This window comes from Catharus ustulatus, chromosome 16 (assembly GCF_009819885.2).
Source record: "Catharus ustulatus isolate bCatUst1 chromosome 16, bCatUst1.pri.v2, whole genome shotgun sequence".
Lineage (NCBI taxonomy): Eukaryota > Metazoa > Chordata > Aves > Passeriformes > Turdidae > Catharus > Catharus ustulatus.
The window spans coordinates 14090016-14194412 of NC_046236.1; the positions used below are offsets into that span (position 1 = coordinate 14090016).

General features: G+C 56.2%; 2 protein-coding genes across 13 annotated transcripts; one reads left to right on the forward strand and one right to left on the reverse strand.

The window, feature by feature from the left end:
- The first annotated feature begins 18867 nt into the window (after nt 1–18867).
- RAI1 (retinoic acid induced 1) lies at nt 18868–91870 on the forward strand. Of its 8 annotated transcripts, none has more exons than XM_033074608.2 (6): nt 18868–18937; nt 53742–53822; nt 82616–88229; nt 89396–89489; nt 89759–89808; nt 90180–91870. In XM_033074608.2, the coding sequence occupies exons 3-6, from the start codon at nt 82632–82634 to the stop codon at nt 90192–90194; spliced, it is 5757 nt and encodes a 1918-aa protein (XP_032930499.1). In that variant the 5' UTR covers nt 18868–18937; nt 53742–53822; nt 82616–82631; the 3' UTR covers nt 90195–91870. The 8 variants fall into 8 exon arrangements, with proteins under 8 accessions (XP_032930499.1, XP_032930501.1, XP_032930498.1 ...); XM_033074610.2 differs by lacking the exon at nt 18868–18937 and adding an exon at nt 30901–30987; XM_033074607.2 differs by lacking the exon at nt 18868–18937 and adding an exon at nt 31021–31123.
- Nucleotides 91871–92186: 316 nt separating this feature from the next.
- SREBF1 (sterol regulatory element binding transcription factor 1) lies at nt 92187–102643 on the reverse strand. Of its 5 annotated transcripts, XM_042779767.1 has the most exons (19): nt 102361–102643; nt 98782–99171; nt 98479–98648; nt 98268–98408; nt 97972–98190; nt 97771–97885; nt 97479–97690; nt 96822–97026; nt 96097–96281; nt 95749–96010; nt 95500–95666; nt 95248–95416; nt 95008–95116; nt 94828–94937; nt 94602–94734; nt 94279–94441; nt 93854–94039; nt 93664–93775; nt 92187–93193 (listed from the first exon to the last, which is right to left on the reverse strand). In XM_042779767.1, exons 1-19 carry the CDS (start codon nt 102464–102466, stop codon nt 92970–92972), a joined length of 3378 nt encoding a protein of 1125 aa, XP_042635701.1. In that variant the 5' UTR covers nt 102467–102643; the 3' UTR covers nt 92187–92969. The 5 variants fall into 5 exon arrangements, with proteins under 5 accessions (XP_042635701.1, XP_042635700.1, XP_042635699.1 ...); XM_033074614.2 differs by lacking the exon at nt 92187–93193 and having other exon boundaries at nt 93349–93775; XM_042779766.1 differs by lacking the exons at nt 92187–93193; nt 102361–102643 and adding an exon at nt 99879–99997 and having other exon boundaries at nt 93335–93775; nt 94602–94937.
- Between the last annotated feature and the right edge of the window lie 1754 nt (nt 102644–104397).

Genomic DNA, 104397 nt, shown 5'->3' on the forward strand with positions numbered 1-104397 from the left:
ATCCATGTCTCAGCATGAGCCAGAAACTGGAGCCAAATGCTTGGGAGCTCAAGATCTGCCCCTGCGAAGGGGACGTGTCACAGCGTGGGAGGCTTGTCACTGGTGAAAGCTGAGGATGCCTGTGCTGGCGTCAGGGAGTCCTGCCAGCCAGGTTTGCCCACAGGAGATGCTTTCTTGGAAGAACTGGCAAAAAGAAGTCCTAACACCTGCAGGAACAGGATGACACATCCCTGCCCTGAACCAGCAGCACAGCGTGATTCCCTGGAGCAGAAACCTCCTTAAAAGCCACATCCCCTGCGTGGCTCCCCTCGTGCAGAAAACCAGGAAAACCTTCAAAATTTCCATGTGGAAGGCTCACAGTCCTTCCCTTGCTTTTTGCCTGTGGGTGTTGTTACCATGAAGAATCGTGATTTCAGGGAAGGGGATGGTGCAGGGCCCTGCTCCAGCTTCTGGGCAACGCTCACCTCGGTGAAACTGCTCCCAGTAACATCTCAATAGGTATTTACAGGAGAGAACAGGAACTTCGGGAGTAGATGGAGCTACTTGCATAAGCCCAGCTTATCCTGAGCTAGCTATCCTTGCAAAGCAGCCAGTCTGGCTCAGCTTCAACCCCCATCCCCATCTGCTGCCTTAAGCAGCTGCATTGAAGGGCATTGAGAAGTTATTGCCAGTAACTGTTGGCAGGATCCAGTGTGGAAACCTCCCTCTGGGAGAGCTGACCTGGGGAGGGAAAATCAGGAATGCAGCTAGGACAGAGCAGGGTCTGGCTATTACAGTTAGAACATTTTCTATACCTACAGTCGTGGTTCAGGAGCAGGACTTTGCACAAGGGTCTTGCCCAGCTTTTCAGTGTGCCCAGCCAACGGTGCTGCCTCTTCTCTGCCCTGCCCCTGCTGCCTGCACCTGAACCAGCTCTCCAAGGCATTTTTGTGTCCGTGCTTCTGGGTGAACATCCCTCACAAACCCCTTGGCTCTGGGAATTCCACGCTGACTCCACGGGTGAACCTGATGTTGAAGCTGGGTCTCAGCCGGGTGCTCTGCCCTGGCACAGCCACAGCTTGCACTGCTTTGTGCCCTTGTCACACTTTGGTGGGGAGAAACACACAGGGAAGAGGCAGACACAGAGGCAGAAAGGTGCATTTTTCCAGCCTCAGCATTCCCAGTGAGCTCCAGTGCCCCTCAGAGCCCCACGTGCGATGGGCACAGTGGGATGGGGCAGGCTCCCTCCAGAGGAAGCCATCCTGTCAAAGGAGCTTCCCGACATCTGCGCTCTGAGCCTTGTGGAGATAACATTTAGGGAAGGATTCACACAGCTTCCCTGCTCCCCGAGGCCGCGTTCATCACCAGCATGTCTCTAATGAAGCGCAGGCTTTGCTTTCTGGGATCAATGAATCCACCGATCGTGACCTGTCTGCTAAGTGGGAAATCAGGTCTCTCCCTCCCCAAACTCGTCTGAGCTGGGCTCAAACAGCAGGTTCTGTCCCCAGGGTTGCTCTGTGTCGCTTAATTGCAAGCCCCGTGTCTGATTAGAGAGCAGCAGCCGGGATGTGCAGAGTCACCACGGAGCAGTGGCTGCTTCCCCAGCCTGGGAGATGGCTGCAAACAAGGAGGACATTTTGAGGCTCCAGGTGGGTGGAAATCACCCAGATTTCCCTTTTCCAAAAGGTCCTGACTCTGCACAGCTGGCTGGAGTGTTTAATGCCAATCTGCTCTCCCCCAAAGCCCTAAATCCCTCCAAAGTGCTTTTCATGGGGATGCTTTAAGAGAAGCTGAGGCTTCCCAAAGCAGAAGGCAGCTGAAAAGGTCACTGCTACCATGTTCCCTGGCCACAGGCACATCCCATGACAGAGGTGGGAACAGCCCCCATTGCCCCTGGGTCCATCCAGAGAGGCTGAACCTCTTTCACTAATGCTTCCTGCATCTCCATCTCTTTTCTGCACCTACAAACCACCCTGTGCACCCCCAGTGCCTTTGCCCGTAAGGTGCAAAGGGCTGAACCAGCCTCCAAAAAATTCCCTGCACATCATCAGCCCAGGGATAAGGTGCATTGCTCCAGACACATCTAATTAGGGTGTCCCCATTAGCTGAGCCCTCCAGATGCCCAATGCTCACCACAGCATCGAGGAGGGGTGGGATGGATCCATTTTATGGAGGGGGCTGAGTCATAGCACCAAGAATTCCCTCTGTGGCCATTTCTCATCCCTCATTCTGCTGGTGCCTGGCTTTTCCCAGGCAATCAGCCTTGCTCTTAAATGTGACCTCCAGGAGGGCTGTGGGGAGAAAAAGCTCTCATTGAGGACTTGGCAGGGAAAAAAAAGCCTGGAAGTGGAGGCTGCTTCGTGCCAGGTGTGATGGACCCTGCAGCAATTGCCTGATCCCAATGCTCAGTGCCACACAGGGCTGGGCTCAGAGCATTTTCAGAGCATCAGCCTTTCCCTGAGTGGTCTCTAAAAGCTGTGGGGATGTGCTCTGCCTTCAGGCTGAATCCACATGGAAGACTCCTGGGGAAGGGCTGACTGTAAGCCAGGGACACAAACATATGCTTGTGGGGGCCAGGGAAGAGGCTCCACGGGGACAAGGGGGTCTGTCCTGAGGAACCACACCACCAGCTATAAATACCTCCTCAGAGCATCACTCCCCCTCCTCTTTGATGTCTTCCTGTTATTTACTTCAAACCCACTCCTGCTGCTGTTATTTTTATCTTATCTCTTCTTTCCCCCCTGCTTTTGCGTCTGTTTACGAGCTGCATCACAGAAACGTTTCAAAAGGAGGATGGTTGGGGACCCTGGGCAGAAGGTCAGGGATCCCAGGGAGAAGGCTGGGGACCCTGGGAAGAAGGTTGGGGATCTCAGGAGGGCAGAGGCTCTCCAGCTGCCAGCACACTGCTCTCCAGCAGCACATGATGGGTAACTCAGAATGTCCATATGGGACTGATGTGGTGAGTGACCCAAACTACTCCCCACTGTGGGGAAGGGACAAATGGGATCTCCTGCTACTCTCCAGCAACCCACATCTGTTAAATTTGCAGGAAATTGGTCTCCCTGTGATGCCAAACCCCTGCCAGAGCCAGAGGAATCCAGGCAAGCGGCTCAGAAATTAATGAAAGTGGAGGCTGTGTGAATAGCCAGACACAGATGAGCTTAATTCCCTTAAACAAATTAAAAATACATCACTCCTCACTACTGTGAGCCTGGAGCCACAGCAGCAGGAGGGGAGTGTGAGCTGTGAGTGCCTTGGCCCTTGGACCACCCCTTTCAACCTGAGTAACCAGGATTTCTTCCATGATCATAGGCAGACTGGGAACTGGGTGCCATTACCAGGTGATGGCTCAGGTAATTTCAACAAAAAGAAACTGCTGGAGCCGACTTTTTTGCTTCTCTTCATTTGCCTTTTCAGCCCAAACCAATCTTGGACTGTATAAAATGGAATGAAGCAGAAGTTCCCCACCCAAGCCAAAGCAGACTGTTTACCTTGTTTCAGGTTTAAGATGTTTAATCCCCTTAGTGCTAAAGAAAGATGCTGTCCCCATCCCCTCCTTCATGCATCTCCCCTTCCCACACCCTCCTGCAAGCACCAAACTCCAGACATTCCCTTTGCCAGGGTCTCTGCCTGTAGCATCACCCACTTGCCAAGGATTGGGGTATTTTTACAGATTCCCATAAAAAAGGGAAGCAGCTGGGATGTGGGTCACTGCCCAGGCAGGGGTGTGGGGGCTCCCTGCCAGCCCCTGTCTGTTGGGGTGGATGTTTTCTGCTGTGGTTTGTTTCTGCTGGTGGAGAGCCCCTGGGACCTGGTTTGGACACCAGCTAACAGGGAGAAATTGAATCCAAAGGTCAGGCAAGGAAGGGAGAGAGGCTGGAGTGAAGCTGGCAGCATGAGCACCCACTGGTCACAACCCCACAGCAGAATGTGGGCTGTGGGAGGAGGAAAACCCAACTGGAAGTGTGGCTGGAGCAGGAATGAGGAGGCTTTATCAGATGGGTTTAGTGGGGGCTGCCATGAGTTCCTCAATACAGGCAAAACTTAAAACCCCCCCAGGCTGCTCCTCTGCAAGGTCTGCTCCAGCCCACACGGGCAGGCATCCAGGGCAGCCTCCTGGCCTGGATTGCACAGGAGGTCATGGCCATCCCTGTGGGATCTGTGAGCTGGAGCCCAGCGAGGATGGATGCTGGGTGATGGGAAACCACAGATGGGGGATGCTGGTGGCTCCAAGCCAGGGCATGGGACCCTCCGTGGGTCCTGCTGCCAAGAACGCCCCACTGGAGAGCAGCTGCCCTGGGCTGGGGAAGTCCTGAGCCCACTCTGCAGATGGGCTGTCCTGTACCACCAGAGACCCTGCTGCTGGCCCTGACCCTGGTATTCAGCTGCCTCTCCTCACACCTTGGTGCTGGACTGTGTCTTCACTCTGGGATCAGTGCTGGGCTGAAAACAAATCTGGGCTGCATGGAGAGTGGCCAGGCTGATAGGAGCACACAGGACAGCCCTAACTGGGGAGAGAAATTCCCCATCCCGTCCTTAAAACCAGGTCTGGCAGCGTGTTCTCCCAAGTGGGTGCTCAGTGGGGATGGGTGCTCCCCTGGCCAGCAGGGACAGGGGAATCTGTGGGGACAGAGACAGGATCCAGCCACTTTCCAGCACTTCAGCGCAGGATCTAAGAGTGCAGTGGGTGCAGAGATGGAGCTCAGGGCTGCAACAGCTGTCAAGGAGCATCTTAGGGTTCCATGATCAGCCCTAAACCTGTCCCTGCTGAGTTCTGGTGCAGGGAAGCTGCCTGCAATCCATCACCTCTTGTGGAGAGGAAAATAGGCTTGGGGGCATGCAGTATGGGTCCAGGGCACGCTCTCTCTGCTTGGCTAAAATGACACTAATTAAGCCCCTTGCAGTGTGTAAAAGCTATTCCTACAGGGCAGACAATTAACCTTGAAACTTGGCTTTTAGTGCTTGGAGGGGAGCGAATTTTTCATCCTGTTATTTCCCCGTGCTATTAAGCTAATCCTGGAGGCCGTGAGGGAGAAGCCGTGTGACATGTCTGCAGCTCCCAGCCTTGCCAGGAGCACAGTGTGTGGCCAGCAGCCTCCTGCTCCATCCCTCCATCACTCTCATATTTTCACCCACGGTCTCCAACAGCATCATCAAGCGCTGGGGAACACGGGGAACCAGGGATTGTGACCAAGGGCACACGGCAAGGCTGTGGCATTACACGAGTGTTATAGTCAGAAGTAAATCCAGCTCTCCTCTGAGTGTGCTAGACACAGTGCCAGCCCAGCCTTGACTTTTCAGGGAGTTCCCTCAGAGGGACAGCGTGTCCCCAGCTCTCCAAGGCTGTGGCTGCTGGCATGGCACTTCCTTGGCCCAAGCTCTTTGTGAGAATTTTATTTTCCTGGAGGAAAAAGGGAAGGATGAGAGAGGTAGAAAAAGGGGGGAGACTTCACCTGTGAAGGTCAGACCCTGCTGTGGGGCTGGGGATGTCCCCAGGATGCCCTGTGTCCTCCCCAGAGTTCACAGTTCCTCTCCCCCAAACACAGACAATTACAATGCTGAGCTTGGGGGACACTGGGGAGAGGAGCTGGTGGCTTGATCTGATCCTGCCATCAGCAGAGGGGAGGGAAAAGGGAGGATGGATAACCCACAAAACCCCTCCACAGGCTGTTGACACCAGCACACATAATGCATTTAAGCACTAAAAACCAATCTCAGGATATTTGTTACAACAAGCTGCAAAAAGGAGCTCAAATGTTAAAAAATCCCTCAGGAAGAGAGCACTGGGAGGGCCCTGCAAGGTGAATAGTGTGGGAACTGGGGGGTCTGTGGGTCCCCCCACTGCAGGAATAAGGATGGAGCATCGTGGTGATGGTGCTGCCAAGAAGCAAGGGAAGGGGTGGAAGATGCCCTGCTCCTGGCAACAGTGGTGCCATGAGTGCATAAACCAGCCTTTGGGTGCCCAGAAAACACGGGAGAGGCGTCCTTCAGAAAGCTTTTCCCTGTCTTCAGCAACCCCTTTCCCACTGGTGGGACCTGCAGACCCTCACACCAAGCTGAGCATTGGCTGCTCTGAGCCTTACCCCAAAAGAGCAGCGAACCTCCTACCTGAGCACTCCTCTGAGAGCTTTTTCCAGCTCTAATTGGCCTTTCCATGGCAGCAGGGGAGGCTGCAGCACCCCTTGAGGAGCCATTTTCCATGTGGGAGCTGTTTCTCTGCAATGGCCTGGTTTTAAACTGCTTTCCTCTTTTTTTCTTGAGGGGGTGGTACATTATGGAGGCTGGATAAAGTGACGGAAGGGAGAGCTGTGCTGTAAAAGCCAGGCTGCTGCTAAAGCTGGTGAAAAAAACGATGCTGCAAAGTGCCTTTGCAGTTGTTTAGTCATTTGTTAGCCTGGCTGAGGGGTGATTTGTGTGGCCGAGCACCAGCTGCAGAACATCATGTAGGGCAAAACGCCCTGAGTGTGTGCAGAGACCAGAGGAAGGATCAGGACAGGAGGATGAGACAGTACTGAGAGATTCTTTTTTTTTCTAGGTGATGTTTTTGGCTTGTCTGCCTCACCCTCCCTTTTACAAAATAACACTCATTTTCTCCAGGGCTCCCATGGAGGTAAATTCAGCTCCTATTGCCTCACAGCTCTTCCCTCCCCAAGAACCTTGCCCATAGAAATCACCTGTCCCGCTGCCCTGTTGTTTCTCACATTAGTTTTAATAATAAAAAAAAAAGAGAGTGGGTGCCTGGGGTAGCAGATGGGACTGGCTTCTCCTGCCTGTAAATCACAGAGGAGATTTTACCTTTGTGCACTGATCCTGCCAGAGTCAGCCACGGAATGACAGCACATCTGGCTGCCAGTGCCATCACTGCTCATCACTGCATCCCTCTCTCCTGCAGGAGAAGACAAACCAGCCTCCTGCACCTCTCCTGCAGAAGTGGCCAGGTCCTAATGGGATTTCTAAATCACGGCTGAGCTTCGGAGCGTCCTTCTGCTGCCGTAAATCAGCCTGGCTGGAATCGCCGGTGCTGCGCTGATTTACACCAGGGAGCTGCAGGGGGAGATGCTGGAGGGTTCATCTGAGTGTCCCTGTCCTCTGAGAGGTGGCAGGAGGCCACAAATCATCTGGCAGCCATGGAAATAACTCAGCAGCCTGAGACTGGGCATGGGGGTGAGGCATGTGAGCCCAAAGGGGTTTCAAGGTGGGTACGGAAATGAGTTTTAAAATTAGAATAGAATAGAATAGAATAGAATAGAATAGAATAGAACTATTTCAGCTGGAAAGGAGAAAAGACCTACAATGATCCTCTGGTCCCACTGCCTGATCATATCAGGGCTGACCAAAAGCTAAAGCACACAATTAAAGACATTTTCCAAATGTTTCTTGGACAGGCTTGGGACATGGAAGGAAGGAATCCTGTTTCAGAGTTTGACCACTCTCTGCAGAAAGAAAGAATTTCAAATATCCAGTCTAACACAACCCCCCAACACAACTTTGCACCATTCAGAAGTTGGATTTAATGATCTTGGAAGTCTTTTCCAACCTTAACCATTCTATTATTCATTCCCACACATCCCATCTCTTGATCCCAGAGAGAAGAGCATCCCTTGGAGACCTCCCAGGCCTGCTGGAGGCTGGGTTTCCCCAGGATTTTGGGGTGTTTTAGCACATATCTTGTTTATCTGAGAGGAGAAGGAGGGCAGTGCAGGACGGGGTGCGCAGGCAGCGCGCTCAGCCCGGGGCTGTTCGCGTCGGGAGGATGATTCCGAGCTCGCTCCAAAACGGGAAGGGATAAATGTGCAGTGGAACGCGTGCCAGCCGACTCAGCTGTGATAAACCCGGCGTGAGCGCTGGGCTGTGACAAAGCAGCGGCACCGAGGGGCTCACACGGGAGCTGGAGACCGGCGAGCCGGGACCGGCTTTATCGGGAATCGCAGCTGCGGAGCGGCTCCGGCCAGCGGGGCTGGAGGGGACCTGCCGTGCTGCCAGAGCCACCGTGTCCTTGGCTGACCACCAGCTGTACCTGTCCCCAGCCTCGGGGGGAAAAAAAGCACCTGCAGCCTTGCAGGTTGTGTGTACCCCTGTGGAGGTGCACGTAAATTACAGTCTCTCTGTGAAAAAAAAAAGGCTGAATTGGATTAGATATAAGGGAGATATTTTTACAGTGAGAATGGTAGAACAGTGGCAAAGGTTGTCCAGAGAATCTGTGGATGACCCATCCTTGGAAATATTTATGCTCAGGTTGGACAGGGCTCTGAGCAACCTTATCTGCTTGGAGATGTCCCTGCTCATTGCAGGAGGCTGGACTAGGTGACCTTTTAAAGGTCCTCTCCAACCTAAACCAGTCTAGAATTCTATTTTATAAAGTCCATAAAGGACTGTACTGCCTGCCTGTGCTGAGGTGGATTGGGGTTGGGGAAACCCTGACCTCACACAAGGGATTTTGTGCCCTGATGGTGCAGGACAGACTGTGGGACCAGCCCAGTGTGGGAGCGAGGGTTCCTGCTCTGCACAGGTATATCTTGGCAAACTGGGTGCAAATTCCAGAGGTTAAAATTTGTCATCGTGCCAAGGACAATGCCTGGGAGGGACCAGGAGCTGCCCTGTGTCGTGCTGCCTGTCTCTTTGATCTCCCACACTGCTTTGATCTGTTGCCTTCCCCCAAAACACCCATGATGGTCATTTGACCTATTTTTATTTTATTTTCCTCCCATCCTGTGCTGCAGAAAGCCCAGAGCAGCCTTTCCCCGAAGTGTCAGCACTTTATCCAGCACAGGTCCCAACGTGCTTCCCTAGCACGTTGACACGCCGACAGGCACACAAGCAGGATTCAGCTCCCAGGACTCATTTCTATCCCTGTGCTTCTTGATAGCGCTGCAAATCCCCACAATGATTCTCGGGTCATAGCAATACCTGCAGCAGAAATACCTCCTTGCCTTAAGCAGCACGTTTTTATCCCAAGACAGTGTTTGTTTAGTGGATTGTGATTCTAATTCAGCAGATGGTACCAACAGCTGCCAACCCCGCGCCTTATCTCCCTCCTAGCAGGCAGCACTGACCCGATCTGACCCTGTGCAGGGCTCAGCCTGGCACCCAGGGCTGTGGGGGTGAGGATATCCCCTGGCAGGACCCTCAGTGTGGTTGGCACCAGGCGGGTCTGGGCCAGGCTGGGAGTCCTGGGAGCCAGAGGATGCTGTAGCCTCTCCCCAAGGATGCTGTAGTCCTCCACGAGGAGGCTGAAACCCCCCTGAAGATGCTGAAGCTCCCCCTGAGGATGCTCAAGCCCACCCTGAGGATGCTGCTGCCCAGACTCCGCTGCCCGGGCGCTGCCAGGGGCTGCCCCAAAGCCAGGCAGAGGCTGCCACTTAGTGTTGGAAGGGAGCACGGCTGCTGCAGGGAGCTGGCACAGCGCTCTGCTTGGGGACAGGCCACTCCTATGCTCCTTGGAAGGTCCCCAGGCTCCTGCTCAGCCCTCGGGGTGCCTGAGCATCCCTGGGAGTGGGTGGTCCCATCTAACCGTGGCTCTGCTGATAATTGCTGATGGGGCTCGTGCATCCCCTGTTTGTCACCTTGGGGTGCTGGCAGAGGTCACCCCCACCAGCCCTGCACCCCAGACAGCTGATGAAAGTCCTCACCCCCACCCGGGCACTGCCCAAATCAGCCACATAGAGATGTCCAACACAGAATCACAGAATGGTTTGGGTTGGAAGGGACCTTCAAGTCCACCCAGCTCCATTCCTCTTCCACTAGACCAGGTTGCTCCAGATCCTGTCCAGCCTGGCCTTGGAAAATTCCAGGGATGGAGCAGTCACAGTTTTTCTGGGCAACCTGTGTTCTAAGGTCTGCTGAAGCCTGCTCCAGCCGCTCTCCTGGATGTGTTACTATTCAAACAATATGACTTAGGACACCTTTTTCCGAGAGAATATGGCACCAGGGCACCCAGGGGAGGTAGGATCCTGCTGCTGTCCTTGGGACCCTCTCCTCTGCCTCAGTTTCCCCCGACTTTACAGTGGTTCAATGAGAAACAAGTCCTCAGACAGCTCCAATGACTGCTGGACCCCTTGGTCATCTGGGGAAACTGAGGCAGGGCACAGCCAAGGAGGGCAGGGTGATCCTGAGCAGCTCCCACCACCCCAAACATTCTGGCTGCTGTCATGTCTGGCTCCTTCCCCTCATTCCAGCCTGATTCCCTGGAGATGGCAGCGGCAGAGCGTCCTTCCCAGTGATGTTATATTAGCTTAATAGCATTTTTCCACTCCATTTGAGAGGGGAATTTACAATGATCTGCGATTAGGACTGCCTTAGGAATGTCTCTGATTAGCACCATCCACTCGCTGGCCACCTGGGCTCACCCTGCTCCACTCCAGGTCCAAGGGCTGCAGGTGCCAGCCGGCCTCTGGCCACTCACCACCCCACAGAGTAGAAGCTTCTCTGGGTAACCTGTGCCAGAGCCTCAGCACCCTCACAGGGAGGAATTCCTTCCCAATATCCCATCTAACCCTGCCTCTGTCAGTAGGAAGCCATTTCCCCTTGTCCTGTCACTCCAGGCCCTTGTCCAAAGCCCCACTCCAGCTCTCCTGGAGCCTCTTTAGGCACTGGAAGAGGCTGTGAGGTCTCCTTGGAGGCTTCTCTTCTCCAGGCTGAACACCTCCAGCTCTCTCATCCTATCTCCAGAGCAGAGATGCTCCAGCCCTTGGCCTCCTCTGGACTTGCTCCAGCAGCTCCACATCCTTCTGATGTTGGAGGTCCCAGAGATGGAGGAAGCTCTGCAGGTGGGGGTCTCACCTGAACAGAGCAGAGCAGAGCAGAGGGGGAGAATCAGCCACACTGCTGCTGCACCCCAAGATGCAGATGGCACTCAGGAACAGATCTCACAGCCCTGCTTGCAGCCCCCCCAGCAGTCCAGCAGGAAGCCCCTGTGAAGGCAAGCAGACCCTCGCTCCCAGCAGCCCCATCCCTGGCAGCCCCTGCCCCCCAGAGCACCAGGGACTGCTCAGCCCTGGCCCCCTCCTCACCCTGAGCTGCCACTGCTCTTCCCTCGCCTCTGCCACAGACGGTTCTGGGATCACTTACCAATTAGTGTGGCCTGCTCATTAAAGCTCATTATCTGCCAGTGTGAACTTGGATGGGATTGTTCGGGCTTGGCGGGGGATCAAAATCTTCCTTTTTTCCTATCGCATCCTGCTCGGCCCCCACGGCCCTGCGGCTGCACCAGAAGGTTGGGGGATAACGTGCTGCCTTTTAGAGGGGAAAAAAAGTGCCCAACAAATTAAGATGAGTCCTCCACATAGCAGAGACCAGTTGCTGCTCCACACGGATGCTGTGATGGGGCAGGATGATGCCTGGAGTGCTGCCTTCCACGGCTTTCCAGGAATCTGGGGATGCATGGGGCAGGGGGGGAATGGCAGGACTTTTTGTCCACCATGGGATAATGAGCTCAGTCCAGCTCCAGAACACAGAGCTGGCAGTGATGGGAAATATCAGCTGCCAACCACAGAAATCAGGTTTCTTCTCCATGCAGTACATTGCTGGGAGGGGCTGGTTGCAGAGGTGTCTTGGCTACTTCCTGCTTTTAATTGCAAGGGTAGAGGGGAAAACACAAAACTCTGACACAACCAGTCTTCTCCCACTGCCTCGGTGGGTGTTTGAGTCAAACAGGTGACAGAAAACCCAGCAGATTTTATGATTTGGATGGAATCACCTCCACTCGTGGAAGGAGAGTTCACTACTTGGCTGTGATCTGAGCTGGAGGGCAAAACCCTGCAACCCCATCCTGCCCTGTTGCATCCCCAGCTGTCTGTGTGGGACTGGCTCTGCTGCCACCACACACCCCCCAGCCTCTACCTGGCTCTGGGACACTGTGCCTGGGGGGGTGACATCTGGGTGGACCCAGATCCTCAGGCAGGGATGGGAATGTTGCTCTGCAGCCACAGGGGCTGGTCCTGGGCGTCCTGCAGCTACAAGGCAAACAAGCCAAAGTCTTTCTGTGCTGGGAAAATCAATCCCAAATGCAGCCTGGTTTCATAAGAACCAGGAGCATGGGAGTGGGAGCTGTGTCTTTCCAGTGCCTCCTTCCCCTCTTTCCCAAAGCTGTGATTCCCCAGGGACACACCAGGTCTGGCTTTCATTAGCGAATGAGCCTGTTTTGGTGAATGGCTCTTGTCAATATTGATTAAATTCCATCTTCCCATGTGCAGACAAATCCTCTCGCAGTCCCTTCAGCTCAACCATCCTAAAATAACCCAGTAACAAGGCATGGTTTAACCCTTCCCTTCTCCTCCTCCAAAAAAAAAACAACCCTAAGGTGAAATCATCCACTAACTGCTCCTTTGTTCATCTCCTGCATGGAACCACCCAGTAACAAGACAAAAATCCACCAGCCAGTGGAAAGCAGCTGGTCTAAGTTCAAGCCAAAGAGCCTCAGCTTGTGTGAGCCAAGGCTTTAGCACAGGCCAAGCTGGGAAGGCTGCGCCTACATCATTAACAAAATCCCCAGCAAATGCTCCCCGTGGCACCCAACCAGCTCTCCAGGGCTGCAAATTGTGCCCAGGAGCGTATTCTTCCTCAGCTCCTCCTTGCCAGGGTGCCTTTCACTGCAGACATCCCTCTGCCTGCATCCCACGCTGCCCTGGATTAACCGCCTCTTTTATTGCTGCCAATTACTGGCAGCAAAGCTGCCTCGGGGATGGAGGATGTGAGATGGGTTACACCTTCCCGGCCTTAATGACGTGAGGATTTGCAGCCTGGAGCAGCAACCTCGGCTCCCCACGGAGCAGGGGATCAGCACACAGACCCCCACACTGCTTCTCTGCGTGTCCTCTGCGCCCCACTGCTGGAAACTGCACAGGGTATTGTGGGGACAGCTGTACCCCCGAGTCTGGCATGGATCAGGGAGGGGGAGATGCATGGATCAGGGGTTGGGAATGCATGGATCAGGGGATGGGAATGTGATGCCCATCCCTGGTGACCCAGAGCTTCCCGCGTGGGTGGGAGCGGAGGCAGCGCCGGGCTGCAGGCAGCAGACCACACTCGACTGCTGCTGAATGCTCCAAGGCTTCACACTGCGAGAAGAATGAGCAGATAATAGGATTTTCCATCTCTTCAAAGGGCACTCGAGCCAGGCCCCGGCGCTGTGCAGAGCCCTGGGAAGAGCCGCCGGGAAGATCCCACACCTCCCAGCCGGCGCCGCAGCCGCAGGGATGCTCCCAGCTGCAGAGCAGCCACCAGTGTGCAAATGGGGACTGGGAACTGGGATTCTGGGGGGCAGAATGCTGGAAAGCACCGTGGGGATTATCACAGTGGTACCCAGCAAGGTGAGGCCAGAGGAGGTGAAATGCTGGTGATGCCACATCGGGAGTCAGGGGAAGGTTCATCTGTCCGGACACGGTGTGTTTTTCACACAATCACAGAATACTTTGGGTTAGAAGGGACCCTAAATCTTATCTCATTCCACCCCCTGCCATGGGTAGGGACACCTTCCACCATCCCAGGCTGCTCCCAGCCTCATCCAACCTGGCTTTGAACACTTCCAGGGATGCAGCATCCACAGCTTCTCTGGGCATCTGTGCCAGTGCCTCCCCACCCTCACAGGAAAGAATTCCTTGTTAATACCCAATCCAAACCTCCTCTCTCTCAGCTCAAAGCCAGGAACAGCTGCTGTGCTGCAGAAGTGAGCAGGAAAGCAGACACTGAGCTTTCCACTTGGTGCTGGCAGCAGCCAAGGGCAGGCATGGCACACTCACACCTCTCTGGGCACACACTGGCACCAGCCTGGGGCAGAGCCCCCGGCCAGCCCTCGGCCCCTCGGTCCCCACCCGCTGCACAGGGGCAGCCAAGGGACCATCTGGAGCCTCATTTGAAGAGCTCCCACGTCCCTGCTCCATTTCTCCTCGGATGGCTTATCAGCAGTGACTTTCCCGACAGCAATCGATAGAAAACATTTTATCACCTTCCCAGGCGGCAGGATCCGTGGAGTGGGTCTGATTTCTGTTTCTATGGTGACATCTTCCGGGCTTGTGAAAGATTTTGCCTTTCTTGGTTGTTGTTGGGTGGTGGAGATGGGGGGGGGTGGAGGGGGGCTGGTGCTATATTTTTTGTTGTTGTAGGTTTTGCTATTTTATTATTATTTTTTCCTCTTTTTTTTTTTTTAATGCCATTTTCAGCACACCAAGGAAGCCGCCAGCCAGCCAAACACGATGCTCGCAGCGTACCCACAGCAATGCTGCTCGCTGGGAGGGGCCCCAGGGCAGCTTTCATCCCCAAAATGCCTCTGAAAGCTATTGAAGCTCCAACTGGGGCCATCTTCCTCCTTCCCTTATCCCAGTCCCCCTTCCCACCCCTCCAGGCTTCTCCTGCCAGGCCTGGAAAAAGCCACTCGGCCACACAGCAGGGATGGCCTCAAGCACAAGTGACTGCTCGGGGCGTTTTGTAGTGCAGCTGATTTTGCTCCTCAGCTCTGCTCCCTCCTCCTTCCCCTTCCTTTTTATCTCTCTCCACCTGCTTTGGTGGAGGAGGAGGGGTTTGTCACCCTGCTCTGCCAGCTGTGGTGGCCCTGGGACCTGACCAAAGGGGCAAGGAGGGACACTGGGGAGGGGGGAAGAGGGGGATAATTTCTTATCTCTGGGACATCTCCTGCATGCAAATGGCCCTGTGCTTCTGCTGAGTTATCAGCACCTGAGGATCTCACCGACTGCCTAATTAATGTCTGCAGTTCCCTCTCCTTAGAGCTCCCTTTACCCCCTGAATCACACTGCTCCTGCCACCTGGCCCTGCCAAAACATCCATGTGCTCCTGCTGGGAGCTGGAGGGAGGGATGGATGGATGGATGGATGGATGGATGGATGGATGGATGGATGGATGGATGGATGGATGGATGGGTGGATGGATGGAGAGAGACTTTGGACAAGGGCGTAGAGTAACAGGACAAGGGGGAATGGCTTCCTATTGTTAGAGGCAGGGTTAGATGGGATATCGCCACCACCCTGTGAGAGTGGTGACAGGTTATCCAGAGAAGCTGTGGCTGCCCCATCCCTGGAACTGTTCAGGGTCAGGTTAAACGGGGCTTGAAGAAACCTGGGATAGCAGAAGGTATCCCTGCCCCAGGCAGGGGTTGGAACTGGATAGGTTTTTAGGTGCCTAGGATTCAATGATTCCATGAATGGATAGGGACTGGATAGACTCTCGTGGCTGGAGTTGCCCTGTGCTGATGCAGTTAGCAAAGCAGCCACCACCTCTTTGGCCCCTGTGGATTTGGAACCCAAAGGGGAGCCCCTCTCCTCCACTCCTGAGTGCCCAACAGTGCTGAACCCTTGTCCTTACTGCCAAGGGAGCAGCTGTACATCCTGGTGTGACACCAGCCACGCCACCTGGCCTGGGATGTGCTGCAAGAGCAAGTGCAAGGGCAGGGACTGGTGCTGAGCAGCTGGGAGGGCCAAGGTGCTGCTGACAGCATCAGTCCAGGTTGCCAGAGGGGGGTTTGGAAAGCACTGCCAGCTTGGCAACGCTCTCCCAACACCTTTCCTGTAATGATCAAGCCACACTGCTCTATTTAATTAATGTTTCTCAGTGGCACAGCCTTCAGCTACTCAAATAAGTAAATAAAATAAAACAGGGGGTTCTTTTTTTTTTTTTTTGATAATGGGAAACTCCAAAGCTTGTAAAGTTGGAACTGTGTCCTGGCATTAAGTGACAGCAGGGGATCACTCCTTGCACCGGGCACAGACCCAAAGCACTTAAAAGCAAGGGCAGGAATGGGTAATGCAGGTCTGCCATCCCCTTACCCAGCCAAGAGAAACGCAGTGTCCGTGACACAGATCAGCACCCCCTCATATTTCATCTCAACGCAATGCCCTTATCTTTGACCCAAAATAAAAATTATTCCTTGCTCAGCGATCTCAAAATACAAAATTATCTACGCGTGCACTAATGCCACGTATCAATCAACTTCAAATGCAAATCCCCACAGCGTTTAGCCCTAATTTTACCATAAAAGGATGGGTCCACGCCAAGCACCTCACTCAACATTATTCTAGGGAATGTCAGCTTCCATCAGCAAATCTGCTCCTGGTCATTGACAAATACTTGGAACCTCAGCTTTTCCTAATGGAAACAATCTGGCCAATCCCTGAGAAAAGGCGAAGCATGGAAGGAGAGCAGCACATTCTCTTCTCTCCCCTTTCTTCCAGCCTTAAAAACCTCTTCAGACCTGGAAGCCAGTGCAGAGGTGGGTGCTGGGGGGAGGAGAGCAGAGCCAGGTGGAAGCAGCCAGACAAACCCCACTGCTCTCTCTGCAAGGGCAATGGGAGGACCAGCATCACTGGGGAGAGCCTGCACCCCATCCCTGCCGACAGCAACGCTGCTCAGAGGGAAGCCCGTTTGCCAGGATGTGCCGTGGGTAATTAGGGATTTGCAAGGCTGGGCACACTCTGCAAGCCTTTTTCTTGCTTTTTACAGCAATGAGGGAGCGTTGGTGGGAAAAGGCGCTGTGCAAGCGACAGGAAAACACCAGGGAACACTTGAAGGAATGTCAAAGTGCAGATCAAACCCAGCCTGTATTAAATGTCTTTGCAGGTTGCTGCAAGGCTGGTGGGGTGCGGATGGAACAGGCAGGCAGCAGAGCTACTGCAGGGCCACAACAAATACCACTACGAGCTCTGGAAAGGCTGGAAATCCCTGGGCATGTGCTATGCTCCAGCTGCAAGGAGCAGGACAGCCCTCTTAGGGGGGTTGTCCCACCACCAAGACAGTGTTTAATTTTTAATTCCCACCCCGATCATGGGTCCCACTCAGTCTGGGATCAGTCCCGGCAATTGCCGGGAGCGCGGCACGCAACGGGTCCATCCAAATTTCCGCCCCACATCCTCGAGGAACAATGGGCTGTGTGTCCCTCGGAGGCCCCTCCTGCCACACGCGGCCGCAGCCGCCCTCCGAACACTCTCCCTCTTGTTCGCTTTGGCCGGGAAGCGGCGGAGCAGCAGGTATTTCCTGCCACCGGCTGCCATCCCCGCCTGGCCGGCCCCACGGGGGACGTGCTGCTCCATCTCTCATCCCCGGGATGCCCAAGGGACCTGCCACCCCTCGGGGACAAACACGCACCCGCAGCGCTTGCTGTCACTCGGCAGGCAGGTGGCCCTGCTCCAAAGGGACACCAGCAGCTCCACGCACACCCCCGCTGTGCACATCCTGCTGGAAAAGATTTCCCTTCTGCTGTTCCAAGTCCCAGCTAAAATGAGGCTCAAAAAACGTGCAAAACGCTGGTTTTGCCTCGTTTCCTTTGTGTGTTTCAGTGTGTTCTGCAAACAGGGCACTTCCTCTGAGCTCCGCTTTGGCTCTCACGTTCGGGAATAAGAGAGAGGCTTTTATTTTAATAGGAAAACAGGATTATAAATTAGCAGTCAAGCTGTGAGAGCACGAAATCTTCCTCTTAAAATATCTGCACACGTCGCCTTGGTCAAAGCTGGGTGTCAGCACTGGGGACACAAGCACGGACGGGTCCTGGGTGCCACCCCTCTCGGTGCACAGCAGGTGCTGGTGGCTGGTGGCACATCCAAGATGCTCACGAATAAGCAGCTGCCACCACCCAGCAGCGAGGGCTTACACCGGATACCTGATGGAGAGGAAAATCCCAGGCAAACATCAGGCAGCGCTGCTGGCTGCAGCCAATTTTCCTCACTTAATATGTTTCCTGCACTCATCCCCCTCCCTGACCTCGGCTCCTCCTTGGAGCACGTTCAGCCCCAGACGCACCGCTGAGCACAGCCAAGGCCAGCGGGACCGCTGCCATTTCGTCCCTCCCCTCTGCTCCCTGGTCAGGGCTCCTGTCACACTGCTGCAGACCCCAGCTTCCCCCTGAAGGTCCCCGGGCTGCCCAGAGCAGGGTAAGTGGGCACTGATGAACATCTCGTGGGGTGATGGTGCTCTGTGCACCCATGGAATGCTCGGAGAGCAGGGGGTGGAAAGGCTTCATCCATCCTTTGTGAAAGATGCATGTCCCAGACTCTGATCCAGATGAGGATCTGAATCCAGCTCCAAAGGCAAGTCCAGATGTGGATCCAAATTCAGGCTCCAAATGCAAATCCAGATGTGGATCAGAGTCCAGCTCCAAATCCTGATCTAAATCCAGACACAGACCCAAGTGCAGACCCACACGTGGTGCAGCCCTGATCCAAATGTGGATTCGAGCCCAGAGACAGCTCCAGCTCCATACCTGGACCTAGGGTCTGGTGTGTGTGTGCAGGGACCTCATCCTGCCCAGTGCCAGCACCTGTTAGCTGCTGCCCAGTGGGATGCTCTGCACCCAGCACGGGTGTCACCTGTCCCAGCACCGGGAGGTTCCCTGCACCCAGCACCGCAGCCTGAATGGTCCCCGATGTGCCTGCACCCACCGAGGTGCCCGGTACCTAAACACCACTTCCACTCTCCACTGCTCAGGATCTGCCACACAGTCCCTGCTGCTGGCGCCCAGCACCCGCTGCCCTGTGCGGAGCACCTCGATGCTCGGTGCGCCGTGCCCCGGCTCCCAGCGTGCCATGCCCCGTGCCCGGTGCCTGTTGTGCCATGTCCCGATTCCCGCTGTGCCGTGCCCAGCGCCCGCCCCATTGCTCCCTATGCCCGGTGTGCCGTGCCCCTCTGTCCCCGCTGCCCGGCGTGCCGTGCCCGCTGCCCGCGGTGTGCGCAGCTCCCGGCGCCGCCGCCCCGCCGCCGTTCCCGGTGCCACCGGCGGCGCTGCCGGCAGGTGTCGCCGCGGTCACGGGCAGGCGGCGGGCGCGCGTGCACTTCCGACGGCGCTCGGTCATGCCCCCGCCGTCCCTCCCCTCGCTCCCGGCGCCGCGCGGGGCTCCCGCCCGCTGACACCGCCGAGGCGGCTCGCACGGCGCGGGAGAGCGGCGCGGCCGCCCGGGCATGGCCGCCGGGGCCGCCCCCGCCCAGCGCCGCCGCTGAGAGGCAGCGGGGCTCGGCCCGCCAGGTAAGGAGGGCTCGGGACGCGGCTCCGGGGGAACCGGGCGGGCCGCCGAGCCCGGGGAGGGCCCGGGGAGGGCGGCGGGTGATAGGGGCCGGCGAGGGGAGCGAGGGGAGCGGAGGGGCCGGGCGAGCGGGGCGCTGCCGGAGGCGGGGGGGGGCTCTGCCCGCCGCCCCGTTACCCCCCCGGGGCTTCGCGTCGCAGCTGCGGCTGCAACCGCGGCTCCCGCCGGGCCCGCTGCGCTCTTGCTGCCGCTGGAGCGGCGGTGGCACCGCGAACCCGCCAACACATCCCCTTCCCTTCCCTTCCCTTCCCTTCCCTTCCCTTCCCTTCCCTTCCCTTCCCTTCCCTTCCCTTCCCTTCCCTTCCCTTCCCTTCCCTTCCCTTCCCTTCCCTTCCCTTCCCTTCCCTTCCCTTCCCTTCCGCCCGCGCTCCCACCGCACCGCACTCACATTTCCAGCCCTAGCCCGTTCCGGTCCCCTCCCCAAGCGCCCCCCCAAACTCGCCTCGATCCCCCCAAAACGCGAGCCTGGCTCGGTGATGTCACGGAGGGGCTCCCCGGCCCCCCCGGTGCCGCGGGTGCGGGTGGCCGCGGTGCTCCCGGCCGGTGGTGCCGGAATGCCGAGCGGGGACATGGTGCATCTTGGATAGATAGCCCTGAGCCCCTCCTGTGCCCTTTTGCTGCAGCTGTGAAATTCCATTTAAATTCCTCTGTGTGTGTGTGTTTGTGTGTGTGTGTCCCCATTCCCACTCTCCCTGGAAATGTGCGGCTGGAGCAGCACCTTGAGCGTGGCGGTGGGGTCCCAATGGAGGGGCTGAGCTGCCCCAGGGGTTGGCATCCCAAGGGCTCTCCGGCCGCTGGAAGTGTCCTGGCTGACGTTTCAGACCTGCCGGAGGTTCTCACTGACGTCAGAGTGAGATGCTGTTGGGGTACATGTTTGTTCCCCGCTGCCTTTGATGGGGAATGATGCCACCCCTTAGATTGTGAGCAGATTTTGGCTTGCTGAAAGCTCTTGTGGCCACTGGCCCCTGCCCACTTCTCCCCTTGGCTGCCAGCGGTGCCCGTGTTGGCTGCCCTCAGGTGACCTCCCAAAGTGATGGTGTGGAGGAACAAACCCAACAGTTGGGGTTTTACACGGGAGAGTGCTCCTAGGGCTCTGTGCCAGCCGAGGGAGGGCATCGCTGGTGCTGCCAACACCTTCCGAGGGCTCTCCCAGCTCAGCTCCAGCTGCCCCAGCTCCTGCGCATCCTTGGTGGTGCAGAAATGGTTCCCTGCTGTGTGCTGGGACTTTGTGGAGCGTCCCTACCCTGCAGCTGCCTTTCCCAGGCTGGCAGTGTGTGTGCCCCAGGTGGGTGAGCAGCGCCGTGGTGGCTGTGCGGATGTGGGTGCTGTCACCTGTGCGCTGGTGGCAGAGGGTGGGGGGACCCCCGGCGGGCGAGGCACGGCTTGGCTGTGCGTGGTGCTGAGACTGCTTCTCCCAGTGACTGTCACTGCCTGATGAAAATGGACCTCGAGCTGCTGGGAGATGGAGTGGAGAAAGATGGGAAGAAGCCAAGTGAGATGGAGAAAAGGCTGTGTTCCCCCTGAGTGCTCTTCCCTCCCCATTCCCTGTGGGATTGAGGTGTGCCTCGAGGCGTGGCGAGGGTGATGATGATGAGGGGTTCAGTGTGGGTCTGTACACGGGGCTGGGGGCACCCACACCCTGAGCAGCAGCTCTGCAGCCCAGGCCAGGAGCTGTGTGAAGTTCAAGGCAGGAAGTGAGAAATTAAAAAAAAATATTAAAAAAAAAGAGAAAAAAAAATACCACGGCTGGTAGAAACCACCAGGGAGATTTAGGGAAGCAGCAGTGCTGTGCTGTGGAGCCCAGCAGAAGTGTGTATCCTTGTCTGATGAGGAGCTGCCTGTGCCAGGGACCGCAGACCCACCTCTCCTCTCCCGGCTCTGTCTCCGCTGCAAGCCCCAGGGAACAATTGCATACAGAGTGCTTCGTTTCAGAGCCGCCACAGTCATTTCAGAGACCTTTTAGGCAGGAAAAGTGCTCTGTAGCGTGTAATTTGAAGGCTCTGCTCTGAACCTTCACTGTCGCTCTGCTAAATGATCCTCTGCTCTTCCAAACCTTTGCTGCCTGGAAACCAGCAGCGGTGACCTGGTTCCTGGCCCCGCTGGGTCCCTGCTCTCCCTTCAGCTCCGTGCTAAGGTGAGGGGAGTTGCAGGTTGCAAGGAGCAGCCTGGGGTGGTTCTCTGCCTTGCATGGGGCTTCTCAGATGTCAGAGTCCTGGGAGATTTCAGCCAGTCTTAATCATCTCTTGCCTGTGCCTGAGCTGCAGAGGTTGTCAGAGCACACTAAGGATTTTCCAGCCTGGAGGGTCGAGTCCTATGAGGGCTCTGCAGGAAAATTGAGGGACTCCAACTGATTTTCCCCTGAAACGGGGGAGGTGCAGAATTCTTTTCTGTAGCATCCCTCAGGCTTGGCAGCTCACAACGGGGGAAGGACCGTTTGTTCTGCCATCAGAGGAAATGGCACAACTTTGGTTTAACTGATGGAGCTGTGCCACAGCCTCACTGGGGGTACCAGAGGTGAGCCTGGAGGTGCTGGATTATCAGTTAACCAGGGAGTGTAGTATCACCTGGGGTTTCCTTGTCTTTCCTCTCCTGCTCGTCCTTGTGAGCTGCCCTACAACTTTTCTGTGCTGGAGGCACACCTGCAGGAGCAGAGTGAGCTGTGCGTTTCCTCTCGCCGTGGGCGCTGCCAGATGCAGGCAGGGCCCCGAGTTCCTGGCAGCCAGGGCGTGCAGCCAGCCTGGCAGGGGTGCAGGGAAAGGGTACAGGATGGGGAGAAGGAGAAACTTTGGATATGAAGGATTTGGCTGTCACCTCTTGGCCTGGTCTGGTCCTGTGCTGGTTTGGCACAGGGCAGGCACCTGTGTGTCTTGACTCGTGTGGCTTTGCTCGGCTTTGGATTCTCTGTTTTGGATTTGCTCCTGGTTCCTGCTGAGGCAGGAGAGTCCCAGTGATGGCGGATTTGTGCACGTCACCAAATCACACAACCAAGGCAGGAGGCACCGGCTTGAGTCTGTCCTAGAGGGCTGCATCAGCAGTGCCAGGCAGACCTGGGTCTAACCTGCTCTTAAACCGTGATGGTGCTGGGGACCCCACCCTGTCCCCAGGCGATTGCTGCCACCCTCTGATGACAAAACTTCCACTTGGCTTCCTCTGCTCGCATCCTAACCCCCCTCAGAAGGTCATGGCAGCAGGGCACAAGGCAGAGGAAAGGCAATTTCCCTTTCCCTTCCTCACCTCTCAGAGGGATCTTCCACAGCTACAGCCCTTCCCAAGAGCAGGATGCATCCCAGCTGGGGTGGAGCAGGCAGACCCGTGTATTGTCCTGCCACCATCCTGTCCCATTGCCTGCTTGAAAACACTCTCAAAATCCACCTGCTCAGAATTGTATGGATTTGGGATTTCCCTGAACCAACAGGACTGGTCCAGCTGCTTGAGGCTGGCAGCTTTCACCTGGTGTGGAGGAGGAGGAGGAGGAGGAGGTGGGAGGCAGGTGCAGGTGCCGGGGTTCCAGCGTCACATCCAAGCACAAGAGGCTTGCTCTGAGCTCACCACCTGCACCCACCAGCACCCAGCTGGCAAAAACTACCCATCCCAGCAAGCAGAGGGCCACCAGCAGCCCTGCAGGATGGAGAGTGGTTTTCTGGGGCTGGCAGTCACCCCCAATTCCCCTGTGGGAGGTTGGGATCGCTGCGGGAATGCCGCTTCACCACGGGAAGGTGGCAGCTTGGTTTTTGCTTTGGTTGCACGGCCTAGTTTTGAGAGCTGGAATATGCTCAAAGCTGGGCTTTCTGAGTTGCTTTTTTTGGTTTTGTTTTGTTTTAAATGACAGCATTTCCCCTTTAAATTTACATCTCTAGCTGGGGAACACAGAGCCTGGTGAGAGAGGGAGTGTGAGACTTTTATAAAAAGAACGAGTCGGGTTTTATTATCCCTTTGAGACGAGCAGGGAAAATCTATACTGAAGGCATGAAATAGCAATAAAAATGGACTTTTTGCCAAAGCAAAATTAATTGAGTGAATCTCAGTCCTCAAGCCTGAGCTCTGAGAGGCTTATGAGTTGGATATGAACCACTCTGCCCCCTTCCAGGCTCTCATCCCCCAAGGAGGAGAGGCAAATCCTCCCTCAGGTCCTCGGTGTGCGATGCGATCAGCGCCTGGGAGCAAAGGACTCGTGCTTTGGGATACAGCGAGGCTGAGGATGCCTCCAGCCCTGATGGTCCCTGGAGCAAGGACCTTCTCCAGGTCCTTTGGCTTGGGGATGCTGGCGGTCATTCAGAGGTCATCGCTCCAGCGTTTCCATCACTGTGAGTCACGGCATCCCATCTGGACTGTGGATTTGGGAGAGTTCAACAAGAAGGAAGAGGAAGACTGGACACAGGCTCCTTGCATCACTGTAGAAGCCTGGAGAGGATCCTGCTGTCTTACCCTGGCCTGGGCTTGCTCTTATTGATCGTTTTCTTCCCTCATCTCTGCATCCTGCTCCTGCCACGCTCTGGGGTCTGGCTCTCCAAGGTGCTTTCTGGGCAAATCCTTCGCAGAAAAGGAAACCCCCCCTCCTGGGTTTTGTTCTCGACGTCACATGTGGTGGCACCAGCTCTGCTTTCCCCATTTTGGGGGGGAGGGTGGCAGGAGGAGCCGCTGGACAGAGCAGCAGGGGAAAGGCAGATTCTTTTCAGCAGATGGTGCAAAGAGGATGAAGCTGTGTAAACCTCCTGAGTCCACTGGAGAGACGGAGATTAAATAGTGAGAGGGCCGAGAGGCAGCTCCAGGCAGGAGAAGGAAGGAGAAAAAAGGAGAATGGGGGTGGAAATGGGATTGGAGAGTGGAGCTGGGGAGAGGAGTGTTGGTTTGAACCGGCTTCCCTCTCCCACTTGATGTCTCCCCTCCAATTCGGAGGGCCTAGATTCAGTGCCATAAAAATATAGCCCTTTTCAATCCCTTATCTTGCAGGAGCAGAAACAATTGGCCTGCAAAGAAGGAGAAAACAATCTGTTTGACTGACAAACAAAACCACATTTCTGCACAAAAGGAGGAGGAGGAAGAGGCAGCTGTCTGGCTGCTGCTTCGGCTTTTTTCCTTTCCCCTCCCTCTCCTGTCCCCTCGCTGACGGTGTCAGAGCAGAGCCTCTACCCTTGCCAGCAAAACACCCGCCGTTCTGACTGGCTGGGTTCAATGTCAGGCTCCTGCAGCAAATGTCATTGTCCTCCCTGCTGTCCCCAGCCACAGTGGAGATGCACCAGCCCTGCTGTGATGCCCTCCTGGGGATGGTGCAGGCAAAGGTGGCACCCCAAGATCACTGGGGCAGAGCCCAGCTGGTGGGAGAGGAGCTTGCTGGGTGCCAGGGACAGAAAGTGATGCTCAGGAGAGAGACCAGGGCCAGTAGCTGAACTGGGGACAGAGGGGACAGAGATCTCTTGTTGGGGGACCTTGGGAAATTCAACCAGGTTGTGGTGATGCTGATATCACAGCATTCATGGAGGACATCAGTGCTGAAATTGGAGGTGCTTGTCCCTCTCCAGAGCCAGCCCTGTGCCTCAGTTTCTCTGTCTGCAAGGTTAGCAAGGTAACAGCAGATGCTGCAGGAGAGCTGGGGCGTAGGAGTGCCCTGTGCACCTAAAGTCATTATCCCAACAAATTGTTATCCCTAAAAATCCATTACAGCAACCACTGTACCAGCCAGATGGGTGCTGGGGGGAATCCATCAGACAGGCAGGAGCAGAGCCCATGGGAATCTCCATTCTCCATCTCTCTGGAACAAACTCCTCACTTGGAGGATTTTTTGAAAAAAAACCCACTGATTTTCCCCATGCAGTTCCCTGACCAGCAGCAGCAGCAGTTTCCTGCCTGGAACAGTTTTCCAAGGGGACTCTGCTCTGTGGGGAGATGTGAAGCAAACACCCACGCTCTGAAAACAGCCAAATGCAATAAATACCCAGTGCCTGAACCTGGAAAAGCAGAGACTGGAACAGGGCAGTCTCTGCAGGGGCTGGTAGTGCTGCCACAGAGGGAATCAGCAGTAAATAAAGGGGCACAAGAAGCAAACACTGAAGCCCCCAGGACACTCTTTTGATGCAGTTGCTGATGACCTACTAGAACCCACTGGAAAGATGATCCTCCACTGGTGGGTGGTTCACTTTTTCCTTTTTCTATTTTTTGAGGAGCTGTTTCACTCTGCAGCCAAGTAGCAAAATAACATGTAAGAAATCAGAGATTCCAGGTGAGTTAATAACAAATAATGAGTCTCTCAGTTCCTGAGTGGTTCTCTGGTTGCCGCAGTCCAGGCATATAACAACTAGGCTTTCCTGAGCATCCTCAGCCAGGCTTGTTGAAATACTGCTACAGATTGATAGAAACATCCTGAATTCAAGGGAATTTAAGAGATCCAGCCTCTACACTCTTAGATTGCTGTAACAGAAGCTTTGGGGGAATATTTGACCTGAAACATTGGAAGAATTTGATTTATTTTTAATTCCTGCACCTAAAATGCAGAATTTTCTGCGTTTTTCTTTCGTCTTTCGTTTCAAAGGAGGAGAGGAAGTATCCCTGCACGTGTCAAACTGCAGGAAAGAGAAGATACCAAAGATGACTGGACTACTTTTTACAACTTTGGCTCTTGACTTTCCTCCCCAGAAGGGGAAGATGCACTGTCAGCCTGTCTTGTGATCAGGCTGTATCCTTTTGTTACCCTGATAAATGTCAGCTGACCAGGCTGGGATGTGAAAAAGCTTCATCTCTACCAGACCTTTGCTGCTCTTCCTCACTTTGTGTTGGGGCAGGGAAGGGCCCAGCATCTCCCCACCTGAGTGGTGCTTGCAGATTTTGCCTGGCCCCACAAGGTCCCCATCTCCTCCCTGCCCTGTTGTGATCCCCCAAGGTCCTCCAAAACCCTTTCTCCTTTGCCTGCTCCTGCCCCCTGAATTCTCCCTGCCTTCTCCCTTCAGATCCTTCCTCCCAGCTGGAGTCTGCAGGCAGTGGTGAATCTACAGGCATGCTCATTGCTGGTAGGTGAAATGCAAAGCTTGTGCTGTGATAAAGGAAATCTAACGACGAGGCAGATTGTGGCTTTTGGGCAAAGAGGACCATTCAGTTTTCAGCAGATTCCTGCTTCTCTGGTCCTGCATGCTCTGATCATGGCCATGGGAGAAGCTCTCAACTTGAGGCCAGTTTAGCTCAACCCAGCACTTGGAGGGAGGTGGCAGAAGCAGAGTGGGTTCTGCTGGAGCCCCATCTCTCCGCTCCAGACCATGGGGACACCTGGATACTCACAGTCCCTGGCTGATGGGATGATATTTCCCAAGGCAGAGCATCTGGTGATGCAGCACCCACCCGTGCTTGATCCAGACCTACCTGCAACCTCTCTTTTCCCCCCTCTTCCACCAGCCACAATCACACAGAAACTCGTCCTTGGTGTTCCTCTGTGCTTGTGCCTCTTGGGATTTGGCCAGTGTGTGTCAGAGCTCCTCTTCCTCTCCAGCTGCTCTCTGCTTGGCTGCGTCACCCGGAGCATCCCTTCCTCCTGCCCGGGGCTGCTTTGAACTTCCTGTTTCCCGAGTTATTTCACCCTGATTTTGCCAGGTCACGGGCGTGTTGTCTGTGGTGGCACAGCCTCTTTGATTAGGTGTATCTCCAAGCATGACTTCCATCTGTCCATCAGTCTCTAATTCCTGCAGCATTTACAGCCAGGCAGGGGCTTTGGTCATTTGGCATAGTGCTGGTGGCAGGACTGTGTTAAATGATCTATTCCACCCGTTTCACCTCTTTTCTGTTCTCAAATTGTTGGTGATTTTTTATATTTTTGTAGTTGCATTAAGTATTCCAAGTGACTGCGATTTCCCCCATCGTATTCATTATTCAAAATTGTTCTCCAGATAATTTCTGCAAATAATTCGCGGTCTTTGCTCTTTTGTGAATACTCGGTCTCAAGAATGAGATTCGTTTTAATTGGGATCTCACATCACATGATGGGTTTTGGCTTCCCGATTGGGCAGGCTTAATTTTTAGACTTGAGGTTTGGGGAGGGAAACTATTGCAATTAAGAATTTGAAATTCACTTTCTTCCAATATCTTTCGTTGATGCTTAAAATTAACAGTGTGTCTCACTTTTTTTTTTTTTTCCCCTTCCCCTTCCTGGCCAAAAATCCCTGCCGGTAACTTGTTGGCAAGAAACACTTGGAGAATATAAACAGAAAGGTGGCACCAAAACAGCTAAATTTAACATATCTAAAAACTGAGAGTGATGATTCACGGTGGTTTGTTGTGTATTATTCACCTCACTCTGGTAAAAATAATGATCAAAATAATTTAGAAACATAAAAAGTCACATAGCAAGGGGACATTTATAGCACTTGGTTTCATAAAATCTTCCATCAGCTGCTCTCTGTGTGCCTGAGAAACATCCTGTGGGCTGGCTGGTGTGTTGTACCCTGGCCCTCAGTGCTCCAGCCCCGTGCTGAGGCTGCTGCCAGCTCGGTGGAGGTGGAGAAAAGGAAGATTCAACCATCCTGGCACTCCACACTGCCTTGATCCACACCCTCAGCAGGCAATACTCCAGTTGCCTCGCACAGAGCTCGCCTCCAGGCAGAGGGTGACCGTAAGTGACTTGCCCAAGGTCACACTCCAGCTCCGTGGTTCAGCTGGAAATAGCTCCAAGGTCTCCTGATCCCCCCAGCAGCCCCCTCGCTGCCAGGCGAGACGGAAAGGTGCAGAGTTCACGTGTCTTCTCTGACCGACAGCCTGGCTCCTGCCACCTCACCTAAAACCTCAAACCTCCTTGGCTGTGTTTCCTACCCTCCCTGCCATTGGGATGAGTCAATCCAGCCCCTCCAAGCCCTCCTGAGCAGCCCAGGCTCCCGTGGCATATTTATGCCTCTGGAGTGGAGCGTTGAGCCGGCGTTCCTGTTTGTGCAGCACCCGCACAGCCCGGCTGCTGGCTTCCACCAGCTGCTGCTGCTGATTTCCCTTAAAAATAAAACCCCTCTAAAGGTACAGCAGGGACACCTTAAATGCAGAGCCGTGGCGTGCAGTTAATCATATCCTCTTAACGGGTTTATTCGCTCATTAAATATTTAAGACTCGTTTCTCTTTATCAATAGTGTGGAGGCGTGCAGGCCCCGGTGCAAAGATTTATGCACACAATAGGATCGGTGCATTTAGATTTGTTTGAAGGGATCTGAGAGCCATTTAAAACCCGACCGAGGGGGACGGTTGCTGCTGCTGCTGTTTTCCTCCAGCAAGGTTGGTTTCTGCCTTTTCTGCCTCCTGACTGTGGTTGGGAGGTGGCAGGAATTGAGGTTGGGGGGCACAGACTGATGGCTGCCACTGGTACCCCCATAATTCATTTTGAAATAGCTGTGCCCCCTTTCTGAGGGATGCTGAGGTCTTGGAGGGGGACTTGCTTGGCTTGACCATCTCGTAGTGATGAGGATAATCTGTGGAAAATGGGGTGTGTGGAGGCAGGACCCAGTGTTGGGAGCTTGTCTGTGGAACTGGTGTTTTGATCCCTGCTTCCCACTGCTGTCTGTGGGAAGAGCTTTGCTGTTGTGTCTCAGATGTGAATTCCAGCTCGTCTGGCGCTGTTCAGGAGCCGTCATGCAGGTGCAACATCTGTTGTTCTTCTGTTACTACCTGGGCTCTGCTCTTCACACAGGTGTAAGAGCAGTGGTGGCCTTTTTGGTTCATAGGATGGGGAGGGACAAAGCCCATGCCATCATCCTGCCTCATCCTCCCCATCATCTGCCCACCACAGCTCATCAGCCCAGACCTCCATCCAGAGCATTTTCATCCAGTACCCAGCATTTCCCACCTTCCTCACGCCTGGTCCCTGGTCCCTACATGGGGCTTTGTGGCTTCCAGCTGCTGCCAGATGTGTCACTCATCCTGGGTGCAGGGAAGCAGCTCCTCCCACTGATGTGTGTACACCTGTTCCCTGAGCTCTGAGGGCTCTGGGCTCTGATGTGGGCTCTGGGACATGGACCTGAGCGAGACGTGAGTGTCCAGTGCAGCTGCACAATGTGACCCATTCTGTCCTTCCATGGAGAGCATTGCTGGGGCTTGCAGGGACAGCAGGTCCCGGCATGCAGGACTCAATCTCCATCTCAGCAGCCTCTGCTTAGATCAGGAGGGAACATCTCATGCCAAGACCTGTCCTCCCCAGGCTGCAGCTCGGAGTCAGAGATGGCAGCAGCTGACGCCCATTTTTTTTCACCCCCTGTGGCATCCTGGCAGGTTCTTCCCGCAGCTTTGCATGCAGCCAGACATGCCTGTTCCAAAACCTCCTCTCCAGGAGCTGCTGGGGGTGGATAGGAAGGGTGAGTAGCTGCAGTGGCAATGGGCAGAGCTGGCAGCTGCCTCCTGAGGGTGTGAGAAATACCCTAGCTGGATTATTGACAGACAGCCCAGAGCATGGGAAGTGCGTGCGTGCATCAGATATTTACCCAAACCTCTCCTGCTTTGCAACATGCCCACAAAAAAAAAGGATCTGACAGCAATAAAACTGTCGGGCGGCTGCTGCTGCTTTTTTTTTAAAGTTCTATGATAGCTTCTCCCCCCGCCTTTTTTTAATAGCTAATGCATCTGTCACTACTTTCCTAATGAGCTTTCCGAAAAGGGCCTTGGGGACCTCTACCTATCCATGTGGGCTTGGATCAGAGCGTACTCAGGGGAGGCAGAGAGAATTCAGCTCCCTGTTTCACCCTCATCCCCTCCCCAAACTCCTCTCTGAGGGCAGGTTGTCCAGAGGGAGGGGAAGGCAGCAATATCTCAGCACTCGGCGAGCTGGCGTGCACCCCCTGCAATCACAGCCAATAATGACAAAAAGACGGGGCTGCTGCCAGAGATAGAGAGCTGAGCTCCAAGCGTTACAGCAATGTCACAGCCTTGGGACTGCTGCTGGCTGCTACTGGAAAGAAATTTCCTCACAACAGGCAGAGTTATAGGAAGGAGCCATTGATTGCATTAAAAAACACCCTCCCCACCTCTTTTTTTTGGCATGGATTTTCAAGGCTTTTTTTTTTTTTTTTCCCTCTCCCCCCTCTTTCTCTCTCCATTTGCCATTGAAGTTGCGTTCAATAAAACCCATCGCCCGAGAGCGTCTGTTCGCATGTTCTCAGCAGTACAATGGGCAGAGGACTGCAGTGTGCAGAGCCCCAGCCAGCCTCTGCAGACAATGAGGGGCTGGCAGCGGGGCAGGGGGGGCTTCTAGTTTATTTTATTTCATTTTTCCCCCACCTGCCAGCCCCCACTACTAATTGTAATCACAAAAGGCAAATGGGAAGGGACTGGGGGAGCAAGGCTGTGGTTCACTGGGGTCATGGTCTCCATCAGTCATTCTCCCAGCCTGTTGCTGGGTAAAAGCTCAGCTCCTTGGTTTATCAAAATGACTGTGCAGTAAAAGCCTCTTTGCCCAAACCTCCTCCCCCTTGAAAAAAAGCTGTTTACTGACTCAAAAAGCCTGAATTTCCCATTACCATCCATGGGAGACTTTCCGTTGACTTCTCTAGGCACAGAAGGGAAAACAGAGGGTTTGGTGACTCAGGCACAAACCTGGGATCTCTTCCTCTTGCTGATGCTGTTGGCAAATCTTTTAGGATTTAGCCAGATTCATCCAGGGACTGAACACCACCATCCCTGTGCCACTGATAGGGCACAAGAGGATGCACCACTTGGCAGGAGTGAATTCCTAATTGTGCTGTGCCCAAGTTCCCCTCAGCTGTGAGATATAACGGTGCTCACCCTGTGTTGCATGATGGTGGAGAAGCTAATAGCTGTTAATGCCAGAGAGATGCTTCCAGATCTCTAGATAAAAGGTGCTCAAGGAGGGAAAATTATTATCATCATGGGCCAAAGAGCTACGGGGGATTTGAAATCTGTTTGTGTTTGTAGGATGTAACCACTAAGGAGGGAGAGACTGGGACAATGGAGCATGCACAGCACTAATGGAATGAGCGTAGGAAAGAGGATATCTCTGGAGACCCTTAGAAACCATTTCCCAGTGGTAAGATCTACTTGGGTTGTTTGTTCTTCTTCCCAGATGAGAGCTGCAGTCGTGGACGCTTTTATCACTTACGAGCTGGACTAGATGGAGGCCAGAGAGCGCATTGTAGGGACGAGCCCGTGTGGCTCTCCAGTGGGTAGGTACTGATTTATCCGGTCTCAGCTTCCATTTCTGGCTTTCAGAGCTGTGCTTTGTAATAGGGGAGCCTGGAATGGATGTTTCAGGCCTGTTTTCCAAGCTTGTGGGATGCAGGTTTGGCCTCTGGAAGAGATGCAATGACATGACGTGGGCATCTTGAGGCTGCAGCAGAAGGGTTATTCGTGCCTTGGGATGCAGTTTGGGCTGAGGTGTGGGTTTGGAGCGGCTCCATGGTAGCATGTGGTGGTTCCTTGAAGACATTTCACTTGGAGATTCACTTTTTCCAGCTGATTCACGTCCTCGTGCGAGCCCATTTCTTGCCGTGGTGACGGTGAAGCTGGCTGAGGCTCTGCGTGATAGCACGCCTGGTCCAGGCTAGAGGCTCCTAACGGGCTTTGAGCCCAGAGGGGCCAGGGACTGTACAAACACAGGTTGTTCCCTTGAGATTAAAACCCAGCTAGACAAGCTGTTTGCAGTCTGTGGTCTGGCAGGGCTGAGTATATTGCTGTGTAAAGCGTTGGGCAAGCAGGTGAGACACAGGCTGCATCCATCCCAGCTCCCCTGGAGCGTGCATCCTGCTTGCCCACGGATCCTCACTTCCATCCTGCTCCCAAATCACCACGTCGCCTTCCCTTTGCTCCCTGAGGCAACCTCATTTTGTGCTCAGGGGAGATGCAGCCTTTCTCACTGGAGACCTGCAGCACACCATGCTCTTTTTTTCCTCCCCTGTCTTTTTTTTTTTTTTTTCTCTCTCCTGGACACTTTACTTAGCTTCTTTCTTCCCTCTCATTTTCTCTACCATCAAATGAAAGCCATTCAGACCAAAACGGTTCAGTCTGCTCTTTGTGTCTGGAAAACAGAACACCAAAGACAGCTGGACCTGCCCGAGATGGCCACGGCCGTGGCAACAGTGGCTCTTTGTTAGCGCTGTTGTCTCTGCCCCTATCTCCAGTGTCTGGGGCCCTGTCTCTTTAAAGCTTTAGTGTGCTGTGTCAAAGCCAACAGAGAGTTCAGCTTATTAATGGATTCGCTAGGTTAATATCCCAACAGTTTGGTGTGGTGGTTTTTTTTATGTTTTTTTTTTCCCTTTCCACCAGCATAATTTAGAAAGAGGGGGAGGGAGAGAGAAAGATAACCCAGACCCATTTCTGGGGAGGAGGGCACGGCATGGCTCATTGCTTTGGAGAAATGGAGCTGGAATGGTTGGTCGGGGCCACGAGAAGGTGGTGGCCCAGCCCTTTGCCTTCCTGTCTGTATGTACATCTCTCTCCATCTCCTTCTCCTGCGGGGTTCCCTGCATCAAAGCTTCTTCCAGTTCTTATGCTAATGAGGTGCATTAATGCTTAATGACTGTGAACAGGCTTGTTTAATTGCACCTATCTGAGCAGGAGGCACGTTGCTGTATAAGAGGGAACGACCATGTAAGCAGCTGCATGCCCTCCTGGACAGTCTTAATTACATGTAAAACTGATGTGATCTAAACCACCAGGCTGGTGATTAGTTTAGTGAGGCAGGTGGTACTTTGCAATTCAGTGCCTCAGAAACTCTAGAGCAAGTGAGATCAGATTCTTTCGTAGGCTATGGAGGATAAGGCAAGCCCTGATCATCCTTGAATTTGATGTTGGGTGGGGACAAGCACGGCATAGTAGATTAATTTAATTAATTTATTGCAGTTAGTTTGCAAAGACATTATCCGCCAGCGTCTGTGCAGAATACTGAGCAGTCCCATTAATGCAATGCTATTTTGCCTGTAAATCCTCTCCCCCCGCCCCTTACAGGAGGAATGAGCTGCGATGGTCTCAGCTTTCTGCAGCGTTATCTTGCGCTGGTTGAATGCAACTGATTGTCTGAACTACAAAGGGGCCCGGCTAATGCAAAGCCATCCCTATTGGCACCAGACCTAGATTAATGACTCTGCATGCATTGACTTGGCTCCAAACTGGATTTCCCTAAAGCAGCTCTCTGCTGTCTGCACTCCCATATCCCCTAGCTGGTCTGGGGTTGTTGGGCTGGCGAGAGCCACGGAGCTGGGAGCTTGGGAGCTCCGAGTGGGAAGGGTGTGGATTAGGGGTGCACAGGTATGAAGGTACCTGTTATCATCAGCCATCTGCTGCTCATCACCCAGCCTCGCTGCTTGGGGTTATTTGTTTTGCTTTTATTCACCAGAGGGAGGGTTTTTGAAAAAGAAAACAAACAACCTTCATTAGTAATCCCTTTGGCCGGGGAGTATACCGAATCCAGCAGGATTTTGGGGTTGTTCTCCCAGGATAGGTGTCTCCCAGCACACCCCTGCTCAAGTGGATGCTCACATCTTCCCCATCCTCACACTGGACTCTTTGCTACCCCCCCAGTGGATTGTTCTCTACCCCCTCACTGGACCATTCTCTGTCCCCTCACTGGATCCTTCACCATCCCCACACTGTACCATTCTCTGTCCCCACACTGGACTCTACCCCATTTGCACACCAGACCCTTCTGCATTTCCACACTGGACCATTCTGTCCCCTTACTGGACCCTTCATCATCCCCACAACTGACTCTTCCCATCCTCACACCTGACCCATTCCTGTCCCCACACTGGGCTCTCACCAGACCATTCCCTGACCCCACACAGGATCTTTCTTTGTCCCCACACCAGACTATTCTCTGTCCCCACACTGGAACCGTTCCCCATTTCCACACTGGACCCTTCCCCATTCCCACACCAACCCTTCCCCATCCCCACACTGGACTTTTCCCTTGGCTCGTCTCCCTCGGGCTCTTCCTCCCCGTAGCCATCCCATGAACTCAGCTGTCCCCTCTCCCTGCCCGCCCGGGCCCCAGCCGAGGCTCTTCCTGACGTTACTCCCACAACAACCACTTCCTTCCCATCCCAGCACCCAGCTCCACAACCGTCCCTGCCCAGCCCCGATACCCCTCTCCTGCTCCTCTCCTTCCAGCCTCCGCTGTTTATTTTGTAAAAGGACTTAAAGAGTGTTTCTCCTGGAGCCAAGCCGATGGCGGAGCTGCCGGGTGGGGGTAACTCAGTCTCACTTCCACCACAGAAGTTTCCTCTTGGTGTCCACAGCACCTATGGGGTTTTGGGGCTAGAAACCAAATGTGTGGGAGATGTTTTTACCCAACATACCAGCACCAGTTCCCCCAAATGAAGCATCCCCCCAAGCCTGCCATGTTTAGGCTCAGCAGGGAGGGAAGGCCTGGCCATGGCTGCCGCCTGCATGTGGTGGGAAGGCAGCAGGGCAGGAGCTGGGGAAGAGGCAGCTGAGGTGTGTGGTGGGGATTTAGAGTTTTGTGGTATCTTCCTCAGTGTCTTTCTTCCAGTGGGCACATTTCATGGTGGCAGAAGGCTCGGCCGTGGCGGGGGCAGCAGCTGAGGAGAGGAATGGCAGCGGGGAGCCCAAGATGGAGGCAGCTTTGAGGGGGAGAGCAGGGACCTGCCTGGATTTTGGTGGGAGCCCAAGATGGAGGCAGCTTTGAGGGGGACAGCAGGGATCTGCCTGGATTTTGGTGGGAGCTCTCCCTCCATGCGAGCTGGAGCTCCAAGGGGCCGCAGCTGCCTGGCTCCCCATGGGAGGAACAAGCAGCCTCACCGCCATCTGCCCTCCCCTCGCCCACTCCATGCTGGCTGTTCCCCCATTGTCCCACCAAGACAATTTTGCTGCGCCAACACTTGGCCTTGCAATGGCCTCCTGGCAGATTTTGGGTGGAAAAGCAGACTTTCCTTCTCAGAAAAGCCACCTTGAGCACAGCTCTGTGATGGTGGCACCTAGGCAGGCCCTGAGCATCGTGGTCTTGCTGCTGCCAGGGACTGCCCGAGACCTCGCTGTGGTGACAGTGGCGTGGCCACCCACAGTGCCATTAGTGGGACACACCACCACTGTGAAATCAGGAATGTTTTGCTCTCCTGAGAGATGCTGCCACGTCAGGGTGCATCCCCTGCGGGGGGGGTTCTGCCTTGCCTCGTCTGTGGGCGAAACACCCTCGCACTGAACCCCCAGCCTGAGCAAAACCTTTTTTTAGCACTCCCCTATTTGCCAAGCGTACTTCCTTTCTTTTGATTCTTACCACCTACATACAGTCTGACTGCAATGGTAAAAAAAAAAAAAAAAAGGGGGGGGGTGAAAAAAGAATTGCAACATTCAGTCGAAGGCTTTTCTGTCTAATGACGTTAAATTTATTAACCAAAACTCCAGCTGCACCAGGCTGGGATCTAATAATATTCAGGCTATGGAGACATCAAGTAGAAAGAAGCTTAAAGCCCTTTTTATTTCACAGTAAAACTGTCAGTAAATAACTGGATTGTCTTGAGACTGAGAAAATGGGGATTTATCTTCCTGAACATGAAAAGTGTGCTTATTTTTTTTTATCAGCTTCAAAAAGCCCCAGCAACCTTGATTTTCCTTCCACACCGTTCTCAGCAGCTCTGCCAAGCCCCAAAACCACACAAATCAAGAGACAGGCTCTAAAGATATTTTTAATTAAATTAATTCCTTTTCCTTCCTTCCCCATTTCTCCCTTGTCCCCTCCTCCATCCTCTCTTTCTCTCTCCCTGTGTCCCCAGCTAATGACTTCTAAGCACTGTGACATTTCAGCACTGGCTGTCACTAACACCACACCTCCGTGCTGGTTATAAATTGGGCACAGAGACATAAAATTCCCTGCAGAAGGTCCCCGTTTGATGATATTCTCCGAGGTAAATCTCCAATAGCTCCCTGTTTTCTTTAATAACGCTAATAGGCATAGATTAATTAAACTGTTATATTACTTCCTTCTTTCTACCAGCACCAGTTAGAAATCTTATTACCTGCTCCTCTCCGCTTGCCTTTTCCCCAAGGTGGTTATATTCCAACCAGTTACCAAGGTTTCTCAGAGCCTGTAGCACAAGGTGAAACAGCAGACAGCATCTCCATGAGGTTGGATCCTGCTCCCAGCCCTTGGCTCCCAAACCCCACCAACCTCAGCAGAGCCCAAGCGGGCGTAACCGGGATCAGGATTAAGCCCGGTTTGTCTGAAGAGGTTCTGTCTTGAAAGCAACAGCAGGGCTATTGTTGAGTCTGGATGCCCCCTCTAAAAGGGACCACAGCTGTAGGAAGGGGAATTGTATACATCCATCAACTCCTCCAGGGCCTCAGGATGTATTAGTTAAGATTGCGGGATAGCATGTCTCGGCTCCACTGAAGGGCTCCTTTGAATGACATGTTGGATATACTGTTGCACATCTGGCCGCTGTATTATTGAATTGCTCTACGGTTGCATTTTCCAGACCGCGGGAATGTGTTGGTTCAGGAGTGTAGTGGGGGGAAAAGGATGAAGGGGACAACATGTGGGAAAATTAGAGGGATGCATCCCGCAGGGTGGGGTGGGTTTGGATGGAGCCGCGTGGTGGAGGCGGGGAGGGAGCGGGGAAGCGGGGGGAGCGAGGCAATGCTTTCACACAAAATGCCGTGTTGCCATTTGAAATCCACTCCAGAGCTTCCTGCTCTAATTAAATTTGTCACCATCGTTACTATAATGCCTGCCATTCCTCTGGTGCTTTTTGTTCTCTGGGATCCCAAAACATGACAGAGGCAAGGGCAGATCCTCTATGTTTTCTCTGCGGGAGCTTTTTCAGAGCAAAGCAGGGAAAATGCAGTTGCAGGGGCTGCTTTGGGGTGGGAGCGCAGCCACTCCTGGTTTGGGGACACTGGAGTGAGGGACACCGAGCCTGAGCAGCCTGGGCAGCTCTTGATGGCCTTTTCCAACCTTAATGATTCTATAAGGTGTCTCCTGGGACTGCTAATTTGCAGGAGCTTGGGTGAGTGCCCTGGGAAATCCCGTTGAACCCAGGAGCCCTTCTTGGGCTCTCATTTGGGGCTCATCCTGTTTTCAGCCCCTCTGGACCTGCACAGAGGCCAGTGTCCCCATAGCCACCTATGCTCATGGCACCACATATGCCCACTGACCACTGCCAACCTGGTACGGCTGCTCTGAGCCGCACTGGGGCAGGAGGAATTCACTAATTACTCACAGCTCTTAATATGGCCCCTGAACGCTGCCAGAGTGGCGTGAAGGGCTCAGAGCAGGAGACACAACCTGCTCCATCGTGTCTTCTGTGTCAGCTTGCAGCGAACTGAATGCAAAAAGGCTGTCTGAGCTGAAAACAGCAGAGCCCTTGGAAATTTAAAGGTGCAGAGCACAGAAAACAAAGGCGTTTGTGCTGCTGAATATTCATCCTGGCGTCTGATCCTGCCAGGAGCAAAGCCTGCACAGCTCCTGTGAAAGCTGATGGGAGGGAACCTTGGTCTCAACCTCATCTTGGGCTCCAACCCAAATCTGAGGGGGGAGAGCAAATTAGTCCTTAATGCACATATATCTTAGACTAAAACCTGATAAGGGAACTCTCCTATGTTAATTTACCTGAGTTATTTACTATACTGATTGCTGAAGGTACTCTGATTAGCGCATGAAATATTTCTATACCTTCGGTCTGATTAACCCATATCTGCAAAATAAATATTTGTCTCATTATAGTTATACGATCATGCAATCAAAGACCCTATCATAATGGGAAAGGGAGAAAGTATCCGTGTGGAAAAGGCAGGGAATGGCGACACAGAAGGAGCAGGTTGGAGAGCAGGGAGATGAAGAGCAGGGGCATGGCTGCAGGGGGAGGCTCAGTGGTCCCAGCTCTGGCTGGTGGGGTTGAAATGCCGGGGAGGGCACGATTCTCCTCCCGTTTCACCGGTGCTAATTGGGACTAATTCCGTTTGACTCAGCAGCGTTGCGCCAGTCCCAGCGAGAGGAGGGTCAGACCTTGGGAATCACAGGGGTGAGTCCCAGCAGGCTCCCAGCCTCCAGCTTTTTTGAAACAGAAGCAGGGAGTTCCCGGCAGCGCGGTGCGTGTGCCAGTCTCCCAGACGAGCTCTTAAAATAGCCCAGCGCACCAGGCTGTGGCACCGGGGGAGAGCGCGGAGGATGAAGTGTTCCGTCTTCCTGGCCCAGATCCGGGGAGAGGAGGGGTTGGCAGCTCCCTGCCCAAGGCAAAGGTGGCTTACAGTGCCATTTGGGGACGAGGGCAGTTGTTACCCTTCAGCCAGGTGGCAGGGAGCAAAGGAGTCACCAGCCAGCAGTGCCGGTTCTGTTGAGCGTGCTGGACATCCTCCCTCAGCCATGGGAGCTGTAAGTCATCTGGAGGAGAGGATCCCCCCTCTGCCGTTACAGGGCTGTTTTGCATATGCTCCGTTAGGAAAAGAGGAGTTTTATTGTGGCTGTACAGAAGAGCTAAGTCAAGAGGTTGCTTTATGGCTGGTGGATCCCAGCGTGGAGAGGCAGGCGTCCCAGATGCAGCATATAGCAAAGCCTGGCAGCAGTGTGGAGCGCTGCTGCAGCGCAGAGCAGGGTTCAGAGAATGAGCTGAAGTCATTTTTCTTCTAAGGGCAGGGGGTAGTGGGGAGGAAATATGAAGACAGCCCTGTTGCTAAGGAAATCTGCTCTTTGTACGGTCGTACATTTAGGTAATGCTAATGAAAGGCCATATAGTAGCGAGGTGCGGATGTCAGCACTGTGCACTCCTGGATATTTGATTAGCATTTCTTTGACTTTGCCTCTTCTAACAGAAATACCTGAGTACATGGATATTAGGAAAACAAAATCCCCCTTCTCCTCTGCCAAGAGCCCGGTGTTACGCAGAGAAATGAAAAACCTTACCAAAATATGACACTCCATAATGAATGTGTGTTTTTTCCCCCCGCACACACACCCTGGAGAGGATGAGAGCAAACATGTGATGAGAACAGAAATAGTCACATCACTTAATGCATTGCTGGACGGTACCCAGCCGGCACAGCGATGAACCTGGCGTGAGACCCAAGAGCAGCAAACCAGCATAGCATCCCATTTAATGGCTGATGGCCCACAGATGTTCTAAACCTCGAGACTGCATCTCTCAGGTTTCCCTTTCAACTCGAGCATCAGCGGGCAGCTTTTGGAAGCAAAGGCTGCGGATGCTTTATCCAGGGAGCCAGCACATCTGTGGATTGGCTGGGGTGGGTGTGTGTGTGTGGCATCTGAGCCCAGATCTGATCTGGCTTAGGAAGCAGGAAAGGACCCACGCTGCTGCTACAGAGCACCAGCACCGTGTCCTGCTCTCAAGTGTTGCTGGAAGAATGAGTCAGCCGTTTTCCTTCTCGTGGGGGTCGAGTGGCTGCCCCTGTCTGAGTGTCACTAATGAAAGCACCCAGGAATGGAAGGACTCTGTGCTTGCATGGCGTGCTTGCAACAGTCTTAAAGACCAGCTGCTCTGCGTGAGACTTCCAGAGAGCGAGAGTGCTTGAATGAAGCCCTTATATCTCTCTCTCTCTTTTTCTTTTTTTCTTTTTTTCTTTTTTTTTTTTTTGCCACACAGTGCAGCGTGGGCTCTGTTCCTCCTCGCCTTTTGCTCTTGCTCCCTGGGGCAGCCTGCTGTGTCTCAGAGGCATGAGCAGTGAGCCCTCCCGGGAGTCCTGCAGCTCCTGAGAGGAATGGCCCCTCGGGGGATAAATCCAGCAGCGGGTCGAGGTGGCAGAGATGTCTGTGAGTGTCTCTCCTCGGTGACAGCAGCGCCTGGGATGGAGATTTGGAGGTTTGCACGCCTTCACTCCCTCCCTGCCAGCACCTGCCCCTCCCTTTCGCCGTTGTGCAACATCCCAAGGGCAATTACAGCAATGCTTACGTGGAGGAGTGATATTGGGAAAGTATTTAGTCATTTTAACTGTTCTGCGGGTGGCTCCCCTCCCTTAAGGTGGTTCCTATTTATTCTTTTCCCTCTCCCAGCAATTCTTGGCAGCTCTCACTGCACCCCTGTGGCCCAGGGACCCTTTTTGGTGCATCCTTGGGTACTGGGGGCTCCTCTTGGCTAGGAGGAGTGGAAAAGCCACATTCCCATCCGATAATACTTTTCCTTTCCGTTCCTCATCCCTCCCCTGCTTACTACAGTGATTTTAAAGCTTCCGCCCCTTGACAGTGATGCAGGAGGCAAGGCAGGGGGGATGATTTTGTAAGCAAAGAGTCTGAAGAGCTTCTCCTGCTCTCAGAGGCTTCTGGGCACTTCTGTGTCTCCATCCCTGGAATGATTTTGCCTGGGCCCAGTGTAAACAAGGCAATCCGTTATGGCAGTTTGAGTGTTACTCCACAAACACACTGCTGGTCCCTGCCCCCACCACGGGCTCCCTCTGCTCCTGCTCTTCCTGTGCTGTGCTGGGAGCTTTGGTCTCGCACTGGGGTTATCCAGATGCTCATCCACACGTGGGAGAGACCTCCGAGCATCCCCAGGGTGATCATGGCTCCAGCAGGAGCTGGAGCTGAGCCTGAACATCCCCACTGCTCATTCTGCAAAACTGGGGAGCATTCAGAGGAGTTTAGGGACACTGATGCACTGCCAGGGAGGGACATGGAAGAGTCGTGGGTATTGTTTATCCTAACAAGAGAGTGAAAAGAAGAGCCCACGGTGAAAGGAGATAAGCTCACGTGCGCATGAGAGCAACGCTAAAAAATACACGATTAAGGTTACAAAGTCAGGCACAGAGCGTGTAAGAAATCCTGGAATTAAGGACATCTGAGCAGCTTATGGCCGTGGAACACTGTGCATTCATTAGGGGACAGCCTTAACTCTGGTCTCAAGGTGTTTCCTCCGCAGTGTCTCTGCCTCAGGGAGTGAGTGGGATGGATGGAGCTTGGTTAAAAGCAGCTCAGTGTCCAGTTTGTGACTGTCCCCCCAGTATTCTGCCTACAAATCCTGCTTGGAGGTTTAAATTGTTCCTCCTGGACTTCCTAAAATGCTAAGCCTGCTCTTGCCTATGTCTGTCCCTTCCTTCCCTCTGTCCCACCTCCATTCTGCTTGGTGACTGGCAAGGGGGAATAGCAGGATCTCCCCTGCCAATAACCCTTTTGGGGAGGTCTGGCTTTGCCCTGGGACCCTGGAGCAGGAGGGAATACACTGTGCAGCTCCAGGAGGGCTGATGCAAGTGCAGCCCACATGCTTCACACTGCCAGCATTTGATTTTCCATCTGTTTTTTGTTTTGGTTCAGTTAAAGGCAGAGAGGAGAGGTGGGTTTTGGTGTGAACCTCCTGTCTGTCTGCATGCAGTGTGTGGGACAAAGGCAGCTTAGCACGGAAAGCCCCAGCAGCACCCCAAGGAGTGGGCTGGGGGACTTAGAAGACATCACTTCTCCTGAAACTGTGGGAAAAGTGTATATTTAGGACAAGCAGCCTTGCAGCCTCCTGTATGTATTCACTGTCTGAGAGCCGAGCCAGCCAGAGCCTGGAGGGGACAGATGGAGGAATTAAGGACATCTCAGCTGGGCAGCAGGACCAAGAGATGCTTGCAGGGGAGCTGGCTCCCACACCTGAACCACTTTGGAGACAAGGCTGGGAGTTACCAGAGCTTTTCTTAGCAAGAGAGCCCTCCACCGGAATAATCTGTTGTGGACATAAAAGGAGATCTGGAGAGGGAATATTTTCACTCTGGAAGCTGCTAAGGAACTTGCATTTAGCTGCTAGCAATCTGTTTCAAACTGGGTTCCTGTCCCAGGAAAGAGAAAGCAGAGCAGTCTCGCTGTGTGGACCGACTGTAAATTCTTTTCTGGGGAAAGACAATGTGCTCTCAGTGAAAACCTCCCAGAAATCCAGGACGTGGGTATTTTATAAGTCAGCCCTTTGGAGAGAGCAGCTAAGGAGACCAGTCAAGTAGATCCCCTGACTTTTATTTACTGGCAAGTCAGTGGAGTGGCTGGAGAAGGATGGAGATGCTGCTGGCCTCACCGAGACGGGCAGGTCATGGTGACACACGCGTGACCACAGGAGAGAGGCTGGGAAAGCATTCCTGAGAGAAGAGATTTGAGAGGGATATGTCTAGCAGAGCACAAAACTCAAAAAGCCATGGTGAAACTTTGCATTTAGATGCCTGCAGCAGCAACCCGGGGAGCTTTCCAGGAGGACCGATACATTTCCTGCCTCACGGCATTTGCTTAGAAAGAATTCATAAATATACCCACCACTACTTACCATCCTTTTCTGCTGGGAATTGCCATTAGCAGCTAAATTCAGTGTTTTACATATAAAAAGCACCGAGACTTAATTCTGTGCAATGCTTTCTTCAAAGTCTTTGTAGGAGAGACAGCTCCAAGTTGGATTTGGGCTGAGTTACAGGGAGGTGTTGGGAAGCAGGGATTGTGCACGACGTGTGATGGCAGCACCCAGGAGGTGCACGTGGTGCAAGATGAGATGTCATGAAGGATGGGGTGTGTGACCCTGAGAGGGACCTGTCAGACCTGTGAGTCTCTGCACATGGAAGTAGCTTCCATCAAACGTGCACAAATGACACTCACTGGGAGACCAAAAATGGATGGATTTTCTTGGATGTATCAAGAATGCTAGAATCACAGAATGGTTTGGGTTGAAGGGACCTTAAAGATCATCTCATTCCATTCCCCTGCCATGGGCAGGGACACCTTCCACTATCCCAGGTTGCTCCAAGCCCCATCCAACCTGGCCTTGGACACTTCCAGGGATCCAGAGGCAGCCATAGCTTCTCTGGGCAACCTCTGCCAGTGCCTCACCACCCTCACAGGGAAGAATTTCTTCCTAATATCTAATCTAACCCTGCCCTCTGGCAGTTAAGAAGCACATCCCTGACTCTAATTATCCCATCACATTGCAAATCCCTGCTGCAGCACCGGGGGCTGTGTGAGATGTTCAGCCTTTTGGATAGGGAGGGAGATTCCTGTTCCCTCAGCTGCTTTCCCCAGCAGGAGCTGGACTTTCCCAGCCAAGGTTGTACCCCTCCTGAAAGGAGCCTGGAGCGAAGGTCCCCATGGAGCTGCTTGTTTGGAAGGGAGATGCAGTCTCATGCTCTGGTCTGCAGAGGAGTTACCAAACACAGGGAATTAGGATGGGATTTCAGTGGAGGCAGATTATCCCGTTTCTCTCTGAGCACATTTCTGCCTCTGAATCAGCACATGACAGGCAGGGCAGCCGGGGCAGCTCCCATGCATGCCAGAGGGGACTGAGCCCAGCACCAGGGAGGGTTCCCTGTGTTCCCAGCGTGGCTGGAGCAGGAGCTGGGATGGCAGGAGAGGGATGGAGGGGGAGCAGACAGCAGGCACAGAGCTGCGGTGCTGGATGGGCGGCACAAAGCGCTGTCAGAACAGCAGGGACTCGCGCTGGCGACGGCTGCAAATGGAGATGGAAAGAGCTGGAAAGGAAAGGACTCGACACAGCTGGTCCCCTTCGGCTTTGATCTTGAAAGCAGAGGGGTGTTGGCCACAGAGCAGCACAGGGGAAGAAGGGGGATGACTCATAAAAATATTGGTGTTTCCATGAAGATGCTGTTACCTGAGGACAGGAAGGAGGAGGGACCTTCCCTGCAAATGTGGAAGAAAAAGTCCCCCTTGTGTAGAAAATTCCAGCCTGCTTAGGAGCACGGAGCTGTTTGCTCTGGAGCCAGCGGGTTGGTTGTTTGTTGGGAATTGCTGGTTTTGTGCAGAGCAGAAGGTGGTTTGTGTGCTTGTTGCTTCAGGGCAAAAAAAAGGAAAAAGAAAGGAAGAGGTGGTTTTCTTGGAGACCTGTGTGGTGGAGATGTATTTGGAAGAGGAAAGAGAACTCTCCTTCCTGCTGCTGGGTGAGGGGTCAAGGGGGATGATCCAACCCTGGGTAGCTGGGGAGAAGTCAAACACTCCCCAGGATCTTCTGTCAGAGACTCTGGCCACAGGAGGGCTGAGGTTTGAGCTCCCTGCCCACCACAGGGATTGTGCTGGGGCTGGTTGTAGTTTACTCACAGGCACGTAGATTTGCTCCATGTACCTCACAAGTGACAGAGGTGGCTTGTCCTGCCCAGGAGGACACGAGAAGGACGGATGGACACAGGTGATGGCAGCTCTGTACCCAGGCAAGCTCAAACTTTCTCTCTTTGCCCCCTCTGTGAGCCCTTGGGGGATTCCACTCACAGAAGCCATACATGCAGCATCGGACCAGCTCTAATTTTTGTCCTGGAGGCAAAAATCACTGGAAATAACGCTTCATCACTCTGAAGGTCCTGACACCACCCTTAACCACCACATCACGAACCTCCTGTCGCAATTGTGATCTGCGTATGTGTCAAATCTTGCCTCGCAGATAAAAGCTGCTCCGCAGGCACCTTTTGTACTAAAATACGGAGCCTTTAAAATGTGAAAGAAACAACAAAATGTAGGACGCCACACAAAGCTGACCCACTGGGGACTGGGGGGGGTGAAAAACCCGCAAGAAGGAGGGCTTGACATACAAAAATTGTTTTGTTAACAAAGCATCATTGTTCCACTGTGAATCGGTTTGACTGGAGTGGTAGAAACACCCCATCTGGAGACAGATGGAGAGTTTTCTGGCTAAAGAGACGGCGGGAGGAGGGCCGGCTGACAGCCCAGCAGATAGCATTGTCTGCTGCTACCTTGGCAATGGAGAGGAGAAAGGGTGGGTGGCAGATCAGGCGTCCCCTGTGCCACCCGCCCGGCACGCCGCATCCTTCTGCGTAGCGAGGTGTGCACCCAGGTTGGCTGCTCACACCTCGGGATCATCCTCCCTCTTTTCTCTCAGGGCTGGTTGGGTGTTCATGGGGACCAGCAGGTGTCTGGGGACGCTACAGGTTCCTCTCCAAGGTGTTTTTGGTGAGATGGTCCCGCTCCACTTGTGCGCTTGGTGTGGTTTGGGTTTAGCATTGGGGGAGCAAAGTGCAAATCTCATCCCAGTGAGAGTGTGGAGGGCTTGCTCCTGCTCTTGCATGGGTTTTACCACTAACTTCCAGGGAAGCAGGGTTTGGGCTGCTGGGAGGATGCTGAGTGGAAACCAGCATGGTCAGAGCTGCAGGGAGTGAGATTGGTGGGAGCAGCAAGAGTTGATGCGATCCAAAATGCTCAGGGATGGGTCATGTGTGGGGTGCTCAGGTTGACCCAGCAGGTCTGCAGGATGCCTGAGGGTTCATGGAATTGCCCTGGACACCTTGCTGAGGTTGGGAATGAGCAGGGAAAAATTTGTGTTGAATGCCCAGGGCCTTTGAGCTACAGGCTAAACGTGAGGTGTTTTATGGCATCAGGCTCTGCTGGCACACGGTGTCTGCTCTGCTCCTGAGAGCTCACCAACAGCCCCTGCTCCCTCTGCTGCCTTCCATGCCTGATGGGAAACTCCAGGGTGGGTAATGCTCCTGCCAGAGCTTTGAAGGATCGTATCCTGCCCACCCTATCTGAATTCCTGATGACTTGCTAATTGCTTGACACACTCTACTTGCAATGCAAGAGACAGGCTCACGTCATCCTCTGTGGTTTGCCAGGGGAGAGTGTGAACCTCTTTTTGACTTGCCTTGAAATAGATGAAAAAGAATAGAGCTCGATATGATTAATGTGAAAACTTCAGCTTGGTTTCCTGCCTTGGCATCTGGGCTTTGGTCTTCTTAGCATCACCGTGCCTTGTTTTTTGAGGATTGGCGGCACGTGGGAGCATCTGATGGTGCTGGCTGAGCTGTGGTGGTCTGGGGGCTTCTTTGCAAGGTCTGTCCATAATCCCCAGCTGCTGGAGACATTCCAGGTTTGTGCAGCAGTCACAGAAGGATTCAGGTGGTTGCCTCGAGGCACTGCTGAGATAATTCCTCAAGGGGCTCCTATTCAAACCCACTGGGGCCTTTACAGCTGCATGGTGGAGATCTATTCAGATACACCATGGCTTTTCAGAGAGCCAGATGAGCAGCCCAGCTTGGCCACTGGCTGTGGGCAGGTGGTCGCCCATGCGGTGTGGACCAGCACAGCTTTGATACACCTTGTGAAAAACTGGAAGGATTAAAGTAAAAGGTGGATTTGTTCTTTGAGACTTGGGGCTGCAGGTGCAGCAGCGTGGTGGTGGCAGGAGGTGTCCTGATGCTCTGGTGTCCCCAGACATATCCACAGTGTTCCCATGGGCTTGCAGAGCTGGATTCAATTTTGGCTTCTCTGCCTGGCTTACTGGGTTTGCCTTCTGCATGATCTGAGCAGTGCTGAGCTGGTCCAGAGGGACACAGCTCAGGGAGGAGTGTGAAGGTGACAGGAAAGTCTGTGTCACATCCTGCTGTTCAGTGCACGGAGTCCCCAGGTGTTTGCATCCATTGTGGCACCACAGGTGACTTTGGGATGAAGTGGCCTCAGGGGGGAGAAGTGAATGGGGTCACAGGATGCAAGATGGAGCAGAACAGGATGGATCTATTCACCTGAGCTCTCCTACAGTGTGGTTGTCCCAGAGGGAAGGCACCTGCACTTGGGAGAAGCAAAATGCTTGGACAGCCATCCCCTGCTTTTGCAGCCATTTGCCTGCCCTGGGCTGCTGGGGACACCGCTCCTTTACAGCCTGCTCCAAAAACCCATCCTTTTGCTGTCTCGTATTTCAGCCCTGCTGCTGCACCAGCTGCACCGTGCTGGCAGGAGAGAAGAGAAGGAGAGGAGAAGGGAGGTGAGGCAGGGCGAGCAGCTCGGCTCCTGCCGGCTGCTGTCACAGGCAGCGCCCTTGATGTGGTGCTGGATGCCAGGAGCCAGCCGGGGCACGGACCCTGCCACTGGGCACTGCCTGCCCTGGGAGGAGGCACCGGGTGTGGATTGCCAGAGATGCATCAAAGCACCCGAGAGTGAGGTCTGACACATGCCTGGCAGCAGGTCAGGGTGCTGTCCTCTCAGAGTGCTTCCCTGGGGAAGTGCCATCCACCCCATCCCGCTGTCCTGGCATCTCTGCGTGGCGCGGCGTGAAATCTCTCACCTTGCTTTCCCCCTGTGCAGAAAAGGGAGGCAGATTCGCATGAGAGCTCTCCTGGGAGGCAGAGGGGATGGATTCACCTTGCTGAGGCTGGGAAAGAGGCGCTGGGATAAGCGCAGCGCGGATTAATGTGCAGCCACTCCGCTGTCGCCAGTCAGCGGTGTGAAGGCGCCCGGGGAGGTCGGGCAGTGTTGTGCTGCTCTCTCTGCCTCCCAAACGCCTCCTGCGCCGGGCTCTGTGAATCAGCATTTCTGCAGACAGCGGGGAAAGGCAGGAGGATGTCAGGGCATGGGGAGCCTGGCGGGGAGGAGGATGAGGGGGAACCTCATTAAAAAGGGGCAGCCTGTGAGTTGGGGTGGTCTCATGCCGCGGCTCTGCAATCTGCTCCCTCCAGGTTTTTTGCTCATTACCGCCGTACACCCCTCGTGCCCGGTGCTGAGGTAAACAAGCGCTGGGAGCGATGCCTCTCCCCTTCCTGGCGATGGGGGAATGTGACAAGCTGGCACTGGGAGAAGGCATGAAAGCGATGTGATCCGCCGCAGCTCCTGTGCCGAGAACCTGGGGAGATCCAGTTACAGCAGCGGGGTTAGAACAAAAGAGATTTGCCTCTGGGATCAATTCCTCTCCATTTTCCGGGCTGTGCACGTGTGTGTGCATGGAACGGCCTCGCCGGCTCTGTTGCACCGGGAGCCCGGCTGAGCACCAGGGCTCTGACGCTCCGAAATGCTTCTTTTTCCCAAAACAGGGAGGGCAGGGTAATCCCCTGGGACAGGCCTAGAAATAGCAAGGCCAGGCCAGGCTTTGCAATGCTTGGAAATCATGAGCCAAACTAGGCAGCTGGCGGCTGCTGGAGCTCCAGCCTTTGCTCTGCCAAAGGCTGAGCTCTGGGTTGGGATGTGAGACCACCCCTGGTTTACTCCCAAGGCATTTCCAGCTGATGCCTCCTCCCCTCCATCACAAGGCTGGCCAGCCAGCAAATCCCCAATCCCTCAAAAGCCTTTTCTGCCCCGTAATGGCTGTGCCAACACCTCATTATCCGAGATGCCTTTAACCCACGGCTCTGGTGGGGCTGGGGGAATCATGAGCCTTTCACGTGTGCTGCAGAAGCGACTCAAGGAATCAGCAGGATCCTGCACCCTGGGATGCTTGTCACTCATTTGGGGAGGGGGTTGGGTGGCTTATTTGGGGGGGTGGGGTTTTTTTGGCATATTGCCTTCTCCCAAATGCCGCCGGGGATGAGCCATGGAGAGCACAGATGTGCATCCCAAGCATACCACAACAAGGTTCCTGATTTAAGGACTGTGATTAACCTCTTTCCGACAGTTGCTAACCAGGTGCAGGATTGTAACGGGAAGAGGAGAAAGCTCAGTGAAAACAGCCACTTTTCCTTCGTCACCTGGAAATGCACACGGATGCCATTTTCTGCCTGGATATCCAGCAGATTTTAGGATTTATAACAGATGCAGGGGCACCCTGTTTGTGTCAGTACTGACCTGTAGCTGCTCCCTGGAGCCTGTCTCCTCCTTTCCTGGTTGGGATTCCACAAACAAGGCATGGATGGAGTGTGAATCCAGCACAGGGCATGCTGGTGTGTGGGATCGTATGGGGCTATGCATGCAGGGTTGCTAACAGGAAACTGGGCAGAAAATCACCCTGCATTTACCCACTCCAGGTTTTCCTGGGATCTTGCTCTTTGGAAAGCTGGGTATCCAGAGGAGAAGTGGTATTTCACAGTTAGGCATGAAAAGGGGAACCGTTGCAGCTTGTGTTTTGCAGGCAAGAGTTAAACTGGGAGCTGCCAAAGTTGCTCATTTTCAGGAAATCTGGTATCCGTGGGATTCAGGGCTCCTCTGGCCAGGACTACAAAAGCTGGAGAGGGACTCTTTCCAAGGGCATGGAGTGACAGGACAAGGGGGAACGGCTTCACATCGACGGTGGGCAGGGATAGATTGGGTATTAGGAAGAAATTCTTCCCTGTGAGGGTGGCGAGACCCTGGTGCAGAGAAGCTGTGGCTGCCCCTGGATCCCTGGAAGTGTCCAAGGACAGGTTGGATGGGGCTTGGAGCAACCTGGGATAGTGGAAGGTGTCCCTGCCCGTGGCAGGGGGTTGGAATGAGACAGGCTTTAAGGTCCCTTCCACCCCAAACCACTCTGGGATTCCTTGACTGTCACTGTCCTCCCAGGTTTGGGTTTCATGTGTGTCACTCACAAATGCTGTATCACATCCCAAATCCCCTCTGGCATCGTGGTGGGTTTCAGATCAGCTTTGGAGTTCCCTGTGGGCTGTGCTGTGGTGTGTGTTCATGGATCACCTTCTGCACCTTGTTTTTTGGAGAACAACACTCTTACTGCTTTCCCAGCCCCTGCTGCATGGTTTTAGGACCTCCTCATTGTACCAACTCCCTGTCTCTCAATGCAAATCCCTGTATTTCTTCCCAAAGAAGAGGCAGCAGTCTGTGTTTCACACTGGGGCTCCAAACACTTTGCAGAGTCAAGAGCTGTTCCTTAAGGAGAGAGGGATGGGGACCTGGGCAAGAGGGCAGCCCCTAAAGTGGGTGAGTAGAATATAGGTTTGGGAAATCTGAAGAGGAAGAAAAAAATTATTAAAAACAATTAATAGCTGCTCCAACCAAGGATTTAACTATGCCTTAAACCAAAGCCTTAGGGAGGGAGGAAACGAAGTGGCGTATGATTGTTATTTTATTGCTTAATATTTTTATTTTTTTTTAAAAATATGATATGCTAAATGCAAATAAGCATTTGTACCAAGCAGGAGAAGGAGGGGATGTAAGACATGCCGGGAAAAGTGAGTGGGATCTAGGTTTTGCATCGTTCGCTGAATTACTGGCAGGTCTTTTGTAACATCTGTTAAAAATAAAACAAACATTCATTTCCATTTCTCGCTGCCTGAGATGGCTCCTGCAAAAAAATTTCAACCTGTCCAGGAATTTGTCTTGAAAGTTGCCCTCCCTCTCCTCACGCCTCCTCTTCTCCAGGGGAGATTTCCTTCCTGGACTTCCCAGGGGCTCCATTAGCCCCACATTAAAGCCTTTCTACTTTGCTCTAAAACTCTCCATCGGAGTAAAAGGAATTCTAATAAACCACTGGGAAGACTCTGCTATTCACTCTTTCCATGGAAACACGGCGCTGCCTCGGAGCAGAGCTCCTCTCGATGGAGCCTGGGTCACGGCAGGAGGAGACCAAGGAGGGATGCAGAGATGGTTTCCATTATAAGAGACCTTTTGAGAGAAATAATCGCTGCTCTCCCACCAAGGGAAGCCTCTGAGATGTCAGGGGGCCTCGGCACGGCACGGGAGCGGGGCCGGCCTCGGAGGGGGTGGTGGTGGGAAGTGGGATGTGCTGGGCGCTGAGAAACTCATTAAAACATCTGATTAGTGGAAATTAAGGCACCCAGGACTGACTCCTTCCTCCCACTGGGAGGGATGAGTCCAGGAGAGTGGATGAACCCTTTCAGGAAGAGGCAACACAAAGGGATCAAGGCTGGGGACGTGGGTACAGGGAGGGCATGAGGTCACAGGAGGACAGTGGTGCCTCCACGCCCAAGGCTGTGCTGGATGGACCAAACATCACACCACGAAAATACATTTTGCAAGGCCAAAAAAAAGTCTGTTTGCTCTGGGAGGGGATTTCTGGCTGTTCCCTGGGTTCCCAGACGGGAGCTGGACGAGGAGGTCAGTGGATGGATCCCTACCTAAAGCCACTGTGATATAATTAATTTCCAGCCTCCTCGCAGGCACAGTCATCCCGAGTGTTGCTGTTCTGACACCGTGCTGCAAGATGAAGGATTTTATTATTATTATTTTTTTTAGGCGTGAGGAAGCTCGTTAGAAATAGCCCGAAGGGCAAAGTTAGGAAATGAAAATCCATCGGATCCGCTCGGAGCTGATGCACGGAGCTTGATGAGAGCTGGGGCAGGGCTGCTGCTCCCTGCCTGCCAGGAGCCACCACACGTGTGGGGTGTGTGGCACACGGGCCAGGGGAAGGAAACAATCCATTGGGATGGTTGGGAGTGGGGTTGGGGGAAAATCCGCCAGGAAGAGGGATGAAAGAAGGATGAATGAGGAAGAGCCAGCTTAGAGCATCCTGTGTAGCTTCTGGGGAGGTCCTTGGACCCCAGGTTGGTCACTCATGTCAGGGCTGGATGAAAAGGGAGGCTGGTGGGGAAAAGCTCAGTTTTCTCAGGGTGCCTTATCATTTAGGTCAGGGCTTTGAGACACCCAGGGAGCCAAGGGAGCCAGAGTGCCTTTGTTTTAGCAGCTCCAGAAATAACATTGCTATGAGTCATTATTTTTTAGCTTCTCTTGGGCAGGAGGTGTGGGGTTACATCCAGGGAAGCCTCCGACTTTGATCAGCAAGGTGAGCCCTGCTGTCATGGCAGGGAAGTTGGGAAGAAGCTTTTTGATGCTGATCATGCTGTTTTGTGGTAGCTCAGGGTGAGATCTGCTCCAGGATGCTCTGGATCTGGATTTTATCAAGGGGATGGAAACTTTTCCATCTGCACAACTGAGCAGCAGCATCCTGTATGAGCTTGGAGGTTTTAATGAGTAAAGTTAATTGGTGTTATAGGTGGTGGTCTCCCACCCAGGCAGTGGTTGGGCTTAGATAGACATGACCGTGTCATGCAAACAGAGGTGATGTGGGTGTTGACACCTCAGAAATGCTGAGGAGTCATGAAATCAGCCTTTTTGAACCCGTAAATCGTAGGCGCAGAACTGTAAATGTTCCTGAAAAATAACAGTGTTTAATAACCAAAGTGTTTGGTGGTGATTTAATTTGCATATGGGGCTCTCTGGGGCTTGCGGTTTCAACCTTTCTCCCCACCACGGTGAGGTCAGGGTTGGAGGACAGCAGGGCTGAAGTCTTCCTGAAAATCACAGGACTCCTGGAGTCGGGGATTTCAAACATGCATGGACAGACCAGATTGTTGAATTTACTGGATTGTAGTGTAAAAATAACAAATCCTTTAGTCTCTGTCAATCCCAGAGGAGAAGCTGGGGGTGACGTCCTTTGGATCCATCCCACCTTGGCTTTACAAGGGTGGCAGTCACAGCTGGTGATGCCAAACAGTGCCAGGCCATTTCCCGTGTGAAGGGCAGGGCAGATTGGTGATTACAGGAATAACACCGAGTCCCTGGAGAGCCACGAGGTCTCTGCTTGATTTACCACCCTGCAGAGAGGCATGTGTGAAGCTGGGAGCATATTGTGGTGTGTTACCTACAAACAGCCAGGCTGGGTCTGCGATGGGGATGGGGATGAGGATGAGGATGGAGGAAGTAAAAAGACAGGGGAGATGAGAACAAGCAGTCTGCTTTTGCAGGTGCTGTGCCCCCTTATGAGGTTTGGTCTGGTTTGCAGCTTGATGCCTCCTATCTCGAGTAATTAACAGGGAAAAGAGAGGGCCTGGTTATCCATCCTTCAAGAGCAAGGGGTTGAATTGAAAGGCAGCGCCTTGGAAGTGGATCAAATAGCTCTCCAGCCCCCCGCGTACGGCTCGCAAACTTGCTGCCGTGCTGCGTTATCAAGGTGAACAGCTTTAGTTCAATTAACGAGAGGCTCGGAGCGGACTCGTGGGAGGAGGCAGGGCTGGGCTTTTGCTCCCTTCGGGCATCAGCCTGGGCTCGGAGCAGCGATCCCGGCACCAGCCGGTGTGCCAGGATGCACAGCTCTGCTCCCCCCTCCTCGCCTCTGCGACGGGTTTTATTTGGAAAAAAAAAATAATAAATCAGTGTGTGCGTGGAAGGGTTGCTCTTTGTTACCACCTCCCTTCCTCCCCCCGCTAATAATAAAGCTCCCCAAAATCAATCGCTCGCAGCGATGAGTTGCCATCAGCTCACCGTGCACCTAAATCCCCGCAGATGATGGTGCTGCGAGCCCGCACGCCTGGATTTTTTTCCCTGCCGGTCGCTGCCTGGGCTGCAGCTGGCTCCGGCACGCAGAAAGCTGCAGGTGTGATTTGTTCATTTGCCTCCACCTCCCCCCTTTTCCTCCCCCCGTGCTGCCTCCCTCCTGCTCTGCTTCCCTGCCGAGCCCACCTCGCTCATCCCACCCAGCTCATCGCCAGACCCGCATCCCACCCCGCATCTCCGGCATCTCCCCGGTGCAGGGCTGGGGCTGGACAGAGTGTGTGTGTGCGTGGAGAGGAGGGGAGGGGGGTTAATCTGATCCTACGAGGTTGGAAAAGGAAAAGAAAAAAAAAAAAAATCAAAACTCTAAAGAAGGCAGCTCCTCCTTTTCCCTCTCCCCCGCTCCAGAGGATTAAGGCTACAAAAAAAAAAAAAAAAAAAGAGAGAGAGAAAAAAAATGTCTGCAGCTTTCTGTTGACCCTGCATGATGGCATTTTTGCGCTCTGTGTGCTGCCTCTGCTGATTGCTATTCCTGGCACAAACACACACACGCTCACACACACACACACACAGCACTGCTCACACGGGCACGGCGAGCCCACTCCAAAATCCCAAAAAAAAAAAAAGAAATTAAAAAAAACAAAAACCCAACCCAAACCGGTGCCGCTCGGTGTCCCTGGCCACCCTGGTCTCTGTCGGGAGAGCTGCCAGCTCGCCCTCTCCTCCACCCCACTTCTCACCTCGGTCCCCAGCTCCAGCGAGCACTTTCTGCCGGAGCCGCCCGCAGCCAGAGCCCTCCACCACTCCTACCGCTGGCATTACATTTTCAGGCTGGATGCTATAGGGCCGTTTCTAATTACCTTATATCCCCTAGTGGTCTATGAATAATGGTTAGTGAAGGAGCTCAGAAGGGCTGCTGAGAAGGGAAGCAAAAAAAAAAAAAAAAAAAAAAAAAAAGGGAGAATTGTGCTATTTCTCACATTTTTTTTTCTAAGGATCTAATCTGGCTACTGTGCTCTGGAAGAGGAGGAGAGCGAGCCAGCAGGAGAGAGAGAAGAGAGCGAGGACCATCGCAGGTATTGTTGCAAGCTACATCTTTGTGCTTTTTTTTTTCCTTTTTTTTTTTCCTTTTTTTTTTTTTTTTTTCCTGAAGCCGCAGCAGAATTGGAAGCTGGGGGGGACGCGAGGGGGGGTGGTGGGTGAGGGTGTGCGGACAGAGCTTTTTCCGGATTTATTTTTCTCTTGTGCAACTCGTGTGCTGCTGCGATTGAATGGATGCACGGCGCCGGCATCGCGGAGTTTTGGGAGGGAGGGGGGATTATACGTGTGTGTGTTGTGTGTTGTGTGTGTGTCCTATTTGCAGCAGCAACGGAGGAGCCGGGGGGCGTGTGTGGGGGGGTTGTTTTGCTTTTCTGGAAGTAATAAAGAAATTTGCAACCGGTCCAAAACCCCTCCTGACTTGCCGATTGATGGGTGTCTGAACAAAGATACAGCTGAGACTTGGAAATGTTTGTGTGTGGAAGGGATGGATTTTCCTTTTGCTTGTCCTGACTCCCTACTTTTTGCAAAGTTAAAAATAATAACGGGCACGGGGCTGCGAAAGCCTCTGCAGAGGGAAGTCTTCCTGGGGAGGCTGATTTAATTGAGGAGTTATGGATGTGCATGGTTTTATACTTCCAAAAGTTGCGGCGGTGCCGCGGGCGGGCGCCTGGCTCTCCTTGCCGTTGTCTGCACGTGAGAACGCTGACTTGATGGATTTTCTTTCTTTTATTCGGTGGCTGGCGGGGCAGGAAAAAATGGATCTAGCAGATAACCCAAGGAATCGTGGGGTTTGCACATCTGGCTGCGCCTTTGGAAAGCCCCTCGGTGGGACTTTCACCTCCCGCTCCCTTTCTCCCACGGCAAATTTTGCCTCCAAATCCTCCGCTGACATTAATAAACAAACAAACCAGGGAATAGCTGCGGAGCCCGGTGAGGGGGCTCGGAGCGCTGCCCGGGGGTGGGGGAACCGTGTGCTTTTGTTTTAAATAACGAAACGGCGATGATTGAAAACATATGAATAGGATGCAATGCAGAGCGGGTGTGTTACGGGGTTTAGCGGGGGGGAAGAGCTGGAAAACTGCTTATACGACAGAAGCAGAGCTTGAATGAGTGTGGTGAGATGAAAGGAGAGGGGTCCGTCCCTCGCCCGGCTGCGAGGGGGGGCCATTCCCAAAGGCACAGGAATGATCTTGGGGTGGGGAAAAAAAAAAAAAATCCCACATTAAAAAAAAATTCTGACAAACCTGAAATATGTGATTATATCCCATCCAACTTTGCCGGTTGCGGCGTTAATGGAGCTAATTGTCCTCAAAAATAATAAAACCAGGGGGAAATATGAAATATGCTTGTGTGTACAGGGAGGAGATGTATGGGGAGTAGAAACAGGTCCCAAAACCCCACCGGCCCCCCTCAAAAAAAGCAGCGCCAAGGTGGGGGATATCCAAACGTGGCCGGATTGTGTTTATTTGGGCGGAAATAAAGATGGAGCGACTGCCCTGGGGAAGGCTGTAATCCCCCAGGGAAGGGCTCGAAACCGTGCCGGTGCTGCCCTTCTCTGCCTGCCCTGCCTGGCCCTGCTTTTGTGTTTGTTTGCTTCTGAGGAGGGGGCAGAAGGGAGCTGGGGGGGCCACGAAGGCGGGGAGAAGCCGTGAGGGCGGAGAGCCGATTTAAATTGGACTTAATGGATTCCCAGGGCAGCTCTTTTAGATGAAAGTCAAAATAAGAGCCAAAGTGAATCTCAGCAGACCTGTCTGTTGCATTAGAGATGCAGCCCTTCCTCTCCCTCCCTCCCTCCCTTTATTCTTTAAAAGAGAGGGGGGAAAAAAGTGTTATCCGTACGGAAGACAGCGTGGAGTTTCTCATTCCTATAATGCGAGCTCTAATTGAAGAACTTGCAGCCTCTTGGGAGAATCTTTACTGATCGCTGCTTTTGTTATTCATGCCGTGCTCTGTTTTCTTGGGATTTTTTTGGGGGGGCTGGTGGAAGTCTGGCTGTACAGGTGTGATGCTGTGTCCCCCCCAGGCTGGCTCTGTGGGCTGACTGCAGGTAGGACCCGCTGGTCCCCTCTCAGGGGGTCACACCGGGTTCCCCCGGGTAGGTTGTGCTGTGCTGGAGGAGGAGATGAGCAGCTGAAGCCCCCCGGGAGCTGTTGGGGTGAGATGCTGCAGCCTGGCTGCGGGTGGCTCTCGTCCTCACAGGACCCCCTGGGATGGATGGATGGATCCCTGTGGCACACTGGTGGCAAAGCAGGGCTTCTGCCTCCTGCCTGTGCTCACTGCGATGATTTTGGGGTGCTGTGGAGTGCCAGGAACCTGCTTGGTGCAGAGGGCACAGTGCAGCCCTGCTGTCACAGCTCTCCTGTCCCATGGGGGTCTGCGGTGTCACCTGGAGGGGACAGGTGTTGTGCCACAGCCACGTGGATGCTCTGCCCACCCAGGGTGAGGAGCAGGACACAACCACTGAGCTTGCAGGACTGTGCTGGGCGAGTTTCCCTCCTCTCCTGCCTTTTCTGTTGCTCGGGAATTCAGGGGTGCAGAGAGAGACTGGCGGATGGGGCTGTCCCCTGCAGAGGTCTCATCCCCCCCATTTCCTCTCCCATCCCCCTGGGTAACCAGAGGAGGTGGTGGCTGTCCCCAAGCCCTGTGTCCCTGCAGGGTCCCATGGTGATGCTGCCCATGGCAGTGGGCTGGTTTGATGCAGCCAGAAGCTCCTGGGAGGGGGGCATGTCCTTGTTGTCCCTGTGTCCCTTTCCCAGCCTTGGGCGCTCGTTTGAACTACACTTGAGCTCTGCATGGATGAAAACAAGAGCCACAAGCCCCAGGGCTGCTGTCAGTGGCATTTGGTGGCTGTGGGGTGAGTGTGGCTGGGGAGGAGGATGTGTGAGCAGGATGGGGCTCTGCCAGCCCATCGGCTTAGCAGGGAGGCAGAGCAGTTAACCTGGACATCTGATCTCCCCGGGAATTGTGTATTGACCCTGACAGCGATGCATCAGGAGCGACAGACTCTCCATCATCGATCCCTCTCCTCCCATCACCAGGTGTCGACACTGACAGTCGTGGAGCCAGCTTTAATTTCAGGCCTCTGGCTCCAGCACGTAACATTTAACCACGGTCCCAAGGTGCCACCAGGCTTTGCAAGCAAACACCTCCACAAGGAGGTGATTGTCCCCATTTTGTGACAGGGATGGCACTTGCTGTAGGGGACAGGGCTGGCAGGGAACCATCCCAGGACCATTGGGCAGGGTGATATTGCAGCCTTTGGTGGGGAATCCAGGGATCACCTGCAGTTCTTTGCTAGGAAAACCCTCTGATCTGGCACCCTTTGTGTTGTCAGTGTTGAACAGCAAAGGATTTGCCCAAGCTGGGGTGTCCCAGTCCTTTTGCAACCTCTTCTGGGTGACCTCATCTGGCCTGGATGTTTCTTGCCTTCCCCACCTCTAAAATGGCCACTGCCAAACCTGCTGGGTGGTCAGGTGTGTGTGTCACCCCACAGAGACCTGCAGGGGAGCTTTCTTGGGGGTGCCTTGATTTTGGGCAGGACGCCGGCACTGGAGAGGCTGGCACATCGCCTCTCCTCCTTCCCAGCATCTTGAGATTTCCGAGACGCACGCAGCCAAGCTGAGGCTGAAAAAGCTGCTTGTGGTTCAAGAGCATCTCCTCGATGGAGGAGAGAGGGAGGCTTTTCATTCCTCCCTTTCTTTTGGAGCTATCCAAGCTCCCCTCACCGATGCAGGAGCTCTTCCCGCTCCCCCCTGCAAGGGAACGTTAAAAGCCAGGGGCAGCGGATATCTTGACACCCCGTCAATCCGAGCCTTTTACAGCAGCAGTCTCTGAAGGCTGGCACTGCTGCACAGAAGAAAACAAGTGAGAAGAGGGGGGGAGGCGAGAGCAAGCCTTTGCAGCCGGCAATCGATAATTGTGGTGTCACTCACTGCCTTGGAAGTTCCCGCATCCCCACGGTCGCTGGTGGGGGGAGAAGGGGAGGGTGAGATGGGGCTGTGCCCTGCCAGCACCGGGCATGGGGCAGGGAGGATGGCAGAGGGCGAGAGCCCAGCCCCGAGCAGGAGCCTCCCGCTGCATTACTCACCACTTGATGTAGCTTGAACCTTTCAACTCCCTCCCCTTGGGGATGGAGCGGGCTGGGCAGAAGGTGTTGACGGAAAACGCTCTCCTTTCTTAGCTTTGAGGGTTTTTATTCCCCTTCTTTTATTTTTTTTTTCCCTTCTCACCTCTCTCTATGTGCATTTTGGGCTTTAATAATCCCCCAAAAATATGAAAAGAAACCCAAAAAACTCCCCAACCCAGCTCCCCCTCATGTGTGTCTCTGTCTTAGCAAAAGCCGAGGCAAGAGATCAAGGAATTCTTCCTTTTGTGCAGCTTTCAAGACCAAAGATGTGCCGGTGAAAAGGGGAGGCTCAGAGTACCAGGCACACACAAGTGTTAAAGGAGAGGCTTCCCTTTTGTCTCCAAGGCAATCAGCCGGTGAAGGGATCCACAAATTAATTAAAAATTGCTCTGTCTTGATTGAGTTATTCCTGCTCGCATCCCACCTGCCTATCAAAAGACTGGGAATGGCAGGAGGAGATTCCTATTTCTTTCCCAAACAGCTCAGACACGTACCACGGTCTGTCTCGCTTGCCTTTTATCCCAGGCAGCAAAGGAAATAAAAAAAAAGAAAGGGCTGGCGCGGTATCCAAAGAGATCTCTCCCGGAGGATGCGTCCCCTCTCCTGTGCTAACAAATGCTGCGGTATTTGGACGATTTGGAAGAAAAATGAGCAGATTTACGTGTCAGGCATGGGCCAAATTGTAGTTGTAACTCCATGAAGTTGATGGAGATCCATCGGAGATTAATTTGGCCCCAGGTCTGGCGCTTGCTCCGCAGGGAATAGGCTGGATCTCTGCCTTGGTTGAAACAAGAGGTATTCAAATGGGTTTGTTGTGGCTGTGCTATGCCCAAGTGGTAGAGCCGAGCAAAAATCCCAACTGGTTGTATCCCTGGTGCCAAAGCACCATAAATACACCTCGAGCTGTCAAGTCCTGCACAGTCTCTGCTGCATTTACCACTGAGAATGCTTTAAGGGGGTAGATTTATCTGTAGGGGCTGTACACAAGTCTCCCTGTGTGCTTTGCTTAGAGGCTTGAACTCCATCCCAGTGTCCTGATGGGGGAAGCCTTTCTCCCCTCCTCTTTATGGGATTTCCACCCAAACTGAGCCTGTGCTGAGGCTCAGCCTGAACCCCAGAGAGCCCAGCCCTCCTTCACTGGGCTCAGGCTCTGCTTTGGGGGGGCATCATCAGCCAGTGCCTCTGAGCAGGATTCAGGAGGGGTGGTTTGCTGCTTTGCAGTCAGACCTTGCTTCCTCTGCTTTATTGTCATCTCCGCTCTTAGTCACCGCTCGATGCCTCACCAGAGGACACTGCTCCTGCTGCATTTATGGCAGCCACTAAAATTGGCTGCTCCAACAGGGAGGGACACTGAGCATCAAGGAGGCTCTGCCCAGCTCCCTTGTGGTCCTTGGCATCGTGTGGGGAGCGCAGGGGAGCTGCAGGGCAGGTCGGTCACCAAATGGGTCCCCCGTGCTGAGGATGGAGCTCCAGCTCTGCTGGGTCCCTCCAGCTGATGCACGAGGGAATACAGGAGCAGTGCTGGGAAGGAGCAGCAGTGGCCACGTTCTCAGGTGGAGATGGCTGGCGTGTAAATGAAAATGAGATGCTCGATAAAGTAGGAAAGCATAATTAAAAACGTTCACGGCTGCTGGCTCGCAAAGCGTGGGCACTCAGTGATCCAGCGAGGCACAGCCGTCCCCCCCTCCCCAAACCCCACGGCTCCCAGCTCTCCTCGTCCTGTAATAGCGTGTCCTTCACATGCCTGTCTCTGCATGATCTATAGAACAGGGCTGGCCTCTCATACCACTGCCTTCCACCAGGCCGGTGACTGGATTCTCCAGAGGAGACTCTAGTCCTATCATAGCATGTCCTTCACCGTGACTGCTGCTGCACAGAGACACGGCAGCACGGGGCTCTAATACCTTGTAATTCACTGTGACTGCTGTGGCAGGACCTGCACCGTGCTGTGCTGCCGCAGCCCTTCAGACCCCTCGGCTTTTGCGTCTGCTCTTGGGCTTCAGAGTGGGAGGGGATGTGGTGGGGGGACCTTGGAGGTGTCCCGGGCTTGGAGCCTGGTCCCTGGCTCCTGCTGGGCATGGGAAGATGCTGAGTATCCCCTGGACACGGTCCCATCCTGCCTCCTGGGTGGTTTAAAGGAGGGGGAGCTGGGGGCCAAACCCTGCCTTGGCAGGGGAGGAATCCCTGTGAATGTGCCAGGGTGAGAGATGGCCCTTGGATGCAGGGAAAGCATCCTTCCTCTGGGTGGTTTGGGCATCATAATAAATGTCAATATCTCTGTGCACACAAAGGAGAAGGGGACATTTGGCTACTGAGCGTGTTTGTTCCAGGAGCTGATTTACTTTGAAGACTTAAAGGGTTCTCTGATGCTTCTCTCTTTGCTGGTTAACCCTGTTCCTTTGCCAGTTGAATAGAAATGCAGCTGCCATCTATAAAGCCCTTCTGGAGGCTGTTCCATGGATGTTGCCACACTGCTCCCAGTGCTGTGCTGGACACTGCTCCCTGTTCCATTGATCTGGTTTGGCTCCTCCATGGGCAGGAGGCAGCTTCAGCTTTTGCTGCCCTGGTAAAGTGAGGGTCCCTGTGAGGGGTGAGGGTTTTCCAGCCAAGTGATGGAGACCCCAGTGCTCACAGCATCCCCTTGGAGCCCTGCTGTGCATGGAACAGGGTGGGTGACCATGGCTCAGCCAGGAACCGAATTTGGAGTTGTGGCTTTCTGTTGCTGGGTTTTCTTTGGAGAGGAGGCATTGGAAAGCCTGGAGGCTGGAGCCTGTAAGAAGAGTGAGGATGTTTTCTCCCAGGATGGGAGAAGAGCATGTTTGGTGGTGAGATGGATGAGGGATCAAATTTTGGGAGCTAGTGCTTCCCTGCAGCATGATGCTTGGCTTATTTTCCAAAAAACAGGAGTTGGCATCTCCTCTTTTGCTTCCAAACAAATCATCAGTGTTGTTGCTGCTCCTGCTTGGACTGAGGAAGGAGGAATTTGGCCCAGTGGCTTTTTTTTCCTCCTGCTTCCCCCAGCAGCCTGGTCTACAGATCTGCAAACAGCTGTAAGGAGAGCAGAGATCATTAGCTGGCAGGATCAGATGAGATAGTTTCTTAAAAGGATTGTCTGATTTCTCTATTGATCAGCCTGATTTAAAAGGGGGAGTTGGGTCAGAGGGCATAAATTATCATTGAAGGAGGGGTGAAGGCCTCAAAGGCTGTGCTGCACTTAGCTGCAGTGCTGAGGAATGTGTCTCTCGGCGGGGACGTGCAGAGCTCAGCGCCGTGGCTGCCGGCCAAGCTGGGTCTCCTCTACGCTGAACTGGGAACCGAGTCAAGGGAAGTGCATTCAAACTTGGGTAAAGAGCCTCTCCCTCTTCGCCAAACTGGTCCCTGCAGCCCCCACTGTTTGGGGTCAGAGGGGGAAGGGTGGCCCTGGCTGAGTTTTGGGGTGCAGCAATGGGTTGGGGTCCTGCTGGCTCTGAGCTCCCTCCCTCCCCAGAGAGAGGATGCTCTCACCCTGCAGAGATCTGCGACCTCTCCCTGGCTTTCCCCAGGCTCCCTGTGTGGTCTCCAGCAAGATGTTGATCCACGGGAGGTTTCTGCCTCCCTGGCTGTAAAATGAAGCTAATCTGCAACCTGAGGTTGCTGCTTTCCCCGTTCTTGTGATCGCTGCCCAGGGCTCCTGCATCTCCTGCCACTGGAGTCACGGGATTTGCAGGCTTTGCAGTGGCCCCCCCAGCTCTGGGTTATGGGAAGAGGAGTGGGAAAACATCCAGGGAAAATAAGACACCATCCAGATTGATGGCAGAAGGTCTGGTTTTGGGGACATAGCAAATCTTCCACACCAGCTTGCTCTGCTGCAGCGTGGATTCTTGTTCATTCTTCCGTCATTTTCATCCATCCTCATGATGGAGGAACCTTTTGTGCCTAGGTCAGTGTCCCATCTCTACTTTCTCCCACGTTTTGCATCTCCCACAGCTCTCTAGGACAGGACAGTGGGGATCTGCAGTGGGATTGTGTCACTGTGACAGGGTTGTGTCACCCCAACAGGAGCTGGAGCCAGGACAGGGAAAGTTTCAGGAACGCTTGTGAGGTGCCAAACCATCCTCTGACTGGGGTTTGTGCCCTTTCCAACCCCAGTGGAGCTTGTTCCTCTAATTTCTGGCTATGCTAAAATAAAAGGGTGCTAAAATAGAAGTGTGATTTCTGGAGCTGTGGGCAGGTCTGAGGTGCCCTGGTGAGCGCTGGGCTGGAGTAGTGCCATGGGGGAGGCTGGCACAGCCACACTGCTGTGTCCCCAGGCTGGGGACATGTCCTGAAACTGGGTCCATCTGCCCTTTCCCAATGCTGTTCCACACACCAGAGGTGCAGCCAAGGCTGCTGCCTGCCCCAGTGCTGCCCATCCTCTAGTTCCTGCCCTCCTGCATAGAATCTTTGAATCACAGAGTCATTAAGCTTGGGAAACCCCTCTAAAACCATCAAGTCCAACCATTAACCCAACACTGCCAAGCCCACCACTGAACCATGTCCCCAGGTGCCACATCCACACATTTTTTGAATATTTCCAGGATGGATGAACACTCCACTGATACCCTGGACAGCCTGTTCTGGTACCTGACCACCTTTTTGGTGATGACATTTTTCCTAATATCCAACTTCAACTGCCCCTGGCTCAACTTGAGGCCATTTCCCCTTGTCCTATCGCTTTTCACCTGGAGCAGAACCTGGCTCCCACCTGGCTGCACTTTTCTGTCAGGGAATTATGGAGAATGAGAAGTTTTCCCCTGAGCCTCTTTTTCTCCAGGCTGAACCTCCAGCTCCCTCAGCCACTCCTTGTGCTCCAGATCCTTCCCCAGCTCCGTTGCCTTTTTCTGGACACCCTCCAGCACTTCAGCATCTCCCTTGGAGTGAGGGGACCATCCCCACGTGCCCCATCCCTGTGCACGGTGGCTGCTGGGGACAGCAGCGTGGTGGTTCCCCATGACGTGTGGCTTGGAAGGAGATGAGCCAAGTCATTATCACGGATCACTTCTGCCAGGTGGAGAGCAGGGGACCTGCATCCCGGCCCAGGGCACGGCTGGGAGCGGGCAGAGGCTTCAAAGGCTGAGCCAGGGCAGCAGGGGCTCGCAGCAGCCCCACTCCCACCAAGGAAGAGAGCATCTCTTCCAAGCATCCTCCCGGCACTGCTGCGGGAGCAGCCACCAGCGTGCGGCAGCTGGGCCAGCATTATCCTGGAAATGTCAACCGAATGCCAGCCCGCCGGTGAGCGCCAGGACGTGGCGGGAGGCGGTGACTCGACTTGCCTGCATTGGCTACCATTTTAGAGGAAATGTGGAGCGGCGGGTAATTATTTCTCCTTCTTAATTGAAATTTCAGCCTCAGTGGTTCACGAGAGCGGGCGGGAGCAGGAGCACAGGCGAGCGTGGCACCAGCGCAGGGCTCGTTGTGGGATGAGGGGGAGCACGAGTGAGCTGAGCATGGGGGGTGGCAAAGCATCTCCCAGCTCATGCAGAGTCCAACACTCCAGGGAAGGAATTCCCATAGCCCACAGCATGCCCTGCTCACGGTAGCGAAATAAAACCAACCTCCAGAACGCCAAGATTTTAATTTTAATTTTTTTTTTTAGCGGGGAAGGACTTTATTGTTTCTTTATTCCCGTATTTCTGTTTTGCTTGGGATGAAGGGCCAATTAACTGGAATTAGGCGCTGCAGCCTGGCACCCCGCGTGGGCTCGGAGCAATCAGGTGTAGCGCAGCATGGCTGATGAGAGCCAATCAAGATGTATAAATGAGGTGTTGACATTCAAACAGCAGGTACCCGCGCCGCCCGGCCGCAGCCGCGCTTGCGCGCTGCCGAGCCCGCGACACCAATCCAGCCCAGCTCTGCTGTGGCTCCAGAGCGTTTGTGTTAGGGTTGTGATGGTGAGGGCAGTGGGTGTGAGGGAGAGCAGTGGGCATCCCTGCCAGGGTCTGTGTGCTGGTAGTCCCCATGCCCATGGTGATGCATCCCCTAGTCAAGGTCCTTAGCGCTGCAAAATATTGTTCCTTTGGGGAAACTGAGGCACAGGGTGAGATGGTGGACAAGGTGCATAATGCTGGGGGCTGGTTTCACCCTCAAAATATTGTATTTCCGTCATCAGGGTCAGTTTTATCCCTGAGTGGTGTTGGGGCACGTTTGTCCCCCCACTGTCTAGAGGCCATGGATGGGGACCTTGGTGTGACCACCACACTGGCAGGTGTCAGCACCCTCCAGCTGTTTGTCACCCTCAGCTCTTGGGTTTGCCATAGCTGCTGCTGCTGTGGGACACCTTGGGAGGTGGGGACCAGGGCCACCAGTGGCCGTGGCAGCACCGCTCAGGCCAGAGGAGCTCATTCATCCAGGCAGGAGAAAGCAGCTCCGTGGCGAACAACCTCATCAGCGTTTCCTGTCTCGCGATGGAGAAATCGCATGTGGTGAGAGCCTCTAAAAATAGGCTCGGCAAAACTTTTAACCACATTTGCAGATGTTAAAGGTAAAGCCAGAGCAGCCCTGGGGGAAGAAAACATCCCTGGCCGTGCATCCCTGGTGCTAACCCTCATCTCTGCCGGTGGCAGGGAGCTGGCTCTGAGGACAGGAGCCCCCAGATGGGCAGTGGGGCCGAGCCTCTGCCTCGTCACATCGCTCTCCTGTGTGTCCCCATTAAGTGTGTGGCAGCAGGACATTAGGAGCAGGAGCACGTACCAGCAGGCTCTGTCTAACAGCGCTGCCGCCTGACCCTGATTTGTAGCAGGGCTGAGCAGGGAGGTTTGCTGTAGTGTTACAGCTTTTCCTGTGGTAATAGCCGGCTGGGCAGCACTGCCAGTGGCACCTGGAGCCCGCAGTGGCACAGGGAACCCACGGCTGCTGGGATAGGAGGGGTGGGAAGGAGATGCTGTAGCTGGGTCATGGCACATTTGCTTGCCAGAGAGCTGAGGGGGCATGTGGGGACACGGTGTTGCTGCTGGAGTTGTGTCTCCACAGCTGGAGACAGAACCACAGCTGGATCTGCCTGTCCTTGTCCCCACCAGCCCAATGACTCCATGTCCAGTGGCTTGTCCTGCACACTGAGGTGGGTGCATTGCATGTCAGTGGTGCTGCTGTCTCCTTGCCTCCTGCCCCTGTGTCACATCACCAGGGCTGGAGTCATTTGGGGACAGTGGCCAGGGCTACCAGGTCCTCTCCCAGCCGAGGTGTCAGCTCCCTGATGGCACTCAGTTGTTTCATTTCCCCTGTCTGTGCCATGCCAAGGGTCACAAACCATCAGAGGGTGCCAGCCCTGTGCACACAGTGGCCACAGCAAGGTCCCTTTGGACCATCCCTGTGGGGATCTCTGTGTGGGGATGGATGTATCCCATTGCCATGCATCCCCAGGGAGTTGCAGAGGCAAAACTGATCTGGTAATGGAATGGGAATAAAAAACCTGGAGGGTTGAGGTGAGCCCCAAGGTTGCAAGGGGCATTCTGCTCACAAAAGATGGAAGAGGCAGCACTGCCTGCCAGCATCACTCTGTGCCGGCCCCACAGCCCCAAGTGGGACACAGCAAGAATCTTTAACCTCACAAACATGGAAGGTTGACTCGGACCATCAGAAAGATGAAAGAGACAGAGAGAGGGAAGGATTAAAGGGAAGGAATCCAGATTCCTTGTGTTGCCTTAGCTGCCTGCTGCATGATACCAACAACTTGGCACCTCTGGCATGCAGCTCGGTGCTGGGGCATGGGAGGGCACATGACTTTCTTCTCAGGAGGGAACTTCCCAGGAAGAATTTAATAGTTCCTGTTGATGTCATGTCTTGGGGAATCCATTGCTTCCTGTGTGCAATTGCCTGGCTTCACCTTCTGCCAGCAGCTGATGCATCACAGCTGCATTTGGGGTGACGGTTTGGGTTGTTGTCAGCCTTCACCTGCAACCTCACAGGGGGAAAACTGCCCCTCAGAGTTATTTTGCTAAGAAATCCAAACCAGCCTCAAACAAGTGCATGCTGCGAGGTGCCTCATGGTGGGACGTCTGGGATGCTGGGGACCAGCAGTGATCCCCAGGAATCTCCACTGGCCACATTAGGATTGGTGTTTTGGCAAAAGGCATCACCTTGCCAGCAGGAATAATAGCCAGGAGGGGGAGGGGGCCAGGGCAGGCAGACAAGCAAATCCGTTTTATCAGACGCCGCATATTTTATGAAAGCACATTTCAGCTCTTCAGCCTTGGAAAGCTTTTCATACCCTTTAATTTTCTAATAAAAAGGAATTACGTTTGCTGAAAAGCCAGTAACAAGATTCGCTGTCATTGTCTTTTGTACAGACCATAATTCCTGGCTTGGGCTCCTGCCTGCAGCCCCGTTGTGAGGTCCCAGGTGTGGGTCCAGAGTGCTGGCAGGGGGGCAGGGGAGAGCTTTGTTGGTTGGAGCTTGTGGCAGGTACCCAGAAATGATGGGGTGAAGGTGAACACCATGTTTGTCTGCCTCTTGTGATGCCTCTTGGTGCCCAACATAGATCCCTGAGGAAGCAACATCTGGTTTTGAGGAGGTTCTGAGTGTGCCAGGCAGGATGGCCTTTGAACCAAAAATCAGTTTAATTGCCTGATCATTGGCCTGGTAACCACGAGCTCGAGAGTGATGTGAGGTCCTGATGAGGCTGGTGGCTGGCAGACAGCTTTCCTGGTCTTTGATGTGGCTGGGACAGGTTGTGGTTACACGTGTTATCTTTGCTCAGGACAACGCGCTGGTGTCCCCTGGCCTGTGCTGGCCCTGCAGATGTGACTGGTGAAAGGTTCAGCTGGACAGCCAGGAATTCCCAGGTATCCCTCTTCAGTCTGCAGGATCAGGCATGCAAACGTGAGATCTCAGCAAGCCCAGGGCACTCCCAAAATCCAACCAACCACAGGCTCTGACAGCGGGCAAAGCATCTCTGGGTACCGGCACCAAGAACCACCAACTCCTGCCAGCCCCACGCAAACCCTGAGCGGTGTTTGCAGCATGGAGAGCCTCACAGGCTCACTCACACCCCACTTTCCTCCTGGAGCTGCAGCTCTGGGCTCCCGGCCGGCTGCCACGTGGCGCCGGAGCCGCGATGCCGCAGCCGCTGGCGCTCCGTCTCCTTCCGAGTTGCTCATTTGAAGTTTCAGCTCGCCGGCTGTTTTGGTGCAGGTGGGATGCAAAACCAGCCCACAAACACCAATAAATATCTTCTGTACTCTAGCCCCCTCCTCCAATTTTCGTTTTCATTCTTACTTCCCAGCTGGTTTTGGGGGGAAAAAGGGGTTTTCAAAGCTTTCCGTAAACGTGTGTAACAATAGGAAGCGTTGCCTTTTAGCCTGCGGCCGGCACAGTTTTAAATGAGGTCCCAGGTAGTCATGGTTACCTCTCCTCTTCAGTAAGAGATGACTTTTATTTCCTGCCTTTTGTATTTGCACATCTCAGATATACATTCTCCTAAACCATAATTGGTATTCACGGATAGACAGGAACGCAGGAGCGAGCTGCCACAAGAGGGGAAGAGCCAGATGGACGCAGGGGGTGTCAAGGTCTCCAAGCCCCCAAACATCAGGAAATCTTAATTTCAAGTCATTTTTCCTCCCCTGGCAAGGGCGGGGAGGCAGACCTGTCTCTCCACAGCCTCAGGGCTTGTCCTGATCCCACCTCCCTTGCAGCATCCTGGTTATTCTGATTGCTGCGCCAGAATTCGGGATTTACCCTCTGGTCCTGCAATCCTCTCCATCATCCTGCATCCCCCCCAAGCATCCCTTGATTGTGCTGAGCTGGGAAGGTGAAAAAGGAGCTGCCCTGTTCCCCTTGTCCTCAGGCAGAGTCCTGACCCCCCCCTCAGCACTTGGGGGGCCAAACCTTCACCCCTTGATGTTTGGAGGCACGAAGGGGAAGCAGAGCTGTGGGGCTGTGCGCTCGCCCGGGCAGCGGGCGCGGGAGGGAGAAGCGCTCGGCAATGATTGATGAAAGATCATAGCCTCATTCCACGGGATCATTGCTCAGAGTGTGGGCAAAGCTGCGAGTCCCAAGGGGACCATCGCCTGGATGCATGCGAGCCTGCGATTCAGGGCAGAGGGGATGCAAAGCCACATATTTTATGCCTTTTTTATTTTTTTTTTCTCTCTCTCTCTCTTTCTCTCTCTCTCTCTCTCTCTCTCTAAAGCACCAGGAAAACAAAAACCCAAGCTGTCTAATCAGAGACAAGCAGATTCCACCCACTTCCTTGGAAAACTTGCATTTGCTAGGAAATCATCTCGCTGCATTTACAGCAAGCAGAGTGCCCCAGCGGTAGCTCGTGCCTTTCTGGCAGGATGATAACCAGCGCTGAACAATTATTGCGCTGGAGCGGGAGCAGCAGACATATTGGCTTTTCTCAGCCAGCAGGAAAGAATTTGCAAAACTAAGCAGGCGACTGGAGCAGCTCGGATTTGCAGCGTTGGATGCGCGGTGCCGCGGATTCACAGCTCACCAGATTTGCTGGTGGCAGCATATCAGGGACTCGCACACCGCATGCACCTGGGCTCCTATTTACATGTTGGGTTTTTTTTTTTTTTTTCTTTGCAAGGGAAGGGCTTGTTTTTGCTGCCTGGAAAATGCGTCTGATTCCCAGCTTCCCCCGTGGATGCTCAGCCCCCCCAGGTGTGCGCTCGGATAGTGGGGAGAAGTTGTTTGCTTTTGTGGTTTTTCCTTTTTAATGAGAAAAATGTGTATTTGTCACTGAATTATAGAATGGTTTGGGTTGGAAAGGACTTCCACCCCCTACCATGGCAGGGACGTATTCCTCTAGACCAGGTTGCTCCAAGCTCTGTCCAGCCTGGTCTTGGACACTTCCAGGGATTCACAGCTTCTCTGGACACATGTGCCAGGGCCTCACCACCCTCACAGGAGGGTATTCTTAAAAGAAATTCTCAAAAAATGCTTTCAAAAATGTTGTGAAGGAGATTGTCCTTAAAAATCAGTGCTGGGAAGAAAGGCAGCAGTTCCAGCAGGATCCTGCCCTGTGCCAGCCTGGCTACCCTTAGCATCACCAGAGGAGCAGGGTCTGTTTGGGGGTTCCCATGGGAACCCTCTTGGGGCACAGCCACAAATCCCCAACCAGGGCAAAACTCCTTTGCTCAGTTGTAACTTCAGGCAGAGGTGTCTGGGATTGCTGGAGCAGCTCCCATCCCTCTGAGGTTTTTGCTTCTTCGTCAGGTAAAACTCTCCCTGACTGCAGGTCCCGTATCTGCATTGTCTTCTCTGTGGGCTGGCAGGAGTGGAAGCAAAGAAATCCCTTCCCTTCAGGCGTGTGGGGTTGGATCTGTTCCCATTTCCCTCTGCCTACTCACAGCACTCCCTGTCTCTGCTGGAGCATTTCTGCACAGGATGCTCCAGCGTGGAGAAGTGGCATGGTGAGGTTTTGGTGTGGATCTGAACTGTAGGTGCTGTTTGGCAAGGACAGAGGGCAGAGCCTGGCCTGGGATACTCTTCCCAGCCCTGCTCGGGATGCAAACTGTGCATCAGTTGCACCAGCAGCTGATGGAAACTCCAGTATATTAGCAGCATTAATTAAGTTACAAAAATTATGCATGTTATCAGTTATGAGACGACCTTTCATAAACTCCGTTATTAAAGCAATAAAGCATGACCCGCTGGTCCTAACCAGTCTAATGGCTGGCTAAGAGCACGGTTTTTCACATAATACTTTTAGCAGGTCATTAGCTGAGCAATAAGATAACGTGGAGAGCCCAAGTGATGTGCGGGAATGGCAGTGGAGGCAGAGACAGTGCTTGATGAGGGGACACAGGGCTGGGGGTCACCTGTCCTTCCACATGGCTTGTACGGGTGTGCACGGCTCTGGTGGTGGCTGTGGTGGGTGATGGTGGAGTGGTGGCTGATGCTGGGGTGCTCCCAGCCTGTGCAGTGCTGAAATCCCAGTGCCATGGGGCAGAACCAGCTGTGGGGCTGGTGTCTGTCCCTCTGAGCCCTGGTTTTATTGCCAGACCCCATCCTGCAGGAGGGAGATGGGCTGTTGTGCTGTGGCCATCCCAGCTGCAGTCCCTGTGAGCTGTAGGATGAGGATGGAGATCCTGACCTTCCATGAGGCCAGGGGTGGCATGGAGGGGCCTGGGCTCTCTCTGCCTGAGTGGTCTTGGTGTATGGACAGTGCTGGTCTCAGCATGTGGTTGGTCTTGGTCTCTCTGGGCTGAGACCCTGATTTGGGGATATACAGGTTGGTCCCCTCCCTGTGGGGACCTGCCAGGCACCCAGGGCCACCCAGAGGAAGCCACTAAGCCCTGGCCCCCAGCTCCTGCTCCCTCCACACACTGGTGCAGTTATTGAGCACATCCCAGCTGAGTATGATGCCCTCCCTACCCCTGGCCACGCCATGAGACCTGGACGTGCCGAGGGCTGCAGCACAATCCAGCACCCCCAAAGCGCCTTTCCCGTCCCCGCCAGCCGTTTCCAAGCACTGACCCTCTCCATAAACAAAGGAGAGGGAGAGGGAGGGTGGCTGGCATGTTAATATACTCTCCCCCCCTCTTTTCCTCCCTTCATCCCTCTGGGAAAGGCCTTTGCAGATATAAGCAAACCTTGATTAAAAGCTGCCTGACAGGCAACGGCAGCAGCAAGCAGCAGGCAAGGAAGCTCTCCAAGTCCAAAGGGAGCTGCTTCTGCTGCTGCCGCTGCTGCCTCCATTCTCAGATGTCCCTGATCCTTTAATCAATCACAGCCGCGGAAGAGAAGAGCAAACACCCGTGCCGGGGCAGAGGTATGTGCACGCATTCGTTGCAGCCGCAGCCGAGGCAGCAGGGCGGCCGCACGCCTTGGGCTGCAGGCACGGAGCCGTCCCCATGCCCGGAGCTGCTCTTTCATCTCCCAGAGACAAGCAGGGGCTGTGTCCCTGCCGGTGCCTCCAAGGAATCCGGCATGCAGGATGGTTCCCCACGGGGTGCAGGCAGCGGGAGGAACCTCTTGCCCTCTCCCCAGGTGCTCCAAGGTGCATTCCCGGGTAGAGGATTCTCCCAGCTCCCATGCCATGGGCTGTGCCACAGCAATGCTCTTGTGCCTGGCTAGCAGCGAGCAGGGAGAATGAGATTTGCAGATGTTGGGGAGCTCTGGGAATGGGGATAGCCACCGAGAGCCAGCCTGGCTGTGGTGTCTAACATGGGGCTGGCCCAAACCCATCCGTCCTTTGATGGCACACCATGGCTGGGCACATGGAGCAACGCCTGTGGCTCCTGGGGTGTCCCCATTGGGGGGCAGAGCCCCATCCTGGGCTCTGTGGGGTGGGCAAGGATCTGCTCCAGCCCTGGAGGGACAGGCAGGGCCTCACGCCAGCTGTGGCCATGCCTGGAATCACCAGCATGCAGAGAAACCGCCCACCCCCGGGATGATTTGTCACCAAGTCCTGTGTGTCACCGCAGGGCTCGCTCCTCGGAGAGGCTGGGGGCGGAGGGAAGGGAGAAACACGTCGTTTTAATAAAACCCAGCAAAATCCTCTCGTTCCTGACGTGCTTCCCCAGCTCGTGTGCGGCAGCGGGAGCTCCGCCGGTGCGAGGCCGGCAGGGGCAGGCAGGGACCGCGATTTTCCTGCTTATTTTTGCTGTTGCTTATTTTTAGCGCCGCATCTTAATATATTGTGACAGTGCCCTGGGACGTAGCGAGCCTCTGGTCGCAGGAGAAGGTGTCTGGGGCAGAGCTGCTCGACACCACGAAGGAGTTGCAGCCAATCTCTGGCACAAGGCTGGCTAACGAGGCACCCGCCGCTAACGGGGGACCCTGGGGGAGCGGTGGGGATGAACCTGTGCATTGAATTTGTCAGGGCTCTGCAGGGAGGGAAGTCACGGGTTTTAATATGTTTTTTAATTAGGCAGTTGTGGTAATGACGGGCTGGTTGAGGGCAGAGCTGGTGCCTTTGCTGAGATGGTGCCTGTGCAGATAGGGACGTGGATGGGTTGATGTGTCAGGTACCTCGTGCGTACTGGGGGACTCCAGTGCTGTGCTGACTTCAATCTCCCTCCCTGGAGCTGTTCTTTTGGGAAGGGTTGAGTGGTTTCCATGCCAAAACGTGCCTCACAGTTGCCTTTTTGGACCTTCAAGTGGGTTTTGATGCAAGGCAGGGAGGCAGCTAGCAGAGGCACAGGATTTTACTGGGATCAGGGTGAGATCCCACCAAGCCAGAGGTTGGCTCAGCCGTGGGTGTAATTCCAGTGGGGATGCTGTGTCCGTGGGGAGATTGGGGTGCAGTGTGGTGCTGGGTTTGGCAGCAGGAGGCTGCATGCACAGGCACTGCTGCCCCAAGCCCATTAGTGATGGATCTTTGTGGCATAACCCTCCTCATTACAGCGAGCTACCCCGTGTGTCAAAGCTGCTTTATAAGGAAATGATCCTCGGCTCCAGCTGGGATGTGTGCATGTAAATGGGGCTGTGCACAACCCTGATTGAGACATCATGGGGCAGCTCAGCCTGGGACCCCTGGGAGTCTTCAATCCTGGGGGAAACAGGGGCTTCTGAGGGGCTGGAGGGTGCTGGTGGTGTGGGATGCACCTCAGCCACCTCCTGTGTGCACTCAGGGCTTTGGCAGGAGCTGGTCAGGGCTGGAATGCCTTTAGGTGTTGAGGCTCCAGTCACCACATCCTCCCAACAGCACTGCAAAGTATCTTCTCTCTGCACTGTGTTTGGGGAAAAGAGGGGAACCCTCTACTCTTCCATCCCCCATATTTTGTTAAGATGCCACTGTGTGCCCAGCACTGGTGGAGGAAGTGTGGACTCCCCCTCTGCTCCTCGTGTCGTGACCTGAAGCCCTGCTGAGCTGGGATTAAATCCTCCTGGCCACACATCTGAGGTTCTGGGATGCTCCACACACACAGACTGGAAATGCTGGGATGCTCCAACATTTGGAAGAAGCAGGAAGAATGTGCCAGAGCTGAAGCCATCACAGGGCTTTGGTGCCCATAATGGGACATTGAGAACACCAAAGGACACAATGAGACACCGAGGTTCTTCACCTGTGCTCACTGCTCCTTTCCAAGAAAGAGTGGACAGAGCCCTCCAGGATCCAGCTGGAGCATCCTCCCATGCCAGCACCTCTTTGTGGAAGCAGGGTGGCAGCTTGGCAGGGAAGTGAGACCCTTCTCTTTTTTTGGCAGCGCGTTCCTAATCAGCAGGACCCGCGCGCCCCGCCGCAGGCACGCCGTGCGCTGCTATTTACGGAGCTACTTGAAATACACCTGCAAGAGAGGAGAGCAGAGAGGAGCGCCAGCAAGTAAATAACCCAGCAACCCGCCAGAATGAAAGCAGGGAGAAGAGATGCAGGCAGAAAAAAACCCCAAAATGAAGTGTGGTGTGGAATTGAGGGGCTCTGTCCCAGTCGTGCTGTGGTTTTCCGCCAGGGCTCTCGCTGGTGTTGGTGGTTGGTGGGAAGAACCCTTCCCATTGTTGGCCATGGGGGATCTCAGCACATCTCTGGAATGGGCAGGGGATGGATGGATGGATGGATGGATGGATGGATGGATGGATGGATGGATGGAGCCTTTTGCCCACCTCCCCACTCGCTTTGTTTACCTCGTGCTGCTGTTCAGCTCCTGCCTCCCCCCACCCTTTTCTGAAACATTATAAATCAAACAGCTTAAAATGTAAAGCATCAAAAATTCTAAAACCTTCATCTATTATTAACTGTGACAGTAAATTCCACCTCTGAATGTTTCACATAGCAACTGTTACCAGGACTCAGCATCCAAAGCTGATGTTCCAGCAACTTTCCATCACAGTGCCGCCGCCACTCCAACTGTGCCAACACCAGCCTGGTGAGACTGGCTGCCACTCCCAACACTTTTCAATGGGATTGGGATGCCAGCACAGAAACTGAGCTCAGATTTAGTAAATACAGGCCAGAATTGGAATGGAACTTGGTGCCTGCATGTGGGAGCTGGTGGTGGGATCCCCCATCGTGGTCGTCCCTCTGTGCTGGTCATGTTTGGTCCCCCCAAACTTCATTACTTGCATTAGCAAGGATGGGAATGGAATGGTTAAAATGAATGGATAGGGAAGGGTTTTTGCAGGGGTTGGTGTTTGCTTTTCTACCTCCACTTTGTCCCATTGCTGGATGTTGTTGTGGCTCCTGAGTGGTGACCCTCACCCTGGCCTGGGCTCTCACTGCTCTGAGCGTCGGGTTGTGGTGAGTTTGTATGTGCCAGGTGCCCACAGCTGTTCACCACTGGGGTTTGTTCACATCTCAGCGTTTGTTTGCATTCCCCACGTGCCCTCATGGCTCTGTTCTGTGTTGTGCTCCCTGCCTGGAAGTTGAGCTGGGGTTTTTAGGTTGGATTTGGTTGTGGCAGCACTGTGAGCCTGGTTGCAGGTAGGGAGAGCCCCATGGAATGCTGAGCCTGCTCGGGTGAGAGCCCCACCAGTGCACTGGCACCATGGCACTCTGAACAGCCAAAACCACCCAAATTCCCCCAGCAGCACCCACCAGGCCATGCCTGGTGCCCCCATACCCTGGCACAGACATCCCTGCCTTGCTGTCATCCTGACTGTGCCACTTTCCTGCAAATCCTGGGGCTGCCCACTGGGATCTCGTGTCGTGCTGTGCTGTGCTGTGCTGACTGCAGGGCCAGGCAGCAGCGGCTGCTCTGCCGTCTCCCCAGGGACAGGCAGCAATTTTCCTGCTCTGAAGAAGCTTGTGAAGGTTTGAGTGAATCTGGGAAGCAAATCTAATTGGCAACCTGGTAATTCCTCGGGGGGACATGTACTTTGGTCATATCTAAGTACATTCCAGCCAGTGTTTAAGACATGCTGAATCCAAACTTGGACAGTCAAATACCAGCAGCTCTAAGCTCCTTATCTATTTCAGGCAGATTAACTCCTTAATCATCTCTTTTGGAAGTTCCCTGCCCCAAATTCCTCTCCCCTCCTCTTCCTCCCCCCTCAGTTTTTCAGCAGGAACAAAAGAACTGATTTTGCAGGGTGCCAAAGGTGGGGACAGCGCCTGCTGTGATTGACAGAGTCAATAACCTGGATCTGGGAGAAGGCCTTTGGAAATCTGCTTCCCACTTTACCTGCCCCGGTATTTGTCTTCAGGATTTGAAGCTGGGGAATATATAATACCAAAATAATTTACCACACAGCATCAAACCTCAATTTATTATTTTCAACCTTCTTTTCTTTTATATATTTTTTTGATTTATTTTTTTTTCAACACCGTTTTATCCTTATTTTTCCTTTCCCCCAGGGGATTCTTTCTCAGCATCCCCTAGCAGGTGACCACTCTGCAGCCCCCAGCCCTGCTCGTGGCAGGGGGATGCTCATTCCCTCCCTGGCAGGCAGAGGAGGCCGTGCTGAGCCGTGGGGACACAGGCAGTGCTGGCCACTGTCACTCAGGGGAGTGTCGGAGCATTACGCTTCATTACCGAGCTGTCTGCTGCCGGCAGGGGATGGCTCAGGGCAGAGCCCCGCAGCAGCACAGCCAGGATTGGCTCTGGGATTGGCTCTGGTGCATGGACCTGTCTGCGGGCAGATGCTGAAACGTGGCTTCTGTGGGGTGCCCCTGTCTGAGAGCACCTCACGGATTTTGCTGTGGGGAGCTGGCGGTGGCTGGATCATGAGATTGGCTGCCCCAAAAGTGAAGGCAGGAGTTGGCACAGGAAGGCAGAAGGGGAACGGGGAAATGCCCCCCATAGCCATGAATCCTGGTGAGGGGGTCTCAATGAGACAGGGATCTTTCTGGGATCACCAGTGATAGCTGAATAGCACTCGTCCAAAACACCACCACTGATGGCCCCATGTGCCTGACATGGGGACACTGGGACAAAGTCCCATCTCCTCCCAGATAGGGAGAGAGGGTTTGGGATGGGGAGAAGGCATGGGATGGTACGTGGGTCTGTCCTTTGCTGGATGCTGAGGTCTCCTGGTTTTGGATGTAGTAGCATGAATTTGCTGGAAGTTTTCCTGGTAGAAAAACTGGCTGTGACCAGGGACAAGCCAGAGGGGCTGGACCCAGTGGCACATTCAGAAGAGCTGGGGATGTCCTGGGGGTGATGGCCACCTGTCATCCTTCATGATCTCCAGTCCTGTTGGGGATGGAGAGACCCACTGGGGAGGAGGTCAGGGATCCTGGAGCTGGGACGCGAGCCTGCTCCCTTCCCATGTTCCTGGGTTGGCATTTCCCAGCATCAACACTGGACCCCAGCACAAACCTGGATCACTCTAAGTGGGGAAACTGAGGCACAGCTAGAGAGTGGTCCTGGTTCCAACCCAGTGGATTTTCCAGCTCCAATCTGCCAGGTCCTGCCACCAGGCTTGGTGTGGGTTTGCTGGGCTGAAGGGTCAGCAGGTGCCAGGGGACCACAAGCCATCCCTGTCACATTCCCCAGGGAGTGCAGCCTTATGCATCCATGAGCAACCAGCTCAGGAGATGCAGACCTGATCCAGGACTGGGATGAGGATCCATCCCTTCTTCCATACTTGGGAGGGCTTTTATTTGCTTTTATTTTTGTTGCAAGCAGCATGAACAGCATCACAGAGGAGGGTGCCAAGGGCATGGCACCTGCTCCCCACCTTTTCTTGCAGGGATGGAGCTTCTGTCCTGATTCAAGGGGAAACTGAGGCAGGGGACAAACAGGATGTGGGAGAAGAAGGGAGGGCTAATATTAGCGGACGCAGTAATGATTGGAATGGTTAATTATTATTGGAATTGAAGTGAGTCAGGACGAGAGCAGAAGGGGAGGGAGGAGGGAAGGGAGGGAGGAAGAAGGATCCCAACCTGTCAGGCAGAAAATGAGTGAAGAAGAAAAACAGGAGTGTGTGGAGAACTGGCCAGGCTGTTGCTTCACGCTGGCCCCGTGCTGCTCACTTAGGGTGAGGCTGCAGGGTTGGCTGAAGGTCACCGTGGTGGTGACAACAACCCCACAGCCACAGCTGTGCCCTGACACCACTGTACTGACACCTCCGGGCAGGGCTGCACCAGGATTTGGGTTTGGAGATTGCTGGATCCCTCCTAAGCTCGGCTGTGTTTCCAGCCTCCTGCAGGGTTGGTTTTCCTCTCCCCTCAGAGCCCCAAGGTCGATGTCCAGCTGCTGGCTGGGAGCAGGATCATGTGGAGCCTCACTCCGTGGTACATCCGGCCATGAATTTTGCTCTGCAGTGGAGCACGGTTCTCCTCTGGAGAGGGAATTTGCCCAGGAAGGCTCAGGCTGAGCATCTGTTTTGCTGAGCCTCCAGCCTTTTTTTTCCCCTCCCTACTTTTAATATTTTTTTCTCCCTTTTTTATTCCTTTTTATCTTTTTTACCTTTTCTTCTTTCTCATTTTCTCTTCTTCTTTCTCTTTCACTGTGTTTTTCATTTTCTTTTTTAATTTTCCTTTTCTTATTTTTCCTTTTTTCCCTCCTCCCCTTTTTCATCTTCTTTCCTTTTTTCTTCCTTTCATTCCCCCTTTTTTTTTTCCTCCCTTCCTTTTCGAATCCTGCCTTACCTACTGACATTTTCCACTAAGAAAAAAAAAAACCCATCAACTTGCTCTGACTCCCAGAACCTCCCACCATCCTCCCCAGCCCAACCCTCTGCAAACCTCCCATCCCTGACATCAAGGACCCAACCCCCCCACCCCTTTCCAAAATAAAGGAAGAAAAACCAAGGGGAGAGAAAGGCTGGAGCTGGCGGCTGAGCCGGATTTCCATGTGAGGGGATGAGGTTGGGGCGGCCACGGGCTTCCCCTGGCAAGCGACAGAGGAACCGGGGCCAGCAGAAACGTTGAGTCATGAGTGCGGTTCGCAGGCGGTGGATTTTTTTCCCAAGGAAAATTCCTCAGTGGGGAGGAGCAGAGCTGGGAGGAGGGGGGCAGCAGTGAAGGACTGCGACCCCTAAATGGGACACTGATCTGGAGATGGGGATGCACCCCATTGCGATGGGAATTCCCTGGGCAGGTTCCAACCCCTGGGAGGGCGGTTTGAGCAGTGGGGGGACCTGCCCAGGGAATTCCCCTGCAGCTGGATGGGAGGAGCAGCTTGATCTGGGGGGGCTGCAGGAGATGGGGACCCCATCCTTCCTCCTCCTCCTCCTCCTCCTCCTCACCCACATCCGCCCACCCCCACGCGATGGGCGGCGCAGCCCCAGCTCCATTTATCATCATCTGCGGGCAAGTGAAGTGTGCAGGGAACAGCTGCTCCGGTCGGCTGAGCGCCGAAATGGGGCGGGACGCGGGGCTGGGGGGGCTGCCCTGGGCTACCAGAACCCCCCACCCTGCCCTGGGATGGAGCACTGGCGTGGTGGGAGATGCTGGTGGTGATGGGAGGGGTGTTAAAGGGGTTCGCTGCGGGGTGAGCACATTATTGGGGTGCATTGGGGCAAGGGTGCGCTAATGAGGGTGCATTGGTGCGCTGCAGAGTGTGTGGAAGGGGAGGGGGACCATTATTGGGGTGCTTTAAAGGGGTTTATCGGGGGACAGTGCAGTAAAGAGGTGCACTGAGGGGGTGCATTAAAGGGCTTCACAGAAGGGGGCATTGGCAGAGGGGTGTCTGTACAAACAGCAGCAGCTCCACAACTGCGTGCAGGGTTTGCCCCCACCCCGGGCGAGCCCCATGGGTCGCTCTGCACTGCTCAGGGGGGTCTGTCGGTATTCCATCCCCCCAGTTCCTCTCATTCCCAGCTCCTGAGGCAAGAAGCCTTTTCCTGGTCTGTCCCACACACCCCGGCTCTCCCCCCGCAGCCTCCCCTTTTCTCTCCTCCCTTAATAATCAAATTCTCCGGAGCACTTTGCGGTGTGGCAGCCAGCCAGAAAGGGTTTCTTTAAACTCCACCAGCTCACAATTAAACAAATCCGGGGCTGACGCTACTCGATAGGCGCTTATTCCCCTCCCTGAGAGCTGCCGGGGGAACCAGGGGGGTCCAACCCCTTGGTCCCCAGCTCCGACACCACCTCACTGTATGGGGCTGCACTCCGGGGTGTGGGGCGAGGATTGGGAGGGGGTTTGGGGTGGGGAACGGGGTGTACGCGGTGCCAGCACTGCTCTGATGGCAGAGCATCCCCCTGTGAGAGCGCTGCTATTTTTAGTCGCTGAGTCCTTGTTGATGGTAGAGCAGCAAAGGCGAGGGAGCAGCCGGAGCAGCAGCAGGGCTGGATCAGGCCCCGCGGGATGAGCAGCAGCTGGGAAGCAAAGCCAGGGTGCAGGGAAATGGGGAATGCCCTTTTCCCCCCTGGGGCTGAGGTGTTGGGGGTCTTGGGTGCTTACCGAGGGTCCCTGCCATGGGATGTCCTGGGCTGTTCCAGATCCGGCCATGCCATGTCCCTGCCAGGCAAGAAGAGGGGGGAGAAAAGGGGAGAAAACAGGGAAGGAAGGAAGGAGTGGAGGGGGGGAAATAACACAGAATCCAGCCACGCAGCACAAATCCTCCTGAGCAGCAGAGGACTGCAGCCACGGCGTGTGCTGGCCTGGCAGTGCCACACGGTGCCCTGGCTCGCTCCTGGCATCAGCCCATGCCATGCATCAGCCCCCAGCACCATGGCAGCATGACCCTGTGCACCATCATGACCCTGGGTCATGCCCTGGCACATCAGGGAGGTGCATCAGCTCCTTGTGTGTCCCCCATGAATGACACAGGGGCTGTGCTGGGCTGTCCATGCTCCCTTGGGGCCAAGGGGATGGCATGCTCTGTGGTGGCTGTAGCCAGCAGTGAGAACTGCTCCTTGTGTTCCAGGGAGAGGGTCGTGCTGGTGCTGGTCACCATGGTGGCCCCAAGTCCCTGCCCTGTCCCTTCCCAGGGACCCACACCATGAGCCCTGGCCACAGCACCGACAGCCCTGTATCAATTCCCATCTCTGGAAACTTCTTCAGGGTCAGGAGAGCACATCCAGCAGGGATGTGGCAGGGACAGTGAGTGGGCAGGGCCCCTGGGATCAGCCCCAACCACCTCCCTCTCCGGGGGAAGGCCATAACCTCCCTGCTGTCGACAGCTTGATTTGATGCCATTAAAGCGTTTGCTCGGAAACAGCCTGCATCAGGCACAACATCTGGCACGGCCCTTCCCCGGCAACGCCGCGGCAGATCCCAGGGCAGAGCTGCCCTCTGGCTCTGCCAGAAGGTCTGGGTGCTGCTGGTGATGAGTGTGTCCCCTCCCAGGGACAGCCTGGTGCCACAGGGACGTGGGGCCATGGCTCTGGGCTTGTGGGATTTCAGCTGGAACGCGTTCCCTCCGTGCATCCCCACCTCTGCGTGCCCGTGGCTGATCCGTCCCCTAGCACCGTGCGCTTTTGCTCATCCTGACATTGTCCCAGCTGTTTGGAAAATTAACAATAATTAATTAATAACAATAATTAATTAATCACGATAATTAATAATAAAGGAGAAGGGGGAGAAAAGCTCCCCCTAAAGCTTCAGCCCAGGGTCTTTTCAAGCCAATTTCATTTTTCAAACCCACTCCCACACAGCATGCAGGGCCCTTTGCTCCCATTAATTCTCCTACCACAGCCCAGGGCGGCCCCACAGCCTGGCTTTGATTTTCTTGCCTTTGTTCCAGCAGCACTGGCACAGGGCTGGCACAGGACACCACGCTGTGGCAGGGGCTTTTGTGCCAGCTTTCCAGATTTTTTTTTTACCCATCTTTTCTCTGGAATTTAGGCTTTAGCTGTATCCAGTTGCCTGCAGAGCCTGCAAGATGCAACTGCAATATGTGGCAGTGGAAAACATCCCAAAAGGAAATGGGGAACAGGGAGGGATGGGGTGCTGGGCTGGTGTCAGTGGCACTGAGCCTGGCTCCAGCAGTGCCTGAGGACACTCTGTGATGGGTGCATCCCTGAGCAGCTGGTGTTTATGGAAATAGAACTAAATAAAGCCCCATGTGTGTGTTTAGAACCCAAAAAGGTGCTGAGGTGGGTGCTGGAAGGAAAAGGGCTGAGCTGGGACCCGTCAAACCAGCAGTGTGGTTTATGTGGCTGTGGCAGAACTGCTAGCAAAGGGACCATGTGTTGTTTGGCGTGTTGTGGCAGTGGCATGAGGGTGATGGAGGGACATGTGGGGACACACACGAATCCATGTCCCACAGGGAAGTGTGCCGGGAGCTGGAATGGGCACACACACTGCCAGCACCCGTCCTTTCCTCATGTTATACTCATTGCCTTGATGGAGACTGAGGGGACAGCACTGGTGTCACCACTGTGTCACTGCCAGGGGAGCAGCACTGGGGATGTCCCCGGACATCTACAGACCCTTGGTGCTGCCCTAACCCAGGCTGACAAATCTCTATTTCATCCTTGTGTCCATCCCACTACCTTCAACCCACTGGTACTGGAGACAGGCAGGATGCATCCCCCCACCACCAAGCCCTTCATTAGCCCCCACAAGCCACTTGACTGCCTTAAGAGATCAAACCAGTGACCCAGGTGTGTCCCTGCTCCCAGAGCAAGCAGGGTGAGGAAATGGGGAGCTTTAATGACGATGGTGGCGAGGAGCTCAGTAATGACGGCTGCTGGCAGGAGCAGACAGCTTCCAGATGGCATCGCGCCGGGGCAGGGGGATCGCTGGGGCCGGGGGGGCTGCAGGAGGCAGCAGCCGGCAGAGATGGGCAGAGCCAGCAAGTTGAAATGACTTTTTTTGCAGCAGAGCCTGCGGTTCTGGCCCTCCGCGCTGCTGCTTCCAGTAATTAGCCCAATAATTAAAAAGAATGGCGATAAGAGGGGTGTGCAGAGGCGCTCGCAGGATCCCGGCGTCCCTGGGGAGGCGTGTGAGAAGGGCGGGAGTGATTTGTGTGTGTGAGGGGTGGTGGATGTGTGAAACACAAAGCAGAGGGACCCCGACATGGTGTGGAGGGGTCACTGCAGGAGGTGACCAGGCAGGGAGGGGTGGGCAGATTCAGCAGTAGAGGCAGGACAGTGGCTGAGCCCACTGCAAGCAGGGAGGAGGCAACCAGACCCCAGCATCCCCCTGCCCATGCTGTGATGCAGGGAGATGGGATAGAGGAGAATGCAGGGTGCTGCAAGGTGGGGATGCAGCGCCAGGCAATGTGATGCAGGGTGACATGGCACGAGGCAGAGCAATGCAAGGTGACACAGAGCCAGCTGCTGCCATCTGGGGCACTGCAGTGCACGGGGATGGGATGCAGGGCAATGGGATGCAGGGCAATGGGATGCCATGCAGGGCAATGAGATGCAGGGCAGTGCAAGCTGATGCAATGCAAGGCAGTAGGATGCAGGGAGATGAAGTGCAAGGTGATGTGGTGCAGGGTGATGTGAGGTGAGACAGTAGGAGGCGATGCAGGGCAATGCAGTTCAGGGCGATGCAATCCAAGGCTACACAATGCAGGAAGTAGAAATGGAAAGTGATGCGATGAAGGGCGATGCAAATCAGGGTGATGAAATGCAAGGCAACATGAAGCAAGGGTAGGTAGTGTGAGGCGATGCAATGCAGGGCAAATCAGGGCGATGCAATTCAGGGTGATGCAAGGCAACAAGATGCAGGGAGGTGAAACACGAGGTGAGGTGTTGGAGAGCAGTGCAAGGCCATGGAGGCAATTCAATTCACCATGGGGTGACGGCAGACAATGCAGGGCAATGCAAGGTGATGCAGCATCACGTGCTGTGTTCCAGGGTGGCTGTGAGACAATGCCCAGTGGGGCAATGCCCAGCAGCTGAGGTGAGGCGAGGCAATGTTGTCCCCATGGTGCAGGTGACACCGGCCCCTCTTGGTCCCTGGCCCACCGCGGTGGCGATGCTTCATTTGAATTCTCGCCTCTCTCTCTTCGCAGATAACGAGCCCGCGCCATGCAGTCCTTTCGAGAAAGGTGTGGTTTCCATGGCAACCAGCAGAGCTACCAGCCGACTTCACAAGATACATCACGCCTGGAGAATTACAGGCATCAAAGTCAGGCAGGGCCGAACTGCGAGCGGCAGAGGCTGGTGGCGAAGGAGTACTACAGTCAGCAGCAGCTGCCGTACGCAGGCTATGAGAACAGCGCCGTGGAGAAATACCACCGGGGAAACAAGCAATTAGCAGGGCAGCAGCTGCAGGGCAGGCCGGCCTTTTCCAATTACACCGTGCAGGAGAACAGCCCTTATCCGGCCCGGTATTCTGGGGACGAGAGCCTGCAGGCGTGGGGTGGCCAGCCACAGGCACTGCCCGGCGGTGTGGCCAAGTATGAGGACAACCTGATGAAGAAGACGGTGGCGCTGGGGAGTGGGCGGCCGTACCATGAGCCGGCGGCCACCTCGCTGCCCTTCCGGACTCACTTCCAGCAGCAGCCACAGCAGCAGCAGCAACAGCAGCAACAGCAGCAGCAGCCCCCTGCACTCCCCTACCCCAAGTTGCAGAGGCAGAAATTGCCCAACGATGTCTCCTCACCCATGCCCTTCTCACAGAGCCCTCACTTTGGGCAGCACTCCCAGTCCTTCCCTGCCTCCTCCACCTACTCCTCGGTGCCAGGGGGCAGCCAGCCGGCACACTCCTACAAGAGCTGCACGGCGCCCTCGGGGCAGCCGCCGCTGGAGCGGCCCCTGGGCAGCGCTGCCAGCCTGGCCCCTGGCCCCCGCGTGCCCAACCTGCACGGCTACCAGCCCAACCGCATTGGCTACGAGCAGCCCCCGCAGCCGCCACCACAGCCCCCGCAGCCCCCGCCACCGCAGCCCCCGCAGCCACCGCAGCCCCCACAGCCCCCACAACCCATGCAGGGGCGGCATCATGCCTCAGAGACCCTCCACTACCAAAACCTGGCCAAGTACCAACATTACAACCAGCCAGGCCAGACCTACTGCCAGGGAGATGCGCCGCCCGTCCGGACACCAGAGCAGTACTACCAGACCTTCAGCCCCAGCGCCAGCCACTCGCCGGCTCGCTCCGTCGGCAGGTCCCCGTCCTACAGCTCCACTCCCTCCCCTCTGATGCCCAACCTGGAGAACTTCCAATACAGCCAGCAGCCGCTGAGTGCCGGTGCCTTCCCGGCCGGCATTGCTGACCACAGCCATTTCATGCCGCTGCTGAACCCTTCTCCCACCGATGGGACGAGCCCTGACACTCAATCTGGGAACTGCAAAAACTTGCAGAAGGAGAAGCTGCCTGAAAACCTGCTGTCAGACCTGAGCCTGCAGAGCCTGACAGCACTCACCTCCCAGGTGGAGAACATCTCCAACACAGTCCAGCAGCTGCTGCTCTCCAAGTCGGGTGTGCCCCAGAAAAAGGGCATCAAGACCCCAGCGAGGACCCCCGAGCAGCTCAAGGGGCAGCACTGCAGTCCTGAGAGCAGCACCTACTCGGCAGAGCAGGTGGGGACCCCGCTGTCCGACCCGCTGAGCACCCCCCAGTCTGTCCACGCTGAGACACAGGACACTGACTATCTCAGTGGGTCAGAGGACCAGCTGGAGAGGAGTTTCCTGTACTGCAACCAGAACCGCAGCCCTGCCCGTGTCAACAGCAACTCCAAGGCAAAGCCTGAGTCAGTGTCCACCTGCTCTGTGACCTCCCCAGACGACATGTCCACCAAATCAGATGACTCCTTCCAGAGTATCCATGCCACCCTGCCCCTGGAGACCTTCACCAAGTACGTGAGCAATGAACGGGACTGTCCCCGCCTGCTCCTCAGCGCCCTGTCCCAGGAGGAGCTGGCTTCTGAGATCATCGTCCTGCAGGATGCCATCAGCGAGAAGGCAGACAAAGCCTGGGCCAACTTGCCCATGCTGGGCAAGGAGACCACCAAGTCCCCCTTCCAGCTGGAGAACCACCGGCCCAGCCTGGACTCCATGGTGAAGGGTGCCTGGCCCAGCCAGGGTGACTCCAGCACGCTCACCGAGCCCCTCAAGCTGGACAAAGCTTCAGGGGCCAGCACGGGGAAGGACTTTAGCGAGGAGGTGTACAAGGGTCCCCAGGTGGAGTTTGCAGCCACCGAAAGCAAGGATGTGCTGAAGGACACTGCTCCACTGGCCTTCAATTCCAAGCCCAGCATCCCGGCAGCGACGTCAAGCGCGGGAGCCACCAGCTACAGCTGCTACTCAAACACCACTGCCAACTCAGTGGCGTCTGAGAATGCCATGGAGCATTTTGAGTGGCCAGAGGAGAGCCTGGGTGAGGCCTGCCTGCGGTGGAAGGATCTCCAGGCCACTGACCTCCCCAAGGGCTTGTTCCCCAGCAAATTGGTGAGCTCCTGCAAGGAGAAAAAAAACGCCTGCGGCTTGGACTTGTGCGATGGAGAGCAGCCAGCCAAGAGTGAGCCTGTCCAGGACTTTGGCCAGCAGGTGATGGAGGAGGAGGAGGAGACACTGACCTACGATGAAGCAACAAAGGCAGACAGCGAGAGGTGGCTGCAGGACACCCGGCACTGCTGCTCAGCTGGGGACTTCAGTGAGATCCCTATCATCTCCTCTCCAGATCTGAAGGAGTCAGACCTGGAGGCAGAGGAGTACTCCTCACTCTGTGAGCTGGCTGGCTCGGAGCAGAAGTCAGTGACGTACGATGCCTCATCACCCAAGCCCCCGGAGATGCCGGCCGTGCTGTCCTCCAGCGAGGTGCCTGTGTCTGCCGAGGAGACTGTCAGCACAGTGGAGAAGGAGAGCTCAGCTCCCACCCCACGCCTCTCTGGCCAGTCTGTCATCCTGCTGGGCCCTGCTGTGGGCACAGAGACCAAGGTGAAGAGCTGGTTCAAATCCTCCCTGCCCCACATCCAGCCTGAGGAGGAGAATGGTGGAGGGGAGACGTCCCACCTGGAGGCAGCCGATGCTGAATCTGCCTCATCGGTCATGGTGAAGCAGCAACTCACACCTGAGAACGTGCTGGGGAAGATGGAGCCTGTCTCACGGGGCAAGAGCCTCCGCAACAAGAGGGTCCACTGCCGGCTGCCGGAGGGGGATGGCCCTGGCAACACCGTGCTGAGTCCATTCGATGAGCTGCCAGCAGCCAGCAGCGTGGCCGGCGCCTGCCTGGGGCCAGACGGACAGACGGAGGTACCAAGCAAGAATGCCCAGAGCCAAACGCCCCGGTTTCCAGCCGAGGGTCTGCCAGCACGCATGTGCACCCGCTCCTTCACCGCCCTGGCCGAGCCCCGTGCCCCTGCCCCGCTGGAGGGACTGAAGGCCCCCACGCACCAGGAGAAGCTGGGGAAGAAACCTGGCTGTGGCGTGAAGCAGCGGGTGGCTTTCAAAACCAGGAAGCGTAACAGTCGGCCGGCCCCCAGGGTGGTCCAAAACGCCAGCGATGCCACCCTCCTGGTGCCCAGCTTGGTGGCAGCAGAGGAGGTGGCAGGGCCGACACCGCTGGAGGGGGATGCGGTGGAATCCGGGGAGAGGGATCAGCGGTCGATGATCCTGCGCTCCCGGACCAAGACACAGGAGGTGTTCTACACCAAGCGGCAGAGGGGCAAGCGGGCAGCTGATGTGCGGCTGAAGAACTGCAAGGCGCCCAAAAAGCTGATATCCAACAACCACCTCCCACCTGCCTTCAAGCTGCCAGCACCGGGCAGCCCCCACAAGGAGGGCAAGGTGGGTGCCCGGATGAAGCTGCCCAAAGCAGGGCCAGGTGTGGGAGGCAAGATGTCAGAGCGGCCGCTGCACTCACTGAAGAGAAAGTCCACCTTCATCTCCCCCATCCCCACCAAGAAGAGGAACCTGGTCCTGCGGAGCAACAGCGGTGGAGTGAAGGAGGAGAAGCCAGAGGGTCCCCCCAGCCTCTTCAAAAAGATGCCGGTGGCCAAGAAGGTGAAAGCCAAGCTGCCCCCCAAGAACTCTGGGGAAGCCATCCCGAAGCCCCCCCTGCCAAAGGAGGCCCCTGATGTCTGCATCAAGATCACCTCCCGGGCGGCCTTCCAGGAGGCCACCAAGACCAAAGTGCTGCCTCCTCGCAAGGGCCGCGGCCTCAAGCTGGAGGCCATTGTCCAGAAGATCACCTCACCCAACCTGAAGAAGTTCACCTGCAAACCAGCGGCAACAGCGGTGGCAGCCACAGTAGCTGCCTATGGCTCCTCCCTGAGCCCGGCTGGGGCGGAGCGGGAGCGGGTGGTGAAGCACAGCGGCGTGGCTGTGGCAGTGGGCGATGCGCGGCTGCCCAAGCTGGCCGCAGCACAGAAGGTGCCCGCAATGCCGGTGGCTGAGCCGCTCTGCCGGAACCCCAATGGCCGAGCGCCAAAGGGGAAGCCGGGTGGTGGGAAGAAGCTGCCCCATGACGGCTGCCAGGGGGAGGCTTGTGGGTCAACGCCGGGGGCCCAGTCCGGCCCGAACATGATGGCCAAGAACCTGGGGCTCCTGCCCAAGAAGAGGAACCGCAAGGGCAAAGCAGCAGCGCTGGGCATGGCCAAGGCACCCCTGAGCCCTGCACTGCCACCACCCCTGCCCCGGGAGCGCGTAGCCGGCCCGGGTGGTGCGGAGGAGGCGCCTCGGGAGAAGAAACCAAAGACTGAGGAGAAGGAGGCGGGGAGCAGCGATGGCCCGCCTGAGGGACGCTCCGCCGCCGGGCCGGCGCGGGGCCCGAAGCCGCGGGCCAACCACTCCAACTACAACGGCTACTCCAAGCGGCAGCGGAAGCGGCTGGGCCACGGCAAGGCCAAGGCGGTGCCGGCGCGGTGCAAGAGCCGCGGGAAGCGGCGGCGGCAGCCCCAGCAGGCCCCGCTGCTGCACCCCGCCGAGCCCGAGATCCGGCTCAAGTACATCTCCTGCAAGCGGCTGCGGACGGACAGCCGCGCCCCGCCTTTCGCTCCTTATGTTCGCGTGGAGCGGCGCGGAGAGTTCAACACCACCTGCACCGTCGTCAACTCGCCCGGCGACGAGGCGCGGCTGCAGCGGGGACCGGCCGGGCCGGCGCCGCGGCCGCGGGCGGCCCTGCCCGCCTCCTCCACCATGCACATGGGGCCCGTGGTGTCGAAGGCGCTGAGCGCCGCGTGCCTGGTCTGCTGCCTCTGCCGCAACCCCGCCAACTACAAGGACCTGGGGGACCTCTGCGGGCCCTACTACCCCGAGGACTGCCTGCCCAAGAAGAAATCCCGGCTGAAGGAGAAGGCGCGGGCGGAGGGGCCGGGCGAGGACTCCACCGTGCCCGCCGCGGCCGAGCGGGCGCCCCGCGGGCCTGAGGGCGGCTGCGGGAAGGCGGCGCGGCCTGAGGGGGCCGCCGAGGCGGCCAAGCAGAGCTCGCTGCGCTCCAGCCCGCGGGGCATGTTCCGTCGGCTGCAGAGCTGCTACTGCTGTGACGAGAGGACAGAGGGCGAGGAGGCGGCCGAAAAGCCCCGGCGGCACGAATGTCACAAGGCCGAGTCCCCGCCGCAGGAGCCGGCGGGCGACACGCAGGAGCACTGGCTGCACGAGGCCTGTGCCGTATGGACCGCTGGGGTTTTCCTGGTGGCGGGGAAGCTCTATGGGCTGCAGGAGGCTGTCAAGGCGGCTGCCGACCTGGTAAGAGCTCGGCCGCACGCCCGAGGCGGCATCTTCCGCTGGCCTCCTTCAGCCACCGTCATTGCCGTGTCTGCGCCTCCGGTCGGGATGAAAATTAATAGTTCTGCCCTGGGAGAGCAGGGTAAGGTGCTCAGCACCATGAGCCCCGCTGGGTCCCCGCAAGATTTGTGCTGCTGCGTCTGTGATAGCACCTGAACTCTCCCTTTTAGGCGCAGAAATAACCTATGGTGTTAAGTTTTAGGAAGGCCCCCATGGGATTGTCACATCCCCTGGCGCAGTCCCTGTGTCGCAAGGGGTGGCTCAGAGGGCAGGACAGATACCACAGGGTGGGAGATGAAATTGGGCACAACACAGCCTGATGCCACCGTGATGGGCAGCAGAGAAAGGGAGCTGGAGGGAAGGGATGACCCTGCGCTGTTCCTCTCCCACAGTGGTTGGAGCAAGGACACGTTCTGTGAGGAAAATAGGGAGGCTGCTGAAGGGGATGAGAAGTTGTGGCTGGCCCATTCCTGGAAGTGTACAAGGCTGGACAGAGCAACCTGGTCTAGTGGAAAGTATTCCTGCCTATGTGAGGGGGCTGGAATGAGATGAGTTATTTTCAGGTCCCTTCCACACCATTCTGGGATTCTGTGACATGGATTTTTAGTGCTGGGGAGAGGAAGGGGACAGCCTCCCATCAGAGGCTGTGCAGGGGATTTCCAGCAAGTCCCCCAGTGCCAGGTTTGGGGGCTGGCTGTATTCCCAACCCTGTGCTCATTTCATGCCTCTCTGGAGGCTGCTGCCTTCGCCACAGAGCCAGGTGCTCCCATCCCTGCAGCACCTGCTGGGGACAGGGCAGGCTGGGCACAACCCAGGTCATGTCCCTTCACCTCCTGCCCCATGGCTGTGGGCTTGGTGTCATCCAGGACAGTGGTATGGCAGGTAGAAACCTCATGTGTGGCTGCAGACAGCCAAGTGACAGGCATGGTGTGGTTCAGTGTGCTGGCACGGGAGGAAGGATGTTGCCTGGGACAGGCAAGGAGGGCCTGGAGAGGATCAGGGACACCCACATTGCCCTCACTGCTGGGGCCGTCGTGGTTCTCTTCTTCTGTGCTAGGCTTTGACAGGGTCTCTCTGTCTCTCCACATCTCTCCTTCCCTGCTCCGAATTCCCGGGTGTGTGTACAGAAGTGCTCGAGCTGCCAGCAAGCGGGAGCCACCGTGGGCTGCTGCCAGAAGGGGTGTCCCCATACCTACCACTACGCGTGTGCCATCGACACAGGTGAGCCTGGCCACGGGGATGGGGCACGGGGTCCTGGGCACTCTGACCCAGCTCAATGTGGGGCCCGTAGCTCCAGAGTTAGAGCTGGGCTCGTGGCTCGCTGTCTTGCCAGGATGGTGGTGCCCACTGTGCCAGCAGCACTGGCAGGTGTCACAAGCTTGTCTGGCCTCACACAAGCACTGTGGCTGGTGGGTGGCCGTGGACCAGGGGACACTGAATTCCACTCGCAGTGCAGGGTGTCCCCTGACATCCTTTTCCTCTCCTCGCAGGTTGCTTACTAGCTGAGGAGAGCTTCTCTCTGAGATGTCCCAAACATAAGGTAAGCCCCCTGTGCACCCTCCAATGCTCTGCAGCTCCCTGTGGCAGGAGGACCTGCCTTCTGACCCCACATTCCTGGGGACACCCATCCTGGATGCTCAGCTCTGTGTGGGCATCACACCCCTGGGGGTATTATGGGGGGGGGCAGCAACTGGGTACTACTGGGTCTGGGACACCCCAGCCGGGTCTCAGAGCTCTTATCCCCTTCCCCGAGCACAAACCAGGTGGTGAATGATGGTTGAACCCCTTTCTCAAAGCTCTGCGTCCCGGGTGAATGCCTGGTGATTACAGGGAGGGACCGATAAGAGCAACCCAGGGCCACCCCCCGCCTCCACCGGGATCCCCGGGCTGACACCTCCGTTCTCCCCGCAGAGGCAGCCGGTGTAGCGCCCGCGGGCACCCGCCCCGCCGCCAGCGAGGGACCGGCAGAGGAGGCAGCGCCTGGAGCCGAGCGGGGCCGGGCCGGGCCGGGCCGTACCGGGACCACCCGAGCCCGCTCCGGGCGGGCGGAGCCAGCGCCGGGCTTTCCCTCCCGCCGGGTCCCGGTAAAACCCGGTCTGGATACGCGGGGGACGGATCGGGATCCCCCACCCGCGATGGCTGCACAGGGGGGCGGGGGGGTGTCCGTGTACAAGGGGGGGTCCCGGCGATGTTGTCTTACTGTGGGGCCGCCGGACCCTCCGTGGGTCCCGGCTCTCAATATCACACTGATCTGATCTGAGATGTTGCCTTCAGCAAACCTCATGGTGTCTGTATATAGTTCAGCGAAGAAGAGGATAAAAAAAGGACAAAAAAAAGACCAAAAAAAGGAGAAAAATTAGAAAAAAAAGAAAAAAAAAAAAGAAAAAAAGGCAAACAACGGCCTGCTGTTTGAAACACCACTCTGCTTTTTCCGTTTCGTTCTTCCATCTCCTGTTTGTCCCCATCCACACCCAGGGTTCTGGGGGTCTAAGGGTGCTTGGCCAGGCTGGTGGGCACCCACTGGGCTGCCCCAGCCCCCCTTCCAACCCCCCAAACCCTGACTCATTGCACCCACCAGCCTCCCATCCATGTGGCGCTGGCACTGCTGGGCTGGGGACACCTGGTCCTGCTGTCCAGGACCCCCCAAAACTCACCCTCCTGCCTGTGCTTGGCCTCACCAGCACCCCTTCTGTGGCTCCTCTCGTGGGGGCTTTGCTCCCTGTGCTTGTGCTGAACCCCACAGCTCTGTGTGCTGGAGGAGGAGGAGGAGGCATTTGCTTCCTCCCCTCCACATGGGCCTGGCTCACCCCTCACTGCCCTGGGTTTGCTCAGCTCCCTCAGCTTTTGCTCCTGGTCACCTCAGTGGAGCTGGGGGACTGCCCAACATTTCGGTGACCCTTGTCCCCAGGCTCCACAGCCCATCTGTGTCACCCACACCCTGACACAGGTAGCAACCAGCCCAGGGTGAACCAACCCCAAATCTCATCCTAAAAACAGCCACTGGCTGCCCCCCACCTCTGCAGCATCCTGCAAAGGGGGGGCACACTGCTGGTCCCATCCATGTCCCCTGCAGAGCCAGCACCCCATGTCCCCACCACCTCTTGTGTCCCCTCCATCCCACCCACCCCAAGGTTTGCTGGCCACACAATGTCTGTTGTTTCAGCAGCTGCCTCGGACACAGGAGTGAAAAACAAAAAGAGGAGGTGAGAAAAAAATAAATTTAAAAGGGAGGAAATAATAATAAAAAAATAATTAATTTAAAGAAGAAGAAGAAGAAGAAAAAAAATCCCTGTGTCCTTGGCAGTGTTGCCTGAAATCTGGCTATTTTTAGTGACATCTTGTACATATGACTGTAAAATGGTAAACCGTGTGTATTATATATTGCCTCATTATATAGTGTATATATATGTATACATATACATATATATAATATATATGAAGACTGTAAATGTTAAGACTAGTGTTCTTATTAGTATATTGCTTCACACTGAAGATTGTGTGTAACAAGCTGTTTCTAAAAGATGTTTATTTTCCTTAAGAGTAAAAAAACAGGTCATTGCATTCAGAGCGTCAATAAAGATACAACGATTGTTTTGGAAGTACGTGGCGCCCTGCTCGTGGCCTCTCTTTATCCTTGGGGGGCTGCTGGGGTCCCCCCAGGCTGTGACAACCCCTGGTTGGTCCTTTGTCCCCAAGGGTCTCGCTGGAGGGGATGGGGACAGGGGGATAGCAGCTCCCAGGACATCAGGGGATAAATGTTTGGTGATATTTGGGGTCCCTCAGCTCCCAGTGCCCCCATCCCTGCCACCCTTGTCCCCCCTCCCGTGCAGCCCTGTGGGGACAAGGTATCCATAGCTGTGGGGGTCCCCTTGTCCCCCTGTTTTGGTGTCAGTCCCCCTCCAATCCAGCACACACCAGTATAAATAATCAGCTTTAATTGTCTGTACAAAACTCTCCAACTATGAAAATACCGTTTAAAAAGGGAAAAGAGGAGTGGGGGGAGGCGAGGGGAGGGGATCTATGTACAAGAGGGGGTGAAGCAAGGACACAGGGACCCCCACCAGCCCCCCAGGAGCCCCGTGCCACCCTGCCATCCCTTCTCCCAAAGCCTGTCCGTGCTCCGGGCTGGTGGCAGCTCTTAATGGGGGGGATCAGTGCTGGGGAGAACAGGATAACGTGGGGGTCCCCCATGGCTGGGGAGGGGGCACTTCCCCAGTGCCAGAGGGGCCACACCCCCAAAAAGCAAACCCCAAAGGGGTCCTGCAGCAGTGAGACCCGCGGGGGGCCGGGCAGAGACCCCGGGAGGGGGCACACCGTGTGCACGGAGGGGTACAGGTGACACCGGGGTTGGATGCAGGTGGCACTGGGGGGGTCCGGGTGGCACCGGGGGTCGCTGCCGCGCGTGCCGGTGCCCTGCAATACTGCGACACTGTCACTAGAGGTCCCCACGCCCCGTCCCCCACGCGGGCTGGGGACACGGGCACGGCCGTGATGGGGAGGGGGGGAACCCACCCAGGGTACCCCAAATGCGGCTGGGACCTCCACCCCGCACCCACATCGGGCACCACCCGACCCCTCCCCACCCACCCTTTCACCTCCAAAAACCGCTCCCTAACATCACCCTGCGGGGAAACTGAGGCACGCCCCGCATCCCGCACCCACGGTGCGGGGGTGGCAAGGGGCTGGTGGCCCCTTCCCCACCTATCCTGACGTGACGGTGGTGCCGCTGCCCAGCTTGATGATCATCTGCTGGCAGTCGTGCAGCGTCCGGCGGTCGCCCAGCTTGTCCAGCGTGCGGGCAGCCTCGGCCAGCATCCCCACGCGCTGGCCCGGGCCCGCCAGGAAGCTGGGTGGGAGGTAGCAGCAGGCCAGCAGCAGCGCCTCGGCGTGTTCCCGTGGGGTGGGGTGGCTTCCGGGCTCACCAGCTGCAGGGGACAGAGCCAAGGTCAGCACCGAGGGCACCCCTGGATGTCACTGAATAAATCTTGGGGGGATCGGTGTGGGGATGGGGTTATTCGCCCACTCTGGAGCTGGTGCCACCAGCAATGGAGGGGCTGGGAGCTCATGTGTGCTGGGAGCTCTTGGGGTGCTGCAGGTGGGGTGTCCCACCCTATGTCTCACCCCATATCCCATCTTCCAAGGTTGGTGGGGTGCAGAATGGGGTTTCCTACTCTGTGTCCCACCACCCAAGACTTGTGGTGTGGAGCAGGGTGCCCCACCCCATTTCCCATCCTCCAAGGTGGTGACAAAGCTATTCCACCCCATGTGGGACGTGCTGGGGGACACTGTGGGTGCAGAGCGATGTGTCCCACCCCTGTCCCACCACATATCCCACCACTCAAGGCTGCTGGGGTGCTGCAGGTGAGGACTGAAGTGTCTTCCATGCCATGCCCACCTGTTTTGCTGCCCTGCACCCCTCTCCTCCGCAGGCTGCGGTCCAGCAGCTGGTGGGTGCGCGTGGGGCTGGCCCGGGCCATCAGCCTGGCCGTGGCTTCGTGCAGGAACACCTGGATTTGGGGGGACAGTGAGCACAGCCAGGTGCAGGGCACCAGGGGGCTCAGCAGGTGACAGGTCGGGGGGCTCACCCGGCGCATGGCGGGGCGCAGGGTCTGCGCCAGGCGCCGCAGGCTGCTGAGATCCTGCTGGAAGCCGCGGAGCTCCAGGGCGGATGCCTGGTAGAGGCAGCTGCGCTGCTGGCTGGCCCCCATCTGCTGCTGCCACAGGTTGGTGCGGGTGACCAGGAGCAGGTCACAGAGCAGGAGCTGGACAGCCTGCAGGGACAAGGGCATCGGGGTGAGCAGGGGGTCGGACAGACGGACAGGGGCATGAGGAGGTGGCTGCGGGCAGGCGCTGCTGCGCGGGACCCCCGCCGGGCTGCATGGCAGGGGCATTGCACTCCCAGTCTGACACATGCAATGCAACTACAATGCACCCCCGCGAGGGTCGGGGGCACCTCCCGCCAGGGCTGGGGGGGCTCACGGCCACCTCATCCCTCCCCAGCCCAGCTCACCTTGTCGATGGTGCCCTTGGGGGGGCTGCCCAGCTCCAGGCTCTCCCGCAGGCAGCTGCTGGCCTTCTCACAGTGGCTCAGGGTGGCCTGGCTCCCATCCTGTTTGCTCAGCAAGGCACGGACTGCTCGGAAAGAGTGCAGGGCAGCACGGGGAAGGGGCTTCCTGAAAGGTGGAGGGGACATGGTCACTGCAGAGCCCTCGATGTGCACGGCTCTGCCCTTCCTCAACACACACCAAATGTGTTCAGCGAGGCTGTGTCAGTCCAAGGGAGGGGGGAACATGTAATAAGGTGCCACCCCTGTCCCCGATGTCCAGCACTCACTCAGAGTTCTGCAGTGCCCGGGGCATGGTCTCCACCAGCGGGTAGAGGCGCTCAGCCCCCTCCTCATCCCCCTGCAGCCAGTGGATAACGACGCCAATGAAGGATGCCCACCACTTGGACACGGGGTCGGTGCCTGTGGGGTAGGAGGGACAGAGGAGCAGGGTGTTTGCACTCCCATGGCCCCCCCAACATGAAGTGACCCCAATGGGGGACACACTTGCCTCACCTGTGACAGCTGCCAAACCGGAGGTGATGCAGGGGACAGGGCCAGGTGTGCCACTGACATCTGAGCAGCCATTGAGCAGCTGGAGGTACTCAAGGGCATCGGAGAACCGCCTGTGGAAAGGGGCTGTGAGGGGGCTGGCCCACGCCAGGCACGGGGAGAAGGTGCCCACCCAGTACTCACCCCTCTCCCTGGGCAGTGGGACGGCCGGGTTCAGGCATGGCCACGCAGCACAGCGCCTTCTCCAGGAGGTGCTCACGGAAGAGCTGGGTGACCTGTGCCAGCGGGTCCACTGGGACACAGAGATGGGGTCAGCAGGTACAGCACACCCCAAAACAGGGGATGAAGGGTTTGGGAGCTTGGGGTCAGCAGATACAGCACACCCCGAAACTGGGGGTGAGGGGTTTGGGAGCTTGGGGTCACCTGGGTTGCCAGCAGAGCTGTAGATGGTTTCTCTGGGGACACCCTTGACCGCCCAGTCCCCGTCAACAAAGAAGCGGTGTCCCAAGGGGTGGCAGAGCCACTGCATGGCAGGGGGCACGGCCCCACCGTGGGACAGGGCCACGCGCCGGGCGCTGCAGAGGAAGGGGCGCTGCGGGGAGAGCAGGAGGTCAGGAATAACCTGAGACCCCAGCCCCAGGGGACACAAGGGACACCCCAGTGCCCCACACTCACCGCCAGGAAGTGGAAGCAGCGGTGCAGGCTGGCTTTGATCCGCAGGGCAGCAGCCACGTAGATCTCAGCCAGCGCTGCCACAGAGATGGCATCACCGGCGCACTCAGCCAGGTTGACAGCGCTCAGTGCCAGGTTGATGGCCAGCAGATGTCCCCCAGCCTGCTTCCCTATAGGAATGGGGACAGCAGGCTCAGGCATGGGTGTGTGGGGACATAAGGGTTCCTGTCCCCCCATGGTGCGGGGCCGTACCGGTGAGGTGGAGCTGGTGCAGGCGGTGATAAGCCATGGCAGCGTCACGGGCACTCTGGCGGACGTGGGCGGGGGGCGGGGGGTCTGGGCGCAGCCCCCCAGCACGGGCAGCCAGCCAGCGACCCACCCAGAGGCGCTGGAGCAGGTGGCGCAGGAGCGTCCAGAGCAGGCTGCAGGCCAGGTCCCCGTGGGACGCCGGCAGCGGCCGCCCCAGCGCCCCGAGCGCCGTCCGCAGGTGCTGGGCTCCCTGCGCGAAGTCTCCCTGCGCCCCGGAGAGATGGGTCAGTGTGGACAGGAAAAGGGGACAGGGCAGGTGGGGCAGGGGATGTTGTGCACAGTGGGACATACCCGGTCGAGGTCGAGGTCGGCCTGCCGGCGGTGCCGCCAGAAGAGGATGGAGGGCTCGGAGTGGGGGCGAGTGACGGGCTCTCCACAGACGAAGAGTCGCACCACCGCGCCCAGCACCAGCGCCACGTTCAGTGCCCAGAAGGCCAGCGTGGGCCACAGCCACTGCGTCCACCCCCATGGGTCCTCTGTGCAGGGATGGGGTCAGCAACACCCCACCAATGCTGCCCTGTGCCCACCCCAGGGTCTCCACCCAGTGGCCTTCACCCCATGTCCACCAAAGAGCGTTCATTCGATCGTGTCCACCTCAACGGATTCCACCCCAACGGTCTCTGCCTCACACACACCCCAGGATATCCATTTTGGTGGCCTTCACTCTGTGCCCATCCCAGCAGCATCCACCCAATTGCCTCTGCCCCATGTCCACCACAGTTGTCTCCCATCTCAGACCTACCCTGAGACCCCACTCCTGATGTCCTTCACCCCATGTCTACCATGATCACCTCCGCTGTGATGGTCATCACTCTGACACCCCCATCCCAACAGTCTTTACCTCATGGTGACCCAAACAGCCTCGAGCCAGGGAGCTCCTACCATACACCCACCCCAACATCCTGCACCTTGATGGTCTTCACCTCAACAGTCTCTCTCTCTGCTCACCCTGACAGCCTCCATCCCACACCCATCCCAACAATCTCCATCCCACTGTCCCCCACACCAGAGCTTACCCAAAGTGCCAGACGCAGCCATGATGCTCCTGCCAGTCCCAGCAGTGTCCTGGTTCTCCAGGGGGGCTGGGGAGCCAGAACCCCGGAGGAGGGAGGCCAGGGGGTTGAAGGAGAGGCAGAGGAAGACGAAGGTGCAGAGGGCCATGCGGGAGCGGTCCAGCATTCCCTGGCTGCTGGGCGAGGGCGGCGGGCGCTCCTGCTTCACCTGTATGGGCAGAGCTGCTGTGAGCCTGGGACATGGGCATGGATGTGGGGTGCTGGGCACAGATATGGGATATAGGGCATGGGATATAGGGCATGGCATCCAGAGCATGGGGTGGAATGGTATGGAATATAGGGTGTGATGATGGGGGATGAGTATGGGATACAGGCAATGGGATACAGGGTATGGGTTACAGGGCATGGTGATGAGGCACAGGCTGAACACAGGGGCACGGATTTCAGAGTATAGGCATGGGCCACAGAGCACATTTTAGGGTAGAACAAAACTGCCTCCACACCCAGCCCCAAATCATGTGAGGAGCAGCCTCAGAGAACAAAACCAGGGCTCTCAGCTCTTTCTCTGTCTGGTACACTTTGCCCTTGGCACCTCCCACATGAAGCAGCAGATCCCCAGCCCCACTCAGGGCAAGGAGATGCCCCCCAGCCCTCCCTCACCTTGCCAGGGGCACAGAGGGGGCTGTCAGGCTCCGAGTCACTGCTGCTGTTGCTGCTGCCACCACTGAGTGAGAGTGGGCTGCTGTGGGATGGTGAGCCCACGTCGGAGGGCGGCGGTGTCAGCATCTCCATCACCTCCGCCTTCACCACCTCCATGGGGGCCTCTGCCTTGGCCCCCCGGCTGCAGTGGGTCCCCAGGTCCTTCGCAGGCTCTGCAGGAAGCAGAGTAAGCTGATGGCTGCTGGGGGCATGGAGCTGAGCCCCCCACCCCAAGAGCTGCCCTTCCACTCACGGTTCTTCTGCAGGGCCATCTTCAGGGCGAGGTTCTCCTGCTTCAGCTTCTGGTTGCTCTGCTGCAGGAAGCGAATGTACTCGATAGCCTTCCTCAGGATCGCCGACTTGTTGAGCTGCCAGTGGGCAGGGACGGTTCAGCCCAAATTCCAGGCACAGCCCCTCCATTGCCCAGCCCTGCCCCTCCACCCCCTGCTCCCACCTTGGCCTCGGTGCCCACCACCAGGTCCTTGAGCTCCACGATCTTGTCGTTGATGGAGGAGCGGTAGCGCTTCTCGATGGCGTTGTGGGCCGTGCGCTTCTCGCCCCGGCTCTGCACCAGCGCCGGCTTTCCGCTGGGCGCCAGCCGGTTGATGGGCAGCTTCTCTGCATCCACCACCAGCGGCACCGTGGCCAGGATGGTCCCTCCGCTCACCAGCGCCTGCAGGAGGGCAGGGTGGGGTCAGTGATGGTGCAGAAGCATCTCCCCACCTTGCAGCTCCCCACGGAGGCACCTACCGGCACCTGGAGCGGGGTGGCAGAGCCGCTGGCACTGGTGGCCAGGGAGGCGATGGTGGAAGTCTTGGCGCTGCTGGCGTCTGTCTTGACGGCCGTCAGCAGCAGGGAGTCAGCCTTGATGAAATGGGGCTGCAGGAGAACCTGAGGGGCAGTGGGGGTCAGTGGGGCTGTGGGGGTCATCGGGACCCCCCAGCCCTGGCCCTGGGCTTACCGGCACTGGCTGGATCTGTGGTGACACAGACTGGGTGGTGGCGGTGGCAGGAGCCAGGAGCTGCTGGGGTGCCACACTCTGCACAGAGCCAGGCAGTGTCACGGGCTGACTGGGTTGTGGGGCAGGCAAAGGGCTGGGCAGGGTCTGCCCTGTACTCCCAGGCTGCACAGCTGGGCATGGAGCAAAGAACAGCGTTAAGAGAGCCCCTGGCACCAGCCCACCCCACACAGCCCCATCCTGCAAGGTCACAGCAAGACTTTCACCCTGGAGTCCCAATCCCCCGTTGCACCCCCAAATCCTCACCAGAGAAGCTGTGCTGGTTCTGGTAGCCCACCAAGGGCTGGGGACTGAACGGGCTGGGGGACGCAGGGACGAAGCTGGGGGCCAGCATGACGCCGGGCTGGGGCTGGGGCTGGCTGCTGGGCACCACGGATGGCTCCTCCTTGACACCCAGGGACGGCGCTGGCAGGAGCGGGGCCGGGGGCGGCGGGGTGAAGGTGGCCATCCCAGGGCCCCCCCCGTAGGTGCTGCCGGTGGGGGCGGCGGGGGGAGCCTTGCTGGGACCCAGGAAGGTGTTGAGGGTGCCCGGCGTGGAGGGGAGCCCCGGGGGCACGGCGCTGTCCGGGGCACTGAATGGTGAGTCGAACAACCCCGAGAAGTCATTGTCCGGCGTGTTGATCAGCTGCAGCATGTCTGTAAAAAACACACCCCCCGTGCCGTCAGCTGCTGAGCCGCACCTCCCAAAATGGGACTGGGCTGGCCCCGTGCTGCCCTCCCCACAGTGTAGCATTTAGAGGGCAGATCCTCATAATCCTGGGGCAAAATTCCCTGAGAGCCCAGGAACCTGCTGTGCCCTGTTCCGCTCAGCCTCCCACCCATCCTGACGCTGGGGAAACTGAGGCACGGCGCTCAAAACAGGGCTTGGCCAACAGCAGTGTTCTGCAGCCTGGTCTGGGAGTGGCAGGGCACATCTCAGCGTGTCTCTGATATTGAGAGGGGCTTGTGCCAGCTCATTCATTCATTTATTCTGTGCTGGGAACCCCGACAATCCCAAAACCAGCCCCTGTATCAAGGGGAGGGGTGCTCAGACTGGGACAGCGGGGTGGCACCCCCGGGATGTGCCAGACCCCGGTGCCAGGTGTGCTTGATCACAACAGCCCTCAGGAGGGCAAGCACAGGGCTTTAACAGCCTGAGCGGGGGTCTGTCCCACTCAGGGGTCTCAGACGCCTCCACTGCGGTGTCCTGGGATGCTCCCACCATGCAGGGATGCTCCCATCCCGGTACCCCCAGGCATATCCCACCGGGGGCTCACAGACCCCAGGATACCCCAAACTCCCGTCCCCCAGGCTCACCCCATCTGCACGCACAGACCCCGGGATACCCCACCCAAAACACCCACCCCGGGATGTCCCCACCGAGCCACACAGCCGCCGAACACCGCCCTCCGCATGGGATGCAGCACTCCGACGGTGACCACGGCAAACGAGGAGGAGGAGGAGGAGGAGGAGGCTGGCGAGGCGGGGGTACCTTCAAAGGTGCACTCCATGCCGGTGGCAGTGGGGCGCTCCCCAGGAGGAGGCTGCAGCCCCCGCTCAGCCCCGTGGCCGGCAGCGAGGAAGCCCCGGGATATTTTAAAGCCATGTTCTCGCCTCCTCCCCGGCGCCCTCCCCGCGCCAGGGCTGGAGCGCGGCCGGCGATGGGGTGATGCGACTCCGCCAATCGCCGCCTGCGCGCCCGCCGGCCGCCCCCGGACAGCCCCCGGCGCCCAAGGTGAGCCCGGCACCGGGTTACTGTCGGGCACCCGCCGCCAGCCACCCGCGGTTACTCGGGGTCACACTCCGTTAACCCCTTTGTCCCCCTCCCAGCCCGCTGTGACCCCTCCCATCGCTCAGGAGTAGCCCAACAATGATCAGCGTCGGCACACAGCACTGTTACATCCCAAAAAAACATCCAGCCTTCGCAATGCTGCCCTGTGCAGGTGGGTGTTCTCCTGGGGGCTCCAAGCCCCCTCCTTCCACTCCCCCCCCATCTCAAGGCTCCCTCGTGGTGCAGAGCAAAGTCTAGGGTTGCAGAGAGGGGGTGCTCCCTCCTGTCCCCCCCTGCTTCCCATTGCCAGCCTGAGGGTTGGCACGGCTGTCCCACCCTCCTGGCACCTTCCAGGTGTTTCTCTCCTGTGGTCCCCACTGCCACCCAGGCCATCAGCAGGACATGGGCACCCACCAGTGCCACCTCCACCCCACTGTGGGAACCTGTGGGGCAAACCCACTCGTCTGTGGGTCCTGGCGGGTCCCAGCAGGCTCAGTGCACCCACATCCCTGGGCACACATCCCACATCACCCTCGGGTTGGTACAGGGATGAGGGACAAGCCGTGGCCATGACAAGCCCACTTTGGGGAACTGTGGGGTACGAGGTGGCCCAGCTGGCTGTGATACAATGGATCATGGCAAACCCCCACAGTGGGAAAACCTCATCCCATACGGCACCACTCAGCCCTGGCACAGCTCCTGCTTCCCTGCCCACGCCAAAACCTCGCCAAGAAAAGCAGGTGGCACCTGGGTCTGCTTTGATCCACCCCGACTGCCACTGGGATGAACCTGCAGTCCTGGGATGCCATCTCCACCCCAGATCTTGGAGGAGAGACCACCATGGACCACGCAGTGGGGCAAGCCTTGGAAGGTTCAAGTCCTGTGCCCGCCTCACCGCGTGTTCCGCCGGCTGTACTGGATGGCGTGGATCGACAGAGCTGGTGGAGCACGTGGCAAGGCGGGTGCGCGGCTTTCCGACAGCTGGGATCCCCAATTTTTTGGAATCTCAAATTTTTTAGGATCCGCAATTTTTTGTTAAAGCCTTGGAAACACTGAACTCCGCACACGTGGTGCTATGGTGGTGGGGAGCGGGTCCCCTTGAGGAATGTGTCCCTTTGGGAAGTGGGTTCCCTCCGGGAATGGGTCCCTTTGGAGCATCCCCATCTCACGGACCCCAGACCGGGGGGGAGGTGGGTGCCAGCCCCGGGGCTGGAGCAGAGCGGCCCCACGTTTCCGAGCACACTCCGGTAGGAAGGGCTGGGAGAACCCAGGCGTCCTGGAGGGAACGACCGAGAGTAACCCCGCCGGTGACGTCATGGAGGGGCGGGGCTACCGGCGACACGATGCTGTGACCGGGAACGGGGGGGGAACGCCGGGGCTGTCCCGGTAGCGGCACCTCCAGCCCGGGGGTCCCGGTGTGCCGTGTTCCCCCACCCCCTGCTATGGAGCGGCCCCCGGTAACGGAGCCAGCGCGGTTCTGCACCGACTCCGCGCTCCAGCAGCTCGGTGTCCCCCCCTCCCCGCTCCGGGCCCGCACCGAGCCCGGTCCGCCGGCCATGCACCGAGTCCCGGTTGTGCACCGATCCCGCTGCCCCGGCCAAATCCCGGTACCAAGTTCCCTGCCCGTGCACCGAGAATGGACCACCCGGCCACGGCCATGCACGGAGCGCGCCCGACCATTCACCGAGCTCCGGTTACACCCCCAGCCCGGTACCGGCCACGCACCGAGACCCGGTTATGCCTCCAGCTCGGTCCTGACTTTGCAGCGAGCCTGGTTACACCCCCAGCCTGGTCCCGGTTGTGCCCCAAGCCCCGGTCATGCCCCCAGCCGTGTCCCGACCATGCTCCAAGAGCCGGTGCCGCACCGTGCCCAGCCCCCGGCCGTGCACCGAGCCCGGCTTTCCCCCAGCCCGCTCCCGTTCGTGCCACAGTCCGGAGCCGGTCATGTACCGAGCCCCAGGACTGCACCGAGCCCAGAGCCCCGCCGTGCACCGAGCGCCGGGTTTAGCCCCAGCCCGGTGCCGGTCATGCCCCCAGCCCCGGCCATGCCCCGTCCCGTCCCCGCCGGGACGCACCGTCGATGTCGCTGAGCAGGGCCGTGTCGATGTCGCTGGCCCCGGAGAGGCCGAGGGACGGTGCCAGCCCCTCCAGGGCCGAGTCGTCGAAGGCGAGAGCGCTCATCCCGGCGGCTCCGGTGGCTCCCGTGTCTCTCGGTGGCTGCGGTGGCTCCGGCAGCTCGGGCGGCTCTAGGGGTGGCAGGGCCGCCTGCCCGCCATGGCCGCGCTGGCCCGGGCACAGGCACCACGGGGACGAGCCGCCAAGTTGCTCCCGAGAACCGTGCCCGGAGCTGCCACCGGCGGGAAGGGCGGGGGGAATGGATGGAGGCGGATCCGCCGCCGCGTCCCGCCCCGCGCCGCCTCCCCGCGCCGCCCCGCAGCACCGGGACCCCCGGCGGCACCGAGAGGGGACCCCGCGACAGCGCACAGGGACCCCCGGCACGGGCACGGAGCTGAGCAGGGAGAAGCAACCTCTGAGCAGGACAGCGTCCTCTGGGGATGTCACTGGCCCCAGGGCATGGGCACCAACTCCATGGGATGTCACCGGCCTCGTGGGATGTCACTGACCCCAGGGGATGGGCACCGAGCCCTGGGAACACACACTGAGCCCTGGAAAGCCATCGATCCCTGGGGCTGTCAATGAGGCCTGGGGATGTCATTCACTCCTAGGGACAGCTGAGGACAGGCACCGAACTCTAAGGACAGGCACCAAATCCCTGGACTGGGCTTTAAACACCTGGGTTGGGCATTGAGTTCCCTCAGTCCCAGTCGGGGCATGCAGGGAGCAGTGGGACAGGCAGTGTGGGCTGGTTCAGTGGCTGTGGTTGCAGAAACCTCTGCACCTCCTGGAGACGACGTGCCAGGCTGAGGTTGGGCCACTGAACCAGCCTTCTCAAGGGCCCTGGGCCTTCCCTGCCCCAGCTCCAGGGCTCAGAGCACGTCCCACCTGTGCTGCCCACCCATGGCACGGCCCAGGGTGGGAGAAGCTGTCACCCCCTGGTTAGGGACACAGCAATGCAGCCCTGTGAGCCTCAGCTGAGCTCATGCACCCTCCCAGGGGCCATCAGTTGTGGAATGCTGGTGGCTTTGGGTTCAGTGCTGTGGTTGCTGCCCAAGCGTGGTCGGTCTCAGTGCGGGAGTCTCGTGCCAGGAAAATGCCATGCCATGTGCCCTGCAGAGCTCCACGGTCTGTCCTGCTCCTGGGATTCGTTTAGGACAAGAAAATGCACTGCAACATCAGCTCTCTGGAAATTTGCTCTCTCCTCTTCTGTGCCACCAAGCACAATCTGAGGCTACCTGGGAATCCATTAAGCCTGGCTGCACCTTAGAAACTTCCTTTTGGCCTGACTGGTTCTCTCATGGTGGCACAGCAGGCACCCCTCTGCAATACAGGGATCCCCTGTGTGGCATGGAGCACCCCAGGGCTCACTGTGCACCCCCCAGAGCTGGGCTGGGCTCTAAACACCTGCACAGCCCGGCTTGTCCCCTCTGCACCCTCACCCCATTCCAGCCTCCTCAGCCTGGGGACACTGACCTGGCCCGAGCTGGGGAATCCTGGCTCAGCTGGGGCAGCGTCACCGGCGCATGGGGCAGCATCAGCCGCTCGGACATCCCTGAGCCAGAGCAAACACCACGAGGGAACAGCGATCACATGAGCAGGAGATCCATGAGGGATCCATGCAGGGAACCATGTGCTTCCCCCCATTTTTATTTGGGTCGCTCGGGAGAAGCCGGGCTGGGTGCTGGTGGTGTTTCCTGTTCCTCGGTGCAGTCCGTGTACTGGGGGAGGAGAGGGCAGGTTTCCAGGGCTGGGGAGATGGATGTGCCGTGGCCCCCACGGATTTAGAGCAGCATTGTGCAACCATGGGGGTCACAGACCTTTAATAACCCACGCAAGATCCGGGGCACAGCCTTCCCTGAGGGATATAGAGGGGAAAAACCACACAAAAACACAGAAGTGGAAAATCACACCTAAACATGGAAGGGGGAATAACACACATAAACACAGCTTAATTTTTGCACAAGCTGCGTGCAAAGCTGGATTTTGCCGGGCCC

Bases quoted from the DNA above. Each gene is read 5' to 3' on its own strand.
- RAI1 (XM_033074608.2), top strand. From the start codon at position 82,632: ATGCAGTCCTTTCGAGAAAGGTGTGGTTTCCATGGCAACCAGCAGAGC. The intron at 88,230-89,395 runs GTAAGAGCTCGG...GTGTGTGTACAG, and splicing joins TCAAGGCGGCTGCCGACCTG to AAGTGCTCGAGCTGCCAGCA. The intron at 89,490-89,758 runs GTGAGCCTGGCC...CTCTCCTCGCAG, and splicing joins CGCGTGTGCCATCGACACAG to GTTGCTTACTAGCTGAGGAG.
- SREBF1 (XM_042779764.1), bottom strand. From the start codon at position 102,466: ATGAGCGCTCTCGCCTTCGACGACTCGGCCCTGGAGGGGCTGGCACCG. The intron at 96,282-96,821 runs GTAAGCTCTGGT...ATCCCTGCACAG, and splicing joins GGCTGCGTCTGGCACTTTGG to AGGACCCATGGGGGTGGACG. The intron at 94,442-94,601 runs GTGAGTGCTGGA...TCCACCTTTCAG, and splicing joins CGGGCACTGCAGAACTCTGA to GAAGCCCCTTCCCCGTGCTG.